The 113,212-nt window shown below is 40.0% G+C and overlaps 2 protein-coding genes and 1 pseudogene across 3 annotated transcripts; 2 read left to right on the top strand and 1 right to left on the bottom strand.

The window, feature by feature from the left end:
- Window positions 1-6,228: 6,228 nt before the first annotated feature.
- nlrc5 (NLR family, CARD domain containing 5) lies at window positions 6,229-64,292 on the bottom strand. Of its 2 annotated transcripts, XM_049573244.1 has the most exons (54): window positions 64,154-64,292; window positions 61,978-62,306; window positions 58,896-58,985; window positions 57,564-57,749; window positions 57,146-57,300; window positions 52,210-52,341; window positions 50,616-50,931; window positions 46,801-47,278; window positions 45,060-45,201; window positions 43,961-44,091; window positions 41,104-41,335; window positions 40,757-40,998; window positions 38,345-38,428; window positions 37,530-37,613; window positions 37,263-37,346; window positions 37,057-37,146; window positions 36,675-36,725; window positions 36,505-36,534; window positions 36,136-36,219; window positions 35,262-35,345; window positions 34,928-35,017; window positions 34,205-34,285; window positions 33,044-33,127; window positions 32,623-32,706; window positions 32,163-32,252; window positions 31,068-31,115; window positions 30,939-30,968; window positions 30,726-30,809; window positions 30,560-30,643; window positions 28,271-28,360; window positions 28,070-28,129; window positions 27,437-27,520; window positions 27,211-27,294; window positions 26,885-26,974; window positions 26,663-26,728; window positions 25,560-25,643; window positions 25,058-25,141; window positions 24,546-24,632; window positions 24,325-24,384; window positions 24,086-24,169; window positions 23,897-23,980; window positions 23,730-23,813; window positions 23,495-23,569; window positions 22,498-22,581; window positions 22,248-22,331; window positions 21,497-21,595; window positions 21,311-21,394; window positions 18,079-18,162; window positions 15,238-15,321; window positions 15,058-15,141; window positions 14,877-14,954; window positions 11,538-11,621; window positions 11,160-11,243; window positions 6,229-9,442 (listed from the first exon to the last, which is right to left on the bottom strand). In XM_049573244.1, the coding sequence occupies exons 2-54, from the start codon at window positions 62,288-62,290 to the stop codon at window positions 9,361-9,363; spliced, it is 5,730 nt and encodes a 1,909-aa protein (XP_049429201.1). In that variant the 5' UTR covers window positions 62,291-62,306; window positions 64,154-64,292; the 3' UTR covers window positions 6,229-9,360. The 2 variants fall into 2 exon arrangements, with proteins under 2 accessions (XP_049429201.1, XP_049429202.1); XM_049573245.1 differs by lacking the exons at window positions 6,229-9,442; window positions 11,160-11,243; window positions 11,538-11,621; ... (7 more) ...; window positions 22,498-22,581; window positions 23,495-23,569 and having other exon boundaries at window positions 23,897-24,002.
- Window positions 64,293-68,633: 4,341 nt separating this feature from the next.
- On the top strand, window positions 68,634-95,162 carry LOC125886887 (myosin heavy chain, fast skeletal muscle-like). The gene is made up of 39 exons (XM_049573246.1): window positions 68,634-68,855; window positions 68,930-69,073; window positions 69,166-69,322; window positions 69,408-69,435; window positions 69,524-69,623; window positions 69,736-69,828; window positions 69,917-69,980; window positions 70,055-70,153; window positions 70,248-70,351; window positions 70,477-70,615; window positions 70,728-70,846; window positions 71,132-71,281; window positions 71,382-71,552; window positions 71,644-71,944; window positions 72,076-72,149; window positions 72,245-72,332; window positions 72,454-72,571; window positions 72,655-72,778; window positions 73,393-73,529; window positions 73,616-73,871; window positions 73,955-74,197; window positions 74,282-74,458; window positions 74,539-74,684; window positions 74,776-74,866; window positions 74,971-75,360; window positions 75,467-75,593; window positions 75,682-75,800; window positions 75,886-76,082; window positions 76,406-76,589; window positions 76,701-76,866; window positions 76,976-77,100; window positions 77,206-77,514; window positions 77,601-77,804; window positions 77,910-78,035; window positions 78,119-78,289; window positions 78,374-78,478; window positions 78,578-78,673; window positions 94,701-94,832; window positions 95,061-95,162. Exons 1-39 carry the CDS (start codon window positions 68,649-68,651, stop codon window positions 95,079-95,081), a joined length of 5,802 nt encoding a protein of 1,933 aa, XP_049429203.1. The 5' UTR covers window positions 68,634-68,648; the 3' UTR covers window positions 95,082-95,162.
- Window positions 95,163-97,773: 2,611 nt separating this feature from the next.
- On the top strand, window positions 97,774-110,615 carry LOC125887295 (myosin heavy chain, fast skeletal muscle-like; annotated as a pseudogene).
- Window positions 110,616-113,212: the final 2,597 nt, after the last annotated feature.

Raw genomic sequence — 113,212 nt, 5'->3', positions numbered from 1 at the left:
ATTTGTATCACAATTAACGAGGGATACACCAAAACTTTTTTCAAAGGGTGGATCAACGCACTTCTCCCTGTGTGGTGTCAGCTGGAGCTTTCTTTAATACCATGGCTTTTGGCGTGGAGGCTGATCTATGGAGCGCCATCAGTGCAAAAATATTTCTTTGGCCTCTTTGGTGAAGTGGGGGCATCATCCAACGACCAACGGAGCTGTCTTCCTGCTGTACAGGCAGTTTCCTCAGCTCCATCACCATCAGATTCTTGCTGTTGAAAGATAAAAATATTCAGGAATAAACTTAAACAGAAAATCTAAGAAACAAGACAAGACAAGGCTTTATTTATCTCAAACTGGGAGATTCTATTGGGAAGTCACTCGTAAATTCAAATACTGTAATGTATAAAATCAATGAGTTATTTCTTTACTAATTTAACTTCGCTAGAAACCCATTACACTGTGTTTTAAAGGAGAAGTGTGTGAGTGTAGGGGGGTAGGGGAATTTAGTGGCATCTAGTGGTGAGGATTGCAGATTGCAACCAGCAGGAACCTAAGTCCTTCAGTGCTTATTGCTCAGGAGGTTTTTACCCTGAGCTGAGTTATCTGCAGAGGTGTCTTCCTCTCCAAAACAAATGGACTTGATGATTTAAACTATTAAAAAAAAAACTGAATAAAGCAGTTCCATGTTACAAATCACTGTTCCTCCTATGAATAATGCATTTTCATATTTAAAAATCTCTGTGGATGAGGACCCACTCCCTATGCAGCTATAAAGGTCTTTTTTAAGATAATGAAAACACATTCTTATTTTCAGGTAATTAGACTCTAAAGAAGTCGTATTCATTATTCCATTTCAATGCCAATATCTCCCTAAATCCTACACACTGGACCTTTAAACGAAACTCAGTGCATTTGTCTCTGCGCATTATAACACAAGACCGTACCACACATACCTTAAGCAAGCATACCTTGCATTCAATTTGTTGTATACAGCAGTCTTGAGGTCCTTATTGCTGCGGAGTCGTGCATGATATTGTCAGCAATGAGTACAGAGGCTTAATGATGGAGAGAGTTGGGAACTTTTCCTCAGACATTACCACTGTGGCTGCCCTCAGTGGCTTTAGAGCTTTCACCACATCTTCTGCGACCGTATTTCAACCTCTGTCAGAGTGCAGAAATTGCTTTCATTCCTGTGCACTTCAGCTGACAGCAGAGCTGCCAAAATCACTGGTTCCTGCTCCAGGGAGCATTCCAGCAGTTCCAGAGCGCTGTTCCACCGTGTCACTGCATCAGTCATCAGCTTTTGTGCAGGCGGCTCCAGTATCCGTTCCTTTTCTTTGAGCTTGTGGCTTGCCTTAGTACTTCCAAGTGATGCAATGCGCCCCAGTCATCTTTAATGACTGAGAAGTAATTGTCAGGTATAAATTTGTTGTTCTAGATGTCCAGCTGACACAAGCAATTCTCTCTGCTGACTTCAGTGAACCTTATGTTTCACATCTACATACAGGTTTGTGATGACCACTTCAGTCAAATGTTTGAGTGTTTGTAATACGTAGCGTGTTTCTAGTGTATTCATGAGGCATCAGAAGCTATCATTTTCAACAATGCTGGAGGGGCATATATCCTTGCACAACAAAATTGTTATCTGGTTTCTGAGGTTTGTGGTATTTCCACAATATTTCGTTTTAGTTCTGCAGATCTTACATATCCACCTTATTTTTCACGAAAACACGGAGGCACAACAGAACGCAGTCAGCTTCCAGTTTTTTGTGCGACACTTTCGGTCCAGCACTCTTGAACACTGTGTAAATGGGAATCGCCATGTTGTTTACCTGCTGAGTTTAGCTATATATATATATATATATATATATATATATATATATATATGTATATATATTCTTCTAACCGCTTCATCCTCTTGAGGGTCGCGGGGGGGGGCTGGAGCCTATCCCAGCTGACATCGGGCGAGAGGCAGGGTACACCCTGGACAGGTCGCCAGACTATCGCAGGGCTAACACATAGAGACAAACAACCATTCACACTCACATTCACACCTATGGACAATTTAGAGTCACCAATTAACCTAGTCCCTAATCTGCATGTCTTTGGACTGTGGGAGGAAGCCGGAGTGCCCGGAGAGAACCCACGCTGACACAGGGAGAACATGCAAACTCCGCACAGAAGGGCTCCCACGCCCGGGATCGAACTGGCAACCCTCTTGCTGTGAGGCGAGAGTGATATATATATATATATATATATATATATATATATATATATATATCTCACATTTTTCCCGTCACTATATCACCGTTTAGACTAATCTGATGTTTGTAAAGTCTATAAACACAACGATTGAACAAACGTTACTATTTCTGTGTGTGTAATTAATAACATGGTTATCGTAGATTAGCTGGGCTAACCGTTAGCTATTAGCTGTTAGCCGTTAGCGGTGTCTGTAATAACTCAATAAACGGTCGTTGAAAAAAATATTTTTTCCAGCGGATGTCTTAGTTACAACATGATTGAGCTAACTGGAGTAGTTTCATGTCGTATCCGACAACGGGAGGCTTTTAACAGATGACGTCCTGATGTTAGCTTTGCTGCTGCTGTTAGCTGTCCCTGTCAGCTGCAGCCACTGATGCTTTCTAGACATCATGATTTCCCAAAACTGAATAAATACCACACATAGCAACACAAAACTGCTTTGCTTGCTCAATCATGTTGTAACGGCTGGATGGTTGATGCGTACATCATGCGATTCAGGTGCTATCAGAGCCGATCCGCGCATCACTATGGCTTAATAATCAACTCAGTCAATAAAAACAACCCGTCCTGTGTTAGGAGTGTATGTCGCTGACAGAAAGAAAGAAAGAAAGAAAGAAAGAAAGAAAGAAAGAAAGATAGAGAAGCAGTGTACACCTCACATATTTATTTCTCACAGTTGCGCACACGTTTGGCTGGTATACAGAAGCACTGTCTGTGTGTCAAGGGTGCGAGCCGCAGCTTCAGCTGCTCAGGTAGAGAGGCTGTGTAGCCCGGTGTGTTTTTTCGCTGATTCGGTTCTGCAGGTTCTCTGCTGGTACACTGGAGACGGGGATCAAGCAGTTTGTCTCACTCGGGATAGATTGTGCTTTTTTGGTTCATAGTTTTTGATTGACATGCGATTTATTCACGTTTAAAGGGAATTATTTTTACCGGCAATTACCGAATAATGGAAACGTGGGCACAGATATCTATATAAAATACACAGACAAACTAACCAACTAATTGACTAACAAAAACAATTGAAAATTGAAAAAAATTAGCTTGCACCGTTAGCTCCAGTAAGGGAAAGCATGAGGGAAAGCGGCTGACCGGAAGTCACGCACAAAAAGACGGAAGTTGATCACTATTTACTTCCGTGTTTGAAAATAAGGTGGATAGCTTTGCTTTTGTCCAATTCTTTCTCTTCATAGTTTTTAAATTTGAATTGGAACCAGACATCTGTCTTTAGGCTTGGCAGCTCATTTAGTGGAGTAGCTTCCAACATGTTTAAGTTCGCTTCTCTCCAGGATCTCACTGCAAGAAGAACCAAAGGCTGGTCACACACAACTTACTGTATTAAATCTTCACAGATTAAGATAAAAGGCAAATATTAAAAATTGCAACCATGAATGGAATAATTTATCATTTTGATAATAACAATCATTCTCCCACCAAGCAACATGATTCTTCAGCCACATTTAGTTGAGTGGTTGCCAAGCAACTTACAGACGCAGTGGAAAGTTCCAGCTGCTTTACAAATTTGTAGCAACTTGAAGCCAACAAAGCTCACTCGCATGGGCTCTAGCAAACCTAACATTGGGAGAAAGACAAATAAGTTCTTATCATGTCGCAGTTACATTATGACAACATATATATCTACCATCAGCAACTCACCTTCATCCAGCTATTGTCACTTGTTAGCGATGTTATTTTTGTTACAGTGTAGCTTGCTTAATTGCTGAGTAACCAAGCTAACGTGACACTGTACAAAAAAAAAATGCTAATGCTAGCAACTTACAACATAGCCAGAGAAAAGTGAGCATAATAGTCTATAAATAAAAGCATGCAATCTATTTTCAGTTACTTCATTAACTCACATAGATCATTGCTGTAATTAGTCCACTTTGAAATATGTCAAAAGGCTGATGGATTGCGCAGTAGCAACAACGGGTAATATTCTAACAAAGCGAAAGGGCACAGTGTGTTCCCTGGCAACTCAAACATAAACCCCTGTGGTCTTGGATCACATGCATTTTTTGTAAAGTCTTAACTGTAACTAGTACCTACAGCTGTCAAATGTTGATTTATTTAGAGTTACAAGACCCTGCCAAGAAGAGCAGCAACACAGAGTTCCAACAATTAACAAAAAAATGTACATAAAATATAGTGGAGTCAGGGTCGTAAATGTAGATGGTGCAGGCAGTGCTTGCAAGTGATTCAACTTGCCACCTCAGAAATACACCTGTGGTCCAAAAAAAAAACACTAAAACTTAAATGCTGTTATCTGCCATATATGCCCTTGAGAAACCCATCTCTGTCAATTGCTTTTTTTTCTTTTGTTAAATAGTAAGTAAGTAAAACTTTATTTATATAGCACCTTTTTTAACGCAGGTTATAAAGTGCTTTACACTGACATTGGGACACAAAGAAAAGAGGACACAAAAACCATAAAAGACACATTCAAGAACACATACAGACATCACATGCATACAGTACAAGCACAGCAAGCATACAGTCATCACCCATAGCACACACTTGAATTTATCAAATGTTATGAGAAAGCCATTCTAAAAAAGTAGGTTTTTAGGTGTTTTTTTTTTAAACAGTCAACAGACTCAGCTGATCTGATGGAAGTGGAGAGATTGTTCCAAAGTCTGGGTGCCAGGACAGCAAAAGCACATTGGTTTTTAGTTTGGCATGTGGTATGGCCAACAGGTTTCGGTTGGAAGACCTAAGTGACCGCTCGGTAGTATACGGGCTTAGTAACTCGGAAATATAGGCAGGAGCTAAAGGCCTTATAAGAGATTAAAAGAATCTTGAAATCAATCCTGAGCTTCTCTGGCAGCCAGTGCAGTGAGGCTAAAGCAGGAGTGATGTGGGATCTATGGCCAGTCCTAGTTAATAGCCTAGGTGTTGCATTTTGTACAAGCTGAAGACATGACAGGTCAGCTTGGCTAAAGCAAGTGAAAAGAGAGTTGCAGTAATCGAGACTGAAAAAATGAAGGCATGAATGATATGTTCTAAGTCAGAGGCTGACAATAATGGTTGGATTTTTGCAATGTTCCTTAGCTGAAAAAAGCATGATCGAACCATTTTATTGACACGTTGTTCAAATTTCAATTTAGGGTCAAATATAACACCAAGATTCCTGGCGTTAGTTTTGACATAGGGGGCAAGTGGGCCAATATGCTGAATGATCCCTTTAGCAGTATTTTCAGGGCCAAAAAATGAGAAGCTCAGTTTTGTCAGAATTTAGTTGAAGAAAGTTGACAGACATCCAGTCCTTTATCGCAGCTAAACAGCTGTGAAGAGTGTTAAGGTTGCTAAAATCATCTGGTTTTACTGAAAAATACAGCTGAGTGTCATCCAAAATCATCATTTGAACTCTGTTTTTAGCCTCATTGTAGCCTGCAGCTCTAACTGCCTCTCTGTACACCGTGCTCACATGTGTGCGCCATGTCTCATGGTCTCGACACGTGAGCACGGTGTACACAGGACTCTATAACTTCACCTGAGCCTCCCTTTTCATTTTTGGGTGCACTATCCCTTTAATACAGCAGAGGGGCAGAAATGGCACCACATTTGCACCACCTGTCCCAACCACCAAGGAGTGCCAGATTAACTTACTGTAAATAAAGGAATGGGAGTCCTGTGAATGTGTTTGGCCAAAGAACATGACTGACAAGGACAGCTGTCATTTCAGCTGCTCAGCTGCTCAGCTGGAGAAACTGACTTATGTACTCCAGAAACTAGGTCATATTGACACGTCATCTGAGGTAAGAAAAAACAAAACAAAGGAGAAAATGAACAGCAAAATGTGTATCAGTTGATAGTTAACTCTTAGTTAGGTAAACACAATATGTATCTATAAAAACAAAAAAGTAGGAAGAAAGCAAGTAGAGAGAAATAAAGAAAAAGAAAGAAAGAAAGAAAGAAAAAGGAAGAACAATTGTAAAGTGTAAATAATGGCCAAAGCTGTTTTTTTTGTATGTTTGTTTAATGTCAGCTGACATTTCAGTGCAAGTCAGAATGAATTAATGTCAAGGACAGAGGCAATTTGTCATGTGAGAAGTAAAATCTTAACACAAAATATAAAATAAATCCATTTATAACAGATGAGCTACAGTACCACACGTCATTCCTGTCTGTGCTCATGTTGTGTTTTTCTCAAGATCATAATGGAACTGAATGATCTGAGCTAGACAATAATACATAGAGGAAAGGGGAAGTAAATAAGGTGCATTCATCTCAGTGTAAGAGCATCATCATAACATATTCCAGCAGAAAAAAATAATTAGAGATGAGATGAGACTCTCATCTGTTACTCTTAGCGTGTGGTGTTTCACACCTCTTGTTCAATCTAATTATCATCTCATATGAACATAAAAGTTTGAATTGCATAAATAAATAACTTCCCATGATAACATCGGAAATAAATACGCAAACTGGATAGTGACCACAACCTAAAATGACCATAAGAGCAGAGAACAGGGGGGAGGGGTCCTCCCTTTCAGCTCTTCCTTTACTGTGAGTTCATGAGTTATTGTGTTTTTACTAATGTGGCCTCTAATTATTGTAAACACATTACAGTGCAAAGTGCCTCAGTGTATCAGAGTCTGCATACATATGATTATAAATTATTATACAATTTTATCAAATGAAAAACCAAGGAATTCTTTACGTCATGGCCTCTAGGTTCATGGCAGTGTTGGATGGTGTGAAGTCTGACAGTAATGAGACTGAAAAGGTGGGGCTGATCCAAATTAATAAATTTTGTGGGTTGTCCCTCCATCAGCTATCTCAGACAGTGAGATCATACCCTGTCACAGTTTTACATCACTTTGACATCTGTATAATTTCAGTTCAACACAACAGCTGAAAACACACAGTTCATTGTTGGAAAATAAAACAACGGGTCATACAACCTCAAATTTGTATTTTGAGGTAACCAAAAGCTTATGTAATCAAATCCATTTCCATGTGCAAACAAATAAACAATAAACGCATACTGTAAATATATTGGACATAGCTTCTGAGACATCACCAATTGGTTTGTTGACTGGTTTGTCAGTTTGGCATTACAGCCCTCACCACCTTGACATGTTGGAGCCTGAAAAGACCATATTTAAGCAAGAAGCTGATATGGAGGAGTCATGGGCAGATCTGATTTAGAATTCAAGGACACTATCGGCAGACAGCAGCCACCCTTAATAGAGTGTGCCAGTGTGCCGTTAGCGCTTTTAGCACTTCTCTTGTCTAAAAGTCAATACGTTTTTTGAATGGGATTTTGGTAAAATGCCTCAAATAAGGTCTGTGATTAACAAAAGCTTAAGCAAGTTTCAGGTTTTGTTCTACGACATAAAACACGTCAGTAAATACCCTACTTGTGAATTTTGAAGCTTTTACGTATTGTAAAAAAGGCGGTTGCTAACAAGTTGCTCAATACGACTACAAACCCTGTTGGGGACATTAAACGTCATCATCTCCGAACAGGCGAGAGTGCTGGCAGTCCACCATTACAGCTTCTTATTTAGCTTAAACACTATTATACAATGTTTTTAAAGTAAAGCAGCCAAAATCAGTTGAAAGCTTAGTGGCGGTGACATCAAGAGTCATGCGACCGTGGAGTAGTCATGTAGTTCGTTAAAGCCTAACGTTAGCTTTTTACTTCTGGCGATCGCATTTAAGCTTCAAATGCGGAATGAAAGGTGTTCATATGTGAATCTCACTGAACAAAACCTGTAAGTATCATAAACTTGTGTTAGCCACAGAGCTTATTTTCTGACATAATCCAAAACGCAATGCAAAAATCACATTCACTTTCTCTTCCAGGAACCAGCGCGATGCTAAACTTCTGGGTTTTGACGTCAGCCCTGGCACATTATTATGCATAACTTTAGGCATTAAAATGTAAACGGCTGAGTTAATTAAAAATTCACCCCTGTACAGGGTGTTTAAGAGGGAAAATTAACCATAGAGAACAAAACTGTTTTTTTTTGTATGTTTGTTTTGTAACAGGCTGTAAACATGTTTATTTCTGCTGTAAAGTTACTGACTCAAAATTTTATTTTTGTGATTGAATGAGTTGCTGTAAGATTATTCTTGATGCTTATTTTAATTCGCTGTTGTCTCTACTGTCCATCCTGTACGTATCCCACTGCAATTTAATTTGACTTATCATACAGCAACACATTCTGCTGTATGGTGAGTTTACAACATTTTTCTCATATGATATCAATGTAGTATAAAGATGTCTGCCTGTGTGTCCTGCCCAAAGGCTCTGAAACAGAGACGTGTCTGCCAGTAACCTGTCACACATGGTGGTGCACTGGTTAAAGCTCAGGTTATATTCATAAGATACCAACAACAGGACATCACCACACTGACAGTGAACCATTGACAAAGGGACATTGTGTCAATGACTACGTTTACATATGCAAAATATTCCAGCTTTTACCCAAATTCCAAAGACAACATCCCTACTAAGCTGTTTACATGGCTAATAAAAATTAATATTCTACCAATATTCCTGTTTACATGCAGTTTACATGTTACACCCGTATCAAATTCGACATATTGTCGTATTCAGAATAATAGTGGAATATTAGTGTGCATGTAAACGTAACCATTGCCACACTGGCAGCTGATTACACCTGTTTACTACTGTGAAACTAGAGGCCAATAAGTGCACTCATACATTTAAATAGTCTCAAAAATAGATGCTTTTCTCAAAAATAATACCTTAGAAACATTCAGCAGTACAACTGTACTTATTCACATCATTCCCCAGTGAGGCTTTTAACATTATAAACACCAATATATTTTGGGGATGAGAACTCTTTCATACAGTAAAAAGAAAATAGTAGACCACATAGTAGTCACACCATTACAGACACCAATTGCTGCAGTCATCGGACACACAAAAGATTAAGGATTTTTAAACGTAAAATGTTACACTGAGATTTTATAACATCACTCTTCATGCTTTTCTGATGGTCATACTGCAGGGAGAACGTATTTTAACTTCTGTATGGCTGAAGCGGTTGCAGTGATTCACCTCTGCATGTTTTGATGAAGTGGAATGTTTCTTCTTCCTGCCGCCGCCACCGTCCAACGATACACATCATGTTAGGTGGGTGAGAAATTTAGCCTCCTGTCCCTCAGACTGAGCCTCTGGGCTTCACTGGACGGGACACTGTTCCTCCACAGTCTGAAAAACCAAGCAGTGTAACATTTAATATCCTCAGTGTTTAAGTATATAATACATAAAGCTGATTTTAAACATGTAATGGGCAGTAACAAGACATCATAAGCTGTAGTGAAAACAAGCAAAGAGCAGAATGTGCTCTCGGCATATAGTGAAGGTTACAAACAATGGCCGTGTTTCCCAGATCGCTCTTAGCGCTAAGAGCTTCTTAAGAACACTCTTAAGCCTCCTGTGAAAGAAAAACACGTTTCCCAGATCGCTTTTAGCTTAAGAAGATCTTTCACTAAGAAGGAGTTGTAAGATCGAGCTGACCCACTCTTAACAGCCTTCTTAGCGACCAAACGCTCACAGATCCAGCTGCAGCAGGCACATTAATATTACACTAAGCAAGGAGATGTTAAGACAGTGCGCACAGTATATATTTTGATCTATTTTATACTTCAGATTTATATTGTTTAGCATTAATTGGTGACAGAAAAGAACAAATTTCATTCTGCAGGGAAAAACGTGTCCTTACTGTATGTATGACAATAAAAACTTTGAATCTTGAATCTATATGTTTTATTAAGACCCTATGTGCGCTCAAAGCTGTGGCACAAGTTACGCACTGAAATCTGGCGGCAGAAAAATAATAATAAGACGAAAAATAAGTATGAGCAATAACAAGTGTGTTCCTGTATGTGCTGTGCACATCAGGCACACAAATAAAATGAATCATCATGACAATCATTTATCATAATTTGTCTGCACATATCCCACATCTGACAGAAACACATCCACCCTCCAAACCTGCGACATTTCACAGTTATCAGGCAACTGACAAGTGTAATTGAGCTCAGCTGGAACCTCATCAAGGGATGCTCCACCAGCTACTCTATATAAAGGCGTTGCCACATCACACATGTGTGAGATACCATGGCTGCTTTACAGCATATTCTCCCTGCTAACCAACAGCATCGTCGTGTGCGAAGCCAAACCGTATGTAAATGCATTTGTGCGTCAGCACTTCAGCCCACTCGACGTGCTGTCAGACCGGGCTGTCCAAATGAAGTACCGGCTGCCCCGTGCTGAAATACAACGCCTCATCAACTAGTGTCTGCACACAAAAAACTAGAAACTAGAAAAACTAGAAACTAGAAAACCCGGTGCAATTTCACCCTCAGCCCGGAGGTGCAGTGCCTGGCTGCGCTGCATTTTTACGCAGTGGGGAGCTTCCTGGAGGTGGTGGGAGACAGCACCGACCTCAGCAAGGCGTCTGTGTTTTTTTGTTTAAATATAATACATTTCCTTATGATTCTTATTTAGTTGTAGTCTTGTTTTTGTCATGAAAATAGGTCAATAACAAATATTTATCGTCTTAGTTTTTCATTAGAATTATTAGAACACACATACACACGAGCAGCAGGGAATTAGTGCGGTAGGTAGCAGCGCTGTGTGTGACTTATGCGCTGATGAAGTGGGTGATCGATGTGCCTGACATTGATTGATCGCGGTAGTGGCCAGCTCCTGTTAAGAGCGTCTAAAAGAGCGTCTAAAAGAGCAATCGTGAGAGCAATCCTAAGAAGGGCATTAAGAAGGCATCTGGGAAACACTCTTATCTTAGTGACCCTTCTTAGCTAGGACGTTCTTAACTGTCTTAAGATCGCTCTTAACTAGGAAACGCAGCCAATATCTACAGGTGCCTGTATGAGCCAAACTTTGCCTGAGACTATAAGTTTACCTGATGAGCTGTACGGCAGGACACAACTGTAAGGCTCTACACAGGGCCTCCGCTCCAGAAACACTCACAGCGTTTGACTCCAGACTAAGAGAAATAAACACACACAGACATACTCATTTTTATTCCATTGAGCATGTGGTTGACAAGTCAGTTAGCTAAAGGAGGTACTGAATTTAAACTGAATTGCAGTAAAGACAAAAAAACTTGATTACCAAACAAACTCAAATGAAAGATAGATAAAGTAATACAGAAATGGTAAAGCTATCTGTGAGACTGCAGGAAAACTAAAAAGATGTGTGTGTGTGTGTGTGTGTGTGTGTGTGTGTGTGTGTGTGTGTGTGCGCACGTGCGTGCGTGCGTGTGTGTTCACAGACTCACTCTATTCTGGTCAGCTTCTGACAGACAGGCATAACTTTGGCCAGCTCCACAGCCACTTTATCTCCACAATTATTCCATCCCAGACTAGAGACAGAGAGAGAGAGATGCAGTTTTAGGGTCTTTAAAAAAAACCAGTCCATTTAACATTCAGATCAGGGCTGACAAACCTCACATTTGGAGTCAGAATCAATCATGTTTATGTGTAACATGTATATGTGGCTTAGCCCTATGGGCCCTAGGCGTTTTTGGGGTATTTTTACTGCCTTTACTTTTAAGCTCATATCACAGTCATTATAAAGGCTACATACACATGCTATATCTTGTTTTTTTTTCAGGACAATGTGGGCTAACCAGATTTGCCATCATTTCATGTCCTTCTATATGCCTGTATTTTATATTAATTTTTATATCAATGAAAAAAACAAATCCCTGTGCCTAAATTCTTACATTTTTACATGTATCTCACCATAGCAAGTTGGAAGAAGACATATTCTGCCATATATGAAGAGGGGAGACTCTCTGGAATCTGGCAATATAAGAACCATGATGCTGGGACATTCTGTCACTTCACAGTTGTCCAAAACATGTGGCTTGTTCCAGGCGGACATGATTGCCAGTATTTTTTCATTATTGCAAGAAATTCCATTGAGTCATTCACAAGTCAAAAATGTGTTTTATCTGAAGGAAACATGCAATATTTACATCTAAGATCATAGAACAATAGTCAACCAAGTGCAATGATGTCCTCCAAGATAATATTTGCCACTTTGTTTGCAGTAAACAAAGTTTGTTGTTGTTTTTCAGTTTCAGTTATATATTGGGGGGCATTTTGGGCACTTGGGGGCACATGTCCCCCTCAATGTATATGTTGACTATGGCCCTGTCAGCATGCATAATTTTAATAACAAGTTTGATGGAGTGTCAACTGGACAATATGGAGATATTTGCATCTTGAAAGCTGGACTACAAATGTGGATAGACAGGGAGAAACACACGCAAGCCTAAGACGTGGTAAGATACAATATTCCTCACTATATGAAGTGACTGATAACAAGATCTGTATAATGGATTGTAAAGAAATTCATCAGGTTTTTATTTTGTAGACAACTGATCTGGATTTATAGCGTGATGGGATGACAGCACAATGATGAGTGTGGTATCAGTGGAAAGCTCTGGTACTGAGCTTCCATGTGATATGCGTGGCATTTCTGTCGCGAGTAATCCATCCAAGAGTAATGTGTGTGCAAAGCTGTATGAAAGCTCTGTTATACATAATTTTTATTAGATTTTTTTTTCGCTGTGAAAACATTGGACTACCGACTACCGACTTGGTCTTGTCGGAAAGCTACAATTCCGCTGTTTCGCGTGATGTGCGTGGCTTCTCGCTATGACGCACGGTCGCGGAGAAAAACTATAGAGAAGAACAAGTGTGAATTTGTGTCGTTCGGGCCCATAGGGTTAAAGCTGCTTTTGAGCTGTCACAACAGAGAGTGAAGAGAAATGCAGTCGCATGGTTACAGAGCTGTTTCATCTGTGGGAGACCCCTCAGACGACTGAGATTCTTCAAGTTGAGTAGTTGTTTATTTATTTTTTGTTGCTGTTGTGATGGGTTTTTTTTATTTGCTTGTTTTATTGGTGTTGTTGTATGTCAGTGTGCAGTTTACTTCTGGGTGTGTTTCGGTCCCGAAATGTAGCATCAGAGTCAGTGCTCCTTGCTTTCACACTGCTCCCTTGTACAGGAAGCTGGGCGAGTCTGAGGCCCTGTCTGTATGCATACAGATATTTTTGTAAACGCATAGTTTCCTCTACATTTAGACCTTTGGCTAGACACAAACTCAGCTTAAGGTTACAGAAGCCAAGATTTTGTGGCGCCGCAGCAGCAAAGCTGTCTGTGTGAACACTGCATGCATGCAAACATGTAGAGTTGTTTTTGTGTTCTATTGTGGAATCTAGATATTTTGTAAAATGAAGAGCGTGTGGACAATTATTTTTTAAAACAGAGAAAATACCCGTTTTCAAAAACATCTGTATACGTGTAGACAGGGGCTGAATGAGATGGAAGCAACACAGCAGGAGTGACAGCTGACAAGGAGTGTTTTAGCGGCGTTTTCTTTGTAAATAATATTTAGTGTTGTAAATAATAGTATTTGTGTTTTTTTGAGAGCTTTTGAGGGTTTTTTGCTGTGTTTTTGTCGTGTTTTCACTATAGGTCATAGTTTTGCCATTGTTCGTCTTTTTGCAATAGTTTGTGTTTTTATAGCTCATAGATAGTTATAGTTAGTTATAGTTCTGTAAATACTGGAGGTGAAATGTCGAGGAGGTCGATGAGGGACAGGGGAGTTTTTCCTTATCTGTTGCGAGGGTCCAAAGGACAGAGAGATGTCTTATGCTGTAAAGCCCTGTGAGGCAAATTGTGATTTGTGATATTGGGCTTTATAAATAAAATTGATTGAATTGATTGATTCAGGAGAGTCCCGTTGAGATTTGTGGATGAGGAGGATGGACCGGAGAATGATGGAGCGTCATCATTTCAACCACAGTAAGTAATATAGTTTGTATGCACTGGATATGTATTCCCAGCTTTATTACAATAATGTTTTTCAATATCTAGAGTAAATTTTATTATTGGCTCATTTTAGAATCAAGAATCCTTTTAAAATCGAGATCGTTGTCCTCGGAATCAGAATTGAATCAAATCATGAGGTACCTAGAGATTCCCACCCCTAGTCTCTGGCTTTGTTTGATTTACCGTGTGGGCAAAAAATGTTGCTGCACATTTCTGATCCGTCATTAGCATAGTCGGCATGCATTAGCTCGGATGGCTAACTTGACTTATTTACTATATTACATGAATGTCACTGTCACACTGAACGTCTCGCTGAACCCTGTTCAAACTCTCAAACTCTACAAGGAAAAAAAAAGAACCAACAGTTGAATATTTTCATTGAACAGCCAAATCTGATTCCGCTGACGTAACTGAGTCGGGTATGGCCGTCCTTTTTTTGTAATTATATGCAGTAACAACAGCGAGCTACCTTTCTGGATCTAAAAACAAAGCTTTACCAGAGAATCAGTGTATGAAACCGTTGTTGCAAAAACAACAGCCTTCTTTATTTTGCACCCCACGGTGTCACTGCCCCCGAAGAGATCAACACTGTTAACACAGTTTGCTAGTGATCATTAGTGCAAATGTATATGCATGTTATTTGATGCCAGTAAACTGCACATAGCCCACTCATGTTGTTCTGTGAGCATTTAAGGAGGTACCTAAGTGATGCCTGTAAAACTGTCTTAATCATAATGCCCTGACAATGTATGATATGATCATTTAAATCTTACCCCACATCCTGTATGAGGGGACAGCAGGCCAGGCTGGCAGCTACAGCACACAGCTCTGAAGTCCCAACAGAGGTCAGACTGACAGACCACAAAAGAAACAGAAACATGTTAAGTTAATAATCAGCCATCATCCACCCGGGCTGTGATTCCTTAAACAGCAGGAGGAGCTTAAGAGTCTTACTGAATCTTGGTGAGGTTCTTCATGTGCATCATTGCTTTGGACAGATTCACTGACCCCTCATGTCCAACACTGTTGTCTGAAAGACTAGAGGAGACACAAGTGCATAAAATACATAAACTGCAGGACAAGTGTGACAACTGTAATAAATGTCAGTAAGAAATTTGATTGTCTGTGACTTACTCCAAGACAGTGATGTGTGTCAGAGATGGCAGAACAAGGGCCATCCTGGCAGCAGTGAGATCACCAAGGCTGTTACTACACAGACTGTAAGAAAGCACAAAGTAATGTTTATATTCTGTTCTTATATAAATATGCAAACATTTATGTTCTTCTCTTTAACAAAAATACACACAATACAACAATACACTGAAAAAATGCAATTAAACGCAACACTTTTGGTTTTGCTCCCATTTTTCAGAGGTGCATTCAAAATAAATATTTATCTCAAATTTTGGTTGTAAATTTGTAAAAATTCATGTTAGTGATCCCTTCTCCTTTTCCACAATAATCCATCTATCTGACAGGTGTGACATATCAAGATTCAAGATTCAAGACCTTTATTTGTCCCTTAGGGGCAATTGATTCTGCCGCAGTAGCAATAAAAACAACAACAACAAACAATAACAACAACAAGGTTGACATACACAAGGCAACAGTCACATAAAATCAGTCGTAACTAAATAAATAAAAACGCATACTTGTATAAAATGTGAACTAATGATGATGCTACCTGTACTGTACAGAGTTAAGCAGTGAGATGGCAGAGGGTATGAAGGAGAATTTGTATCTGTTAGTTTTGGCTAATGGTTGTCTGAGGCGGGAACCAGAGGGCAGGAACTTAAATTCTGAATGCATGGGGTGAGTGCTGTCAGACATGATGGATTTCGCCTCCTTTGATAGCTGGTTATTGTACAGTTCTGAAAGGGTTTTTTTGCTGAGTGCCAGTGATTTTACTGCTGACTTTTGTTATCTTGGTTAATGAGTTTTTCTGTTTCAGACTGAGTGATGCAAACCAGCAAATAAAAAAAAGGTGACAACAGACTCAATTAAGGATCTATAAAACACTGTTATCAGGGATTTGCCGACCTGGAACTTTGCCAACTTCCTTAGACAAAACAGACCCTGCTGGCTTTTCTTGATCAGCATGTCGGTGTTTTTCTCAAAAGTCAGTTTATCGTCAATTATGATGCCCAGGTACTTGTACGAATCGACAATCTCCACAATTTCTCCATTTACAGTGGCGTTTACAGGGGCACGGTGGTTGCGTCTAAAATCAATGCACGTCCTTTTTTTGTGACATTCAGTTCCAAAAAGGCTTCAGTGCACCACTCATTTAACACAAAACTCATTTAAAATGGGACCATGGGACATTTCAGTGTCCTTTAACAGGCTCACAATAACTGTGTCATCTGCAAATTTACCATTATGATGGTTGTCAAATTTACTACGGCAGTTGTTTGTGTACATGATATAAAGGAGAGGAGAGAGAACACAGCCTTGTGGGGATCCAGTTGATGTTTTTGATAGTGTTGATATGTGCTCATTTATTCTAACCCTCTGAGACCTGTCAGTGAGAAAGTCCAAGATCCAACCCACAATGTTACAGTCCAACCTGAAATGTTCGGTGAGCTTTTCCACCAGCAGGTGGGGCTGAATCGTATTGAACGCTGAGGAAAAGTCTACAAACCAAAGTCTGGCATGGTTTTTGCTGCCCTCTAAATGCTTGGGTATGAGGTTAAGAAGAGTGATGGTGGCATCCTGCACCCCCCTGTGGGTGCGATATGCAAATTGCAGAGGGTCCAGAAGATGTTCAATTTTGCCCTAAAGTTCCTTTTTTTTATGAGTTTTTCCAGTGATTTCATTATTAGTGAGGTCAGGGCAACTGGTCTGTAATCATTCAGGGATTTAGGGCGGCCCAGTTGGTCGGCACAGTGGATCAGCAAACGGCTGCCAATATTGTCAGGGCCAGGGCTTGTGTTCATTTTGAAGTGCTTAAAAGTATTCACAACGTCTTGAACAGAAAAGGAGGGAGTAAAATCACTGGAGCTCAGAAAAGTTCTTTTAAAAACAGCGGTTTCACTACTAAAATCATGGATATCAAGAAACAGCATCATTACTACACAGGTGTGTATTAGGATAGGTACAGTTAAAGGCCACTCTAAAGTGTACCATTTAATCACCCTCAAAAACTTTTGAGGGGGCATACGTGCCTGACTGTAAGAATGTCCATCAGAGCTGCTGCCTGTGAACTCGATGTTCATTTCACTACCATAGTCGTCTCCAATGTCGTTTCTGTTAATTTCGCAGTACATCCGACCGGCCTTACATATGGAGGTCCCAAGCTGCTGTGGCTACATGTGGTCTGTGGTTGTGAGAGTATGTACTGCTAAATTAATGGAGACGTCTTATGGTAGTGAATGAACATTTAGCTCACAGGCAACAGCTTGTTGCAAACTTGTGACCAAAATTTTAGAGAAATATACCTAACTGAGTGCATCAAAAAAAAAACCTTAGATTTATAACTTAAACCTGTGAAAAATGGGAGCAAAAAAAAAAAAAAAAAAAAAGAGTTTTGCATTTAAATTTTTGTTCAGTATGTATAACACAAAATATAGCTGAAACGTTTATATGGAAAGCTAAACTTCCCCCAGCAAAGAACACTACTCTGAGGACTAATAGTCTTTACATGTTGTAATAAAAAAAGTGTTTATTATACCAAAATGTTATATAGCTTAAAACAGAGTTTGGATGAATTAGGTGTTTCTCATTTCCTGGATAGCAAAATAGGGACTGGAGCACACTAATTGATTTTGCGCTTTTAATAATGCAAACAGATTTTCAACACTACTGTCTTCATCAGAGTCCCCTTTGTTTTCTTTGAATGCTACATACCGCACAAGCAGTGCAAATGTAAAATGAACGCATGACAGAATTTTCACTTCTGACAAGCTGTTTCGTTGTTTTTCCACAACACTATCTACTGGAATGAGGTGCATATAAAAAATGCCATCATGTCCTTACTGGAGCTCTTCTAGGTGACTGCAGCTGTTCAAAGCTTCCAGTAGCTTGTCTCCTGATTGGTCGCTGATAAGGTTCTTTGATAGACTGGAAGACAGAGACATTCACACATACACAACATTAAATGTAAAATAAGCATTCTTTCAATAATTCGTCACAGGCAGACTGCTCCTAAAGTGTCTTCTTTAATATTACCACTAGGTGGTGCTACACATATAGTGACGTTTTCAGGAACCATGAAGCAATTTGCAGCCAAAACACACTATAAAAGATATGCATGCACCACAACAACACGTCAGCAGTAAATACATACAGCAACACCTGATGATGGCCACACTCTGAGGCTGCCAGTCCCACACTTGAATAAGAATAATCTGCTGCTAACGGAAACAGCTGGTCCCCATAAACAAGGTGATGACAGTCCAATAAAAGGGCTGATATGTTACAAGTGGGTGTAGCTTCACACATGCATGATCAAAGTTATGCCTATGATCTTCATGTACAGCATATCTGTACTCTTGAGGTCATCTAAAAACACCTAAGCAGCAGATTATTTTATCATTTCAAACGTTTAGAAAAGTAAATAGCAATTATTTGTTTTTGTTTAATGAACACATGACTTTTATCTTTTTTATCTTTTTTCACTTATATTGTCTCGTAGATGACTGCTGCATGAATAGTTTGCAGTGGACACAAAGAAAAGTGTGCTCACGGGACCTAAGACATTCTTTTTGAAAACTAAACAAAGTCTTTGTTGTCATCAAGAACCGTACAATTACGATCTGCAGGATTAAAATAACATGGATGAGGTATATGTCGGTAAAATAAAGTTGTGAGAGTAATAACAGATCTAACATTACAGAGAAATAAGTAAATAATATTATATATATATTTAATTTCAATAGACCACAGTTACCACCTCAGGGTTGTATGCCTCTGCAAAACAGTCAAGTTGTAGTTACAGTTAAATCCATGTCTGTCCAGACTCACATGTAGCCAAGACAGCAGAAAACAGTTAGACGCAACAAATTCTAAAACATGGACGCTTCACACACATCTTAAACCCAGCAGCACAGAAGAGCCACACTCTGGGACTTCAACTGGGGGTCCAGGGCCCTTAGGGCGTCCTCTGAGTTGCCATGGCGAGGCCACCCATTTCTATTTTTATTTTCGTATTAGAATATGTATGAAAATACTCATTAACATGAATACAACATATTATTAGCAAAGATACATTGGTCATAGATGTATAATAATGCCTAGATACCAGATCCCAACATGGCATCTATTCATTCCATTAAATGGAGTAGCTCGCCTTGTGCATACACCCAAAAAAAAAAAAAAAAGTTTAGTTTATTTTAGTTTAAAAAGCCAGCTTACGGGTTTACTTCCACAGTGGGCAGCCCACTGAATATACGCAATTGTGTTTTTCATACTGGCCCCACCTGTAAGTTCCTGCTTGGCTCATAGACTTTACATTATGATGACATCACAGATTTTCAAATCATTTTCCTCAGCTACGGTAAAGTTTTACAAATATAGAATAACCATGGATCAAAACTTCATAATAGAAAGAGTCATAATTGACCTTGTTCTCAGTTCAAGGTGTCCTGTCAACATATTTACAAACATCTCATTTATCATGGTGGTCAATGAGGAAAAAGCTTTTGGGCTGCATGAGATTTTTTTTTTTGTTGCAATACCACAAGAGGCCACTGGGGGGAAATGGCTGCAAAGATGAACTGTGTTGCTAAGGGCCTGTATACAGTACACAGCATACAACACTGATGACAGGCAAGCTGTTATCCATGATCCATGTACAATTATGAGTTAGCTAATGCTAAATCAGTGTGCAGCACCTGTGCTAACAGTTACATACTATTGAAACATATTGGCCGATTAGCTGTATTATTACTCCAAGTGTATGGACATTCTTGTGAGCCATAATTGATAGTTGTTATTTTTAACTTTTTGAGACTCTGACATACTGTCTACCTCAGAGACAAACATGATGTATACGACTCTGTCAATAATTATTATTTTAATAGCTTCATATTCTATGCACCATAAATGGGAATGTTTTAACGTAACACTTTAGGCCACCCGACATGTTACTATAGGCCAGGGTGGCCAGCTTACACTTTCAGGCTCTGTCTCATGCTCTCATAACACCAAGGCAAATCTCACACCAGAACACTGCGACAGTAACAGAGTTGAACAATCTTGTATTGTCAGGGCTGCAAATTCTCACATGCTGACAGTGACACTCATGTAATTGACACTTGTCACATGTTGCACCCCACACATGCATTTTCTCACACAGGGAAAAACAAATGTGTGTAATCCCCAATGTGATCGCCGATCACACAGCTGATCGATCGATCAGAGCAGAATGACAGCGCGGTGCGAGAGGCAGACAAAGAGCAGAGCTTTTCCTCACAGCACCAAAGTGTCTGAATTAGCAAACGGTCAAATGTTCAGCAGTGGAACAATTTTATACAGTATATATAGTTAAAGGTCCCTCTCTTTCAGCTTAGTGGTCCTTGGCCTGACAAACATTAAAGACCCCTGATCTACATAACAGCACAGTTTCAAGGCTGGCACCAAAGATTAGTGCCACCACTTCAGTATCTGACCAGATGTCTCCCCTTCTGTTCCTGAGTTATAGCAGTGAATAATGGCCAGAAAACATTAATTAAGTGAAGTTGACCTTTGACCTTTTGGATAAAATAAATATAAAAATATTTATATATCTTACGCTAGTAGACATTTCAGTGAAATTTTGTCATAATTACTGTATAAATTCTTGAATTATGGCTAAAAAACATTTTTTGTGAGGTCACAGTGACCTTTGACCACCAAATTTCACCAAATCAGTTCATTCCTGAATCCAAGTGCCACATTTGTGCCAAATTTGAGGAAATTCCCTCAAGGCATTTTTCATATTTTGCGTTCAAAGGAACGGGACAGAGGGTTGTATGTTTATATATATTCATGGCTGGAAAGACAGACAAACTGAAAAAACATAATGCCTCCAGCCATGACTGTCACCAGCATAGAGGTATAGTATTATCAGAATATGCATAGCGACACACCAGACGGACAAGATGGGTATCCAAAAGTTTTAAACATGACACATAAATCATAATCTGTTGATAAAAGAAAAGACAGTACTGTTAAGTGTCTACCATGGGGTTCATCTACCCTTTTTTGCCAATACCATCTTCCTGCCTACCTGATCTTCTTGAGCTCCTTCCAGATAGGAAGCAGTCTGGTCAGCTGCTCTATTCCTCTATCAGCCATCCTCCAGCCCTCCAACCTGGAACAAGAGAAAGAACACATCCAACAACACTGATGACAACTGTCTCCCATGAAGACGGACATGAGGTCAGCCACAACTGCTTATGTGCAGCATGCTCACTCTATCTCCTCCATTTGTCTGAGTCCCTCCGTAGCAGCCAGGAGATCTAGCAAACCATTTGCTCCTAATGGTCCCATCACTGTGGCAATCTTATTCAGCCTGGCGCACACACACACACACACACACACACACACACACACACAATGAAAAAACAAAGAGTCACTTTTAGTGTTCAGCTAAGCAATCTGATCCTCTGTGAAAGTTTTATTGGTGCCAGACTAGAAGTGGATGCCTCCGAAAGTATGATATGTATTTATATACTGTGTAAACAGCATTGACATCAGCAGTCTAAGTTCTGACCTTGCAGCTCATCACTGAGTCAGACTTTACAACTTAGCACTATGAGCAAACAGGGAATGGTAATTTCTTCCAACGGGGGGTGTGTGGGATCAGACCTCCTTCATGTATGTGAAGTTCATGTGCAGCTGATGACAAGCTGGTATGAGGAGCAGCAGCAACAGTGGCTGCAATGTGAGCAGTGGCTTTGGCAGTGACGGTGAGAACGAATCATAAATAGACCAGATTATTAGAATGGCACTGGCTATGTCTGAGTAGAGTGCATGTGTATGACTGGAGCAGTAGCTAGAAAGACTGCTTGGAATAGCTTGGCAGGCTTAGCTTCATATTAAATAAATACAGATACTTAATGAGCAGTTATAAAGAGGCCAGATTATACTTGTTAGTCTTAAGAATTATTTGGAAAGGTCAGAAGTGATAAAATGGCTACAGCAGAACAGATCATGTTTCTTACTTGAGACTGCGGATAGAGTTGATATTCCTTAGTGCCTGTGCCAGGTACATCGTGCTCTCCTCATTCAGTTTCAAGGAGTCCAGACTTGGGGTGCACGTGGAAACACAAACAAACAAATCCACACAGACACATGAAGGGACAAGACACGTGGGCCTTCTTAGAACTTCAAGACATGATCGAAGCCACTTTATCTGTAGTTAGACATTATTGTACAGATGTTCATGCGTATGCATGTGTGTGCATGTCTTACCAAAGGCCCTCCAGAACGTCACACTCTCCCAGATTTTGAATGAGCTGCAGCCCTCCCGCCACTGACCACACACAATGAGACAGACTAGAGAAGACAAATGAAATGTTAACATTGTCTAATATTTACACATTTTTACACAATCTCATAAAGGTCCGGAGTGGAGAATTTAGGGGGATATACTGGCAGAATTGGAATATAATTTAATACAATAAGTACGTTTCCTTCAGTGATTTATCACCTGTAAAAAATAATTATTGTGTTTGCTTTACCTTAGAATGAGACATTCATATCTACATAGGGACTCGTTTACAGAGTTCACCATGTTACACTGTCATGTTTCTACAGTAGCCCTGAATGAACAAACCAAACACTGGTTCTAGATAGGGCCATTTACATTTTTGCGTTTTTGTAGTTAGCAGCCCTTGCGGAACAAACTGCATTGGAAAAACACAGACTTTTTTGAACATGAAACTACTTTATTCAGTGTTTCTATTCATTTAAATCACTGGGTCAGTTCATTTTGGAGAGGACCAAACCTCTGCAGATAATTCAACTCCCAGTAAAAACCTTCTTAACACCTGGATCTTAAATTATAAGAGAAAAAAAAAGGTGAGCACACGTTAGCATGTACTGGGCTTGTTAGGGAAGCACTGATTTGTTATGTGGAACTGCTTTATTCAGTATTTTACTGGTTTGAATCACCAAGTCTGTTTGCTTTGGGGAGAAAGAGACCTCTGCAGATAATTTGGCTCCCAGTAAAAACCTCCTGAACAATTAACACTGAAGGAAATCTAACCAATAGAAGTCTCAGCAGGTTGAAATGTGTAATCCTCACAGCGAGATGCCCCAAAATCCCCATTACACACTGTTCCTTTAAGTATGTACAACATTATATGCACTTTATATCTTTAACATAGTGGTGACTGATCTGTGAAAATAATAAACACTTCAAACTACTCTACAAAAATATTAATCTGCTGGATGTTAAAATGCTTACTTGAGTGATCTCAGACGGGGCAACATTCTGGTCATAATCAGAGCTACTGTGTCACTAATCACATGACCTGATAGACTGGGAGAGAGAAAAAAATTCATTATAATTTATGGACATAAGATAAAAAAGTGCTAGCTATCTGTAAAATTTAACCCTGTCATGCAGTGACAGTTTTTTTTTTCCAAAATGAAAATACACCCAACAAATAATGAAATGTGTTTGTGTATGTGTTACTTACTTTAGGCACTCAATGGCTGTACCCTGCAGCAAGGCCTCGGAAAGCTTTTCAACCACAGTCACACAAGCCTCTTTGGACCCAATACTACAGAAGACAAATTAGCTGCTTATCACTCTAGAATTTTAAAACAGGCATTCAGAGTGACAAATGTGGAAAAAAGCTCTCACCTGAGAGCAGTGAGATGTGGCAGTGAGGGCAGGACAGAACAGAGAAACTCAGCTCCCTCTATACCCAGGCTGTTGTGGGAAAAACTGTGAACAATTAAGAGAAACACTGTTTATATTTTCTTAGTTTCTTTTTTTGTCTTTCTATCTCCATATATGCAATGCAGGGAAAACTAAATAGAGAGTACTAACTCCAGCTCTGTCAGTAAAGGACACCGCAGGATGATGCTCTTCATAGATTCAAGCTGGTACCCCTCTACTGCACAGTCCACGAGGCTGGAGGAGAGGAGAATGTTTCCACATCATTCAACTGGCTTCAAAACAAGTTGTGATGTCAAAAAATCCCACTGTTTTAAGTTTACATTAAAGTGAACCACATATAAACTTCCCCACAATAAAAGATGAACGTATTATAGTGTCAATGTATTTACCTGACTGAGGTCAGTTCAGTGGACCTCATCAAAGACAGGTGTAGTGTGGTGTGGTGAACCCTGCAAATGCAATGTGTATAGCACTGTTAGACATAACAATATACATGTGGTGCTGTGGGACATTCTTCAGTGAGTTTGAATGTGTTTGAATATGTGTTCACTGCAAAGAGTGTACAGTCTTCCAATGTGTGTGTTCATTTGCATGCATTTGCGTATCTCACCTGATAGTTTGTATGTTCCTGCTGACGTCCAGACAACGACACACCAACCTGACAGCTTCCTCAGCTCTGATCCAACGTTCATCAATACTGACAAGACAGAGAGAGTGTGATACAGGTCAGTATTTCAGCAATATAATTCAGCAGTTCAACACATTTTATAAGCTTTTTAAACAGAAACAGAGATGTGTTTAGCCAAGACTAAGAAACAATATGGACTGTATGCTGAGAAAAAGCAAACCTAAGAGCTCCATCGCTGAAAATTTAAGAGGGAATACTGACACAACTTACTTTTAGGTTAGTAAGTCAATAGCGTTGAAGTGGAAGAAACAGGCTACACAGAATGATTCCCACACAGTGACAGAAGCTTTACAGTGGCGTGAAAAAGTCTTTAATTTAGTGCCTTTTGGAAATCAGGTCATCTTTAACTTGCTTTGCTATTCACGGTAAAGGAAATGTTGACGAGGGGTGTCCAAACTTCTGCAAGCAACCAAATCTACTGCAGTCCTTCTTACCTGACACTGAATCCTTTCTGACTGCTGTTAAACAGTTTCACAAAGTCTTCAATCCAGTCTGACTGCAGGGAATTGTTCTTGAAACTGTGGACCAAGCACAGAGTAATAAAATAAACACTAGACATTCTGACACACCAGTAGATGTCCTTCTGATCAGTTTCTATAAGCTCAGTACTCATTACATTTGTCAAGAAAGACATCAATAATGCTAATAATAAGTCACTTGAATGAAAGACAAACACCTTAGGTCTCATTGTTTAGACCTTGTTTAAAAGGGTAAATCTTCAGTCAAGTTTTATTTGTATAGCCCAGTATCATATATCACAAATTTGCATCAAGGGGCTTTACAATCAGAGGGTTTTGAGAGGCTTTCATAATACAAAGAGTTTTCATGAAAGCAATTACATAAAAATATGATATCTGTTTTCCTTCAATTCCTCAAAAGCTGAAGTTGTAAATAAGTTACAGTATAAAGTGGTCTTGAAGACGGAGGTGTACTTACTCCAGTTTGGTCAGACTGGGGCAGGTAGACACGATCTCTGCTAATCTGATCAGATGATCACGTTCCAAACTGCTCTCTCTGACACTGGCAGACAGGCAGAAAAGTTTGGAGGAAGAAGAACAAACAAATAACAACTCAAAACATGAGGAGGTAGGTCAAAGGTACATACTGCCTAACTGATAAATGCCATGTGCAGTTATAACTGTATTTTGGTCATCACAATGAGTTTAGTGAAAGGAATATTTTACCCCCCAAATGACCATTGGTATATCAGTTACTCACCTCGTGTTACATTGAATTAGCAAAGAAAACTTTGTTTTTCTTGCATGCCTCCAAAGTGAATGAGGAATCCAAAAATGGAGAAAACTCATGATGAGTTTAAGTCATAGATGACCAAACACAGCAAAGCTATATCAGGAAATATCAGTTACCAAGCACTCATACAATTTATGCAGTATAATCAGAGTCTCATTTATCAAGTTGTGTGTTCGGTACTTCCTAAACAAACAGCGCTTTCCGACAGGGTATTTAACAAAAGTGAAACTTGTCTATGCTGTCTTCAAAGCCAGACTCCATTGACAAAAACTGCAGGTCTTCTGCCTCAATCAGTTAGTTTTTGCCTGCTATTGAGTAACTTTGGAGTTTTCAAGGGTTTGCTCAGATTTACAGAAGTCACACAGTAACACAAACAAACCACAGCGCAAGGCAGAAGTAGACTAGGTGACTCGGTAAAGTAAATTTACTATTTCTGTCCATAGAGTCTGGCTTTGAAGAGAGCCTAAATAAGTTCAGTTACCGGTTTGAAAGGGCTGTCTGTTCGGGAAGTACTGAGCATACCGCTTGATAAATGAGACTTGGATCACACTGCATGAGCTGTGTGAACATTTGTCAACAGATGTTTTGATAATAGTTTTGCTTTTGTTAAATACAGACCTCTATGACTTAAACTGATCGAGATTTGTTTCAGTTTTTGGAATCTTTCTCCACATGCAGGTAAAACAAAGCTTTCTTCACAAATGCATTTGGGGGGTGAAGTATTTTTTAAGTGGGGTCCTACCTGTGCTAGTAACTTGTATTATCAGAATTTTGGATTTTTGTCCTACCTCAGCGTTTTTACACAACCTTCATATTGTGTAAACCAGATGAGACACCTCTCCTCTTCCTCCAAACTACCAGCAGACATCAGAAAGTGGAGGCCATTGACAAAAAGACAGACAGGGAGGAATACTTTGTTAATTCTGCAGTTTTTCATGCTTTCATGAATTAATTGAATTGATTTCTTTCTTGGCTCTTTGCTCATCGATATCCACACTGCACAAACTCACCTGACTTCCACACTGCAGATGTTGTTAGAGGTGCACAGTGTGCTGGCCACTTCCAACAGCCCCTGCTGGGTCAGGCCATTGTTGCTCAAACTGTGGATAAAGACACATTGAAGACCAGTAAAGTGTTTTCATTTTTTATATCTAACCTATTTACTATTATATGTTCTACATTACTGCCAACTTTTCTCCATCTACATACTGTGAGTGACCTTTGTTGTTCATTCCCATATTGACGTTTGAGAGTAATAGAAAAACATCTGATAACTATGTATTGGCTTTCTCTATATAGAACTGAAAATTGCAAACATCAATATTTCATATCTTACTTTGCGTAGCTAGTGATTTTAAGCTCTTGTAGAGAATCCAAGAAACGCTTGACTCCTTCATCTCCCAGTTTGTTACTTGACAAACTGCAGTCAAAGGAAAGAATAACTCAGCATCCAAACCAACAGTGTGTAAAAAAGTATTGATGCCAGTAGATATGCATAGTATGTGGGTGTTCGCTAATGTATGAGATTTGGTTTGTGTGTGAGTTTTGTGGGTTACACATACTCCAGGTCAGACAGCTGAGGACCCTGCTGTAGGATCTCGAGCAGTTTCTCCAGGTTGTCACTGTTGAGGCTACAATGAGTTAACCTGTGTGTAAACAGTCAGTCAGTCAGACAGAGAGACAGACAGACAGACAGACAAGGCATTAAGGTGCGGTTAATGGTGTGGTCACGCTTGTCTTTTCTTTTGCTGAAAAAGCACTTCTTTGTTTTCTGCTGATCAAGAAAAATATGCCACACAACATGCAGAGTAAACAGCTCCACCAAATGAACTTCAAACTGACACTTCATAATAAGAGAATCAGTTACTTATCTGTAAACGATCATGACCTGCTTCCTATGTGCCATAAAATCTTTGGGGTTTTTTTGTTTTGTGGTGGTTAACATGATGTGTGCTGCCCGTTTAGCAGTTCAAAAAAAGGCAGCGGAATTTGCCATTTTTGCCTCCGTTTTCCATTTTCAGTTGTTGTAGACGGCAGAGTTTTATGATCATACTGAACCACACACACTGACAGTCAAATGGAAACAGAGACTAGAAGAATCTACACAGTCTGTTGAAGCAAACACCCACACATTTTTTTTTTTTTTGTTATATCAGAAGACAGTGAACTTAAGATGTTGCTTGCAGATCACAGACCTGCAGCTGGCTTGCTCTGATTTCACACTGTCAAACTGGATGAAAGCTTCAGTCTCAGGCCTGAAGAAGAGTTTGAAACGGTATTTAACAAAAACATTATCAGTGACAGATATTAATTAATAACAAAGTGAGGAGAATTACTCCTTTTTATTGCACTACAACAAAACAGGCTGCCATGATACAACAAAAAAACAGTAATACCTGAGCTCCACAGATGTGACTCGCTGACTGACAGTCAAACATTTGACCAACATCAGTGCTTCAGTTGTGGATGCGACGCTGTGGCTGACACTGAAGAGGAGAAGAGGATAGGGTTGATTTAAATGAAACTAGAAGCTGGTAATTAATAATAATACACCAAATAAATGCTGGGTTCAAGATCTTTTAAAGTCATTGTTTTAAATTAACACTATTAGTACTGTTTTGTGATATTTCTCCTAAGCATACCAGTTTGAAATCAAACTGTGTGGTGAAGTTGACACTCGACTCAGCACAATCAGAAATTAGAATTACCCCCCTGTGGTTGTTTGTCTCCATGAACCACTCAAGTTGAACTAACAGTTTACATCCATGTCTGTGGAAACATGGATGCTTCACGCACATCAGTTCACTATCTGACCAAATGTCTCCCCTTCTGTTCCAGTGATATGACGCTAAGTAATGGCCAGACAAGATCTTCTGCAGAACATTATGATGTCACAGTGAAGTTGACCTTTGACCTTTTAGATATAAAATGTCATCACTTTATAATTTTATCCTTTTAGACATGTGAGTGAAATTCTGTCATAATCAGTGTATGAGTTTTTGAGTGATGTCCAAAAATGTTTTGTGAGGTCACTGTGACCTTGACCTTTGATCTTGACCACCAATTTCTAATCAGTTCATTCGTGAGTCCAAGTGAACATTTGTGAAAAATTTAAGAAAAATCCCTCAAGGCCTTCTTGAGATTTTGCATTCACGAGAATGATACAGACCCAAGGTCACTGTGACCTTGACCTTTAAACATTATATTCTAATCAGTTCATTGTGGAGTCCAAGAGAACGTTTGCGCACAATTTGAAAAGGTTCCCCCGAGGTGACACCCAGGAGGCCGCAGGAGAGTGGTTGATGAGTTCATACTGGGCCACCACTTTTAAAGGTGTGTGTGTTTTGTAATGCCTCAGCGCCAGCGATAGCTGCGGCCGGAGGCATTATGTTCTCGGGCTGTCAGTAAGTCTGTCCCATCCTTGTAACCGTGGTATCTCAAGAACACCTCAAAGGAATTTCTTCAAATTTAGCATAAATGTCTACTTGGACTCAACAATGAACTGGTTAGTTTTTGGTGGTCATAGGTCAAAGGTCACTATGACCTTGTCTGTTTGATTCTTGTGAATGCAATATCTCAAGAACTCCTTGAGGGAATTTCTTCAAATGTAGCACAAAGGTTGACTTGGACTTGAGGATGAACTACTTAGATTTGGATGGTCAAAGGTCAAAGGTCGAGGTCACCATGACCTTGCATCAATCTTATTCTTGTGAGCATGATATCTCAAGAACACCTTAAGGGAATTTCTTTTAATTTGACACGAACTTGGACCCATTTAGACTGAAGTATAAACTGATTAGAATTTTGTGGTCAGAGGTCAAAGGTCAGAGTCAGTGTAATGTGACAAAATATTTTTTTGGCCATAGCTCAAAAATTCATATGCTAATTATGACAAAAATTTCACACAAATGTCAAATGGGACAAAATGATCAAATCATTACATTTTATATCCAAAAGGTCTGCGACATCATAATGTTCTGCATAAAACCCTTTTCTGGCCATTAACCAATGTAAAATACATAATCAACTCAGGAAAAGAAGGAGAAACATTTGGTCAGATCCTAAACTGGTGACACTAATCTTGAAACTGTGCTGATTGTATAAATATTATGTGGTGCCAGGGGGAAAATATGTGTGAAACACCATGGTATCATTGAACCTTAACACTTAACACTGGTCAAGTGGCACATTGCTAAGTCACATTGCTTGCTCGTCTACATTGTTTCTTTCTTAAACTTCTAAATTTCCAGACTCATTTCTGTGTATATATGTTACCTGTATCATAAAACATTTGCATAATTTCTGGACAGTGCCATCATCTACATATGTTTGCCATCTTGATATCTGAACATGGTTTTACAATCTCTCCATACAATTCCTCCATCTGTTGCACTGACTGATGATGAACTCCTGAGCTCTGGAGCTGCACTCTTTGTCACTCACACCGCACTTGTACACTGTTTCTACTATCTGTATAAGGCTGAATATTTTGTGCATGTAAACATATTCACTGTTGGACAGCTCCACTGGGATTGCTGTGCAGATAACAAATAAAGACTTCAAACTTGTTAATGCCCCCAACAGCAATTATTAAAGGTTCACATTAAAAAAATCTGGATCCAACTAGAGAAATCTTTACTCCCACACAAAACCACCCACACTAATAATTCATGCATGTGTCTTACTTGATTCTCTGCAGAGACGCCATCTTTGGAAGGACTTTCAGCAGATTCTCAATAGCCTTGTCTGTCAGTGAGCTGTGAGACAAACTGACACAACATCAAAGTATATTACTGTCTTCCTGTTTGGTCATAATCATGAAATATCTGGATGTACAATGATCAAACTTACTCTAACTCCAAATGGGAGCGACACTGGACCAGTCTTTTACAGAGTGTGGTTATATCGGATGGCATGAGGCAGCTGTTGTTTATCCTACAGCATTAAAGAAATTAATTGTAAAGTAATGACTGATGGTAGACTGTTTGTATTTTAAAGAAAACTCAAGGTAGAAGCATGTCAAATGTGTATTTTATCCTCAAACTCTTCATCGGCTTACTGTACCTGAACATCTTTAGCTGCTGTTTGTCATGCCTCAAAGAAGAGCACAGAATTAGCCTATTAGCTGACACATGAAAATACAGACAGTGGTATCAAGATGTGTGGAGGAATTCACAGAGGCAGCTTTTCTACCTTTTGTCAGGGCAGAACTTCAAGATCACCCGCTCTCTGCCTCCATCACTGTAAATCCAGCGGGACACAACGGATTAACACCATTCATTTTTTTGCAAATTTCTATGGCATATATATACTTTATTTTAAAAACAGACAAACCTAAGCGTAATAGGGATACTTTGCCAAATTTCAACTAGCTTTGTGTCATCAGAATGTGGGTAGTATGTGTAAATGAACTGTGGTATGCTTCCCTCCATCTTGCATGCCCCATATCTCCCTGCTTGTTTGCTAACGGTAATCCAGTTTTAGCTGTTGCTTCACCTATAGATTGTACCTCTTACTCTTTTGTATGCCCACTACCACCTAGGGCTGGGCAATTAATCTGACTTATTTTCAATAACAATTCTGGCTTCCATTGATTTTCAAAACAAGATAATTGAGATAAAACAATTTTGTGCCACTTAACAAGTCTAAGAATGTGGCTATGGATTTTGTAAATGAAGCCCCTTCCCAGCGGATGTGCTTGGCCCCTCCCTCCATAGTCCAAACAGAAGTTTCAGCATGAGTTGACAACTGTGAATCACGATGCATCGCCTCTGTGGTTGCTTTGAAACTTAGTTGGTAGAGCTTGTGAGATGGCAGACAGAAAGCCGCTAGTCGAGAAGAAAGGAAAAGCAAACTCTGGTATGGAAACACTTTGGTTTCAGTGAGTCAGATTTGGAACAAACTACAATCATGTGCAAGATGCGTTACATGGCCGTAGCTGCACCACAAAGCAACACCACCATTTCTTTCCAGAAATTGAAGTCTACTCACTAAGTGATGTATTACCAAGTAATAAAAGGACAAAAAGCATCAAAAAGTAAAGGCCCCATTACTCCTGCCACTGCATCAGTCTCATCACAGACATTTCAACACTGACATTACAGTAGCACTGCAATTTTTGTTTTGTTTTTGCATCTTTCTACTGCGTAGACAGCCCAGTTTTGTAAATAGCATTCATCAGCTGTTGTAGTTCTAACTGACAGCATGCCACATTGGTGAAACAGGTGTTCACTCAGTTCCTGCTTTTATAAAGCAATTACTTGCCAAAAAATGTCAGACAAAGAGTACCTGATGTGAATTTGTGTTAAGTTGTTATGGGAGCACAAAGCACCAGCCAGCATCACCACTCCCTCCATGCCAATCCCATTGTTACTGGCACTGAAAAACACACAGACACAAAATAACAATGAGCCATGGGAAGGACATTATCTAGCTCTGAGTGAGCCATTCACACTGAATAACACCCTGGGGTAAACCTAGCAGCTGTCAGCACTGAATCCGTTTTATTTTTGGAACCTGTTTGGTGACAAACTAACAGCTCTGCTTTTGCCAAATATTTTAGATGAGATCAACACAGACTCTAATGTTTCATTTAAAACATCTCCTCCACTCATTCTCATCAAATACATATCATACATCCTTATATTGTTGGCTTGCTATAAAGATCACCAGTAAAGTTTCAGATGTTTTCTTTTTTTTCTACAGTTTTGTATTTATCTTTTGTTACCATTATATATGTGAGTCTTACTTTACTTCCTGGATGCTACTAAGACAAGGAACGACGTCCAACAGTTTCCTCAGACCTCTGTTGCCCAAACAGTTACTGGACAGACTGACAGACAAGAATGTGGGATTAAAATAATAACAAAGAAAGGGCACAGCATAGGTAGCTGCTAAAATAAAAGACAAACAAATATAAACACAGGGCAAAGATCATAAATATAACGTTGCATTACGACTTAGGCCAAATCTGTATTTACCATGCAGGCACATGATGACTGTTAATGAGGTACAACATGCCATTATAGGTTAAACAAGTCATCATCATTACATATAACTATAGACTATAAATGCATATGTTTGTTTTTCATAGCAGATTTTCACATATGGTGCATAAAGATTCACTGACAGGTAAGTGTTTTCTGATTATGTTTTTTTGTGTATCTTACTCCAACAAAGTGAGATCAGATGAGGTTCCCAGACTCCTCAACACTCTCTCCAGATGTGTCGGCAGCAGAGCACAGCAGCTGAGACTGACGGAGGAAACAGCTTGAGAATCACCGTCATCATCATCATCATCATCATCATCATCATCACCAGTGATAGTAATATTCAGTAATACATAGTTATAAAATGAAGTTCCCCTCCGCTCAAACAATGTTTTGCTTGTTGCTGCTTCACCTGGATGTTTGAGTTTCACTGTGCAGTGATGCATGTGCAGAGTTTGACACAATAACATATTCATCTGTTACAGTTGGTAGGTTTCTCTCTGCTCACCTTAAACTAAGTTTAACAACCTGAAACCTACAGTGCACATACACTGAGTGAGAACTGACTTATCAGTGAAGGAGAAGACAACTTTTGTCTTGCTGTTAAACTTTTAATTAAACTTTCTGTGGGAAAACTATATGAAACATAAATCATTATTCCAAGCAGATTATTTTTTAATGTCTTTAAACATGTCTTCTCTTCCTGATACTGCATTATTTAACTGAGTGATCGCTACATATTCTGTTGCAACAGGATGCATCCAAATGTCCGTAATAAACTGTTACAGTGTGTTGCAACCTGATTCTAGTTACACATTTTCTATCTGCTTGCCATATACCAACTCTCCTGTCATTTCAGATCCTGCCACTCCCTCCTGCCCTGCAGTAACCTCTGCGTTACCACCATTTCCCATTCCCTGACCTCCCCTGCCCACCTGTTCACACTTACCCCTTACCAGCCCACTCCCATTCATTCTCCACTAGATCATTTTAAGTGCTTTCAACTTAGGCCCTGTTCACACCTGGTATTAACATGTGCCTTGGGTGAGCAGAGTGGACAGCATTAAGTCTGTCTGTTCACATCTGGCATTAGAGTGAGTCTCCAGCTGCGTCTAGCTTGACCATTTGTGATCTGATCTCACTTGCCTGTTAACATCATCTTTGCCTGCTTTGCCTGATTACTGGACAAGTTTGCATTCCCTTCTTGCCTGTCTTTTATCTATTTTTGACCACAAGTAAAACTGAACTTTTAACTTAACTTGCCTGGTCTCTGAGTTGTGCTTTTGGGTTTAAACCTGGAAATACTGAGCTGTTACACAGGGACAATAATTTCATACATACCAGAGCATTTTAGATTTTTCATTTGCAGGTTTGTCTCTTCCTTTAGAGAACACTATGGACGCCTGGACAGGACTCTGTAGTCTGAAACATTTTTGAAAAAATCAAAGTTACATGGCCGTGGTGATGTCACTATTTATGTAGCTTCTCATAACTATATCATTTATGAGTATTTGTGAATGCTCCCAATGTTTTATGACAAAGTTTAATTTAAATATTGTTGGTTGTTTTACACAGTGACAAGATGTGAGTAACGAAAATCATGCATTTGTTGGTACAACGCTTCAAAGGAATACTTCAATAAAGAGAAAGAAAAATCTCACAACCACTAGCGCCCCTGTGCTGTTTATATATCGGTATTGTAAATACTAAAAATTTTTGTGAAAATCTATGTGTATGCGATGTACTGAGCATAAAACTGGAAAAAGTAGACTTTATTTATGCTGCACGAGTCAAATGAGAGTATGCAGATGTTTTGATATAGTTTTGCTGTTGTTTAACGTGGCCCCCAATGACTTCATTTGATCAACAATTTTCTCAGGGTTTTTTTCTATTTTGTTGTTCACCGCAGAGGCATGCAAGAAAAACAACGTTTTATTTCCAAATGTGAGGTAACACAGAATTAATTGCTATACAAATGGTCATTTGGGGGTTGAAGTATTCTTTTAAAAGTGTTAGCATGTGTGCAATTATAGTATATAATGCACATTACAAGTGTGTCTGTACCTGATGTGAAGTTCCACCACAGCAGGACAATCAGACAGCAGAGCAGTCAGAACCACCAAACCCTCCACTGAAGAGCAGCTCTCATTCACACTGAGGAGACGTATGACTATCAAACAAACTGCTGCTGTTCAATTCTGATAGATGCTGAGCTCTGTTAGTTGTACTCACATATCCTAAACCACTACAAGTTAAGCAGTGCATTACATGTCTTCATGCTACTTTAGCATAAAGCGACATGGCATGTTGTGCAGGAAAATTGAAAATCAGTCAAATGCAAAATACACGTAGCTTTAAGTCACTCTTGTGCTTTGTGATGGGTACTTTGCAGTCTTACATGATCTTGTCGGTGACGTTGAACTTTGGCAAAAACTGAGTCAGCATCCTCAGACATTCAACATCCATATGGTCTCCAGACACACTAGGATGTACAAACACAAACAGAAATTCATTACTACGATTTGAATGAACATACTGTATATGAACAGTGCTCTTACAAACGAGCCAATCTGATACACAGGCAAAATTTGACCAGCAGTGCCAAATTATAGTGCTGGCTGTCTGATGATAACACACAAAATTTCAGTTATTTTTTAATTTCAGTATTCTGCTCTGATGACAAAAAGGGAAGTGATGACATTCACGAGAGACTTCTAAGAACTACTTAGATTGGATGCTTGAAATGTAATTACTTTTTTTTACTTTTGGCAATTGTGTATAGTTCAGCCAGGAACTCCGATAAAACAATAAGTAAATGACTGGCTGTTGTCATTGTACTCAGTGCTGCATCTGTCTCTTTTGGTAGGTTCATTCATTCATCTTCTAACCGCTTCATCCTCTTGAGGGTCGCCGGGGGGCTGGAGCCTATCCCAGCTGACATCGGGCGAGAGGCAGGCTACACCCTGGACTATCGCAGGGCTGACACATAGAGACAAACAACCATTCACACTCACATTCACACCTACGGACAATTTAGAGTTATCAATTAACCTAGTCCCCAATCTGCATGTCTTTGGACTGTGGGAGGAAGCCGGAGTGCCCGGAGAAAACCCACGCTGACACGGGGAGAACATGCAAACTCCGCACAGAAGGGCTCCCACGCCCGGGATCGAACCGGAAACCCTCTTGCTATGAGGCGAGAGTGCTAACCACCACACTAGGTAGGTTGTATCACACTAAATTTAAAAAGAGGTGTACTAGGGGTTACTTACTCCAGGCTAGCCACGGCAGGACAACGCGCCAATGACTCTGCAATTTTTTGCATCTCAGGCTTACTCCATTTCTGGTTCAACAAGCTGGCAAACAAACGTTCACAAGATTAAAACCTATCAACAAATTTTAAAACGTGCTAAACATCAAAACTGTATTCCATAATGTGAAAATCAGTCAGCACACAAATCAGCTCTGAAGTAGCTCTGTCAAAGATTCAGGGGTTGTTTCAGGCCAAGATTGGGAAAAAAGGCAAGGTAGAAGCACCTTGTTCAAAGGAGGAGCAAAGTTCTTCAAGGAAACTGGCTGCGTTAGTAAAGATCTGGACAGCGGTCAACATTTGATTAGAGAGTTACTATCAAACGTCTCACCTGATTGTTGGTTCAGACTTAGTTTTATGGCTGCAGAGTAGAAAGCATAAATAAGACATCAGTCCAGTATGTGCTGTATTGATTTGATCAAAATGGTATTCATAGACACACTGTATGTTTATTTACTGGTGTGTAGTTACTCATTATGTTTATCTGTCGGTGAAACTCACCTAATCAGATCAGAGTTTTGGGAGAAAGTTACTGTCAATTCCTTCTTCCCACTGTAAAAAACAAAACAAAAACGTTTACACTGTATATGAGCTGTATAACAATGTTTACCTTCTTACTTTTTGATGCATTTTACTTAATTCCCTTGAGGTCTGCAAAGTAGGTTTGTAATATTCAAGGATGCATGTGACTGAGAAGATATTCTGGCTGCAAAAATGCTGACAGTGCCAAACTGATAGCACAAAGTGAGTAGTCAAAAATTGAAAGTGTGATAGACAGACTTCATGATGGTGAGCCTCTGTGGATGTACTGTATGGCCTCTGTGCTAAAAATAACAACTAGTTGGCGCTGTGTATGTGTGCACGTGCTTGGGTGTGGTCATACTCTGCATGAAGGTGCTGGATGTTCAAACAGGAAGACATTTTCCCAATAAGATAGTCCACTGCTTCCAGTGAGCTGTTGTTTCGACCCAGCCTGCAAGATGCACAAACACACACAATTAACTCCTGTGCACGGAATCGGCTAAAAATCTGCAGATCTTGAGATATTAAGGTTATTGAGAAATACCATCTCTTTGGCAGTGTACTTACCTTACTGAGACCAGTCTTGGTTGTTTGGGAAAAAAATCTGCTATGTGTTCGATTCCTCTATCTTTCAGATTGTTGTCACTCAGACTGCAAAGCAAACACAAAAGCTTAGTGTTAAAGTTTAGACCTGCACCCAAAATATTTCACCACTTTATCAGGTATAAGGAGTCAGCATCACAACAATATGCTCACTCAATTCCAACGAATTGAGGACCTTTACAAAGGACATGTTATTTGCTGTAGCAGTGAAAGTATGTGAAGCAAATGTACTTGATTTCAGTTATGTCTGGACAGTTCTGTAGAGCAGAGGCCAAACAAGCCGCTCCTGTGGCGGTCAGACTGGCACCACAAAACCTTGAAAAGACAAAAACAAAATCATCCACTTATTGTCGTAGGAGTGTTAAGAGCTGACTGCTCCTACTACATTCCGTACAGTATTTCAAAGACAATTACGTTGATTTGCAAGCAGGGGCAGAGCCGGATGTCGAAAACATTCGGGGCTCAGCTCAAACCTAGCGGAGTCAGGGGGCATGCTTTTCAGGGGCATTTTTTCCCCATTTATGATAACTATATGCACTATTTTTCAAGCCATTTGAGGTAACAGAATGACTAAAATCTACAATTTAGGAAGAGGCTGGTATTTGGTGTAAACAGCATAACTAAACTATTGTAGTTATAACTATACTGGAATAGAGTTCACAGAATCAGTATTTAGTTGACAAATGATCTACATTTAAATCCATGCCGTAATAATCTATGCTGCTCTATCTGCAAATCAACAATAAAACAATGCAGAGTAATTCTGTCTTCAATACTCTGAATTGAATATTAGGTCAACAGAAGAACATTTATTCAATTTCATCAGATTTCTTTAGGGAATAGCAAAGATTCAGGGCTTCTGAAATAACACTGAAGGCTGGAGCCCCAGAAGCCACCCCTGGCTCTGCCTCCGTCTGTGAGTATAGCCTGAAAGCATTTCAGGTACACCACACTTGCTAAGCTATATATGAATTAAAGACAGATTCTGAGGACAGACTGTGAAAAGGAAATAGAGAAAAAAGAAGACAAGAAAAAAAAAATCTTACTCTAGTTTTTTCAGGGTTGTGAATTTTGGCAGAATGGAAGACAGCTTCTCGGCAAATTTGTCACCATACTTGCGGCTGCGAAAACTGAAGGCACACAAATAGTGAAATGGAAAATTAATGAAACAAACCTTCATGTTAGATTGGAAGCTGACATACAAGACTCCCATAAAGCATGTCAAATTTGTTGAGCAAACAAAAGAAAATGTCACTGAAAATTAACAAAACAGCTGAATCTGCTGGTTACAAACTTCTATAGTCAATATAATAATTACTACTGCTGCTGTATTTACATTACCAGTTCCATTTATTATACAGTTAGTCAGTGCGTTCACATGACAGTAGAGAAAAATGATTTACTGTGTTAGTCTGACAAAAAATGGACTCTTCAAATACATGTGAACATGTTGGTCCGACTGAAATCTTACTAAATCGAGTTTCTCAAAGTTGGACTAACACACCCAGAAAATGTGATTGGGTGTTGAATTACTACTGTATGTATACAGTCAATTGGACCCAAACTGGCCTAGGCACTCTGTGCATGCCCCGGCCTTTTAGCCAGAGGTTGAATAGCATTAAATTCAAAATACAACAAAAAGCCAGTAACAACACGGCGAAATTGTCCTGCAGAGGCGTGCATTTTTGGATGGACGAAATGTACAGAGCTGTAAAGTTGTCCACATGGTACCAGTTTGTCACTAGCTAACCATAGCTAACTTGTTTGTCAATTGTTTGATCTGTGATGTAAGAGGTCAACCAGAAAAAGGTCAAATACTAACAAGCAGAAAGGGGTCATTACGCCACCTATGGTAACGGAGTCTGACAAACTTCGGCCAATAACTGATTCCCTTCCCGTGCTTGTATACTCGGACAAGGACAGTAGTCCAATTAAATGGCCTAGTTGAGCTATAACCATAGCTCGACTTAACTGTTTATGTAAACGTACTGATAGTTTAAGAGGGGCCCCTAAAGAGAGCTTCACCTCCCTTGATAGTTTGACAGTACACACTCCTGGGTGACAAATACTTTTTGCAACAAGCAAGGTATGACTGCATGGGAGCACTGTGACACCGACACTGGGACCAATAAAAAAGGGGCCTTGAGCACTTTTGGCAACACTTACTGCCGGTATCAACTTATGATCAAATTTTGATTGCCGTTGGAGACTTGTCCATGCAAGTAGAAAAAGAGTAAAAACCTCTGTTTGTTGCTGTTTGAGTTTACTATGTCTAGTGTGCAGAACTCAAGAACTACAGTCTCAGTTAATTTTTCTCATAGAATCTGTTTGTATTTTTACAGTTAAGTCAATGTCCTGGCCAGTTTCCCTTTAATCTTTCTGCCTTTTCTGTTTATTGTTTTATATTTGAGTTGAGTTACATGTGTACACAGTGTGTAGGTGTTCTTTTATGAGTTGGTCTAATAAAATGTCCCTTAATGGTGTCAGTTGTCCTTTTGCACTTGAGTCCGGGCTACTGCATGACTTGTTAAAGAGTGACTTAGCCAACAACAAGAACACAGCAGGAAATGAAGAGCTTTAGTCAGATTCACAGTATGTGGAACAGGTGGCCAGTCAGCTGAGGAATGTTACTGGCAAAGCAGCAGTTCCTTCCGGAGCCACATCCACTGCTGCCGTTTAACTGTAAGCCCAACAGATTTCAGACTCTTCACAGCTCAACACCATCAGTCCTACTGTATCATTCCCATACAATGACACATTTCAACTGCTCCTCAAGCACACTTTTCCTCTGGCCATAAAATAGTTCTTAGCCTCTCAATGCTAGATGCTAGTTGCCAGCAATTTTTCTGTTCACACTTAGAGACTATGGCCCCTAGTTTCGCAGATCGGGCGAGGCGGAGGTGATTGCAGATAGTTGCATTGAATAGTGATTTGTGTGGGTATTTATTGCATTGTTAATGTGCCTGACATTCTGGAAACCTGCCTGTGAGATTTTGGTGACGTGTGCACACTGTCCGCCGATCAGCCAAACTTCCACTTACACCGGCTGCGCTCCGCCTGCGCTGACAGTAGACCTGGTTTCAGTTGGCGAACTTTTAGCACACCTTCGGTGAAGCCTTTTGGCACGAAACTGTCACTGCGCCAAGCTGGATCTGTCGACACCTCCCCCTGCTGCGCCACCACACCCATCTCAGCGCACCTCAGTCAGCCAAACTACCAAACGGAGCACGCCTCGGGTTGCACTGCTCAAAACTAGCTCTGAGCAGGGTTCACCACCCTGCACCACCCTGCACTGCGCCGGGAAACTAGAGGCCTATGGGTCTCCAACAGAAGAGAAATCCCCCAAGGATGAATACAATATGACGTATGGGGCAAATTTTGCTTCTGAAGCTATTTCAAACTGTTTGAATTTTTGTGTGTGTGTGTGTGTGTGTGTGTGTGTGTGTGTGTATTTGTACCTGAGGTATTGAATGTACTGACACCTTGGCAGCACATCTAAACACTCCAGCTCCATTGAACATGCTCCAAAGTCCAATCCAATGCCAATATCACCTACTGAGTTAACTACAAAAGCCAGAGCATCAATATCATTAGGTGACAGCCAGATGTTGCGCAGCTCCAGGGTGGGTCTCGTCCCCACAAACTCCTTAGCTAGTTGGTTGTCCTGGCTCTCCTGGACACAGTGGCAAAGCTCCAATATCTGGGGAGATGTAAGAAGAATCAGAAACAGGAAAGAAACAACGAGAATGGGTTAAAGTTCAACAATACATTATTCTGTCAGAATTGACTTCAGTTTATATTCTACCTTTGGTCCAGTCAGGGTGTTGCTGTGACAGAGGTTTTTAAGCAGTTTTCGAACAAGAGCTTGTCGTTGTTGCACCCAACTTTGGCTTCCTGTTCCACCAGAGGTCTTGGCTAATTGAACTAAGGCTGCAGTGCAGTGTGGGGAAGCCAGACCACAGACATACTGGTGCAGGGAGTCAGTGAAGACTGTCCTCTGGTCTGACCTGGTCGTCCAGCGAGTTCTCAGACTGAATCTGAGAGAGCAGTGAGGAAGAGGACAGAGTAAAGTCAATATTTTATCTGGATTAATATTAAGGTACACACTTACATTATGTTGCTGTGTAGAGGATAGATCCTGGCCTTTCCAGCCAGATGGGAAGCATGACGTACACGTACAGTAGACACACTGTCCTGCTTTGACAAGTGATCGTCATATGACAATGACATATTCTGGCATGAGAAAAATGTTCATAGTTTTTATTTATGCACTTACAGAAGCAAACCACTGAGTAATTTTACTCAGAATTCCCAGGGTGTTCGCTGTTTGTATGCTAAAAGGAGCCTCCGCACACTTTCACACCTGCTGATTGGTTCATTTGGTCCAGATAAAGGGAAAAAAAACGTTGGTTAATGAACGTTGCTGCACTTTAGTTTTGGTCCACTTCCTGTTCAGACTGATTTTTAGAAACCAACTAACCAAGTGGAGTAAACATGAAGTTATACAAACTAAACAGAAATATATTGGTTACACAGTTTTGGCAATTGTCATCCTGCCTTATTAATGCATCAGGGTACGTGGGTAAATAAAATTCAAGTGTGCTTCTAATGTGAATATTTATGTTCTCTGGAGTTGTACAATTAGACTGCTAATTGATCGCGTGTTAAGAATAATGACTGACACAGTTAGGATTTTAAAAAGGAGGAATATTCCAATAGGTGTTTCAGTGGGATTGCTGTCACACACATTTTAATGAAGTTAATGAACTATTAAGTGCACAGAGTAGGATACAAGTAAAGACCAAGGTTTTAATAGCTTTTGATTGTTTAACTGATCATACAACACTACACAAAAAAAATCCTTTGCCAGACTTGAAGCCTGGGATATTGCCAGACTGTTATATATATAACATATATAATTAAAAGCCGTGACAGCAAGTGGTCAGTGTGTGTGTGTGTGTGTGTGTGCGTGTCATAATGGCAAAATGTGGTCCTGTAGACACTTAATGTAATGGAAACTACCACAAAAGTGTTTTGAGTATTTGCCAGGTGTTTACATGTCTGTCTGTCTGTCTGCACAAAATTTTACAGGTGTATAGCTGAGATCATAAAAAAGATGAGTGCAAAGGTTGCTGTATGGTGTGAGCCTAAAGTACTTTATGCCCCTGGCCCACATTTATTATTAGTCACAGAAAGCTATACCTTAGAATTAATGAATCATTCCCGTCCACTGAGCCAGTGCAATCTAGGACGTGCAGAATAAATCTGGCACAGTTCAGCTGTTTTGCCAAACTTGCTTCTCTCATGTCATTTGTTCCTTTGCACCATTAACAGTGATTTGACTTCCTGGCTGTTTTGATCCCAGCACAAGATGGTGTCTAGTATATAATGTGTCTATTCAGAAGAAGGCTTTTATAGGGTGACAGAAGTGACCTCCTGCTATGTCGGTGCTTTCCACTTCTGCTGACCCCCAGAGTGTCCAGTGCTGTGATTGGACCATCCGCTTTGTGCCTGCATCAGTAAGTTTCTGGATTCCTTCTAGGGAGAAAGGACATCTCACGGTGTGCTCAGCTTACACGGCTCATCTTTTTCCATGGCTGGGTTATTCCTGGTATGTTCCTGGTAGAGTGTTACATTATATGCTGACATTCTGTAGTGCTCTGCAACTTGTGTTGTTACTCAGAAAATGCAGAAGTACCTCTAGCACACTGATGATTTAGATACTTATATACAACCTCCAAGATTGGTCAATGCTTGAAAACAATTATTAGGATTTTCTAAATGATTTTTCAAGCTTAAGTTACAGGGCTCTAGTTTGGTGGCAGTGCACATGCAGCTGGCTTTTACCTGACCTGATGTTGGGCGCACAGGAGTTTCATTCAACGTAAGAAGCACAAAAGTAGGTATTGGTATTGAGAATATTTTGAAAATTGGATCATACAGCCAGTGCTATAATGTTAATATACATCCGTTTCCAATGTGTCACTCAGCTGATAATTTGACAATTCTGTCAAAAGGCACAAACTAAATATATGGAGGAAATGCAGAGCAAGCTGATAATGTTGTGTAAAAACAAGCTAGTTGTAATTATAACTGATTCTATGCACAGGTACAGGCACAGTGTGCAATTACTACAACTTAAAGAGGCTCGAAGTAAAATTCAGGTCTTGTGAGTTGTCTGCACACAGCTCTCAACGTGGAAGTGCGTGAGCCAGAAGCTAGCAGCTAACCATGCGAGCTCCAGAAACAGTGCTAAACAATGGCAAAAATTCTGAAGGGACAACTACTACTACGACACCTTCCCCATATCAGTGGCAATCACTACATAAGCACAGAACAAAACGGCGGTGATGAGCTAGCCAGTGGGGTACACACATGTACTACCACTACAAACAACAGAGATGCTCGGATTACAACACACAGAGATAATGTGACTTCATTCTCGGTTCAGGATGCCATAACTCCACTGTATCTTTACATAGCAAATAGTGGTTTACTGCTATATTAATTTTCTGAATGCTACATACAGAACTTTTAAGGAAAGTTTGTGTTTGTAAAGGTCATCTGATTGACAGCTCCATAAAGGAAGCCTGCAGTTTCCTTGACAAATATAAACATGTTCTTTTCAGTCACATTTGGCTTTTCTGAATCCAGTTCCCTACCTCTTCTTGAGCTGCATGTCACTAACATCAGTGCTGGTCATGATTCTGATTGCAGCCAAAAACTCCTGTAGTGTCAGATGAATGAAGCAGTAGCAGTTGACAAGCATCCCATCCTCACGTCTGAGCTCCACCTGACAGGATGATATGGACAACGTATTGTTATGGTGAAGTTTTGGCCAGAGGGTAATGTCAGACAGTACATGACAGTGACATAAATTACATGAAAAGATTGATCATTTCATGAGCATGGAAGAGTTAAGATACGAAGAACATTTCACGATGTCAGCCATAGCCACAACAAATTTGAAACGACACCCTGAATTAAAGAATCTGAGCAGTCTTGGAAAATATCTTTGAGTAAATGATGATCACAACAAACCATTAACAGAGAGTAAGACCGCAAACTGACAGTGGCACAGTCGTGGTCTTTTTTTCCCCTATTTTTTCATTAATGCTTTCTCTAAATTTAAATTATAACACATCTTTCAGCTATAGAGACTGCAATGAAGCCAGTGGTGGAGCCTATATCAGCCCACTTGGAAGCATATGAACTTAATTATTTATGGATTTGAACTGCTGCATGATTTGGTTCAAGAAAAATTTCCATTGCATCAAAAAAAAAAAAAATAAATAAATTGTTGAACCTCTTATCTTCGCTCTCTGCATAATATGCTGCATTGTTTAAGCGGTAACACCTACGTAGGTTTTCCTTGGCTTTTAAAAGGATTCTCTGTCTGTGATTCTATGGTAGTACAGAGTGAGTCATGTAGTTTGGGAAGTGGGCAGTGGAGGAGGAGATTCTACTTAAAACGAATAGCTCAGAAAACTCATTTGAAAAAGAGAGGAAATTAATTTAAGCTAGATAATTTTTTGGAACCGTGAATTTAGTTCAAATATCAAAATCATTTTAATCTGTGTAAACTGAACTGAGCTAACTCTTGTGAAGTGTTGACTGACACCAACAGGAGCCACTCCCCAAAACAACATACACACACACACACACACACACCCCTCCCCAAACTCTTACCTCCTTCCAAAACTAACACCGCCCTCTAGTTTCAGAGGACATATTCACACATAGTGTACAGCTAAGTCTGACCTGTGAGAAGAGCCCTGTCCTGATTGAAAACTTCAAAACATCCTGAGTGATATCTTCTTCCATGAAGAGGATCTTGCTGTCCTCCAAGCCTTTCCAGGCCAGCTGACTCAGCTCACACAACTCCGATTGATACTGACTCAGACTGGTCAGCGTACACGCCGATTGCACAAAGAGGCCGAAAACAGAGAACAACAACAAATAACAAATCACAAACATTTGCTGCATTGAAACTTTGTATAATTAATTATGTAAAAGTGAAAACTGGGTAAAATGAAAGGGAAAGTTTGGATTTTTTGAAGTGGGGTTGTATGGGGTACCTTTCCATAGTCAGTTAATCACATACAGTAGATGTCTGTCAGCTAGGGCTGCAACTAACGATTATTTTCATTGTCGACTAATCTATCGATTATTTCTTCGATTAGTCGACTAATCATTTCATTGGAAAATGTGTTAAAATGTTGAAAAATGTCGTTTTCTCTCTCCCAAACCCCAAAATTATGTCATCTAATGTCTTGTTTTATACTCACGCCAAAGGGTTTTAGTACACCGTCATGGGAGAGTGTGTAAAGCTGCCAATATTTGACCGTAAGAAGCTGCAATAGGGGTATTTTGGGGTACTTTTATAGTACTTTTCTATGAAAAATGACTCAAACCGATTAGTCGACTACTAAAATAGTCACCGAATATTTTAATAGTCGATTAGTCATTGATTAGTCGACTAATCGTTGCAGCCCTACTGTCAGCACGCCAACAGTTTGGAGAAGCCATTGGAGTGCTGACACAGAAACTATGCAATGAACTGCTGTGGAGGGGGAAGCAGCAAAACATGTTTTGCCACCTAAAAAAGACCCACCTAAAAAATCAGTATCACTTTAAGTGCACACTATATTGAGAATATTTTCACCCCTTTATCTTTCCGTCAGACAGCAAGTTCTGATGGACTAAGGGCTTCAGTTCCTTATCTATGCTCTTGTCAAGGCCACCAGAGTCCATTGACAAAACAATGGTAAATTTGGCTCAATGATCATTAGAGGTGCTGGCCTACGGCTGCTTAAATAAGTTAGTTAGTTTGATTGTGTGATTTTGGTGAATCTGAAATAACCCTTTAAACACCGAAGTCACAAAATAACAAAAACAAACAAACTGATCAAGAGAGTGGTAGACAAGAACTCCAGTGTTCAGTGATGTTAAATCACTGTTTTTCTCAAAGAGAGAGCTACAGTTCCCGTTGGAGATTGCGGTCTGACGGCAAAGTAAAGCAGTGAAAATTTTTGAAATACAACGTACACTCAACTGATATTGATTTTTTTCTTCTTTTTGTTTGATGGGACTCTTTTAGGTGGCTAAAATACATTTTGTTGCTGGCCCCTCCACAGCAGTCCCTTGTTTAACTACCGTTTCAGACTCTAGCCTGCTTCTCCAAACTGGGGGTGTGCCGGCCAACATCTACTGTATGTTATACACTGACTATTAGACTATGGATAAATACCTCAAACAACAAGCCTCTCACTAAAATGAAGACACTGTAGAATCTTTTTGTCATTTTTAAAAGACTCCTAAATCCTATGAAGGGTTTTCCTGGATCACTTCTCTCGTTTAAAATATTAAAATGCCTTAATAATGAAAGATCAAGCTCTGAATTCATCTTATCAATCAAATGTATTGAAAACTCTGTGTTATGCATGGTGTGTCAGTGGTGGGAAGTGGTGTTTTCATGTTAAGTGCTCTACTTAGCCCTCACCTCTGTAGAACTCTTGTGGTCTTTGGCTCGTCATCCCTTCCTCTTTTATCAGGGTCATGGCTCAGAAAGGCTCCAAGAACAGTGAGGTAGACCTGGGTGAGGGTGGAGGGTATCTGGACTTGTACAGGAGGCAACTGGGCTCTACCATTTGTCCCATCCATCATTATGTCTTCACTCCCCCTTCTTCCTCCTTGGTCTCCCCTTTGTACGTAACTCCCTCCTCTACTGCCCTCTTCTCTTCCTCCTCCTGGAATCTGTACTCCTTTTTCGTCTTTTACTCCCGCTTTTCTCCTTGTCTCACTTAGTGCTTCTTCTGGTATCTGCATCTTTCTTGGGTTTCCCCTTTCCAGCAGTAAATGCTCCAGACAGATACAGCAGATGTTGCAGAGGGCAGGGAGGTATGACATGGCGAGTAAGTGTCGACTAGAGAGAAGCAGATCTGCTGCCTGCACTCCAACAGCTTTGTTTGCTGAGTGACCTTTGAAATTGAAACATAAATTAGTGTCACCTACTTTGCCTGATCAGACCTCTTCTATGACTGTGCGGGTGTGTTCACAGTGGGCTTTATTGACATCTCCCTGACTCTCCTGCTATGTTTCTTATTACATGAAGTTTAGAGATCCTCCCAGCATACTGACACTCAGCCCAACATCAAGCTGAACAGAGGTCAGCTAGACTAACGTAAAACACGTGTGGGTGCGCTAGGTCAATTTCAAAACACACATGAGGAAACTGCATTAAATGAGTTCAACCCACATCACTTGATTCATACTAGCATTAGTTCATTCTGTTTGCAGGTCCTTTTAAAAGCTAATTTTACAACAATTATGCCAGACACACAATAATCTTAGCATTAAGTTTGTTCTTTTAGCTAAACATAACTGATCTAATATCCTCCGGAGTATTAAAGGGGTACACTAGCAATTTGGTGCTTCATATACACCCAACATTTCCTCAATTTGATCTTGTAATTCCTAATATGGTTCAAGCCAAGCAGCAACCTATGGGGCTGAAAAATGAAGTCAACACATTACTGCTAAAAACTGCAGTACTCCTAATGGCCACTCGAGGCTGGCTCCAAGAGTGAGACAATCCCCACAGAACCCCCTGTTAAAATGCCCATCTTAACAGCAGAATATTTACAGCCTGGTAAAAAAAAACAAAAAAAAAAAAACAGTTTGAGTCTCTATAGCTCCTTTCCCTATTCATTACAACTGTACAGAGGATGGATTTTAGTGTAACTCATACATTTAAATGTTATTAAAGTGATAGTTCAGGTTTTTGGACATGAAGTTGTGTGAAACGCTGACCATCTGTAGCTCTGATGTGACGGTGTCACTACTCTCAACAAGCCTCCTGCTCTGAGAAATCGCCCGTAGCTTACCGGAGAAAAAGTAGTTCTGAAGACCAAAAGGTTTTAAGCTACAAAAAAAGTATGCATGTGTTTTGTTAGACTATTTCAATAATTTTAAAACATCCCCACATTACGTCAGACTTTGCTATCAATTGGGACTATTTTCTGGCCAGTATCACTCCGCCGTGCAGGCCTGCAAGACAGCACGCCAACAGAAATCAATAAAACAGTTCATCACCACGCCATGCAGGTGCATAGCAACGGCTAACGAAAACTTCATCGGCTGTTTCCAACAGAGAACCAGTAGACTATTATTAGTGAGGAAGAAGATGTACTAGCCCTATACATACCTACTACTACAGCGCAAACACTGGCTCAGGCTCATGACACACCCTCGTCAGCTGCTGTAGGTAAACAGAGGAATACCAAAATGGTGCAAACTTGTGATTTCCCCAGCTGTGGGAATAAAAACATCGCCGGCTCCCAATTCCATCGGTTTCCTGTTACAGATGTAACCCGTAGGCAACTTTGGCTTGTGTCAATTGGGAAGAACTATCACTTTAAGGTAGCGTATTATCAGTATTGGGAAGTAACTAGTTAGATGTAAACAGATGAAATTGTAATCTGTTACTGAGAAAAAACATGTATTTAAATCACAGTAACTAATCAAAATGGGTTTACACCCAAATACAGTTTGTTTTTTTTTTCTCTGTAAAAAGTTTATAAGTACAATGTAGCATTCATCCTGTTGTGTTGAATCTTTTTGCCATGCAGTTATGCCCTCTTATGCCACAGCCTATTTCCAAACATCAGCTTTTCTTGCAGTTTAAAGGATGTTAGAATGAAAAGTAATCAAATTTAAATTACATTACGTTGATAATGTAATTAAAATGGTTACATTACTCTTTACTTTTTTAACAGGGTAACTAGTAATCTTTAATCTTTTACATTTTAAAAGCAATCTTACCAACACTGCATATTATTGGATAACGCAACCATGGCGTAACCCCAGATTTACAAAGTGCAGTAGCTGTCCCTGTTTAAGTGTATTAACAGTGCATTAAAAGTTAACTGTAACATTTTGGTAACCTACGAGAGTCTTGGTCAGCATTTGGTTGTACCCAAAGACCCTTTGAGAAGTCAGATATTCATTTTTTCTGGTAAATACATTTTGTTTTATTGGTTGTAAGCCTGTTTTTTTTGTTGTTGTTGTTGTTTTTTCTGTAGCGAATATTAGCATTTGCATTATCAAAATAAACAATGGCGGTAAATGCATCATGCTAACAAAGCTAGCAGCTAGTATTAAGGTTACCTTCACCTTCCCATCTAAATGTGGTCACTTCTGGCTCCAAAAATCCAAGATGGTGACAGCCAAAATGCCAAACTCAAGGCTTTAAAAGTGGCTATGTCCACTATTTAATATAATCTTGGTTAGAGCTCCAAGTACACTGGGAGCTAAACTTCCCATAATGCAACTTAATAATTTAAAGTCTCCCTAATGACATCATCATAGGTTATTTTCTCAAACTTTAGAAAGCAACACAACATATTTTTAAAACTGTTTTCATCAGTCACATCATACTCCTGATGACAAGTAAAGTTTGTATTCTCCCTTAATGTAACTATGTTTTAAGGGGACTTAAAAATAATGTTATTAAGCAATTTTCCATAGTTACTGTTGACCACAACCAAGTTACCCAAATAACAACAGTCAACCAAACAACTAAGCATGTTGTATACAATATGTAAAACTAATGGAGGCACTTGTCACCTTACAGGTCCTTGTCCAGGTCCTTCAGTTTTCCACAATCCAAAGACATGCAAGTCAGTTTAACTGGTGACCCAAAATTGCTCGAAGGTGTAAATGTGAGCACGAATGGTTGTCTGTATCAAGTGTCAGCCCTGTGATTGACTGATGACCTGTCAGCAATGTCAGCTAAGATTGGCTCCAGACCCCCACCCCCTCCAAATCAAAAGTAACTGACCTTCATCTGCCTTTTTCCATCCATCCACCAGGTGCCTTTGGTCTTTCCCCATTACCTGACAACCTACCCATCTTCTTTTCTAACTTCCTGCATCTGCTCTGCTGCTCTGTCTGGCCTTCCCTGTCCACCTCATCAGCTACTCTCTATATTCCAGCCCAGATTCTTTGTTACTCTGTCAAATTATCAAAATTGCAATGTAGTTTTCATTTTTCAATGTAGCTTTTAAGCTTCTGTTATCTGTCTGCCTTATACCGCCTTGCCTGACCTACTGCCCTCCCAGTTTGGTACAGACTACCTGTTTGTTTGCCTGCCTGCCTGTAAGCTATATTTCATGAATAAACCATTGAAATGATCCTACTGCATACTTGCATTTGGGTCTTTCTCTTGTTGCCACCCTCCCACACTGAATCATGACACTTTTTCTCTGCAGAATAACAAATAACACAATGTAAATATAAAAGAATGCATGACATCACCTTTGACTCGAAAGAAGTTGTCCACATACTCCTTGATCGCGTGGCGGTCCCACCCCAGCAGCTGCCCTACTTTATCTGATATGCCCTCCAAATCAATGACATCGCGTGCTCGACAGGTGACCACCACAGTACATCCTGGTAGAAGCTGACGATTTAACAGTGCTGAGATGAGATCTGCAACAGGCAGAGGCTTTTCTGGGTCCAATAGCTCTCTCTGCAGCTCTTGTCTGGTGAGTTTGCTGTGAAACTCATCATAGCCATCCAGCACCCAACAGGTTTGCTCTGGATTGGAAAGGAGGTAGTGCACAATGGCTCTCTGCTCAGAACACAGAATATATGAGGAATGTAAGAATAACAAAGGACATCGTATTAGTTCACCTCGTTATACTAGTAACTTTGTTCAATGTCAATTGCCTTTTTAAAAAATGGTTTAAAATACAACATCTGACTGGTGGACATGTTGAGCGGCAATATCATAAACCCTTTATTCTCTAAAGTCTCTCTACACAAGTCCTCTAACTGTACTACTGTTGAACAAAGATAAGATAAACTTTATTGATTAAAAAGAAGAGATAAGGAAAAGTGATTCAGTGATGACTAAAAAATTAACAAGATGAAAGAAACATGACTAAAACACAAATAAGATAAAATAAAAATAACACAATGGCACGGTGCAAGCCACTGGAAATAACAGGTTTGAGAGTGCAGTGGCTTCATTTTGTCTTGTGTCTGAAAGGGCCTTAATACAGATCATGGATGACTGCATTAAATAGATATGATAATACACACATTGTGTGTAGCATTGTACTGAAAAATTGCACAAGATAGTCGAATGTAAAGGACACACACACATATATATATATATATATATATATATATATATATATATATATGTATATGTGTGTGTGTGTGTGTGTGTGTGTGTGTGTGTGTGCGTATATGTAAACATAGTATATACTATAAAGGGTGCCTGCACAGTAGAAGTATGTGTAACATGTAAACAATATATATACAATATAATGTGCATATATAATAAGACATGTACACTACATGTATGATGCATGTATGGTGATGGTGACAGAGACAATAACAGTCTTACATATTGTTATGCTCATGTTAAAAACTCCACCAATATTATTGAAAGTATGGTAACCAATATCTCACAATGTATTAGTTATGTAAATGCACATAAATACAGAAGATAGCAGTTTTTCAACCTACTGACTGTAGTTTCCCTCCATTTATGAACTCATACTATTCAACCTAAATAACTTTTCTCCTGCTCTAACTCCTTATTTTCTCCACCTGCTCAAAAAGTATGTAGTTATTTTCTTTACAATATGTTTTATTTCATTTTGATTTCAAATGGAAATCTTTTTAAAGAATTTTACCACTGAGACCAGCTTAGCTTTATGAATACAGCCCCTTATGATCTGCCAATCAACCTGAGAGCAGTCGTAACTTTGATTCTGTACAGGACTACTTTAGCTGTTGTGCTAAATGTAACCTGCTGGCTAAAGTGCTACTTTTAAAATGTACAATAGGAAAAGTCCACATTTACGAGGGCACTGTTCTTGTATTGCTACCTGCATACCTTTTCATCATCGCCTCCTTTTGGAGGGAGGTAGTGTCGAAATAGCAGCTCAGACACTGAGAGAGGATGGGACAATATGTTGAGCTGACGAAACTCTAGCAGGATAAACAGGTAGGATGAAGGGACAGGACCCTGGATGATACGAGAGTGAAGAGGATACAAACAATGAGAGAACAAAATAAAAACAAACTGAGAGAATAAACCAAGTATCAAAGGAACAGTTCAAGTCTGCATTAGCCACTGCAAGCATAACACTTGAATCTTCCACTGAACTGTTGGGGATCAGCTGCACTTTGGGTAATATCGGTGCCAAGTTTTTTTGTTTGGTTGTCTGCTTGTTTTTTGTTTGTTTTATCCTTTAAAAACCTGTCAATCATATGACTGACAATGTTGGAGGGACTGAAATGCTAAATTGGCAGAATGCTCTTGTAAAATCATGTTTTTATCCTGACCCTGATCCAAGACAAGTATTGAAAACATTTCATATTAAACGTTGATCTGAAATGAATAAAGCCTTAGCCTTAGTCTGTAGTAAGCTTAAAGGAGCAATAAGCAAAATTCACCATGTCTAGATTGAAGGAATTAAAAAATTGCTATGTGAAGAACTAGAGGTGTAATTTCATCTGGAGTATAGCATGACGTCACACACCCTCTCTTTGTGTTGATCTCCAGCCCATTGTTCACAAGCCGGTCCGGCTGCGCGTTCATGTACGTTCATGTGAATCGCCGCCTCCTTCCTCCTCTCAGAACCCTTGGCCCTCCCTTATGGGGTGCCGTTTGTAAAGTGTCTCACGCTGAAAATAACATCAACATTTTGCCACATTTAGCTTCAAACAATGTTTAAAAAAGTATTGTGAATTTTTTAACGTCACCTTTTACCACATTTACAGCAATATTTGTTAACTTAGAAATATATTAAATCGTTAAATCTAAATATTAAATGTGGCACCTAAATGTTAAATGTTAAATCTAAATATTAAATCTAAATCTAAATCTTAAATTTAAATATTAAATCTAAATCTAAATGCTAAATATAAATATAAATATAAATGTTAAATCTAAATATTAAATCTAAATATAAATATAAATGTTAAATCTAAATATTAAATCTAAATATAAATGTTAAATCTAAATATTAAATCTAAATCTAAATGTTAAATCTAAATGCTAAATATAAATCTAAATCTTAAATCTAAATGCTAAATCTAAATATAAATATAAATGTTAAATCTAAATATTAAATCTAAATCTAAATCTAAATGTTAAATCTAAATGCTAAATCTAAATCTAAATCTAAATGTTAAATCTAAATGTTCTGGGTGAAACTAAATATTTAGCTAATATGCAAATTTACACTGCCGGTCACCGGAAGTACCAAAATAAAAGCTCGAGATGGTCAGACTGTGTTTATAGAATCAAATAAGCAATTAAAACCAACTTATCGGGAAATGGACACTTGAACATACATTAGCGTGATAATAACTACCTAAAATAACAAGAAACGTGTTTGGAGAAATTTTATTTGATGTTTACTTTGAGTTGTTAGTGTCCCTTCGGAGGGAATCACCTCGTTGTTTACAAATACTTCCGGGTAGAAAACCAGCGGAGTTTAGCCACACATATATATGCATATCTCACATTTTTCACGTCACTGTATCACCGTTTAGACTAATCTGGTGTTTGTGCACACCACACACCACACACACACACTATGACTGAACAAACATTACTATCACGTTCTGAAATTAATAATATGGTTATCGTAGATTAGCGGGGCTAACTGTTAGCTGTTAGCCCCGTTAGCGGTGTCTGTAATGACTCATTAACTCTAAACGGTCTGTGAAAAAAAATATTTTTTTTCCAGCGGATGTCTTAGTTACAACATGATTGAGCTAACTGGAGTAGTTTCATGTCGTATTCAACAACGGGAGACATTTAACAGATGACGTCCTGATAGCTTTGCTGCTGCTGCAGCCGCTGATGCTTTCTAGACATCGTGATTTCCCAAAACTGAATAAATACCACACATCGCAACACAAAACTGCTTTGCTAGCTCAATCATGTTGTAACTAAGACATCCGCTGGAAGAAAATATTTTTTTCACGGACCGTTTAAGAGTTAATGAGTCATTACAGACACTGCTAACGGGACTAAGAGCTAACGGTTGTTAGCTTAGCTTAGGTTGTTAATCCCTCCGAAGGGACACTAACAACTCAAAGTACACGTCAAATAAAATTTCTCCAAACATGTTTCTTGTTATTTTAGGTCATTATTATCACGCTAATGTATGTTCAAGTGTTCATTTCCCCCGATAAGTTGGTTTTAATTCGTTATTTGATTCTATAAACACAGTCTGACCATCTCGAGCTTTTATTCTGGTACTTCGGTGACCGGCAGTGTGAATTTGCATATTAGCTAAATATTTAGTTTCACCCAGAACATTTAGATTTAACATTTAACATTTAGATTTATATTTAGCATTTAGATTTAACATTTATATTTATATTTATATTTAATATTTAGATTTAACATTTATATTTATATTTATATTTAGCATTTAGATTTAACATTTATATTTATATTTAACATTTAGATTTAGATTTAGATTTAATATTTAGATTTAACATTTATATTTAGATTTAGATTTAATATTTAGATTTAACATTTAACATTTAGGTGCCACATTTAATATTTAGAATTAACTATTTAATATATTTCTAAGTTAACAAATATTGCTATAAATGTGGTAAAAGGTGACGTTAAAAAATTCATAATACTTTTTTAAACATTGTTTGAAGCTAAATGTGGCAAAATGTTGATGTTATTTTCAGCGTGAGACACTTTACAAACGGCACCCCATACTCCCTCCCTATAAAAGGCTACAGCCAGTGAGCAATGGCAGCGCATATTTTCAAAGCAAAACGGCGGGGAGCGGAACGAAACGTCCACCTGAAGACGACCAGGATCCGACATTACCTCTAAAGAAACAACGGTCGTTGGCGAAGAAGTTGTCAGATAAAGAAAGTGACAGAACCCGGATTAACATTGGCCTTGCATTTCCAAGGTGGAGAGCACTTCGAGAGCTAAAGGGGCTACAATCTGACTCGGAGCTAGCTCTTCTTCTCCTGGACAGGTAACGTTAAGTAACAACATAAAGTCAAATGTCTGTTTTAATTAGTGTTACAGTAACGTTAGGCACATGTCGCTATGTCGATTCAATTAAATTTAATGTTACAATCGTAGCATGGGTTAATGTCTGTAATGAGCTTGAGTTATTAGCGGCTCGGTCCCAGCAATGGGTCAAGTGTTACGGTTGTGTTAGGTGAGTAGCCCGGCAGCCCAGCTAACATTTGTAATTAGCATTGTAAAATGTAGCCAGGCTAAAACATCGCTCTCACTCACGGAGAAGAGAAGGAACGTTCGCGTTACCTCCCGGTGTTAGCACTAGCTGTGATCCGGCAATGGCTCTAGCCGAGTCGGCTACCACCAGCTACTGGATTAACTTACAGCTATGGAGCGCTACTACCAGCTCTTCTAGTCACTGAGCCTCGCCTCCATTTCAACAAGTATTGTATATTACATTTATTACAGGTACCATCATCATTGAAGTAGGCAGGGGAATAGCTAAACACAGCAGAGACCGAGAGTAAGTGAAAGACATCGCTAACTGCTAAACTAAGTTTAGACGAGGCGAGTGGGGGGGTGGAGAGCAGAGGTAGAGGGAGGTGTGACTCATGACACACTTTGTTTTGGCCTACAGGCAGTGCACAACAGCAAACCTAGCGGTGAAACGATTTCGCTTTTTGCCCCTTTAAGTTAAGTTTATAAACTCAGCTAAGTTTAAGTGAAACTTAATATGGGGAACCTTTATGTGTTTTTTACTGTGACAGAAATGATTTAGGCTACATCCACGCTAACACCTTTATATTTTGTTACATTTACGCCTAGCGTCCATACGGCAGCATTTTGAAACTCCTAAAAATTGAAAATGCTGCAGACCCCGTTTTAGTTTGAAAATCCGTGGGTTGCATTTGATTCTGGACAGGCTGAAACTAAGTCTTTTTTTTTTTTTTTTTTTTTAAATGATGAGGCAGACACCCACATTTGCTTCCCGAAAGAGGCTTTTCAGTCACGATGTGTCGTCAAAACATTATAGCTAGACCTGCATACCTTTATTATATAGCAGTCTTAAATGGGTACTCCATTCCCATTGCCATAACTTCCTCTGGTGATGGATAACATTAATGCTCCCCGTACCACTCTAGTAAGTCCCTATATTTGCTTTGTAACCACTTCCAATCTGTTTTTCACTGCTTGGTATGTGCATGTCCGGTCATGTGATATGTGATATGTGTGTTTTCAGGCATGTCAGTATGGATGGAGATAATATATGATACAGTGCTAAAATGCTGATGTGTACTTAAATCCTTTTAGTTTTAAAACCATGTTAAAGTATGTTAAGCCCTTAGACAGCCTTTAGATGCCTGGGACATCACTTGAGGTAATTCAGATTTCACACAGCTCCCTCTGGAGACACAAAAAAGGATTCATACAACTTTGTTCACATGTAATTCCCAAGACCTGTAAACAAACAGTGATGGTGGAGTTCCCCTTGAAGTGGAACTGGCAGCTGCTAAGGATTTGTTTGTGCTGACTCCATAGTTCACTTGCTCAAAAAGCTGTGTGTTAGATAGTTTTCAGGTGACTTTTTGCCTAATGTGAAACTTGTGTACTTTTCTTATTTACTCAAAGGTCAGGTCACATTTTTGAAAGTTTGGCATCATTTAGAAAACATCTAATGTTTGCCTTGTCGTCTTCTTGATAATAATAGTTCGATCAGCCCTGACACCAATCCCAATTAGCGCAGAACATCCCTTATAGTGATGATTTTTTTTTTTCTTTAAATGATTGAATGAAGACAAAAGGGTAAACGTACTAGTCCATGTGCCCACTGCTGTCCTAAGCAAGACATTAGCAGAGTTTTTCCAGATCCAGCCTGGCCAACGAGAACTGTCACCTTCCCTGCACATCCTTGGAGGAAGGTTTCCAATGTCACTCTGGAATCCGTAGACCCAAAATCTCCATCAGGCTCTGAGTTTGATGGAATAAAAATGTTTAGTTAATGGAGTCAAGATTTTAAGTACGCATTAGAAGGATAGTGTACTGTTTGTATGGCCAAGTCCCATCATAGGAGATGCACTGCTTTTCAAGTTTGATTTTTTTTAACTCATTTAATGTCAGTTTTTTTCTTGCCTACATGTACCACACTGAACATTTTAACTTGAAGATTAGATTTGCAAGTAAATTCAGCATATTCTTGATATACAAAGACAGGAAAAGGAAATCATGCTAACCAGGTGTTCTGCCCCCTTTGTCTGCTGGGCCAGGGGTTTGATCAGGCCTGTCCCTGCCTCTGTTCGATGTCCTTAGGCTGACCCACACATTCTCCAGCTGGACCTCCCTCACCAGGTGCTCACTGAGTATTTCCCACCTCCTTTGCAGTAAACTCACCACTGCAGCAATGTACTGCTCCCAGTGATCTGTGTACAATGTAAAATTATAAACACATTATTTCTAGAGATTAGTTTCTATGCAGAGAAAATTGTTCTCCTTGAGGAGGTGCAAAGTTGCAATACACACACAAAAAAAACCCAGCAGCCTTAATTTTATAATATAATATGCCGCATCCCACAGGGCCAGATTGTTCCTTGTTTATTTATTAATTCATATTTAACTTCAGTCTCAACAGACAAATTCCTGTTCATATGTGAACACACACACATTTTAAGAACATTTAAGAACACTGAACATTCAAAAAAGTCACAGTACGAGAACCTGATTATCTGGTTTGAAAAGGTCTGTGTGTGTCTGCCAAATAAAATTACTCATGAAATCCAAAACACTTACAAAGTACTAAAAACTAAATCAGGTGCCTGGTATTTACAGTTCATGCACAGGGAGTTGGCTCTTGGTCATTCAAGTAAGCTGGTTTTGGTTCAGCACAATTAAACATGAGAACTGGTTAAGCCTGGTAATATGATCCTCTGTAAAAGAGGGATAGTTAAGATGCCTGGTTTACTCCCACAGTTAACACATTACTGTGGAATGGAGCCATCACTTGCTTTCGCTTTTAAATTTTACTTTGACTTTTATAGTTATGGCCTGATGTTGGTAGGAAGCAACACTTACTAATAACTCTGTCAAAGTGTTTTATGTCCAGGGATTAAGGATAGTATGTCACAGGGTTGTGTTTTGTTGTTGTTGTTTTTTACTCTCTGCTTTCTTTCACATACCTCATGACGTGATTTAGTGTCATATACTTTACATGGAAAATTTCAAACACAAAAAGTGCTTTTCTCATCTCTGAGAAAATTTTTACTAACATTAAATCTTTTAAAGTTTCACATTACAAAGGGAAACAAAAGATCTCGTGTTATTTTTGACATGTCATGTTAGCAGTTTTACAGCTACAGTATGAGGACAACTTTCTTTAATGAAAATGCTTTTATCACATATAAGAATGTTTTATATATATATAAGTACATACTGCAATTGCCAGTACATTGGCAGTAAGGCTGACTCTGCCACACGGTATCTAGTTTTGGACTTTAACCAGTGAATGGCCTTTGCCATGTCAGTTTGTGGCTGCAGTGTAACAACATTGATGCATTGTGTGTATGGTCTACCAATCCGTGGGCGTTTGATGGGCTGCTGCTCTGAAGGCGGCGATGTCGACTTCCCTTCCGTTAAACTGGGGCTGGAATTTTCAGAAATATCTGCAGTGAAAAAAAAAACACAAACAAATCACACAGTGAATAAAAAATACCAGGGAATGCTGAAAAATATCCAAAAAGAATAATGTCATCAAGAAGCCTGCACATGTTGCATCCTATTCTTAGGCTCTCATTTTCAGTTTATAAATCATCTACAAAAACTTCTAGGGGAATGCCGGGGATTACCAAAGGGAAAAAAAGTCATAAGAATTACTGAAGTTATGCTGAGTGTTGCTGTTTCTCACCGCAGCTGTCTTTCACTTTCATTTTTCTACTTTAGCTTGTCAAGAGGGCTCATCTACTCTGACGCACTTAATCCGTACAGAAGTACAGACACATGTTTCACCTAAAAACAGACCCCAGGGTCACTTGCCTTATATTGTATGTCATTTATGTATTTTTCTGGATGAGCCACATTTCAATTATGGAGCTATTTTGGGTGTGCTAAATATGCAGATACACAACAGCAGAACAAAGTCAACAATAACTGAGTTTGCTTGGAAAAGATGGCAGCATACAATTTACACTATAAAATGTTGCCTTTTAAATCACTGGATGTACGACAAGATTTGTATGAATCAACAGAAAACACCTGGAGCCTGTTTAAGTATTTATGTATGCCAGTGCAGCCAGGCACAAACAAAATGTATAATTCTCTTTGCACATACATGCATACATACATACACACAAATAGTCATACTGTACATAGGCCACTGAATATATTTGTTCATGCTTGCACAGACGGCACAATTGATAACTGGCTGAGACACTGGCTCTATGGCATCAGCTGAGCAAACAGCAAACAAAAAATTATACTGTTTGCTAGGTCAGCTCACAGACAGTTTTTTGTTTGTTTGTTCTGTGCACTTTTTTTTATTTATTTTTTTTTACTGAAATCCGTAAGTATCACTTAGTATTCATTTTTCCACTCCATATTGTGTTTGCCCAACTCAGCAAACAACCATCTGTGATTCAGTACTGTGCTGAAGTCACAATTTAATGAGAGCATACTACGCCTATGGTTTAACAGTAGATGGCTGGCCAGGTGTGGTAACCACAAGGTTTAAATAATCATCAGAGTACCTCATTCAAATGAGTGACTATGCACAGATGGATTACATATTCCAAAAGTAAACAGGATTCTGATTAGACTGTTTAGATTAATTTGTTAATTGTGAAATAAAGACTAACACTGTAAATGCAATGCTAGTGAATTACTTAAGGCAATGTGGGGTTGCACTTGCAATCAGTGATGCAATAGGAGGTGCTTTCCATAACGCTCTTTTGTTTAACGCCTAGAGAGAAATGGAGCCATGCATTAAACAGTGTCCAAGTAAAATATGTACCAACACATATATGCAGGTACTGGGGAACAAGAAGTGAAGTTATGGAATAACAATTTGGAATCTTATAAAAAACTCATTCTGTTGTTCTTTTACTGATGACCTATTCTACTATACTATTTGACCTACTGCGCAATAATCTGGATTTTGGGAGGAATTTAGAGAGAATTTATATTGTAGTTATTATTTTACTACTGGGTATCAGTCCTACTACTATTACAGGCTACAGTCTGACCACAAAACTGAGGTTTTACTTCAGAACAAAGTCTCAGGGGACAGTGTATTGTCATGGATACTGTCAGCTTCAGGGGACTGTCGGAGCTTCCAATCACCTCACCACCTCATTTCATTACTGGATGTTGGTTTATGGCCTTGTGGCCCTGCCTGCCGTAGGAGGACAGAGTTCACCCAGCCTAGATGTCACACACGTGTGTTTCTCTGTAACCACATGTTGACCCCTGTGACTACCCCCTTGTTACATTTAGTTACAGGGAATGCAGGCTGTAATCTAAAGCACTTGTATCTTGGAGAGAGAGACAGGAGAGACAGGGTGGAGAAAGAGGGGATGACATTCAGCAAAAGCCTATAGGCTGGAATCAAACCTGGGCAGGTGAGCTACAAGGGCCACTGACAGTATTATACTGTTACACAACAACAACAAGTGAGTGATATCTAAGGTGGGTGAACTGTCTATGATGATGGCAAGCAGAGCCATAAACCAGCAGTGGGGTGAACAACAGCTGAGACTCTTGAGAGTCTTGAGAAGCCGATAGTATCCATGACCATACACTGTCCCCTGGACCTCTGCTCCCATGTAGACACACAGATTAACCCCATGGTCATCTTAAGCACCCTAAAATTATACAGTAACACTGTAGTTTGTCTCTTTCTATAGTAATACGTCATTTTGAAATAAAATCACATCAGATTTATAAAGTGATGCAGAGGTCGTCACCCCATCTTCCCTGGAACATCCAGATTTTGGCTCCACCGTATGCTCATACAGAGCCCTGTGATAGTAATAAAATAGGTACAAAGTAGTTAATTAAAGGGAAATTTCGGTTTATTTCAACCTGTCTCCTATCGTCCTAAATTTGTTTCAAGTGACTAGTGACATAAAAATAATAGTTAGCATGTTAGCCGTTAGCCTAGATACAGCCGTAGCATCAGACCTGTTAAAACATAAGTGAACGGGCATACCTTCAAGTGCAAAGTTAGTCCACTAAACAAGCTTTTTTTCCACAAGGACCGCCTCATATCGTTAGGATAAATGTCAGAGAACATACAGAAAACGAAGTGTAAACGTGTTGTCTTACCTTACCAGTGTGGTGCCATGTTTGTTTACCATTTAGCTCTGCTTTCCAAAGCGCTGTTGAAATATTGCGAGAACAAGCAGCTATCTCATACTATGCCTGAAATCACTATGTTGCGGGCCGTAATCTGAAGTGTTACCTGTCATTTTTGCTAAGTTATCCTTTACTACACATACACATTAAGTTTTATTTGACATCATTTCTGCCTTGAATGGACTATCCTTAAAACACTAAGCTATCTTTTCCCTAAACCTTGTATGAAACTAAACATAATGACTGCACTGAAGCCACTTAACCACTCAAGCATTACTTGTCAAAATAACATCATTTTGTACTCACTATTTGCATATCCAGCTATTGACATGAGCCTCGACTCCAGGTGCATGGGGATGTTCTCGCATAACATACACATGCTCTGGAGAAAGCTGCAGCAATCTGTAGCGCTGGCCACCCTGAAGTACTCCAACATAGCTTTGATTTGTTCTGTTGTGGGAGCCTGGTTGATATTCCATCTAGCATCACTCGGCATCATTTGACATAGCTCCATTATGATCGCTGGTGACTGACTGCTAATGATGTGGAGCAGTTCTGAGGATTCCTGAGCCAAGACGAGGTTCACATTTTCATCGTCAGGGTCAACTTCCTTATCCATGGTCAGACTCCATCAGCTGACAAACAAACACGCAAACATGAACACAAGCACACATTCATAAACTCACACAATCACAATCTCAATCTCACGTCATAGACAGCTTTAACTGAGGAAAAAATACAACAAAAGTCAACTAATGGAGAGCCACCTACATTTTTGTAGGATTTCTGTTAGTCAGAAAAATGCAAGCATACACACTTTAAACACTTACACCTCAGAGGACTATCAACCTAATGACCACAATCAACATCAGCATCACACAGAAAGCCATTACTTGCAAAGTGGACACAGAGAAGCAGATTATGCCATTTCATGTAAAGGAGTTAAACACAGTGCTCCTTTTTTCAGTTAGTTAGCTAGTTTTTTTGATGAAACTTCATTAATAGCCTAAAGGTATTTTACCTTCTACAGTGAGTTAATAGACATGTTCAAGAGTCACAAATGACTTAATTTTGGCTGCAGACTCCTGTGCAGCATTTGACACCGCTGACCATTCTATTCTCATAGGGAGACTTAAACAGTGGGCAGGTATTACTGGAATCGCTCTGCAGTGTTTTGTTTTTATATATAAACAACAGGAAACTTTTTGTCTCTGCTGATTTTCCTCAAGAACTCCTCAGTCAAAACATGGAATACCACAAGGATCAGTATTGGGACGTGTTCTGTTCATACTATACTGTGGCATATCTCCAAATGTAGGTCACTTCCATCCTTCAGTAACAGAGAAAATCACACATGCTCTTATATCCTCCTGCCTTGATTACTGTAATGCCTTGTTCACCCGCCTAAACAATGGAGCTACACGTAAGTTCCAAATTATTCAAAATTCAGCAGCTAGACTTTTGTCCAACACAAAACAATCCTTACACATCACACCTATTTTGGCTTCCCTGCATTGACTTCCAGTCTCTTTAAGAATCCATTTTAATCACATACAAGGCTCTTAATGATCTGGCACAGGAGTAAATATTTGACAAAACAGGCTCCACAGGTCTGCTAGTCTAGGTCTTTTTGCCTGTTCAGTTCTGGCTCCTAGGCTCTCAAAGAGCCCCCCAATGAGCATCACCTGACTCTGTTCAAGTCTTAAAACCTACTTCTACATAATGTTTCTCCCTAGCAGTTAACAGACTTATTGTGTATGATGTGTACAAATTTGCAGCCACATATGTGTTTGAGTGTATATGTAGGTGTATGTATGTGCTCATGTTTTATAAATCTCACTCTTGTATTGTATTTTCTTAACCTTGGAAAGCACTTAATGCTTTCAGCGCAAAAAAATCTCCTGCAAATAAAGACATGTTCACTATCATTTATAGCACTAAAACGTTTCACACACTTGCTCTGGTTGGTTTTAAATATATGTAATTAACTTACCATTATTGTATAGGCCTGGTTTTGTTTTATATTTTTGTTCAGTTAAGATCAGTGTGACTATCAAATAATGTTGTCAATTAAAAAAACGAGGGTAAATTCAGCAAATTATAATAATTACGAAAGAGGCACCTGAGATAGTTGTGCTTAAGTCGACCCGAAATGTCCAACATACACTCGTTTGCGCAGCACCCTATAATGCCTTGTTTTTTCAGTAGATAGCTCGTGCGCACGGGTTATATCACTTTTTGACGGCCATAAAGCTTAATGTCCTCAGTGTACATTAACTGTCCCAAAACAAGCCCATGAGGACAGAAAGAGTGCTTTTACCTGATGCCCTCCAGCCGAGGTCATTTAAGGTAACGAGCATCGCAGTGTGCTGAGTCTTTAACCTGCAGGGAGCTCTACAGAAACAAGGCTGCACTAAACGGTGTAGGTCCTATTCGTTTAAAAGTTAACCAATACCTATATAGGGGAAAAAACGGCACTCACCAACAATTGTTGTCGTAGACTGCATATCTCTGCAGCCAGGGTATCTCTTATTTAAAAACGAAACCAAAGGCAGGGGATTTAGTTTTGGTTTCGTTTTCGCGCACCAACTCCGATTCAAATAATAGCGGAAAGGCAGTCATTGTGACCGGAGGGCGAAGACAGAGAGAGAGAGACAGCATGCCTGTGTCAGTGACTACAAAATGTGGGTTTCTGGCGGTGAGCGACATTTTGTCGGAGTTGTTCACAGCTCAGCCCACATCAAACAAACACACGTGTCGTGTGTGCTGCTGGGCTGAAAGACCTGTGGCTCCAGGTTTCATGAAAGCAAGTGTGTAAACAAGGATCAGACAGAGCTCGTGGATAGGGTCACATGTGCCATTGCGTGGACTGATGTATGAGTTACGTCCTGCATTTCAATCAGGTTTAATTTACCATAATGGTAAGTATTGCATTAATTCGTAACAGCTAGGTGGAAAAAGCCAATGCTTAGTGACCAGCAAAGAGTCACGAACATGTTCAAGCACTAACTGGCGTCTGCATGTGCCTTGTAGGCTACTGTTTTGCTGCAGAGCCCCAGTCCACTCAAATCCACTGCAGAAAGTGTGGGGCTCTTGATTTTAGCTATGACTCAAAATGTGCCGCTGTGAGGTTTGACTTTTTCCACCCAGAATAATACATAACCGTGGCTGTGATCTGATTTCAATCAGTCTGAGATTCTGAGAGATAATCTGTTATGATCTGTTTATTTGCCATGATCCAGAAAACGTGGACCTAATGGTACCTGTAGCAATATACTATTGATATCAAATATTTTAATTTATCATAGAAGCGCCTATGATCTATGTTCCTTGAGAAACATACTTTCTGCAATGCTCATTGCAAAAAGATGATCTGTAAGTGCTCTCAGGGAGACAGAGCAATCAAGGTGCCCCATCATTCTGCTCCTTGCCGCTCATCCCTTGGTGAGCTGCAGTCGCTTTTTATCCTCATTTTTTAGACACAAATAGATTACAGCACAAGTGGTTGAAGCGTTTCTACACTCAATTGCTATCTCAATTTGGTAACTAGTCAGCAGGCTGGCTTTTTACAGAAGCTTCAACAACTGTCTTGTGCCTCAAATGTCTCACCCCCACCACACCACCCAACCTCTGACCTCCCAACCTGTCTTTTCCCTCTCAGTACTCCCAACACCTATCTAATTTCATTGAGCATGCGAAATGCAGCACGCGAAATGTTAGGTGAGCTTACATAAAAATAATAAAAACAAAAACATCAGCACATTTATTACAAAAACAAATGATTTATGGACTTGCTCTCAGCGCAGGTAGACTGTTGAACAAGATGAGCATATAATGCCCTTCTCTTTTGTTTTTTTTTTAACTCCTAGTGGGACACCACTGGCAGCCACCACATAGTTTAATTAGTTAATTAGCTAATTTTGTCACTTAAGACTTTGTTTTTAAAAGTTAATTTCGGAACACAGTAATTATTTCAGTCAAGAATTCAAAAGGCGGTCAACAAATCATTGTGTTTGGTAAGCATTAATGAATAGGAGAGCAAAATTGTAACTTTGACCTTTTTCTTTTCAAAGTAGCCAAAATAGCATGACTCTAACATCTGACCAAGTGAGGTAAACCCTGGAGTGGGAGGACTTGCCTATGAGCCATCAATCAGCGTTATGCTCGCGCAACCGCCTGGGTGGGCAAACCATAACCTGAAAATCACAGCAAGTAATCTTAAACAGTATTTGATGAGAAACACGAATAAGAAGCATTGTAGGAGTCAGTGTGTGTGTGTGTGTGTGTGTGTGTGTGTGTGTGTGTGTGTGTGTGACTGATTTTACCATCCCACCAAAACATTTAGTAAACATACTATTCAGTAAGATCTTAACAGAGACACATGTGGTGTATTTTCACAGTAAGTATTTCACTATTCTGTTTTTCTCTTCTCCAACGGAGCTTCAGTAGATTGTACATTTGTGTGAACATTACATTCACAGCATAGACAAACATATGTTCAATCCATTTCACATGATTGCATAACAGTTCACCAATAAAGCACATTTTCTGACATCCAAGGTAAATCTCAAAGCAGTGTTGTGGCAATATTTTCTGTTAACAATTACAGTATGTCTTCTAATGTTTGGGGCTGTATTGCGTATTGGTTCAAACATTATTTTTGCTTAATCAATATACAGTCAATCAATCCAGGGCGAGCTTTGTACCCTCCCACTCTTTGATGACATGAACACTTCCGTAACCTCACACAGCAACATTTAAAACTACTCAAATTACATGATGGAGTATGACAGAGGGGCCCTAACAAATGTGGCTCACAGAGAAATAACAAGTGTTCCTCATTGCACCCAAAGTTAGCTGACAACTGGCTCACTCTGACCGCTAAATACAACTCCCTCTGTAATATAGACTGAATGTCCTCTAAAAAGACACCATAGAGCTTGTAAAGCAATGACTGTATGTTTCAGGAGACAGCTACATTCCTGTAAAATAGTGTTAAGTTAGTTAAGACAGCAATCATAAATGTGCAATTTATAAAGATAATTACATTCAATAAAGGTTTTTGGTTACTTTGATTAAAGATATAACATAGTAAGTTATTTCTTGGTATGTTTACATGTGCACAATAAAGATCTCCATAATAATCCAATTTATGTGATAAAAATATTCAGATTATTCAGAAGAAAAGATTTTTATTGAGCTCAATACGGTTTCTTAGGATGCCTGCGGAACTTTTGGGTTGTGTGTGAGCGACATAAAGATTAATAATTATTAATTGATTAATTAATTATTACATATTAGTTATAATCAAATAATGATTAATTATTCATTAATTAATGATTGGAAAATTGATTGTAACATCATGTCATGTCAAAACACGCACCAAAACTACCGTGCCCCTAATCTGTTTCCAAAAAACAAAACCATCCTCTCATCTGCTCATCTCTACTCACTTGAGCACAAGCAAGTTTATTGAAGAAATTACCAAACAAGCTAAACCACAAAAAAGCAGGACTATAATGTCAACTGTCATCTACCTCTCATGTAGGCCTATTTACTGTCTGACTGTCTGATATAAAATTTTAAATTCCTACTATAAATTTCAAATTTCACAGCATAGTCTAACATTGAAGACTGTCAATCAATCAATCAATTATGAAACATCTTAAAGGTGACTTATAAGATGTGAGTTATAATATAACAGATCTCTGTTACAATAATTTTTAGCATTTTAATATATATATGCGTGTGTGTGTGTTAAGAAAAGAACTCAAAAGCTACTCCCAAATTTAGTACCAGCAAAATATTTCAAATGCTTCAAGACTCAGCTGTCATCCTTACCATATTTGGCATGTTAGTCTGCCTGAACCTTTGCTTTGTAAGCACACCAGATTGAATATAAGGGGTCCAAGGAGAGGCTCAGGGAGTGTGGTGGAAGACCAGTGAAGTTCCTGCTTGTGGTGAGGTTGTCTACTATTATGCATTGTACCATTTACATGTATTCCTCTTTTTTTAAAAGTAGTCTACAAAATATACTGTCATGTTAGACTGAAGGTATGTCTCAATATTCCATGCACTCTGTGCATCTTTGGCACAGGATTAAATTTCTATTTTTTTTTTTCACATAACTTTACAATATAAATGTGTAGACAAAGTTCACATTTCATTTTTGATTATTTTTCCTGCACTAACTAACATATAATGTTTTCAGTAGGTTTGTGGAATATAACATTCTTTTCACAAAGGGAAAGAGTAAGGTATGTACAACTTTTACTCTTGATTTTAACATATGTATAAATGTTGTGTGTTTAATCAGTAACCTCAGGTGTTGTGCATGCAATATGGACAAAACTAAAATAACAACTGGTGTTAATTATAACAGGAATAAGCCAAGTCAGTTTTATTTATATAGACCAATATCACAAATCACGAAATTTGCCTTAAGGGGCTTTACGATCTTTACGGCACAAGACACCATCTGTCCTTAGAGCTTCAGACCACTTAAACAGGGAAAAATGGGAGTAAACTCAATAAGAAAACCTAAGGATGGATCTCTCCTCCTGGATAGGAAGGCATGCAACAGATGTTGTGTGTACAGAATAGACCAACAGTAAAAAAAAAAACAAAACAAAAAAACAAAACTGCAGCATAGGCAATCTCTGCTGTTGGTCTGAAAGGCTTTTATGAAGCAAAAGTAAAACATTATTTTGGTGTGAACATATTACTTTAATATAACACCATAACACCACTTAAATCTTTTTTTAACTAGATTTTTAGAGGTGTTTTGCCTTTATTTGTTAGACCAGCTATAGCATGATGGGGGACAGACAGAAAGGGGGGGATTGCATACCACTGCGGCAAGGACACAGCCTTTGTACATAAGATGCATGCTTTACCAGGTGAGCTAGTGGATGCCCTGAAAACGTAATTCTAAGATTGCTATTGTTTGATTTGCTACACAGACATAAGCCGCCACCATGAGTACAGACGCGGAGATGGCCATCTATGGCAAGGCTGCCATTTACCTCCGGAAGCCAGAAAAGGAGAGAATTGAGGCTCAAAACAAACCTTTTGATGCCAAGAGTGCCTGCTACGTGGCCGATGCCAAGGAGCTGTACCTGAAGGCAACAATCCTCAAGAAAGATGCTGGCAAAGTCACTGTCAAAGTCCTGGACACTGAGGAGGTTGGTATCATAAGTCTGAGTAATCTGGAAATTCAATATGATCAGTTCTGATAATCATAAATGTTTTGCTCCAGGAGAGGACAGTCAAAGAAGATGACGTCTCTCCAATGAACCCTCCCAAGTATGACAAGATTGAGGACATGGCCATGATGACCCATCTCAATGAAGCCTCTGTGCTGTATAATCTCAAAGAGCGTTATGCAGCATGGATGATCTACGTAAGACAATGTGCCTAATGACATAACAGTATGGTTGGAAATACTTGACAGAAACACAGAGTTAACTGTTGAATCTCTGTGATCACTTTCAGACCTACTCTGGGTTGTTCTGTGCCACTGTGAACCCCTACAAGTGGCTCCCAGTGTACGATTCTGAAGTTGTAAGTGCCTACAGAGGCAAGAAGCGTATGGAGGCTCCACCCCACATCTTCTCTGTCTCTGACAACGCTTATCAGTTCATGCTTACTGGTAAGTCATTACCATAACAATGTCCAGTTTATGTGAGGTTTCTGTTGCAGTAAAACATCATTCATTCTTGTGTTTTATTTAACAGATAGGGAGAACCAGTCTGTCTTGATCACGTAAGTTTGTTACATTTACATTTGTTGACTCTGTTTAACACAGTCAGATATCTTGATCAGCTTTTTATAAGTCTGTGTCTATACCTAGTGGAGAATCTGGTGCTGGAAAGACTGTGAACACCAAGCGTGTCATCCAGTACTTTGCAACAATCTCAGTTGGTGGAGACAAAAAGAGGGACATGTCAAAGGTGTGTAACTGTATAGTGATCACAACTCACTTGTCTTTCAATATGACATATATTTCCTGGAGGGGGGGGGATAAAGTCATTTTCTGATAGCAAGTTTAAACCTGGATTATAGGGGTCACTGGAGGATCAGATTATTGCAGCCAATCCCCTGCTGGAGGCCTATGGTAACGCCAAAACTGTGAGGAATGACAACTCCTCGCGTTTTGTAAGTATGGAGCGATTTCTACATGAGGCAGTTCTTGTTACAGATTGTTAGTGTCATGGGACTTTAAAAATTCCTTTCTTCCAAACAGGGTAAATTCATCAGAATCCATTTTGGCACAACTGGCAAACTGGCTAGTGCTGATATTGAGACATGTAAGTAATAACACTCATATGAACAACTGGAATTGAGAATTGGCCAGGCTGTGACTTATGAACAATATTTGTAGATCTGCTGGAGAAGTCTAGAGTGACATTCCAGCTTCCTGATGAAAGAGGCTACCACATCTTCTACCAGATGATGACCAACCACAAGCCTGAGCTGATTGGTAAGCAAACTGAGATTCTGCACAATGTGTAACCATATTACAACTTTTTTATGAAACACATGTATTGACATTTTCACCCTTTTTTGATCTCCAGATTTGGCACTCATCACAACCAACCCCTACGACTTCCCCATGTGTAGCATGGGTCAGATCACTGTGGCCAGCATTGATGACAAAGTTGAGCTGGAAGCCACTGATGTGAGTGATCCCCACTTCAAAATGTTTAAATATATTTTGTGCATTAAATGCATCATCAAAAGTGCTTCTTCAGATGCAATTACTTACGTGATTATATTTTGTGTGGACACCTTTTTCGAATTTAGAATGCTATCGATATCCTGGGCTTCTCCAGTGAAGAGAAGGCAAGTATCTACAAGATGACTGGTGCTGTGCTCCACCATGGTAACATGAAGTTCAAGCAGAAGCAGCGTGAGGAGCAGGCTGAGCCTGATGGCACAGAGGGTGAGTATTCAATGTCAGCTCACAGTGAACAGCTTGGAAACAACAGTGATGAAGTTCTTAATAGCACTGGTTTCACTTCATATTATGATGGATATCACTGAACTGTTTTCAGATGCTGACAAGGTTGCTTACTTACTGGGTCTGAACTCAGCTGACATGCTGAAGGCTCTGTGCTATCCAAGAGTAAAGGTCGGAAATGAATTTGTCACCAAGGGACAGACTGTACCTCAGGTAAACAAGATATACAGGTATCTTTGTTTTAATTTACATGTAGCACATGTGTATCTATATTAGGAAAAATAAAACTGAGAAAACAGTTGGTCCCTCCTAGGTTTATAGCATCAAATGCAGTATGCAAGCTAGCTCTACTTATGATAATATCCATTTATGTCAAGAAATGACTGAGAAAAATACTGAATGATTTATCTCCTTACAACTTTAAAATATCTGTAATCCAGCATTTTACAAAATGGGTGGCTGTCTTAAATCAAATAACATTCTTGGTTTTTTTTTCAGGTGTTGAACTCAGTGAGTGCCCTGGCCAAGTCTATCTATGAGAGAATGTTCTTGTGGATGGTCATCCGTATCAACCAGACACTGGATACCAAACAAGCAAGACAGTTCTTCATTGGTGTCCTGGATATTGCTGGCTTTGAAATCTTTGATGTAAGCTTCATTTCCAACAAATCTGCAGCCAATCATTTTCATGGCAGAATCATTCTTATTGCCTGCAAGAGACTATGCTAATTATTTTTCCCTCTCACAGTACAACACCTTGGAGCAGCTGTGCATCAACTTCACTAATGAGAAACTGCAACAGTTTTTCAACCACCACATGTTTGTCCTGGAGCAAGAGGAGTACAAGAAGGAGGGTATTATCTGGGAGTTCATTGACTTTGGCATGGATTTGGCTGCCTGCATTGAGCTGATTGAAAAGGTAATCACTTGATTTTGTGATTATATGTAGTTGTTCTCGATTTGACTTAATGTGTCACTTAATGACATACTTTTTCCTATGTTTTTTCAAGCCTATGGGCATCTTCTCCATCCTTGAAGAGGAGTGCATGTTCCCCAAGGCCACAGACACATCCTTCAAGAACAAGCTGTATGACCAGCATCTTGGCAAAAACAGAGCATTTGAAAAGCCAAAGCCCGCCAAGGGCAAGGCTGAGGCCCACTTCTCTCTGGTGCACTATGCTGGTACTGTGGACTACAATATCATTGGCTGGCTGGACAAGAACAAGGATCCACTGAATGATTCCGTTATCCAGCTGTACCAGAAATCCTCAGTGAAACTGCTGGCTATCCTGTATCCTCCCGTCGTTGAAGGTATGATAGTAACTACAGTAAACTAAAACCCATGTTGAGGTCAAAAATACTGTGTATTTTTAAATAACTGTAGCATGTGATCATATAAATTTTATGTCACATTCTAACAAAACATGTTTACCTATCAACAGAGTCCAGTGGTGGTGGCAAGAAGGGAGGCAAGAAGAAGGGTGGTTCTATGCAGACTGTGTCTTCACAGTTTAGAGTAAGGTTTAACATTGCGAACTTGTATATCTGATTACATACCCAAACTCACAATTGATGAACGTCATGCTAAGACTGATCATTTTGGATCTACAGGAGAACTTGGGCAAGCTGATGACTAACTTGAGGAGCACCCATCCTCACTTTGTGCGCTGCCTGATTCCCAATGAGTCAAAGACTCCAGGTACATAGAGAACATAATCTCAATAAAGTGTTTGAGGAGTGGTTATGGTCTATCATTATGGTTTACTTTATTTTAGAGACCATTTCTTCAAAGAAGTAATCTAGAAATTTCTGTTTTCCAGGCTTGATGGAGAACTTCCTGGTCATCCACCAGCTCAGGTGTAATGGTGTGCTGGAGGGTATCAGAATCTGCAGAAAAGGTTTCCCCAGCAGAATCCTCTATGCTGACTTCAAGCAGAGGTATCAGTGAATATTTCAACATAGTTTTGATGCAGATTATTAAAAGAAAATGCTCACACTGACCATTAACTCTCTCATAAAAGGTACAAAGTGCTGAATGCCAGTGTGATCCCTGAGGGCCAGTTCATTGACAACAAGAAAGCTTCAGAGAAGCTGCTTGGGTCAATTGATGTTAATCACGATGAGTACAGATTTGGACACACCAAGGTAAGGACTGTATTGTATTCTGTACTTTAGTTTACGAACTGAGGATGGTCAGTCCATGTCTTTTTGTTTGTTTGTTAATACATAGAGTACTTCTGAAACTTATTACCCAATTTTAATTACTGGGATGGGAAACTAGGTCATCAGCCAAGGACAAACAAAGGAAGAGAAACTGAGAAATTGCGCCATCACGTGGCCATTTAAAAAACAGTTTATATTTTGCCTTGCACTAAGTGATCCTGTAAAACTTGACAACATTCTGTCTATGGCTTCAGAATTACAAGGAATTTGAACAGTGATTTCAATGTCCGTTACATGGTTATTATAGGTGTGACTGGCTTGAAATTTGGGAAAATTCTGAAAAGTAAAAGTGCCCATACAGGACTGAAGTTTCGTCAACAAAGCTCAGCATCCATCAGATATTTAGCATGGCTGTCTTTCACTATCTACAGTATTTCATTGCATATTCTAACCCTGATGCAGATTTTCTTAAAGGTTTCTTAATAATATTAGACATTTAGAAGATTGCGTGGGTATAAGCTGTCCAAGCCTGTTCTATTTTAATGTGTAGTGTATAGTGAAGACATATGGTACATTTTCATTTTGTCTTTGTTTAGGTGTTCTTCAAGGCTGGTCTGCTGGGTGTCCTTGAGGAGATGAGAGATGAAAAACTGGCATCTCTGGTCACCATGACTCAGGCTATGTGCCGGGGTTACCTCATGAGAACTGAGTTTGTGAAGATGACAGAAAGGAGGCATGTTGAAAACAGCTAATTTTGAGTGCACAGTCATGGAATGAATAATGGGAAATGACGTCCCTAACAGTAACTCTTTCCAACAGGGATGCCATCTACACCATTCAGTACAATGTCCGCTCATTCATGAATGTGAAACACTGGCCATGGATGAAGGTGTACTACAAGATCAAGCCTCTGCTGAAGAGTGCTGAAACTGAGAAGGAGCTGGCAGCCATGAAGGAGAACTACGAGAAGATGACAAATGACTTGGCTGCTGCCCTGGCCAAGAAGAAGGAACTGGAGGAGAAGATGGTGTCCCTTCTGCAGGAGAAGAATGATCTGCAGCTGCAAGTAGCATCTGTAAGTTCACATCAACAGACAGTTGTGCTTTTTCAGGATTTCACTGTCAATGTGCTAACATGTATTTTCATAACATTGATTAGGAATCAGAGAATCTGTCAGATGCTGAGGAGAGATGTGAGGGACTTATCAAGAGTAAGATTCAGCTGGAGGCCAAACTCAAAGAGACAACTGAGAGACTGGAGGATGAAGAGGAAATCAATGCTGAGCTCACTGCCAAGAAGAGAAAACTGGAGGATGAATGCTCTGAGCTCAAGAAGGATATTGATGACCTGGAGCTTACCTTGGCCAAAGTGGAGAAGGAGAAACACGCCACTGAGAACAAGGTTCCTAAATAATATTCTGTCCAGCAAATCAGGTAAGATTATGATGATTACCAGTTATTGACAAAATCTTTCTTGCATACTTAGGTGAAGAACCTGACCGAGGAGATGGCCTCTCAGGATGAGAGCATTGCTAAGCTGACCAAGGAAAAGAAAGCCCTGCAGGAGGCTCATCAGCAGACTCTTGATGACCTGCAGGCTGAGGAAGACAAAGTCAACACTCTGACCAAGGCCAAGACCAAGCTTGAGCAGCAAGTGGATGATGTAAGTGCACAAAGTTGCTCAGAGTGGAAAGACAAGATTCTTCTTGAATGTGATGATTAAAAGCTCATTGTATTTCTCAGCTTGAGGGTTCTCTGGAGCAAGAGAAGAAGCTGCGTATGGACCTTGAGAGAGCCAAGAGGAAGCTTGAGGGTGATCTGAAATTGGCCCAGGAATCCATCATGGATCTTGAGAATGACAAGCAGCAGTCTGATGAGAAACTTAAAAAGTATATTTTTTTAATTTATCCAACAACCACTCAACAACCACATCCTGGGGGACTGCTTGAACTCTATCTACTCTTTCTGCTACTTTCACAGGAAAGACTTTGAAATCAGTCAACTCCTGAGCAAGATTGAAGATGAGCAGTCAATGGGTGCTCAGCTCCAGAAGAAGATTAAAGAGCTTCAGGTGACATATTGAGCTACAAAAAACATCATTGCATAGTTTACAATTCCTGTGTTGTGTAGTGAAAGTGGAAGTTTACTGAAAGACATTACACCTACATTCAACAGGCCCGTATTGAGGAACTGGAGGAGGAGATTGAGGCTGAGCGTGCTGCTCGTGCCAAGGTTGAGAAGCAGAGAGCTGACCTCTCTAGGGAACTTGAGGAGATCAGCGAGAGGCTGGAAGAGGCCGGTGGTGCTACTGCTGCTCAGATTGAGATGAACAAGAAGCGTGAAGCTGAGTTCCAGAAGCTCCGTCGTGACCTTGAGGAGTCCACTCTGCAGCATGAAGCCACTGCTGCTGCTCTTCGCAAGAAGCAGGCTGACAGCGTTGCTGAGCTGGGAGAGCAGATCGACAACCTCCAGCGTGTTAAGCAGAAGCTTGAGAAGGAAAAGAGTGAATACAAGATGGAGATTGACGACCTCTCCAGCAACATGGAGGCCGTTGCTAAAGCAAAGGTGCACAATGCGTTGCATGCTTTTTTAATACACAAGTTAGTAAATTTGGTAATTAATTTTACGAATAAAATCTGATCACTGATCTCATCTCTCTTTTCCTCATCAGGGAAATCTTGAAAAAATGTGCCGCACTCTTGAGGACCAACTTAGCGAACTGAAGACCAAGAATGATGAAAACATCCGTCAAATCAATGACACAAGTGCACAGAAAGCACGTCTCCTGACAGAAAATGGTATCTACAAGTTATCAGTGAATGATCTGTTGTGTGTCATTGAGAAACATAACACAAACTAATGGTATCATGGCACTTCTTACACAAGGTGAGTTCAGCCGTCAAATTGAGGAGAAAGAAGCACTTGTCTCCCAGCTGACCAGAGGCAAACAGGCCTTCACACAGCAGATTGAGGAGCTGAAGAGACAGATTGAGGAGGAGGTTAAGGTAGGAAACTGTTCAGTAAGTGTGTATTGGTATATATGTTTGAGATTAAGGAATTTTGCATATTCAATAATATTTTTTACACCAGGCCAAGAATGCTCTTGCCCATGGCCTGCAATCAGCCCGTCATGACTGTGATCTGCTGAGGGAGCAGTTTGAGGAGGAGCAGGAGGCCAAGGCTGAGCTGCAGCGTGGAATGTCCAAGGCCAACAGTGAGGTGGCACAGTGGAGAACTAAGTATGAAACTGATGCTATCCAGCGCACTGAGGAGCTTGAGGAAGCCAAGTGAGTAACATTCAAACATTAAAATGGCCAGTTCGAAAGCATAACATTTTAGTAAAACTTCAATGACATCTGTATCGCTTGTTTCAATACCTGCATTAAAATGAATGTATATAAAATATTTTTGTTGGGTGTTTTTGTCTGTGTTTGTTCACTATTCTATTCTCTAGGGGCACACATTTTTCATTACAGCACTGCTTTCACATGTCAATCTAGGTTCCCTAAATACGTTATAATTTATGTCACTTTTATGCAAAAATAACTGGAAAAAGTAATTGTAACTTAAAGAATTTCACTGAGAGACAGATCATTCCCTCTTCAAACAGGAAGAAGCTGGCCCAGCGCCTTCAGGAGGCTGAGGAGCAGATTGAGGCAGTGAACTCAAAGTGCGCCTCTCTTGAGAAGACCAAACAGAGGCTCCAGAGTGAGGTGGAGGACCTCATGATTGATGTGGAGAGGGCCAATGGGCTGGCTGCCAACCTGGACAAGAAGCAGAGGAACTTTGACAAGGTAGCATTGTTTACTTTATATGGCTCAGCCATACAAACAATGAAAAAGATACTTTCATTTGTCTTTATACTGCTGTGTAACAATCTGAACTGCATTAATTGTGTTATTCAGGTGTTGGCTGAGTGGAAACAGAAGTACGAGGAGGGTCAGGCAGAGCTTGAGGGAGCACAGAAGGAGGCTCGTTCTCTCAGCACTGAGCTGTTCAAGATGAAGAACTCCTATGAGGAAGCTCTGGATCAGCTGGAGACCATGAAGCGTGAAAACAAGAACCTGCAGCGTGAGTTCTACATTATCTAACAGTTACACTGTATTCAACATGTTTTGCAATAAAGTCTTTATATTCTACATTTTAAGGCTTCACAATTTGCACTTGTATCTATCTGCAGAGGAGATCTCAGATCTGACTGAACAGATTGGTGAGACTGGCAAGAGCATCCATGAGCTGGAGAAGTCCAAGAAGCAGGTGGAGACAGAGAAGGCTGAAATCCAGACAGCTCTTGAAGAGGCTGAGGTACTTTTTTTTCTAAGAGATCTGAAAAACATTCTAAATCAGCGACAAATATATTATTAAAGGTTTGAAGGCAGAGATGGACGTTTCGTTCTTTGATATCATCAGGGAACTCTGGAACACGAGGAGTCTAAGATCCTGCGTGTCCAGCTGGAGCTCAACCAGATTAAGGGTGAGGTGGACAGGAAGCTGGCAGAGAAAGATGAGGAGATGGAGCAGATCAAGAGGAACAGCCAGAGGGTGATTGACTCCATGCAGAGCACTCTGGATTCTGAGGTCAGGAGCAGGAATGATGCCCTGAGAATCAAGAAGAAGATGGAAGGAGACCTGAATGAGATGGAGATTCAGCTCAGCCACGCCAATCGCCAGGCTGCTGAGTCCCAGAAGCAACTGAGAAATGTTCAGGCGCAGCTGAAGGTACTGTAAGACACAGAGCTGTTGCACAGACTGTGGTCAGTGACGGAAACATGTATGTGAACATTTTCCTGATATTTTTCCACTAGGATGCGCAACTGCACCTTGATGATGCTGTCAGAGCCCAGGAGGACCTCAAGGAACAAGCTGCTATGGTGGATCGTAGGAACGGTCTCATGATAGCTGAAATTGAGGAACTCAGAGCTGCTCTGGAACAGACAGAGAGAAGTCGCAAAGTTGCTGAACAGGAGCTGGTGGATGCCAGTGAGCGTGTTGGACTTCTGCACTCTCAGGTGAACAAACCCAGTCATTTATTCAATAATTTATAAAGCTAGTGAGATTTAAAATAACCTGAAAATCAGGCATGTGATGACTCACGTGCTTAAATCGTTTTTTAGAACACAAGCCTTCTGAACACCAAGAAGAAGCTTGAGGCTGACCTGGTCCAGGTCCAGGGAGAGGTGGATGACACTGTTCAGGAAGCAAGGAATGCAGAGGAGAAGGCCAAGAAGGCCATCACTGATGTAGGTTTAAACTTCATTTGTTCATAAGCCAATGTATTTTTTTCACAGCATTTCTAATCAATGTTTTATGCTGTATTCTCTAGGCCGCTATGATGGCTGAGGAGCTGAAGAAGGAGCAGGATACCAGTGCTCACCTGGAGAGGATGAAGAAGAACCTGGAGGTCGCTGTCAAGGACCTGCAGCACCGCCTGGATGAGGCTGAGAACCTGGCCATGAAGGGTGGAAAGAAGCAGCTCCAGAAACTTGAGACGAGGGTAAGAAAGTCATGTTGAGATTTTTGCAGTTGAACAAATGTAAGAAAACATATGGAATCTAAATATTCTATGAATTTTCTGAAGGTGCGTGAGCTGGAGGGAGAGGTGGAGGCTGAGCAGAGACGTGGAGCAGATGCTGTTAAGGGTGTCCGCAAATATGAAAGGAGAGTAAAGGAGCTCACCTATCAGGTACAGTCACTTTGATATTTAACAAGTACAGTACAACATTATCTAATCTTGTTACCATTAAAAATATTTTAACATGCAAATCTGTATTTTCTGTTACAGACTGAAGAGGACAAGAAAAACATTACCAGGCTGCAGGATCTAGTTGATAAGTTGCAGCTCAAGGTGAAGGCCTACAAGAGGCAGGCTGAGGAGGCGGTAAGGACAAAACATTTATATTTGATAATATTTTATAGTTAGTGAATTCAATGTGTTGGAAAAGATTGCTGCACACTGACATCTATGCAGTGTTTTACTTTTTTCAGAGGGTTTGGTCTATCAAACCTTCATTAAAGCATTGTTCTGTATCTGTACTTGATGTACGGTCATTTCATGCGCAGTAGACCAATGGACTTTTTTAAACATTTGAACATTTTTTTCTGTTTTGTATTTCAGGAGGAGCAGGCCAATGTTCATCTGTCCAAGTGCAGGAAGATCCAGCATGAGCTGGAGGAGGCTGAGGAGCGTGCTGATATTGCGGAGTCCCAGGTCAACAAACTAAGAGCAAAGAGCCGTGATACTGGCAAGGTAATTATGTCAATTTAGTGAAAAATAACAATTATAATTCTCTGACATATACAGTATCTGTCAGTTTGTTAGAGCATATTCTTTACAGTATTATATTCACCTTACAAACCATCAGGTTTAGATTAGATAAAATGAACTGATGTACGTTATTGTCACCTAAAGCTATTCAAACTCACACAAACAATTTATCTGTTTTTTTTTTTTACAGGGCAAAGAAGCAGCTGAGTAAAGCACGCTGAGTGTTTCACCACGATGAATCATATAATATGATACAATTCATGATGAAACAATAAAGATTAAGCTCTTTATCTTAACTTCTGCCTGTAATACTTTCATCTCTTTTCTTTCCATGAAAGTTGGTGGTGGTAGTTGGTGTGAGATTTGAAAAAAACCTTTAAATACGAGGATCATACCAAAAACAAAAGGTACAATGGTTTTACAATGATTAATTAATGCAGACAATATTTTTTGCGTAACATAGAATAATATGTTTTATAACACATTTTTAAAGGCCCCTTAGATGGGATCTCTGTAACACTCCTACATTAGAAAGTTGTTAGCCAAACATTCTTAGTATTTGAGGTTATTGTGGCATCTAACAAGGGAACAAACAAAAAAGGTAAATGTGTGTCAGTTCAGGCACTTAGATCCTAACCTGGAAAACAGCCACAAAAATAAAAATATTAATTATGTTATCCAAGATGAGCTCTTCCTTATGAGCTATCTTTGGAGGCCACAGGTAGTACTTCAGTAGCACAGTAAACTTTGGTATCCTAGAACCACAACTCTGGCTCTGATCAGAAAGCAGCCAGCTGCACTTGCTCAGAACATCAACAAATGTTGTCATTATTTATTAAATCCAATTACATAAATATTGAATAAAATAGTCAGAAGGCAAACTAGTCAGATCATGTCCAATAATAATAACATACATTTAAATCAGGTACACCACAGAGCTGAGCATTGAATGATCCTGTATAAACAATTCAAAAATAATTTTGGATCATTTGGAGTAAAGTTAAAAAAGTAAAGTAAACATTCCTGAATGTATAATTCTTAATGATATATTTTTTCAAATTGCAAATTATTACGTTATGTCACTTTATTGGGTGATAATTTAAAGTGGAAATTTTTGGACTGTTTTTCATTTTGCAAGTTCAACACTACTGCCTGTGACATTTAAAAATGATATTGCTCAGCAGATTGACTTTCAAAGTGCAGTGCATGGAGCCAAAAATGGACTTGAAGCTATGTCTGCAGAGTCAGTCAAAGTGTTAATAGCTTGACATATGAGTGTGAATACCACAGACATATCTCTTACAGCTAATCACAAATAGTAGTTATTCTTCATTAATTAATTCTTGTGAAACTATATAATTTAAACAGTGTTGCTCAGCTCAAATGTGATATTTTGAAACATTAAGCTCCATTAGTGTTTCGGATTTTATTTTAATTTTTTTTTGTTTTGTTAATCAAACAAATTAAACAATCTGTGATATGGATTTGAAAATCATGTTTGTCCATAGAACTTAAATTAAAGTTACCTATTTTAAGCAAGGATGATCACAAATTCAGGATGTGCCTTTGCTGATGGAAAATCCTGAAACATAATAGGTATACAAGCAACAGGTGTCACAAACTTAAGCTACACAACAGATGTCATTCTTACCATATTTGGCATGTGTCCCATATTTAACTCATGCTTTGTAAGCGAAACATATCCACTACAGGGATTCCAATTCAAGTCTGTGGGTACAGTAGAAGACCTATGAAGCCCATGTTTGTGGGGAAATTATCTACTCTGATGCTTCTGTACACAGTAGTCCAAATACACAATACTTTAATCATGTGTATGAGAGCAATATGTTTTTATTAATTAAAAGTTTGATACTAATTATTAACTATGTTTCCTGCAGTTACTAAAGATAGGTATGCATAACAACTTTTGACTTATATTGCACACACTGAAATGGTTTAATGTCAAGTAACTATTGATTTTAGTTATTATAAACTAAATAATATATATAATTAAGTATACGTGAACTTTTCAAGTCATTACTAGCTCTATCACTGTAGCCCAATAAAATTTGCTTTGAAATCAAACAATGGGGTTCACCATACATTGTTTTCCGAATCTATTTCATGTCTAGTACAACCCAATCACATAAACTTATAATAATAGTAGGATTAACACAGATAAGTAACCCCCTGATATGAGTAGAGGCAGTCAACTAGTGGCAGGAATTTAGGATCTAAAGGATCCTCTAAAATAGACAGCGAGAGGTTGCCAAGTGTTTGAGCAGCTGCTGATCCTAGTGAGTGCATGCACTGGCTGCTAAGACTGAGAAGTAAACAGAGGCAAGAAGTACATTTATAAACTAAATTGTTTTGTTCACATTGACATTTAACACAAAAAATAAAACTAGGTATCACTGAAAAAAAAATTAAAATATCCAAATGTATGTAATACTACAAAGTGAAGATTTAAGAATATGTGAATTAACTCAAGGTGAAAGCTTTTGCGTACTAAACTCATCAACTTCTGTAACCACTGAGTCATTTATGGGACCTAAAACTGTAGTTACAGGAAAAGGCTGAGAAATCCTTGCCTACATACATCAAGTTCTTGAAAGGAACAAAGAGGGAAAGAAGGCAACTGAGAAAACAGTTTTTAGTAATTACAGTAGGTGACTGTCTGTGTAGTTCATCACATTGTTTCTCCTGAGAAAAAGTGAATTTATATTAAACCAATATGAAACACGACAAATCACATTTTACATACACAAATCTGCATTCCTCAAATAACAGTTAGCTACAACATCAAGCATGCATACTGTTTTTGAAAGCATACATAACATCAGCTGTTTTAAAGCTCATATGAGCTTTTATCAGAGGCAAAAGTGCCATTTATTCTTTACATGGTTTAGAGACAAACAATTTGCAAACAACATTAAATATCACTCATTTGCTTAGGCAACAACAGCTGTAGTCAACTTGATGACTTGATGGCAGCTGCAAAAGATTCCAGTGGTGACCCTAAATCAGATAAAAAGACAAGTTTGACTTTATCAAAATGTTCACAGTTGCCAGTGTCTCAAATCATTGCTGCAGAATAATCCTTCTACATGTGTGGACTATTTTGATAAGTTTGTGTTTTACTGCTAATTACTGCTCTTTGCTTTCTTTTACTATTTTATCATTTAGAATACAACTAGTTCACTACAACTTTCTCGCCCCTACTGGCTCAGTATTATTTATTTAAAAAAAAAAACACTTTGAAATGAAAATCACGCTCCTAGAAGGGCAGAAAATAGACTTAAAGCCTGTAAAGATGCTCAAGGTCATGATAACACTTCTAAAGCATTAGTGAAATGTGAGATGTAACCTCTGTGAAAATCTTTATTAATTAAAATGAAAGCATATCTGTTCCATCAGCTGGACAGCTAAAAAATACTGCTGACAAGCATTCAGTGGTGATACAGTGTTAATCGTTGGGACATGGTCAGAGGCAACTAGAGTTGCCTCATTAAAAAAAAAAAAAATCTGTTATAAGTGATAAAAAAAAAGGAGGCTTTATGTGCAGACCTCCCCTTTCTCTTATGTTGATATGATACCATGAATTGTCATGCCATGAAAGACAAATTAGTTTCTCTCTGGCTCAAATCCAAAACAATATATGCGTACTAGGACCACCTGTTCCTATAGATGTGTGTTGTCCACATTTGGCATGCAGCCATGTTTAACTGTTGCTGCGTAAGCAAGGCAGATACAATATAAGCAGGTCCAACAGAACAAGCAGTGTGTGGTAGAAGACCCTTGGAGACGTCAGCTTGTGGTAGGCTAATCTTCTGTCTGACTTATAGCATATTAATGTATTCATGATTTGAGAGATTAATTTATAATATCAATTAAAATCTAACATATATTTAGCTTTCTTTGCTTTCATATTTTCACCAATAACAAAAATTATATGATTTATTCTCAGCAGGATTGCGGAATAATCAAACTTTTGAAAGAGAGTGGGTCAGGTATGAATTTTTTTAAAGTATATTTAATTTGTGTTTACCTTAAGTGGAACATTTCTTTCAGTTGCAAAGTTTTTAATGATCCAAGTTTGTGAAAACGAAGACTGTTGTTAATGTTATCACTATCAACATAGTCTAGAAAATGAGCTTGAATGAACTGACATGAACTCACCGGAAATGATGCACAAACATCAATTTGATGATGATATGTTATTGAATTGGACTCTAAAATTCTGACTTGTTCATTCACAAGCCCTGAAAACATGAATAAATGAAAAAACAATACGATGACAATTATTTCTATTTACCTCACAGACATAAGCCGCCACCATGAGTACGGACGCAGAGATGGCCATCTATGGCAAGGCTGCCATTTACCTCCGGAAGCCAGAAAAGGAGAGAATTGAGGCTCAGAGCAAACCTTTTGATGCCAAGAGTGCCTGCTACGTGGCCGATGCCAAGGAGCTGTACCTGAAGGCAACAATCCTCAAGAAAGAAGGTGGCAAAGTCACTGTCAAAGTCCTGGACACTGAGGAGGTTGGTATCATAAGTCTGAGTAATCTGGAAATTCAGCATGACCAGTTCTGATAATCATAAATGTTTTGCTCCAGGAGAGGACAGTCAAAGAAGATGACGTCTCTCCAATGAACCCTCCCAAGTATGACAAGATTGAGGACATGGCCATGATGACCCATCTCAATGAAGCCTCTGTGCTGTATAATCTCAAAGAGCGTTATGCAGCATGGATGATCTACGTAAGACAATGTGCCTAATGACATAACAGTATGGTTGGAAATACTTGACAGAAACACAGAGTTAACTGGTGAATCTCTGTGATCACTTTCAGACCTACTCTGGGTTGTTCTGTGCCACTGTGAACCCCTACAAGTGGCTCCCAGTGTACGATGCTGAATGTGTGGCTGCCTACAGAGGCAAGAAGCGTATGGAGGCTCCACCCCACATCTTCTCTGTCTCTGACAACGCTTATCAGTTCATGCTTACTGGTAAGTCATTACCATAACAATGTCCAGTTTATATGAGGTTTCTGTTGCAGTAAAACATCATTCATTCTTGTGTTTTATTTAACAGATAGGGAGAACCAGTCTGTCTTGATCACGTAAGTTTGTTACATTTACATTTGTTGACTCTGTTTAACACAGTCAGATATCTTGATCAGCTTTTTATAAGTCTGTGTCTATACCTAGTGGAGAATCTGGTGCTGGAAAGACTGTGAACACCAAGCGTGTCATCCAGTACTTTGCAACAATCTCAGTTGGTGGAGACCAAAAGAGGGACATGTCAAAGGTGTGTAACTGTATAGTGATCACAACTCACTTGTCTTTCAATATGACATATATTTCCTGGAGGGGGGGGGATAAAGTCATTTTCTGATAGCAAGTTTAAACCTGGATTATAGGGGTCACTGGAGGATCAGATTATTGCAGCCAATCCTGCTGGAGGCCTATGGTAACGCCAAAACTGTGAGGAATGACAACTCCTCTCGTTTTGTAAGTATGGAGCGATTTCTATACATGAGACAGGTCTTGTTACAGATTGTCAGTGTCATTGGACATTAAAAATTCCTTTCTTCCAAACAGGGTAAATTCATCAGAATCCATTTTGGCACAACTGGCAAACTGGCTAGTGCTGATATTGAGACATGTAAGTAATAACACTCATATGAACAACTGGAATTGAGAATTGGCCAGGCTGTGACTTATGAACAATATTTGTAGATCTGCTGGAGAAGTCTAGAGTGACATTCCAGCTTCCTGATGAAAGAGGCTACCACATCTTCTACCAGATGATGACCAACCACAAGCCTGAGCTGATTGGTAAGCAAACTGAGATTCTGCGCAGCGATTAACCCAGGGGTGAAAATCGCATTTCATAGTTGGGGGGGACAATAAACAGTAAAATTTTAGAGAATAATTCCAGGGGGGGACAAGGAAAAAAAATTGTAGCCTCTCTTTTATACAATATCTTTTACCGCAATTTGACGCGTCAGTCTTTTCTCTATCTCTCCAACAGGCAGGAATAGGACCTTTCTTAGCACTGGCTGAGTCCACCTGCACATGTCCAGATTTAAAACAAAATGACTGCAATCAAATTAACATGTACACAACGACAACAGTCAGGTGCGCCATGCTGTCCAAGGTGCTGAGTGTGTCTGGAGCAGAGCAGGTCTCTGTCTCCCCATGCGCAGTAGTGTGAATATTTATGCTATTAAGTAAACAGAGAAAACATGTCTCTCATTGTTTAGTAGCAGCAAAACAAAAAGGCTTCATTCATCAAAGACCGAAACTCGATCTCTCTCCTTCTCTCCCTCTTTTTCATCTGGCTCAGGTGTGTGGAATGGATCCGTCGTCTCTGGCTGGCTGCAGGAGCAAACCGTTTTGTTTGTTTTTTTCGATTTTTTTACCGGCAATGAGATAAACATTTCCTGCAATTAAACTGGTGAACTGGTTTATAAACAGTGTGCTGTGAGATCTGCCGCTGCACACCTCAAAACCGTGCGTAACAATCGCGCGTAATGGCCGCTCCTCGTCAGTTAAACTACACGTCTGTCATGTTTGTCTCACTGACAGGTGGAGAGCCGACAGATATTAACTACGAGCCGCTCCGTCACTGACTGCTCTTGTCCTGTCCTCTCCCTCCTCTTTCACTCCTGTCCTCTCTGACTATCACTAAACTCTGGCTTTTGAACAATGCAGGAGAAATGTTGCAGACAGTTTATATTATCAGCCTGGGCCTGGGGCTTGTTGTAACAGTAAATGGGATGTGTTGTAACTTGTGTAAGTTAAACTGTATCTGCGAGTATACATCTTACCCAGCGCAATGTGGGCAGCCGGGTCCAGCCACATGCTGCAACTGCTGCCAAGTACTAACGGCTGCTAGCCCCGCCCATTGGAAAGAGTGTGGGATATACCAATACTAGGAATTTAAGATTTAAATAGCACTTTATTGCACTTTCATAATGAGCACCGCTTACATTGTGCTTTTAATAAATACTACTGCATTGTTCAAAAATTATTAATTGTGTCTCAAATTATTCTAGGGGGGTACAGCTTTATTGAAGGGGGAGTCATGTCCCCCCTGTCCCCCCCGGGATTTCCGCCCCTGGTGTAACCATATTGCAACTTTTTTATGAAACACATGTATTGACATTTTTACCCTTTTTTGATCTCCAGAGTTGGCACTCATCACAACCAACCCCTATGACTTCCCCATGTGTAGCCAGGGTCAGATCACTGTGGCCAGCATTGATGACAAAGTTGAGCTGGAAGCCACTGATGTGAGTGATCCCCACTTCAAAATGTTTAAATATATTTTGTGCATTAAATGCATCATCAAAAGTGCTTCTTCAGATGCAATTACTTACGTGATTATATTTTGTGTGGACACCTCTTTCGAATTTAGAATGCTATCGATATCCTGGGCTTCTCCAGTGAAGAGAAGGCAAGTATCTACAAGATGACTGGTGCTGTGCTCCACCATGGTAACATGAAGTTCAAGCAGAAGCAGCGTGAGGAGCAGGCTGAGCCTGATGGCACAGAGGGTGAGTATTCAATGTCAGCTAATAGAAAATACCTTGGAGCAAGACAGTAATAACGTTTTTAATCACACTGGTTTCTGATGGAAATCATTGAACTGTTTTCAGAGGCTGACAAGGTTGCTTACTTACTGGGTCTGAACTCAGCTGACATGCTGAAGGCTCTGTGCTATCCAAGAGTAAAGGTCGGAAATGAATTTGTCACCAAGGGACAGACTGTACCTCAGGTAAACATGAATTATTAACATCCGATATACTACTATTTAAAACAGATTATTTTTGTTGGTTGTAGTGAAATTATGTAATGTAATGTAAAAATAGTTTATTTGAAAGAAGAAATGCAGTGGAAAAGTTCAGTGTATTACTACTCTTGATGTGTTTTATACATTGCATGCTAAATGCATGATGCAAATTAAGTCAAGATCCATTTCAGCTGTATTTTCTATTTTGGATCTGTTGTGTGATTTGTCTCATTAGAAGAAGTTTAAATTACCAGTAATCTAGCATTTTACTAAAGTGTTGATGGACTTTATAAAATGACATCCTTGTTTTTATTCAGGTGAATAACTCAGTGAGTGCCCTGGCCAAGTCTATCTATGAGAGAATGTTCTTGTGGATGGTCATCCGTATCAACCAGACACTGGATACCAAACAAGCGAGACAGTACTTCATTGGTGTCCTGGATATTGCTGGCTTTGAAATCTTTGATGTAAGCTTCATTTAAAAAAATTCAGCAGCCAATCATTTTCATGACAGAATCATTCTTATTGCCTGCAAGAGACTATACTGATTATATTTCCCCTCACAGTTCAACACCTTGGAGCAGCTGTGCATCAACTTCACTAATGAGAAACTGCAACAGTTTTTCAACCACCACATGTTTGTCCTGGAGCAAGAGGAGTACAAGAAGGAGGGTATTATCTGGGAGTTCATTGACTTTGGCATGGATTTGGCTGCCTGCATTGAGCTGATTGAAAAGGTAATCACTTGATTTTGTGATTATATGTAGTTGTTCTCGATTTGACTTAATGTGTCACTTAATGACATACTTTTTCCTATGTTTTTTCAAGCCTATGGGCATCTTCTCCATCCTTGAAGAGGAGTGCATGTTCCCTAAGGCCACAGACACATCTTTCAAGAACAAGCTGTATGACCAGCATCTTGGCAAAAACAAAGCATTTGAAAAGCCAAAGCCCGCCAAGGGCAAGGCTGAGGCCCACTTCTCTCTGGTGCACTATGCTGGTACTGTGGACTACAATATCATTGGCTGGCTGGACAAGAACAAGGATCCACTGAATGATTCCGTTGTGCAGCTGTACCAGAAATCCTCAGTGAAACTGCTGGCTGTCCTGTATCCCCCCGTCGTTGAAGGTATGATAGTAACTACAGTAAACTAAAACCTATGTTGAGGTCAAAAATACTGTGCATTTTTAAATAACTGTAGCATGTGATCATATAAATTTTATGTCACATTCTAACAAAACATGTTTACCTATCAACAGAGTCCAGTGGTGGTGGCAAGAAGGGAGGCAAGAAGAAGGGTGGTTCTATGCAGACTGTGTCTTCACAGTTTAGAGTAAGGTTTAACATTGCGAACTTGTATATCTGATTACATACCCAAACTCACAATTGATGAACGTCATGCTAAGACTGATCATTTTGGATCTACAGGAGAACTTGGGCAAGCTGATGACTAACTTGAGGAGCACCCATCCTCACTTTGTGCGCTGCCTGATTCCCAATGAGTCAAAGACTCCAGGTACATAAAGAACATAATCTCAATAGAGTCATTGAGAACCGGTTTAGTTTTGTTGGTGTCGTTAATGTAATTTTGTGTTGCCTCAACAAGGAGATTATTTCATCAAAAAAGTTCATCAAGAAATTTCTGTTTTCCAGGCTTGATGGAGAACTTCCTGGTCATCCACCAGCTCAGGTGTAATGGTGTGCTGGAGGGTATCAGAATCTGCAGAAAAGGTTTCCCCAGCAGAATCCTCTATGGTGACTTCAAGCAGAGGTATCAGTGAATATTTCAACATAGTTTTGATGCAGATTATTAAAAGAAAATGCTCACACTGACCATTAACTCTCTCATAAAAGGTACAAAGTGCTGAATGCCAGTGTGATCCCTGAGGGTCAGTTCATTGACAACAAGAAAGCTTCAGAGAAGCTGCTTGGGTCAATTGATGTTAATCACGATGAATATAAATTCGGACACACTAAGGTAAGCACCTTTCTATCCTTTTTTTTTTTGTTTTGTTTTTTTTTAAATGAAGAATAATAAAGTTGTCCAGTCCAGTGTGTTTGAGGGTTTTTCTGTTAACAATATATTATGTACAAGATATATCTATTAATAATGAAGCATAACATCTGAAAACTACTCACTTGACTTTAATGAATTCAGTTCCAAGTGCTCAGATGTTAGAACAGAGGTAAAGCAGCCAGCATGTCTCCATTCATGAAACCCCTTACGCCTGAAAGGTGTTGAACCATGTAAGGTGGGTGAAGTAATCACAATCTGAGTTCATCCTGCGTTTATTTTTAATTTTTGTTTGTCCAGGTGTTCTTCAAGGCTGGTCTGCTGGGTGTCCTTGAGGAGATGAGAGATGAAAAACTGGCAACTCTGGTCACCATGACTCAGGCTTTATGCCGTGGTTACGTCATGAGGAAGGAGTTTGTGAAGATGATGGAGAGGAGGCATGTTGAAAACAGATCATTCTAAATAATGGTGTGAAAAATCCTGAACAATACTGTCCATAACAGCAACTTCTTGTCTGCAGGGAAGCCATCTACACCGTTCAGTACAATGTCCGCTCATTCATGAATGTGAAACACTGGCCATGGATGAAGGTGTACTACAAGATCAAGCCTCTGCTGAAGAGTGCTGAAACTGAGAAGGAGCTGGCAGCCATGAAGGAGAACTATGATAAGATGACAAATGACTTGCTGCTGCCCTGGCCAAGAAGAAGGAACTGGAGGAGAAGATGGTGTCCCTTCTGCAGGAGAAGAATGATCTGCAGCTGCAAGTAGCATCTGTAAGTTCACATCAACTGAAAGTTGTGCTTTTCCGGTTTTTCACTGTCAATGTGCTAACATGTTTTTTTCATGAAATTAACTAGGAAGCAGAGAATCTGTCAGATGCTGAGGAGAGATGTGAGGGACTTATCAAGAGTAAGATTCAGCTGGAGGCCAAACTCAAAGAGACAAATGAGAGACTGGAGGATGAAGAGGAAATCAATGCTGAGCTCACTGCCAAGAAGAGAAAACTGGAGGATGAATGCTCTGAGCTCAAGAAGGATATTGATGACCTGGAGCTTACCTTGGCCAAAGTGGAGAAGGAGAAACACGCCACTGAGAACAAGGTTCCTAAATAATACTATTTCCAGCAGATCAAATAAGATTATGATGATTATCATTTTTTGCAAAGATTTTTCTTGCATACTTAGGTGAAGAACCTGACCGAGGAGATGGCCTCTCAGGATGAGAGCATTGCTAAGCTGACCAAGGAAAAGAAAGCCCTGCAGGAGGCTCACCAGCAGACTCTTGATGACCTGCAGGCTGAGGAAGACAAAGTCAACACTCTGACCAAGGCCAAGACCAAGCTTGAGCAGCAAGTGGATGATGTAAGTGCACAAAGTTGCTCAGAGTGGAAAGACAAGATTCTTCTTGAATGTGATGATTAAAAGCTCATTGTATTTCTCAGCTTGAGGGTTCTCTGGAGCAAGAGAAGAAGCTGCGTATGGACCTTGAGAGAGCCAAGAGGAAGCTTGAGGGTGATCTGAAATTGGCTCAGGAATCCATCATGGATCTTGAGAATGACAAGCAGCAGTCTGATGAGAAACTTAAAAAGTATATTTTTTTAATTTATCCAACAACCACTCAACAACCACATCCTGGGGGACTGCTTGAACTCTATCTACTCTTTCTACTATTTTCACAGGAAAGACTTTGAAATCAGTCAACTCCTGAGCAAGATTGAAGACGAGCAGTCATTGGGTGCTCAGCTCCAGAAGAAGATTAAGGAGCTTCAGGTGACATATTGAGCTACAAAAAACATCATTGCATAGTTTACAATTCCTGTGTTGTGTAGTAAAAGTGGAAGTTTACTGAAAGACATTACACCTACATTCAACAGGCCCGTATTGAGGAACTGGAGGAGGAGATTGAGGCTGAGCGTGCTGCTCGTGCCAAGGTTGAGAAGCAGAGAGCTGACCTCTCCAGGGAACTTGAGGAGATCAGCGAGAGGCTGGAAGAGGCCGGTGGTGCTACTGCTGCTCAGATTGAGATGAACAAGAAGCGTGAAGCTGAGTTCCAGAAGCTCCGTCGTGACCTTGAGGAGTCCACTCTGCAGCATGAAGCCACTGCTGCTGCTCTTCGTAAGAAGCAGGCTGACAGCGTTGCTGAGCTGGGAGAGCAGATCGACAACCTCCAGCGAAAGAGTGAATACAAGATGGAGATTGACGACCTCTCCAGCAACATGGAGAATGTTGCAAAAGCAAAGGTGCGCAATGCATTGCATGTTTTGTTAATACCCAAATTAGTACAGTAAATAAGGTAATCAATATTATAGCCAAAGTAAAATCTGATCACTGATCTCATCTCTCTTTTCCTCATCAGGGAAATCTTGAAAAAATGTGCACTCTTGAGGACCAACTTAGCGAACTGAAGACCAAGAATGATGAAAACATCCGTCAAATCAATGACACAAGTGCACAGAAAGCACGTCTCCTGACAGAAAATGGTATCTACAAGTTATCAGTGAATGATCTGTTGTGAGTCATTGAGAAACAAAACACAAACTAATGGTATCATGGCATCTCTTACACAAGGTGAGTTCAGCCGTCAAATTGAGGAGAAAGAAGCACTTGTCTCCCAGCTGACCAGAGGCAAACAGGCCTTCACACAGCAGATTGAGGAGCTGAAGAGACAGATTGAGGAGGAGGTTAAGGTAGGAAACTGTTCAGTAAGTGTGTATTGGTATATATGTTTGAGATTAAGGAATTTTGCATATTCAATAATATTTTTTACACCAGGCAAAGAATGCTCTTGCCCATGGCCTGCAATCAGCCCGTCATGACTGTGATCTGCTGAGGGAGCAGTTTGAGGAGGAGCAGGAGGCCAAGGCTGAGCTGCAGCGTGGAATGTCCAAGGCCAACAGTGAGGTGGCACAGTGGAGATCAAAGTATGAAACTGATGCTATCCAGCGCACTGAGGAGCTTGAGGAAGCCAAGTGAGTAACATTCATACAATTGAATGGCCAGTTCAGAAGTGTTTCATTTTGGCATAAGTCAGCTGACAACTGCACTGCTAACATTAAAACTTGCATTTCAATAAATGTTTCCAAAATATTTGTATTTGCTAATCCAACACCTTCTTAAGAATAAGATGAAAAACAATCCCTACCCTCAGAACATTAAGCCTGGGCAGAACACCAGTGTGACATCTGTAACATCAGTAGCTCCATTCAAATAGAATATTCCCAGTTCCCACTGGGGCCAAATGGATTCAGCTACCTGTTGCATAATGTGTTCAGAGCTCACATTGCAAATTCTTGTTACTGAGGCCTCAGATAATTTCCCACCGTTCATTGGGAGAAAAAAACTTGCCTTTTCCAAACAGGAAGAAGCTGGCTCGCCTTCAGGAGGCTGAGGAGCAGATTGAGGCAGTGAACTCAAAGTGCGCCTCTCTTGAGAAGACCAAACAGAGGCTCCAGAGTGAGGTGGAGGACCTCATGATTGATGTGGAGAGGGCCAATGGGCTGGCTGCCAACCTGGACAAGAAGCAGAGGAACTTTGACAAGGTAGCATTGTTTACTTTATATGGCTCAGCCATACAAACAATGAAAAAGATACTTTCATTTGTCTTTATACTGCTGTGTAACAATCTGAACTGCATTAATTGTGTTATTCAGGTGTTGGCTGAGTGGAAACAGAAGTACGAGGAGGGTCAGGCAGAGCTTGAGGGAGCACAGAAGGAGGCTCGTTCTCTCAGCACTGAGCTGTTCAAGATGAAGAACTCCTATGAGGAAGCTCTGGATCAGCTGGAGACCATGAAGCGTGAAAACAAGAACCTGCAGCGTGAGTTCTACATTATCTAACAGTTACACTGTATTCAACATGTTTTGCAATAAAGTCTTTATATTCTACATTTTAAGGCTTCACAATTTACACCTGTATCTCCCTGCAGAGGAGATCTCAGATCTGACTGAACAGATTGGTGAGACTGGCAAGAGCATCCATGAGCTGGAGAAGTCCAAGAAGCAGGTGGAGACAGAGAAGGCTGAAATCCAGACAGCTCTTGAAGAGGCTGAGGTACTTTGTTTTTCTAAGAGATCTGAAAAACATTCTAAATCAGCGACAAATATATTATTAAAGGTTTGAAGGCAGAGATGGACGTTTCGTTCTTTGATATCATCAGGGAACTCTGGAACACGAGGAGTCTAAGATCCTGCGTGTCCAGCTGGAGCTCAACCAGATTAAGGGTGAGGTGGACAGGAAGCTGGCAGAGAAAGATGAGGAGATGGAGCAGATCAAGAGGAACAGCCAGAGGGTGATTGACTCCATGCAGAGCACTCTGGATTCTGAGGTCAGGAGCAGGAATGATGCCCTGAGAATCAAGAAGAAGATGGAAGGAGACCTGAATGAGATGGAGATTCAGCTCAGCCACGCCAATCGCCAGGCTGCTGAGTCCCAGAAGCAACTGAGAAATGTTCAGGCGCAGCTGAAGGTACTGTAAGACACAGAGCTGTTGCACAGACTGTGGTCAGTGACAGAAACATGTATGTGAACATTTTCCTGATATTTTTCCACTAGGATGCGCAACTGCACCTTGATGATGCTGTCAGAGCCCAGGAGGACTTCAAGGAACAAGCTGCCATGGTGGATCGTAGGAACGGTCTCATGATAGCTGAAATTGAGGAACTCAGAGCTGCTCTGGAACAGACAGAGAAGTTTGCAGACAGGAGCTGGTGGATGCCAGTGAGCGTGTTGGACTTCTGCACTCTCAGGTGAGTCATTTATTCAATGATTTAAAAGCTAGTGAGATTACCTCCCAATGGGACAAGGATAGATACTTGGCTAGAACTTACATATTTACATTTTAATGTTCATTAATATGTTCTGTCCATTTTCTAAACATAAACAAATAAAAATAAATAAATTTAAAATAATATTGACTCAGTGCCTCTGTAGAACACAAGCCTTGTGAACACCAAGAAGAAGCTTGAGGCTGACCTGGTCCAGGTCCAGGGAGAAGTGGATGACACTGTTCAGGAAGCAAGGAATGCAGAGGAGAAGGCCAAGAAGGCCATCACTGATGTAGGTTTAAACTTCATTTGTTCATAAGCCAATGTATTTTTTTCACAGCATTTCTAATCAATGTTTTATGCTGTATTCTCTAGGCTGCTATGATGGCTGAGGAGCTGAAGAAGGAGCAGGATACCAGTGCTCACCTGGAGAGGATGAAGAAGAACCTGGAGGTCACTGTTAAGGACCTGCAGCACCGCCTGGATGAGGCTGAGAACCTGGCCATGAAGGGTGGAAAGAAGCAGCTCCAGAAACTTGAATCAAGGGTAAGAAATTCAGGATAACAATTTTCACAGCTGAAACATGAGTTTTGAAGAGAAGATGGATACTCATTATCTTGTTTTCTGAAGGTGCGTGAGCTGGAGGCAGAGGTGGAGGCTGAGCAGAGACGTGGAGCAGATGCTGTTAAGGGTGTCCGCAAATATGAGAGGAGAGTAAAGGAGCTCACCTATCAGGTACAGTCACTTTGACATTTAATATAGAAATCAATTTCACACAGCCTACTTCAAGTCAACATGTACATTTATTTTCTACTTTACTTTTAAATTAACTTTAATAGACTGAAGAGGACAAGAAAAACATCTCCAGGCTGCAGGATCTGGTTGATAAGTTGCAGCTCAAGGTGAAGGCCTACAAGAGGCAGGCTGAGGAGGCGTGTAAGGACAAAACATACATTTTCAACACTCAAAACCTTGCTACTGTGGCAGGTTTATTTTACACAAAGTAGACTGTTGGTCTTTGTGGACATTAAAACAATGTCAATCTCTATGGTTTTTCAGGAGGAGCAGGCCAACGTCCATCTGTCCAAGTGCAGGAAAATCCAGCATGAGCTGGAAGAGGCTGAGGAGCGTGCTGATATTGCGGAGTCCCAGGTCAACAAGTTGAGAGCAAAGAGTCGTGACTCTGGCAAGGTAAATACATACAAATTTCAGCTAAATGAAAATTAAATGTAGGTCATGCAATACTCTCATCATGACTGAAAATAATTACAATATTTGCCTTAAGCTTCATAAAATAAACAACAGACAAATCCTTTACAGAGTATAATAAGTGTGTGTGTGTGTGTGTGTGTGTGTGTATGAACTGTGTATTAATTTTCTTCTTCTTCTTCCCCTTTTTCTTCTTCTCCTTCTCTACAGGGAAAAGAGGCAGCTGAGTAAAGCATTTCAGCTGATGGGCTGTTTCTAATCATATAATATGATGTGAAATATTCCATAATAAAATAATTTTTGATCTTAAAATACATTGTCTGTGTTATTTTGATCTAAATATGTCATCTCAGACGAAGCAGATGCTGGCTACAAAAACTATGCTGCAAATTTTTTTTTCTTTTTTTTTTTTTTCTTTTTTTTTTACATTTAGCCCAGCAAACTTTTTATGTTGAAAAGACATTTAGGAAAAAAAGAAAAAAACTTTTATGGTGACTGGTAAAAAGACATTTAGAAAAGGTTCAAAAGTGAAAAGTTTTTCACTGATTATTTGAAGATGTTGATTGAACGGTCGCATTTCGATCTTATGTCACCAGGATTCACAATATTGAGATTTTTCATCCTCTACAGTGTCCAAATAATACACCTTTTAAACCTAAAAGTGCTCCCTGTAATGTAAAACAGTACAAGTGGTGCTGGCTTTAGGATGACAACAATAGCAGCATACAAGTTACATACTTAATCAAACTAACACATCCATAGTTTCCACTTATTAGACAAAGAAGACCATGTTTGACCTCCTTATTGATTACACCCCCTCATGGAACCTGCGGTCTGTTGACTTGGGTCTCCTCAACGTCCCTCACACCAGAAGGCGAACTTTCGGGGATAGAGCCTTCAGTGTGGCAGCCCCAACCCTGTGGAACTCTCTCCCCATGGAGATTGCTAGATTGTTATTTTTCTTGTTGTAAAGTGGCCTTGGTTATTTTGGTACTTCTAAGCATCCTTGGGTCTCTTGAAAGGCGCTATATAAGCCTAAGTTAATATCATTATTATTAATATCATGTTACACATGCTTCAACAGATTTATATTTATTAAGCAACAATTTAAAGATAACATGAAAAATGCTTTTTAAATACAATGAAATAGAACAATACATAATTGATGCAGGGTCCCTCTGGTTGTAGGAAGAAGTTTGATGTGATATGATATGATGGAAACTTGTGAATAAAACAAGTATTATAAGGAAATGCAGTCTTGGACATTCAGACCAAATGTCAATCTGTTCTGAACTAGAATTCAATGTTGAAATCCTGGTTGGTGCTCACCGGCATGGGTTATTTACAAGTCATCCAACCATGTACTACTCTATCATACATTAATAACTGCTGGAACCATCTGTAACATTGGAGGACTGTGGTATGGAAAAACTAGTCAATGTGCCCCCACTGTGCATTAATAGGTCCCAAGCACAGGCATCTGAGAAGAGAGCCAAGACATTCCAGAGGTACTTTATTATGAAGAATGTCTCAGACCACTTTTAGACTCCTCTGGAGAAGTTTGAGGGAAAGGGAAAAGAGGTTTCAATATTGTCACTGTAATCCCAACATGAAACATTTCCAGGAGCATGAATGAACGGGTGGCTGAATTCAAGATAAATTCTTGCTACGGAGCTTTCTCTTGAGGCCAGCACTTTTGAATAAGGGAGTTCAATGAACTATGGCATCCCAGAACAGTGTATCCCTTAGTGCTCACTCTTACCCCTGATCAAAATGCATCTAGAGTGTTAAAAATCTCAGAGACATTTGACAAAATCTTTCAGAGAATAATCAACCTTCATGCTCTGAAATCAGTGTTCTTCTAAGAGGCCTGATAGTGTTTAAAATATATTTCTTGTTTGTAATGGTTTTGATTACTGATTCTACTGATTCTTGTTGTGCTTGTTTTGTACTATGGCCTTATGCTTAAACAAAACTGAAAAACTCAATAATGCTTAATAATAAAATAGAAATTTAAAAAGGTATTACTTCAATCATCCATGACATGCTAATGTTATTTTGTTTAAAATGTATGATCGGGAAAAGTAAAACTCTGTAAAATAATATTATATGGCTTATTATATAAAATTAATTACTTTTTAAAAAAGTAAATTGAACAGTTAAAGGAACATAGAACACTGATATTTTCATAAATTAGTATACCTTCTTTAAAATGAAGTAATGATTAAGAATAAACCAAGACTTGGTCATGACTGAAACCTGAAACATCACATGATATATGATTACAACATGTCTTTATGACTGCCTATATGTCCTACCACATTTGGCATGTATACCATATATAACTTGTGCAGTGTCATGAAACCTCATTCAATAAAAAGGCTGGTTGTGGACACAGTGTGCAACGCTGAAGACCTGTGAGTTCCTGCTTGTGGTAAAATGATTTTCTCTGAAGCTTTAGACCATATCAATGTGTCCTCAATTTAAGATATAAATTATATTAACATTTGATGTCTTGTTTTTAAACCTTCACTTACCAGATTCTTTTTCAACAGGATTGGTGAATAGTGGTGAGAGAGAGGGGGTCAGGTAAGAACAACATTTAAGTGTCTGAATTTAATTTACAATCATTTGGTAAATATGCAAAATATTGTTCTTTCAATCAATGTCCACAGTTCTTCAGGCAGACTTTTAACAAAACAAAACAATATTAGTATTAGTTTATTCTCACTAATTAAGTCTGAAAAGGACTTTGAATGAAGTTGAAGACCACCTGCAAGGAAACACAGACATGTTTCAGTTTGGATATATTAATCATTCAGCAGACATTTAAGTTCATGTGCTGTTTAATCACATGGACTTAAAAGCATTAGTTTATGATGGCAATTCCTTTGTAATTATCAACCAGACATCAGCTGCCACCATGAGTACGGACGCAGAGATGGCCATCTATGGCAAGGCTGCCATTTACCTCCGGAAGCCAGAAAAGGAGAGAATTGAGGCTCAGAGCAAACCTTTTGATGCCAAGAGTGCCTGCTATGTGGCCGATGCCAAGGAGCTGTACCTGAAGGCAACAATCCTCAAGAAAGAAGGTGGCAAAGTCACTGTCAAAGTCCTGGACACTGAGGAGGTTGGTATCATAAGTCTGAGTAATCTGGAAATTCAGCATGACCAGTTCTGATAATCATAAATGTTTTGCTCCAGGAGAGGACAGTCAAAGAAGATGACGTCTCTCCAATGCCCAAGTATGACAAGATTGAGGACATGGCCATGATGACCCATCTCAATGAAGCCTCTGTGCTGTATAATCTCAAAGAGCGTTATGCAGCATGGATGATCTACGTAAGACAATGTGCCTAATGACATAACAGTATGGTTGGAAATACTTGACAGAAACACAGAGTTAACTGTTGAATCTCTGTGATCACTTTCAGACCTACTCTGGGTTGTTCTGTGCCACTGTGAACCTACAAGTGGCTCCCAGTGTACGATGCTGAATGTGTGGCTGCCTACAGAGGCAAGAAGCGTATGGAGGCTCCACCCCACATCTTCTCTGTCTCTGACAACGCTTATCAGTTCATGCTTACTGGTAAGTCATTACCATAACAATGTCCAGTTTATATGAGGTTTCTGTTGCAGTAAAACATCAGTAATTCTTGTGTTTTATTTAACAGATAGGAGAATCAGTCTGTCTTGATCACGTAAGTTTATTACATTTACATTTGTTGACTCTGTTTAACACAGTCAGATATCTTGATCAGCTTTTTACAAGTCTGTGTCTATACCTAGTGGAGAATCTGGTGCTGGAAAGACTGTGAACACCAAGCGTGTCATCAGTACTTTGCAACAATCTCAGTTGGTGGAGACAAAAAGAGGGACATGTCCAAGGTGTGTACCTGTATAGTGATCACAACTCACTTGTCTTTCAATATGACATATATTTCCTGGAGGGGGGGGGATAAAGTCATTTTCTGATAGCAAGTTTAAACCTGGATTATAGGGGTCACTGGAGGATCAGATTATTGCAGCCAATCCCCTGCTGGAGGCCTATGGTAACGCCAAAACTGTGAGGAATGACAACTCCTCGCGTTTTGTAAGTATGGAGCGATTTCTACATGAGGCAGGTCTTGTTACAGATTGTCAGTGTCATGGGACTTTAAAAATTCCTTTCTTCCAAACAGGGTAAATTCATCAGAATCCATTTTGGCACAACTGGCAAACTGGCTAGTGCTGATATTGAGACATGTAAGTAATAACACTCATATGAACAATTGGAATTCAGAATTGGCCAGGCTGTGACTTATGAACAATATTTGTAGATCTGCTGGAGAAGTCTAGAGTGACATTCCAGCTTCCTGATGAAAGAGGCTACCACATCTTCTACCAGATGATGACCAACCACAAGCCTGAGCTGATTGGTAAGCAAACTGAGATTCTGCGCAGCGATTAACCCAGGGGTGAAAATCGCATTTCATAGTTGGGGGGGACAATAAACAGTAAAATTTTAGAGAATAATTCCAGGGGGGGACAAGGAAAAAAAATTGTAGCCTCTCTTTTATACAACATCTTTTACCGCAATTTGACACGTCAATCTTTTTTCTATCTCTCCAACAGGCAGGGATAGGACCTTTCTTAGCACTGGCTGAGTCCACCTGCACATGTCCAGATTTAAAACAAAATGACTGAAATCAAATTAACATGTGCACAACGACAATAGTCAGGTGCGCCGTGCTGTCCAAGGTGCTGAGTGTGTCTGGAGCAGAGCAGGTCTCTGTCTCCCCGTGCGCAGTAGTGTGAATATTTATGCTATTAAGTAAACAGAGAAAACGTGTCTCTCATTGTTTAATAGCAGCAAAACAAAAAGGCTTCATTCATCAAAGACCGAAACTCAATCTCTCTCCTTCTCTCCCTCTTTTTCATCTGGCTCAGGTGTGTGGAATGGATCCGTCGTCTCTGGCTGGCTGCAGGAGCAAACCGTTTTGTTTGTTTTTTTGTTTTTTTACCGGCAATGAGATAAACATTTCCTGCAATTAAACTGGTGAACTGGTTTATAAACAGTGTGCTGTGAGATCTGCCGCTGCACACCTCAAAACCGTGCGTAATAATCGCGCGTAATCGCCGCTCCTCGTCAGTTAAACAACACGTCTGTCATGTTTGTCTCACTGACAGGTGGAGAGCCGACAGATATTAACTACGAGCTGCTCCATCACTGACTGCTCTTGTCCTGTCCTCTCCCTCTTCTTTCACTCCTGTCCTCTCTGACTATCACTAAACTCTGGCTTTTGAACAATGCAGGAGAAATGTTGCAGACAGTTTATATTATCAGCCTGGGCCTGGGGCTTGTTGTAACAGTAAATGGGATGTTTTGTAACTTGTGTAAGTTAAACTGTATCTGTGAGTGTACATCTTAGCCCGCGCAATGTGGGCAGCCGGGTCCAGCCACACGCTGCAACTGCTGCCAAGTACTAACGGCTGCTAGCCCCGCCCATTGGAAAGAGTGTGGGATATACCACTACTAGGAATTTAAGATTTAAATAGCACATTATTGCACTTTCATAATGAGCACCGCTTACATTGTGCTTTTAATAAATACTACTGCATTGTTCAAAAATTATTAATTGTGTCTCAAATTATTCTAGGGGGGTACAGCTTTATTGATGGGGGAGTCATGTCCCCCCTGTCCCCCCCCCCCGGGATTTCCGCCCCTGGTGTAACCATATTGCAACTTTTTTATGAAACACATGTATTGACATTTTTACCCTTTTTTGATCTCCAGAGTTGGCACTCATCACAACCAACCCCTATGACTTCCCCATGTGTAGCCAGGGTCAGATCACTGTGGCCAGCATTGATGACAAAGTTGAGCTGGAAGCCACTGATGTGAGTGATCCCCACTTCAAAATGTTTAAATATATTTTGTGCATGAAATGCATCATCAAAAGTGCTTCTTCAGATGCAGTTACTTACATGATTATATTTTGTGTGGACACCTTTTTCGAATTTAGAATGCTATTGATATCCTGGGCTTCACCGGTGAAGAGAAGTCAAGTATCTACAAGATGACTGGTGCTGTGCTCCACCATGGTAACATGAAGTTCAAGCAGAAGCAGCGTGAGGAGCAGGCTGAGCCCGATGGCACAGAGGGTGAGTATTCAATGTCAGCTAATAGAAAATACCTTGGAGCAAGACAGTAATAACGTTTTTAATCACACTGGTTTCTGATGGAAATCATTGAACTGTTTTCAGAGGCTGACAAGGTTGCTTACTTACTGGGTCTGAACTCAGCTGACATGCTGAAGGCTCTGTGCTATCCAAGAGTAAAGGTCGGAAATGAATTTGTCACCAAGGGACAGACTGTGCCTCAGGTAAACATGAATTATTAACATCCGATATACTACTATTTAAAACAGATTATTTTTGTTGGTTGTAGTGAAATTATGTAATGTAATGTAAAATAATTCATTTGAAAGAAGAAATGCAGTGGAAGAGTTCAGTGTATTACTACTCTTGATGTGTTTTATACATTGCATGCTAAATGCATGATGCAAATTAAGTCAAGATCCATCTCAGCTGTATTTTCTATTTTGGATTTGTTGTGTGATTTGTCTCATTAGAAGAAGTTTAAATTACCAGTAATCTAGCATTTTACTAAAGTGTTGATGGACTTTATAAAATGACATCCTTGTTTTTATTCAGGTGAATAACTCAGTGAGTGCCCTGGCCAAGTCTATCTATGAGAGAATGTTCTTGTGGATGGTCATCCGTATCAACCAGACACTGGATACCAAACAAGCGAGACAGTACTTCATTGGTGTCCTGGATATTGCTGGCTTTGAAATCTTTGATGTAAGCTTCATTTCCAAAAATTCAGCAGCCAATCATTTTCATGACAGAATCATTCTTATTGCCTGCAAGAGACTATACTGATTATATTTCCCCTCACAGTTCAACACCTTGGAGCAGCTGTGCATCAACTTCACTAATGAGAAACTGCAACAGTTTTTCAACCACCACATGTTTGTCCTGGAGCAAGAGGAGTACAAGAAGGAGGGTATTATCTGGGAGTTCATTGACTTTGGCATGGATTTGGCTGCCTGCATTGAGCTGATTGAAAAGGTAATCACTTGATTTTGTGATTATATGTAGTTGTTCTCGATTTGACTTAATGTGTCACTTAATGACATACTTTTTCCTATGTTTTTTCAAGCCTATGGGCATCTTCTCCATCCTTGAAGAGGAGTGCATGTTCCCCAAGGCCACAGACACATCTTTCAAGAACAAGCTGTATGACCAGCATCTTGGCAAAAGCAAAGCATTTGAAAAGCCAAAGCCCGCCAAGGGCAAGGCTGAGGCCCACTTCTCTCTGGTGCACTATGCTGGTACTGTGGACTACAATATCATTGGCTGGCTGGACAAGAACAAGGATCCACTGAATGATTCCGTTGTGCAGCTGTACCAGAAATCCTCAGTGAAACTGCTGGCTACCCTGTATCCTCCCGTCGTTGAAGGTATGATAGTAACTACAGTAAACTAAAACCCATCTCAAGGTCAAACATACTGTATGTTTTTCAGTAACAAGAATGTGTTCATGTTCATTTGACATCACAATCTAACAAAATATGTGTGCTGTAAATTATCAACAGAGACTGGTGGTGGCAAGAAGGGAGGCAAGAAGAAGGGTGGTTCTATGCAAACTGTGTCTTCACAGTTTAGGGTAAGGTTTAAAATTGCAAATGTATCTCATATATCTCAGTTTGTATGAAAACTCACTTGTAATAAGACTGATCATTTTGGATCTACAGGAGAACTTGGGCAAGCTGATGACTAACTTGAGGAGCACCCATCCTCACTTTGTGCGCTGCCTGATTCCCAATGAGTCAAAGACTCCAGGTACATAGAGAACATAATCTCAATAGAGTCATTGAGAATTGGTTTAGTTTTGTTGTTGTGGTTTATGACATTTTGTGTTGTTTCAACAAGGAGATTATTTCATCAAAAAAGTTCATCAAGAAATTTCTGTTTTCCAGGCTTGATGGAGAACTTCCTGGTCATCCACCAGCTCAGGTGTAATGGTGTGCTGGAGGGTATCAGAATCTGCAGAAAAGGTTTCCCCAGCAGAATCCTCTATGGTGACTTCAAGCAGAGGTATCAGTGAATATTTCAACATAGTTTTGATGCAGATTATTAAAAGAAAATGCTCACACTGACCATTAACTCTCTCATAAAAGGTACAAAGTGCTGAATGCCAGTGTGATCCCTGAGGGTCAGTTCATTGACAACAAGAAAGCTTCAGAGAAGCTGCTTGGGTCAATTGATGTTAATCACGATGAATATAAATTCGGACACACTAAGGTAAGCACCTTTCTATCCTTTTTTTTTTGTTTTTTTTTTAAATGAAGAATAATAAAGTTGTCCAGTCCAGTGTGTTTGAGGGTTTTTCTGTTAACAATATATTATGTACAAGATATATCTATTAATAATGAAGCATAACATCTGAAAACTACTCACTTGACTTTAATGAATTCAGTTCCAAGTGCTCAGATGTTAGAACAGAGGTAAAGCAGCCAGCATGTCTCCATTCATGAAACTCCTTACGCCTGAAAGGTGTTGAACCATGTAAGGTGGGTGAAGTAATCACAATCTGAGTTCATCCTGCATTTATTTTTAATTTTTGTTTGTCCAGGTGTTCTTCAAGGCTGGTCTGCTGGGTGTCCTTGAGGAGATGAGAGATGAAAAACTGGCAACTCTGGTCACCATGACTCAGGCTTTATGCCGTGGTTACGTCATGAGGAAGGAGTTTGTGAAGATGATGGAGAGGAGGCATGTTGAAAACAGATCATTCTAAATAATGGTGTGAAAAATCCTGAACAATACTGTCCATAACAGCAACTTCTTGTCTGCAGGAAGCCATCTACACCATCCAGTACAATGTCCGCTCATTCATGAATGTGAAACACTGGCCATGGATGAAGGTGTACTACAAGATCAAGCCTCTGCTGAAGAGTGCTGAAACTGAGAAGGAGCTGGCAGCCATGAAGGAGAACTATGATAAGATGACAAATGACTTGGCTGCTGCCCTGGCCAAGAAGAAGGAACTGGAGGAGAAGATGGTGTCCCTTCTGCAGGAGAAGAATGATCTGCAGCTGCAAGTAGCATCTGTAAGTTCACATCAACTGAAAGTTGTGCTTTTTCCGGTTTTTCACTGTCAATGTGCTAACATGTTTTTTTCATGAAATTAACTAGGAAGCAGAGAATCTGTCAGATGCTGAGGAGAGATGTGAGGGACTTATCAAGAGTAAGATTCAGCTGGAGGCCAAACTCAAAGAGACAAATGAGAGACTGGAGGATGAAGAGGAAATCAATGCTGAGCTCACTGCCAAGAAGAGAAAACTGGAGGATGAATGCTCTGAGCTCAAGAAGGATATTGATGACCTGGAGCTTACCTTGGCCAAAGTGGAGAAGGAGAAACACGCCACTGAGAACAAGGTTCCTAAATAATATTCTGTCCAGCAGATCAAGCAAAATTATGATGATTACCATTTATTGACAAAATCTTTCTCGCATACTTAGGTGAAGAACCTGACCGAGGAGATGGCCTCTCAGGATGAGAGCATTGCTAAGCTGACCAAGGAAAAGAAAGCCCTGCAGGAGGCTCATCAGCAGACTCTTGATGACCTGCAGGCTGAGGAAGACAAAGTCAACACTCTGACCAAGGCCAAGACCAAGCTTGAGCAGCAAGTGGATGATGTAAGTGCACAAAGTTGCTCAGAGTGGAAAGACAAGATTCTTCTTGAATGTGATGATTAAAAGCTCATTGTATTTCTCAGCTTGAGGGTTCTCTGGAGCAAGAGAAGAAGCTGCGTATGGACCTTGAGAGAGCCAAGAGGAAGCTTGAGGGTGATCTGAAATTGGCCCAGGAATCCATCATGGATCTTGAGAATGACAAGCAGCAGTCTGACGAGAAAATCAAAAAGTATATTTTTTTAATTTATCCAACAACCACTCAACAACCACATCCTGGGGGACTGCTTGAACTCTATCTACTCTTTCTACTATTTTCACAGGAAAGACTTTGAAATCAGTCAACTCCTGAGCAAGATTGAAGACGAGCAGTCAATGGGTGCTCAGCTCCAGAAGAAGATTAAGGAGCTTCAGGTGACATATTGAGCTACAAAAAACATCATTGCATAGTTTACAATTCCTGTGTTGTGTAGTAAAAGTGGAAGTTTACTGAAAGACATTACACCTACATTCAACAGGCCCGTATTGAGGAACTGGAGGAGGAGATTGAGGCTGAGCGTGCTGCTCGTGCCAAGGTTGAGAAGCAGAGAGCTGACCTCTCAGGAACTTGAGGAGATCAGCGAGAGGCTGGAAGAGGCCGGTGGTGCTACTGCTGCTCAGATTGAGATGAACAAGAAGCGTGAAGCTGAGTTCCAGAAGCTCCGTCGTGACCTTGAGGAGTCCACTCTGCAGCATGAAGCCACTGCTGCTGCTCTTCGCAAGAAGCAGGCTGACAGCGTTGCTGAGCTGGGAGAGCAGATCGACAACCTCCAGCGTGTTAAGCAGAAGCTTGAGAAGGAAAAGAGTGAATACAAGATGGAGATTGACGACCTCTCCAGCAACATGGAGAATGTTGCAAAAGCAAAGGTGCGCAATGCATTGCATGTTATGTTAATACCCAAATTAGTACAGTAAATAAGGTAATCAATATTATAGCCAAAGTAAAATCTGATCACTGATCTCATCTCTCTTTTCCTCATCAGGGAAATCTTGAAAAAATGTGCCGCACTCTTGAGGACCAACTTAGCGAACTGAAGACCAAGAATGATGAAAACATCCGTCAAATCAATGACACAAGTGCACAGAAAGCACGTCTCCTGACAGAAAATGGTATCTACAAGTTATCAGTGAATGATCTGTTGTGAGTCATTGAGAAACAAACACAAACAAAGGGTATCATGGCATCTCTTACACAAGGTGAGTTCAGCCGTCAAATTGAGGAGAAAGAAGCACTTGTCTCCCAGCTGACCAGAGGCAAACAGGCCTTCACACAGCAGATTGAGGAGCTGAAGAGACAGATTGAGGAGGAGGTTAAGGTAGGAAACTGTTCAGTAAGTGTGTATTGGTATATATGTTTGAGATTAAGGAATTTTGTATATTCAATAATATTTTTTACACCAGGCCAAGAATGCTCTTGCCCATGGCCTGCAATCAGCCCGTCATGACTGTGATCTGCTGAGGGAGCAGTTTGAGGAGGAGCAGGAGGCCAAGGCTGAGCTGCAGCGTGGAATGTCCAAGGCCAACAGTGAGGTGGCACAGTGGAGATCAAAGTATGAAACTGATGCTATCCAGCGCACTGAGGAGCTTGAGGAAGCCAAGTGAGTAACATTCATACAATTGAATGGCCAGTTCAGAAGTGTTTCATTTTGGCATAAGTCAGCTGACAACTGCACTGCTAACATTAAAACTTGCATTTCAATAAATGTTTCCAAAATATTTGTATTTGCTAATCCAACACCTTCTTAAGAATAAGATGAAAAACAATCCCTACCCTCAGAACATTAAGCCTGGGCAGAACACCAGTGTTACATCTGTAACACCAGTAGCTCCATTCAAATAGAGTATTCCCTCTTCCCACTGAGGCCAAATGGATTCAGCTACCTGTTGCATAATGTGTTCAGAGCTCACATTGCGAATTCTTGTTACTGAGGCCTCAGGTAATTTCCCAACATTCATTGGGAGAAAAAAACTTGCCTTTTCCAAACAGGAAGAAGCTGGCCCAGCGCCTTCAGGAGGCTGAGGAGCAGATTGAGGCAGTGAACTCAAAGTGCGCCTCTCTTGAGAAGACCAAACAGAGGCTCCAGAGTGAGGTGGAGGACCTCATGATTGATGTGGAGAGGGCCAATGGGCTGGCTGCCAACCTGGACAAGAAGCAGAGGAACTTTGACAAGGTAGCATTGTTTACTTTATATGGCTCAGCCATACAAACAATGAAAAAGATACTTTCATTTGTCTTTATACTGCTGTGTAACAATCTGAACTGCATTAATTGTGTTATTCAGGTGTTGGCTGAGTGGAAACAGAAGTATGAGGAGGGTCAGGCAGAGCTTGAGGGAGCACAGAAGGAGGCTCGTTCTCTCAGCACTGAGCTGTTCAAGATGAAGAACTCCTATGAGGAAGCTCTGGATCAGCTGGAGACCATGAAGCGTGAAAACAAGAACCTGCAGCGTGAGTTCTACATTATCTAACAGTTACACTGTATTCAACATGTTTTGAATAAAGTCTTTATATTCTACATTTTAAGGCTTCACAATTTACACCTGTATCTCTGCAGAGGAGATCTCAGATCTGACTGAACAGATTGGTGAGACTGGCAAGAGCATCCATGAGCTGGAGAAGTCCAAGAAGCAGGTGGAGACAGAGAAGGCTGAAATCCAGACAGCTCTTGAAGAGGCTGAGGTACTTTGTTTTTCTAAGAGATCTGAAAAACATTCTAAATCAGCGACAAATATATTATTAAAGGTTTGAAAGCAGAGATGGACGTTCGTTCTTTGATATCATCAGGGAACTCTGGAACACGAGGAGTCTAAGATCCTGCGTGTCCAGCTGGAGCTCAACCAGATTAAGGGTGAGGTGGACAGGAAGCTGGCAGAGAAAGATGAGGAGATGGAGCAGATCAAGAGGAACAGCCAGAGGGTGATTGACTCCATGCAGAGCACTCTGGATTCTGAGGTCAGGAGCAGGAATGATGCCCTGAGAATCAAGAAGAAGATGGAAGGAGACCTGAATGAGATGGAGATTCAGCTCAGCCACGCCAATCGCCAGGCTGCTGAGTCCCAGAAGCAACTGAGAAATGTTCAGGCGCAGCTGAAGGTACTGTAAGACACAGAGCTGTTGCACAGACTGTGGTCAGTGACGGAAACATGTATGTGAACATTTTCCTGATATTTTTCCACTAGGATGCGCAACTGCACCTTGATGATGCTGTCAGAGCCCAGGAGGACTTCAAGGAACAAGCTGCTATGGTGGATCGTAGGAACGGTCTCATGATAGCTGAAATTGAGGAACTCAGAGCTGCTCTGGAACAGACAGAGAGAAGTCGCAAAGTTGCTGAACAGGAGCTGGTGGATGCCAGTGAGCGTGTTGGACTTCTGCACTCTCAGGTGAACAAACCCAGTCATTTATTCAATGATTTAAAAAGCTAGTGAGATTACCTCCCAATGGGACAAGGGATGGAAATTAGCCACTTGGCTAGAATCTCTTACATATTTACATTGTTAATGTTCATTAATATGTTCTGTCCCATTTTCTAAACATAAACAAATAAAAATAAATAAATTTAAAATAACTTGAAAATCAGGCATGTGATGACTCAAGTGCCTAAATCGTTCTGTAGAACACAAGCCTTGTGAACACTAAGAAGAAGCTTGAGGCTGACCTGGTCCAGGTCCAGGGAGAAGTGGATGACACTGTTCAGGAAGCAAGGAATGCAGAGGAGAAGGCCAAGAAGGCCATCACTGATGTAGGTTTAAACTTCATTTGTTCATAAGCCAATGTATTTTTTTCACAGCATTTCTAATCAATGTTTTATGCTGTATTCTCTAGGCTGCTATGATGGCTGAGGAGCTGAAGAAGGAGCAGGATACCAGTGCTCACCTGGAGAGGATGAAGAAGAACCTGGAGGTCACTGTTAAGGACCTGCAGCACCGCCTGGATGAGGCTGAGAACCTGGCCATGAAGGGTGGAAAGAAGCAGCTCCAGAAACTTGAATCAAGGGTAAGAAATTCAGGATAACAATTTTTCACAGCTGGAAACATGAGTTTTGAAGAGAAGATGGATACTCATTATCTTGTTTTCTGAAGGTGCGTGAGCTGGAGGCAGAGGTGGAGGCTGAGCAGAGACGTGGAGCAGATGCTGTTAAGGGTGTCCGCAAATATGAGAGGAGAGTAAAGGAGCTCACCTATCAGGTACAGTCACTTTGACATTTAATATAGAAATCAACTTAATTCAAGTCAACATGTACATTTATTTTCTACTTTACTTTTAAATTAACTTTAATAGACTGAAGAGGACAAGAAAAACATCTCCAGGCTGCAGGATCTGGTTGATAAGTTGCAGCTCAAGGTGAAGGCCTACAAGAGGCAGGCTGAGGAGGCGGTAAGGACAAAACATACATTTTCAACACTCAAAACCTTGCTACTGTGGCAGGTTTATTTTACACAAAGTAGACTGTTGGTCTTTGTGGACATTAAAACAATGTCAATCTCTATGGTTTTTCAGGAGGAGCAGGCCAACGTCCATCTGTCCAAGTGCAGGAAAATCCAGCATGAGCTGGAAGAGGCTGAGGAGCGTGCTGATATTGCGGAGTCCCAGGTCAACAAGTTGAGAGCAAAGAGTCGTGACTCTGGCAAGGTAAATACATACAAATTTCAGCTAAATGAAAATTAAATGTAGGTCATGCAATACTCTCATCATGACTGAAAATAATTACAATATTTGCCTTAAAGGGATAGTGCACCCAAAAATGAAAATTCAGCCATTATCTACTCACCCATATGCCGATGGAGGCCCTGGTGAAGTTTTAGAGTCCTCACATCCCTTGCGGAGATCCGCGGGGGGAGCGGCTAGCACACCTAATGGCAGACGGCGCCCCACACTAACGTCCAAGAACACAAAATTGAATCCACAGAGTACCTCCATACTGCTCATCCATCGTGATCCAAGTGCGCTGCAGCCGCGACATAAAAAGTTGTTTCGAAAAACGTCATATGAACTCTGTTTTTAGCCTCACTGTAGCCTGTAGCTCTGACTGCTTTTCTGTGCTCCGCGCTCACGTGTGTGCGAGCCTGTGCGAGACCAGCGAAAGTATGAGCTTTGCTCACCCGTGTTTACATCACGTGACACGTGCACTGCAGGGAGGGACAACAGTAACCACAGTAGCTGAAAGATAATTTGCACTACGGTCTTTTAGCAAAAGACAGCCAAACATGTCTGAAGACTTTGAAACTGAGGAGGAACAGCATTTCTTTGTTGAGCTGTATTTGTTTGAGCCCGAGTATACGCTCGGAACTCAGGCTACTGGACGAAGCAGCCACCGCAGCTCATGAGCCTAACCCTCAGCCAGCCGCAGAACACCGGAGTCCAGCACTGGAAACCTGGTGGTGTAGTTGTTTCAAATGCAAAGCATTCCTCGGATGGGGAAAGTCTTTGCTGCTCAGACTGGGAATTGGCGATGCCTGCACTTGAGAATCTGGACATCAGTACTGACGAGACTGCTGCTCTTCAGAGATCACTGATCACCCTGAGCGCGCACACACGTGAGCGCGGAGCACAGAAAAGCAGTCAAAGCTACAGGCTACAGTGAGGCTAAAAACAGAGTTCATATGACGTTTTTCGAAACGACTTTTTATGTCGGGGCTGCAGCACACTTGGATCACGATGGATGAGCAGTATGGAGGTACTCTGTGGATTCAATTTTGTGTTCTTGGACGTTAGTCTGGGGCGCTGTCTACCATTAGGTATGCTAGCCGCTCCACCCGCTGATCTCTCCATACAGACAAATCTTTTATAGTATAATAAGTGTGTGTGTGTGTGTGTGTGTGTGTGTGTGTGTGTGTGTGTGTGCGAGCATGTGTGTATATGAACTGTGTGTATTAAGTTTCCTCTTCTTCCCCTTTTTCTTCTTCTTCTCCTTCTCTACAGGGAAAAGAGGCAGCTGAGTAAAGCATTTCAGCTGATGGGCTATTTCTAATCATATAATATGATGTGAAATATTCCACAATAAAATAATTTTTTATCTTAAACTACATTGTCTGTGTTATTTTGATCTAAATATGTCTTCACAGATGGAGCAGACATAAGCAGATGCTGGCTACAAAAAATATGCTGCATAGTTTTTTTTTATTTACATAGCCCAGCAAACTTTTTATGTTGAAAAGACATTTCGAAAAAAAAGAAAAAAAAACAACAACAAACTTTTCTGGTCACCGGTAAAAAGATATTTATAAAACGTTCAAAAGTGAAAAGTTTTTTCCTGACTATTTGAAGATGTTGATTGAACGTTCGCATTTCGAACTTATTTCACCGAGATTCACAATATTGAGATTTTTCATCCTCTACAGTGTCCAAATAATACACCTTTTAAACCTAAAAATGCTCACTGTAATATAAAACAGTACAAGTGGTGCTGAATAATGACAGAACATGTTACACAGGACCATCCTCTATCTTGTTAATATGTTGCTATGCCAAACATTTTGCTCCTCTTGTTTGCGCATCACTTTGCTTTATAGGGGAACTAAACCCCCCTGTCTGGGCATTACTCCACCCACAGCTTGATTTCAAAAAATGCAGAAAAGATAGGTGGAGTTGGGGGGGGCAGGCGAGTGGCTGAAGAAGGGGGCAGAGTGAAGATTGTCCCTCGCTGCGGGGAGAGGAGAGAGGGCTTTTCATTGTGCCGATGGTGGCTTAGAAACCCCCCCCCCCCTAACTGTGTCACATGGGCAGAAGGCGGCCAGAGCTCAGCCGGTCCCCTTTTCCACACTTTGACTTATTTTATCCTACTTGATTCTATTTCTCCCTCTCTGGGAGCCTGGGCTCAACTACTCTCTGCTCTGATCCAACCTACTCGCTATCAGTTTGATAACTGCGGACAGAATGGTTTTATAGTAAGGGGAGGAGTACAGGGAGGAGGGCAGGCTTTAGCGTGGACGATTAGTGATGTCATTCGCCTTGAAAAAGAGTCATTCGCCTCCAATGTGATGTAATGTAAATTCAAATGTAGTAACCAGGTTTCAAGCTGTAGAGGGCACTCCATACCACATTTTTAAAATAAAATGTAGCTTTTCAACAGTTTGCACTAAACTGTCAAGATTTTGAGCAGGATCAGTCAGTAACACTACTTTACAACCAGAAACAATGATTATCAGCTGAAAAAAATGGTTTTAGGGTTTAGTTACTCTTTAAAGTTACCAACTCCCTCTCCCATCCAATCAGTGCATAGCCTCCCCTTGCTTTATATTTCTTTATAGATCTCAATTATGAGAAAAGATCTCGTAAGTATGAGATCAGGAAAGGTGCCACATTGGCCACCGCTTCGCTCAGAACCACATACTGCACATCCACAAAGGGGGGTCGGAGCTACTGTAACCAGCTGCCACTCGGGCGGCGCCATCTTCACTAAATCCCATATCTTTATTATACTGTGTATAGAATGTAAATAGTCTTGTGTGTGTGTACAGTAATTCAATTTAGTGCCTTACTTTTACTAAGGCTTTTATATATAAATAAATATATATATGTATTTATCTGTATTTATATATATATATATATATATACATATACTGTACACACATTTTATATTGTTTAATCTTTAATTTTCTTTTATTCAAGCTACATTGTCACCCTCCGTTGTCTGTCTGTCCTTTGAGCTGCTGTGACATGTGAATTTCCCAAGTGTGGGATTAATAAAGTTTTATCGTATCTTATCTGACCTTATATCTTATCTTACGAAGAGGTAAATTCACATACGTCTCTGGGTAAATTAACAACTTGGTTTCTTTCTAACTAGACAGTTCCGTTGCCTCAGCTGTACTCTTTGAGGATCAAGCATTTTTAGCAGGTGCTGCACAGTTCTCTGAGTCACTACCAAACCAGCTTGGATGCATTTCAAATGCATGAATTTGTATCCATGAAGCATCCCATGTTGGTTCAACTGCTCCTGCAGAAAGAGAGCGACATCCAACACATCAGACTGGGCTTTCCGCCTGAACAGTCCCAACAACTTGAGATGCCTGTGCATTGTTGACATACTAATATTAATGCCATCCTCATTTTTAAGAAACATCAGTCATCTCAAAATTATGAGATCCTGATCTTGTAATTACTCTGATATCCCAGAAGGACACCCTCAGTGCTCAATCTTACCCCTGACCAAAATGCATCTAGAGTGTTAAAAATCTCAGAGAGCTTTGACAAAAACTTTCAGAGAATAATCAACCTTCATGCTCTGATATCAGTGTTCTTCTAAGAGGCCTGATACTGTTTAAAATATATTTCTTGTTTTTAATGGTTTTACCTTTCCCCCCATTATGAGTCTTTACTGATTCTTGTTGTGCTTGTTTTGTACTATGGCCTTATGCTTAAACAAAACTGAGAGACTCGATAATGCTTAATAATAAAATAGAAATTAAAAACAAAAGATATTACTTCACTCATCCATAACATGCTAATGTTATTTTGTTTAAAATGTATGATTGGGAAAAGACTCTGTAAAATAATATTATATGGCTTATTATATAAAAATAATTACTTTTTAAAAAAGTAAATTGAAGCAACAGTTAAAGGCAAATAGAACACTGATG

This window comes from Epinephelus fuscoguttatus, linkage group LG4 (genome assembly GCF_011397635.1).
Source record: "Epinephelus fuscoguttatus linkage group LG4, E.fuscoguttatus.final_Chr_v1".
In the NCBI taxonomy this organism is placed as follows: Eukaryota; Metazoa; Chordata; class Actinopteri; order Perciformes; family Serranidae; genus Epinephelus; species Epinephelus fuscoguttatus.
Note: the sequence above shows the minus strand (reverse complement) of the source record. Positions and strands in the feature narration are given on the sequence as shown.

What these genes read in the sequence shown, in the direction of transcription:
- nlrc5 (XM_049573244.1), bottom strand. Translation starts at nt 62,290, where the DNA reads ATGGATAAGGAAGTTGACCCTGACGATGAAAATGTGAACCTCGTCTTG. An exon ending in GTGGTGGAACTTCACATCAG is followed by an intron (nt 34,286 to 34,927) that starts GTACAGACACAC and finishes AAAATGTTTCAG; the next exon opens with ACTACAGAGTCCTGTCCAGG. An exon ending in AGTCACCTAGAAGAGCTCCA is followed by an intron (nt 15,322 to 18,078) that starts GTAAGGACATGA and finishes GCTTTCTTACAG; the next exon opens with TCTGTGTAGTAACAGCCTTG.
- LOC125886887 (XM_049573246.1), top strand. Translation starts at nt 68,649, where the DNA reads ATGAGTACAGACGCGGAGATGGCCATCTATGGCAAGGCTGCCATTTAC. An exon ending in AACCAGTCTGTCTTGATCAC is followed by an intron (nt 69,436 to 69,523) that starts GTAAGTTTGTTA and finishes GTCTATACCTAG; the next exon opens with TGGAGAATCTGGTGCTGGAA. An exon ending in AGAGGCAGGCTGAGGAGGCG is followed by an intron (nt 78,674 to 94,700) that starts GTAAGGACAAAA and finishes ATGGTTTTTCAG; the next exon opens with GAGGAGCAGGCCAACGTCCA.